The sequence below is a fragment of the Cynocephalus volans genome, chromosome 4, assembly GCF_027409185.1.
Source record: "Cynocephalus volans isolate mCynVol1 chromosome 4, mCynVol1.pri, whole genome shotgun sequence".
Taxonomy (NCBI): Eukaryota; Metazoa; Chordata; class Mammalia; order Dermoptera; family Cynocephalidae; genus Cynocephalus; species Cynocephalus volans.
The window spans coordinates 72,187,884-72,315,710 of NC_084463.1; the positions used below are offsets into that span (position 1 = coordinate 72,187,884).

The 127,827-nt window shown below is 37.8% G+C and overlaps 2 protein-coding genes across 5 annotated transcripts; one reads left to right on the forward strand and one right to left on the reverse strand.

Annotated features, from left to right (window-relative positions):
* The first annotated feature begins 27,244 nt into the window (after positions 1–27,244).
* On the forward strand, positions 27,245–80,591 carry TMEM123 (transmembrane protein 123). Its single transcript, XM_063094834.1, has 8 exons — positions 27,245–27,341; positions 30,114–30,250; positions 30,404–30,523; positions 30,755–31,256; positions 37,854–37,910; positions 72,753–73,040; positions 73,275–73,428; positions 78,520–80,591. Exons 1-8 carry the CDS (start codon positions 27,245–27,247, stop codon positions 78,542–78,544), a joined length of 1,380 nt encoding a protein of 459 aa, XP_062950904.1. The 3' UTR covers positions 78,545–80,591.
* Positions 80,592–97,471: 16,880 nt separating this feature from the next.
* On the reverse strand, positions 97,472–121,341 carry BIRC2 (baculoviral IAP repeat containing 2). 4 transcript variants are annotated; one of them, XM_063093164.1, is made up of 10 exons: positions 121,205–121,341; positions 119,848–120,042; positions 117,901–118,649; positions 117,711–117,810; positions 105,830–105,908; positions 105,175–105,223; positions 101,399–101,641; positions 98,578–98,832; positions 98,279–98,320; positions 97,472–98,166 (listed from the first exon to the last, which is right to left on the reverse strand). In XM_063093164.1, the coding sequence occupies exons 3-10, from the start codon at positions 118,646–118,648 to the stop codon at positions 97,973–97,975; spliced, it is 1,710 nt and encodes a 569-aa protein (XP_062949234.1). In that variant the 5' UTR covers position 118,649; positions 119,848–120,042; positions 121,205–121,341; the 3' UTR covers positions 97,472–97,972. The 4 variants fall into 4 exon arrangements, with proteins under 4 accessions (XP_062949234.1, XP_062949233.1, XP_062949232.1 ...); XM_063093163.1 differs by having other exon boundaries at positions 119,787–120,042; XM_063093162.1 differs by having other exon boundaries at positions 117,901–120,042.
* Positions 121,342–127,827: the final 6,486 nt, after the last annotated feature.

The window sequence follows — 127,827 nt, forward strand, 5'->3', positions numbered from 1 at the left end:
GGTGTCACCTGGCCCTTACACATCCCTATCTCAGGGATTAGAACTACTACACAGCTGCCTTAATCAGAAACCCAAAGTCACTCATTCCTTTAACATTTTCTTTTTGTTGTGGTTGTTGTTTTTTGGCAGCTGGTGGGCCTTTAACATTTTCTTAATTCTCTACCTTTTCCAGTCCCATTGCTTATGACTTAGCCCACATAATCTCCTCCTTGAATTAACACAACAGCCTCCTAGTATGTCCAATTCCAACATAATCTCCACAAAGCCAGATTGATCTTTCTAAAACTCAAAATGACTGTCACTGCCCTTTTAACACCCTTCAGTGATCCTCACTAGTCTTGTCCCATGCCATGCAAAAGATCTGCAAATTATGACCTCAAATCCAGCTTGCAGCTTAATTTTGTCTGGCACTCCAGCTGAGAATGGATTTTACATTTTTAGAGGGCTATAAATGAAACAAAACAAAGAATAGCCAAAGGTGGCCACATGTGGCCTTCAAAGATTAAATTATTTACTACCTAAGCCTTTACAGAAAAAGTTTGCTATCCCTCTAAAGTTTAGAGAGCCCCATTCTGGCTCTCCTCCAATCCCTCTTCTCCTCCCTCAGGGCCAGGCGTCCCCATGGGTCCAAAGGGCCCTCCCCCCTTCTAGACAACACTCTTGGCCCAAAGGAACTGAGCCTGCATCTAGAACCATGCAGCCACCTGGCATTCTTCACCAATGATCGAGCAGACTCCTCCCTTTTGGGCTGCTATTGTGTCCAGGACATGACAATTTTAGAATACAATAGAAGTTTAACCATAATCTTCTGACTGGAGTGCTTCCAATGTTTGCATAGTGATATTGAACTTTTGTCCCATTACTGTGGAAAGATTTAGAACTGCCTTTTCCAACTCATAGTTTCCAAAGCCTAGGAAAAGTTATCTCAATCAATACCAAAAAGAACTTAGAATTGTGATACTCAAGTAGGTTTTCCATAATGTCACTTCTAGTTCACCAATGTGGCACTACTTTATGAACAAAGAAGCCCAAGTGTGTAATTTGACTGACATTTAAAGTGGAGTGTCTTATGATAGGAAGCATCAGGTCTTGAAGTCTGCATCAGCCTGATCATCTAGGTAGTCATATATCATCACATATAAGATAGAAAGACCAGTGCTGTTCACAGATAAGGTCAGAGTGGAACTTGTGACCCACCAGAATCGGATTTGGTATGTCTTGTCACCTGTTATGTTGGCATCTGCACATCTCTATCTTTCATGTGTCTCTAGCAATCTACAGGAGCAGAACCAGTTGCAAAATGTCTGATATAAGAGACCTACAGTTTGGCTTTGGCAGCTATGAGGTTTGATTTTTGTCACCTGACCAAGTTAGTCCAGATTTTTGGTCTACCCGCATATAATATTCAGTGTTTGGAAGTGAGCTATCCCAGGTTGTACAGGGCTGTTTTGTAAGCCAGCCATAACATCTGCTGATTTGGGAAGTGTTTATACCATGAGTTAGTGCCAGGACCACCTAAGAACTTCATGAGAGGATTGGGGATGCCACTTGTGGAATCAAACCACAGGGTTTGATCACAATATTGCCTTGATATGTCACCTAAGAAGGGTCCAGCACCATGCCTATTCTCAATATAAAGGGAAAAATTCCCCTCTAATGACTTTTCCTGAGCAAAGGACAGTCCTTGAACTTTCACAGAGGTTTTTCCATGTCCAATTAACTCACCATGTAGAGGTAGAGATAACCCCCAACCTTTTTGGGTAAACAATACCAGGTACTTAGGACTTTCCGTTGCCAGGGGGAAGGGACTTTCCAAAGAGCCCAAAGTTCACCCAGTTCCAAGAAGGGCCTAACCGAAAAAGGGGTGGGCTATTGGTCAATTCCCCAGTTCCTCGTCTGCGTACCACCCCACTGAAGGCCACCAATGAATTTAAAAGTTACCTCAGGTGACCAATAAGCTGTATACAACTCATCCTGTTGCCAAAGTCTGCCTACCAAACTGTATAAAAAGAGCTTGTGTTAAGAGCTTGGGGCCGCTCCTGTCCAAAAGGCTGAGCGACCCCAGCATGCTGGAATAAACACCTCTTGCTTGATTGCAACGATCTCTGTCTCTTGGTCTCTGTGAGATGTCCTGTCTCGGCCAGTAGGACTTACACAATTAGTGTAGTCTTACAACCAAAAGGAGAAGTAGAGTGACATTGTTTTCCTGGTCATGGATGCCATACCCTTTCATACCTCCAATTTCCAGAGTTGGTCCACCAGGTACTTACATTGGCAGAGACAAAAATTAGTTCAGGTTCTTTTGCATGATCTAAATGTTAACATAACCAACAATCAGACTGATTAGTTAATGTGGCCAGAGTTTGGAAACCAGCCAATGACACTATTTTGGATTTGCCTCTGTATATCAGGGAAAGATTTCTAACCAAGGCAGAAATTAAAAGATTTTTGTGTTCTGGGGCTTCAGTGTTTAAAGCACCGTCCCTTTGAAAAGTTTTTATAAAGCATACCACAAAGGCCTTAAGATGTTCCCCTTTCTTCTGAATGCGTAATTCAACCTTAGACCAGATCACCTTAAGGGGAAAGCCCTCTATTATTGCCCTATCAGCCCCCTAGCTGAGTGTATGAGTCCGTTTCTGTTGCTTATAACAAAATACACAGAACTGGGTAATTTGTAAGAAAACAAAAATTATTGCCTAATAGGTTTCTGAGGCTGGAAAATCCAAAGTCCATCTGATGTTGGCAACAGTGACCCAGGAGCCTCACATTGCAAGATGGTGGAAGCAGGGAGTGCAGAGAGAGAGAGACAGTTCCTCACACACTGTCCTTTTAAAGCCCTCAGAACCACGCCCCTGACCACCATTTTTAATCCATTCACTACTTCATGGTCCTAGAGTCTAATCACCTCTTCAATGCCCCACCTTTCAATTACCACAATAGGATTTCCCTCCCTCAACATTTACAGTGAGGATTAAGCTTCAATGAGGTTGGAGAGGAATCTACTCTGCAGCAGTGAGCCATTTCCTGGTCAATTGTAGGAGGGCCTGGGAAAAGTTCTGGCCACCTGTTCCCACTTGGGGGTGGGGGTAGGGTTCTCTGAAGGGCATCTGGTCTGTAACTACAGTATAATCATAGGTGGGAAGAACAACCCTTAGTAGCCAGTCTGGGGTTATGAATGGCCACCAATCTTCAACTCCTCTCTCAATTTGGTAGGATTTTTCGAAAATGGGGGCAAAAGGGCTTACTAACTTAAAAGGTCTGTTGCTATCCAGGGGACATGAATTCTTTGCAATGGGGGTCCAGAGTACATTCTCAGGGGACATGTATAGGAAGGTCTGGAGTTCAGGGAGTTTGATTACAGAACCCCAGGAACTAGGAGAAGTTGTAAGATGCAGAGAGCAAGCCTGGTGGAGCCTGTGCCGGGTTTATTTTGTGGCTATCAGCATTTAGTCGGCCTGGAGATCAGGCTGGATTGCTTTCTGTAAATTTTGTAGGGAAAGGGAAGTTAAAGCAAGCAGTTGGGTGTATAAAGGATTTTCTGTGGAAGTTGGGGGAGTTTTAGGAGATAAAGGAATTTGTTGAGATGGGATTAGATTTTGAGGAGAAGAGTTTAAACCAGGGACCAAGAGATCAAAAGATCTGGAGAGTCAGGGACAGGCAGCTGGGGGTAAAGGGGAGTACAGGAACCAAAATGTGTCTCTTTATAATTTCCACCCATTGGTCTTGGAATATATGTTTGCCTTCTTTACATGAGAGGTCCACATATTTTTCAGGATCTTATATCTCTCCCAGTCTGAACATCTTTTCCAAGCTCAATATTCTCAATTCCTTTAGATCTTCCTAATGTGTTCCCAGACCTTTTTTCATCTCCATATGTACCCTGTTGTCAACATTTTTCTAGTATTGAAAAAAATATTTAAGAAGAGCTGTGAAACAGAGGAGTACAACATAATTAAAACTGGTAGTCCGAGGCCTAGTAAAACAGCTTAAACATTTAAGAGCGCACAGAATCCCTAGAGGTTACCTAGTCTAAATCCCCTACCTTCACAAATGAACCTGAAGTTAAGAAACTCATCAGAGCAAGACCTGCTCCTTGTTTAGTAGTTAATCAAGGTAAACCCAACCTTAGTACTCCAAGTTAATCTTTTTTTTATTTGAATTTTTATTCTGATGCAAAACTGAATACCCCCTATTAGATCTGCAAGATCTATCTAGCTCCCTACCAAAGATTATTCTCCCTAGAGAAATGATGAAATTATTTTAGAAAGACGGCCAAATGTCTTACTTTTACATCAATAATTTAGTCATTAAAATTGTTTCTCATGAATAACCAGATTTTTGGTAGCCTTTTAGAAAGTGTTAATACTCAGCCATTCAAAAAATACCATTCACAGCAGCATGGATGAGCTTGGAGAAAATTAGGTTAAGTGAAATAAGCCAGGCACAAAAAGAAATACCACATGTTCTCACTGCATGTTGTCAAATGGCTAAAAGAGAGGAGCTTAAATGTACTCATCACAAAGAACCCTAAATTTTTGCGATGAATTTGCTGACTACCCTGATTTGATCATACACATTATCTACATGTATTGAATATAACTTTGTACCCTATAAATCAATCAATACGTTCCAATTACATTTGAAAAATTAATAAAGTGTTAATAAAAGTTTATAACTTGTTCAAAGCCCTATAGTAAACCGTTTCTTTTTTTCTTTTTTCCTCTCCCCCCTCCCACTCTTCCTGCCCTTCCCCTACCCCTCCCCTCCCCCTCCCCCTCCCCCTGCCCTTCCTCTCCTCCTTTGCCCACTCCCTCCCGCCCCCGCGGGGCAGCGCCTCGGTGCTCCCGCTTGGCAGTTGGCCCGTTAGGTCTCGTCCTGTTGACTCACTTCTGAGCCAAGCTCACAGCCCCCTTCCCGGTCCCCCCCGCCGTCCCGATTCCCACGCCCCTCCCCCCATCTCCAGGCAGCCCCGGCCCGCGCCTCTGCCTTTCCCATCCCCCCACCGCACTCCCGCCGGCCGGAGCGGGAGCATTTCAAGTAAGTTCTTATACACACTCCTCGTGCAGTAATCTTTTTAGGTCAAGAATAAACTGAATTGCAGTATAAATTACAAGGCAAAGGCAATCCAGCTGAACCACAAGTGGTCCATGTCGCACTTCATTTATCCCATAAACGGGCAAATGCAGAGGAAAATAAAATTAAAACTAATTTTTTATAACAAGCAAGGATCCTCCATTCCTATCCCTATTTATCACTTCTTTTCACCAAATATCCTAGAAAAAAATAAAATCAGGTAGAAAATGTCAAGTTTTTAGTAGACATTTGATCATTTCAAGAGTGGACAGTTACATTCCTTTTCGAGAATTATCTTAATTCTGGCGGAGTAGATGTTAAGGGGAGCGGGGGTTGTAAGGGCTACTTTACATTTAATATATACAATGTTTGTCTGCAAACGAGCCAATTTGCATACAAGTCAGTGGAAGAACTGGTTTTCTAACGCATTTTCCTAAAATGGATCTGCCTGTATGTAATTAAGAACTTCCTGGAAGATGAACAATAAACACATAAATGTATAAATGCTTTACTTTTATGTTAATTATAAACTTTCGCAGTCAACAATTTGCACAAATTATTTTGGGGAGAATCTTCCCACGTGAACGTCTGCCTCAAAGACTGGGAATTTAAAATAGGAAAATGCATAATACTTTATTAGAATTGCGCCAGAAAATTGCACGAAGAATGCTCTAGATTTGTATCTTGGGAATTGCAGCTAACTCCATTCGATTGTCTTCCTTACCCTGTAATCTTCCTCACCTTTGATATTTCCATCCACTTAAGTGGTTTTCAGAGTGTAGTCTGGCAGCATCAGCAACACTTGGGAACTGGTTAGAATGCAAATTCTCAAGTCCTATCCCAGACCTACTGAATCAGAAATGCTGGGGCTGGGGACCTCTATCTTGCATTTTAACAAGCCTGGCAGGTGATTCTGATGCGGGCCGAAGTTCGAGGATCACTGCTGATTCTATCTTGGTCCTTTATCTTTTAAATGTGTTTTACCTTCTGCAGGTCCCTATCACCCCAGTGAGAAGAGAAAGAGAAAAGGAGCCCCTAACAACTGGGTGGTGGCCTGGCACTGGCACACCTTTGGTGTGGAACATAAGGAAAAGTGATAGACTAATGGGTACAAGACTATGCTGTGTACCCTAAGTGAATCACTGTGCAGTAAATGCATGTGCTGAAACAACGCACTGTACCCCACGAATATGTACAAGTAAATGTTAAAAAAAATGGGGTTTTTTCAGTGAATATCAACATCAGGCTGGGTTACTCTGTGATCATGACAAAAACAACACTACTCCATAATCACGTATGAATACAGACAAAAACATGAACATGTCCAAATCACAAAAAACACCCCAAACCTCGACAAGGTCAAGGCTGTTGCATCCCTATATCAGCCAGCCACCAAAAAAATAAAAAAGAAATTAAAAAATAACCAAAACATCCGCCATCTTAGCTAATATGAGTGGCTCTTGCCTCTTTGCCAATTAAACCTTTAGACTCTGTTTATCCCTGCCCCTTTTCAATAAGATTTTTTGAGATGCCTAATCATAGAATTGCCTCTGCTTCCTGAGAGCATCCAATTCCGGGCAAAGCCCCACTTCTCCATATTACCGAATACAAGCCTAAATCCTAAAATAAGTCCTTTCTAACTCACTTCTTCTAAGAATGTCCCAGGGTGTGCAGTTTCCCTTGCTATAAATTCAACTTGTTCGAGAACAGGTGTGCTCCTGGTGGTCTTTTGCTGGAGGGCACTGACTGAGGGATTACAGCACCATCTCCTAGCCAGAGCTACTGCAGACCAGTGCCCTTCCATAAGCAATGGGTTCCCAGTCCAAGACAAGTACAGAAATTGGGAGTTATCATTTAGAAACATTTACAGCAATTTGACAGACTAATTTTGTATCTGTCTATTGAATCCGAAAATAGAGCATTGGGCTTGTATTTTGTATGCCAGTTTCATTTTTCTAGTAATTTGTAGTTATATCTTACAAATGATCTGCAACAGATTTAAAAAGTAAAAAACTGGTTCTTCATCACAAACAATTTGAGAAACAATGTCCTAAAGGACTTGTCTAATACTTTTCTTTTTTAGCATACTATCACATTAAGATTCTTAAAATTCTGCTTTCAATATGTAACACTCTTTCTCAAGTATCTTCAACACTACAATCTCCTCTCGAATTTTCCAGTTGAAGAGAGAGAAAACTAACATATTTTGAGCACCAGTATTATGCTATTAATTGTGCAAATCTAAACTCACCCCAATACTCATGAATTTTATTTTTTTAACAAGTTTTATTGTGTATATTGAAGGTATATAACATGATGTTATAAGAATGTATATGCATAGGAAAATGGTTATGCTAGTGAAGTAGATTAATATATCCATCATCTCACATAGTTACCCCTTTTTGTGTGTGAGGCATGAACAGCTAAAACCTTGTCATTTAACAGGATTCCCAAATTTTATCAGCTATAGACATCATATTGTACATTAGATCTCTAGACTTATTCATCCTGCATATCTGCTACATTACATCCTCTGACCTATCTCCCCATTTCCAATCCCCACCCACACACACCCCAGGTAACTACAGTTTTATTCTCTCTGTATATTGTATTTGACTTTTTAAAATTTAGGTTCCACGTATAGGCTACATCATGCAATGTTTTTTTCCTTTGGCTTATTTCACTTGGTATAGTGTCCTCCAGATTCACCCATTTGTGGCAAATGGTAGGATCTCCTTTTCTAAGGCTGAATAATATTCCATTGTATACATACCACAATTTCTTTATTCATTCATCCATTTGTTACTGACAGACCAGGCTCGGCTTGTTCTCTTGCATTAAACAAATGACTCGAAAGTCCAGAAGTTGGTGCAAGGATTGGAAGCTTTATTCGGATAACTGGCATCTGGGGGATGACCAGGCTAAAATCACCCCACCTTCTGATGCCTCTTCTGGGGGTTATAAAGGGGAAGAGGCGGGAAGATGAGGTAAGGGTCTTTGTTCTGAAGAAAAAGGGGGAGTCTGGGAGCAGCATGTAGTCTTAGTCAGATGTCAGGATTCCATGATGGATTGGGAACTTCAGCATCCCAGAGTCTGTGATCAGCTTCTAGTCCTTGATGTTATCTCGGAGTGGAGTCCTTATCTCCTAGGGAGAGCTCAGGAAAATAACCTTAGTCAAACATCATAAAAATACCTGACTTGGATTTCTAATTAATGTGGATACAGTTTTCCTTTAAGTAAAGGGGGAAGTTTACAACCAGCTAGGTTGTCTTGCCTCTCTCTTATATCTCCTCTTGTTTGCAGCTCCTTGGAGAGGTAAGAAAAACAAGAAACTTAGTTTCAGTCCTTAATTGTAGGTGCACAACCCCTGAAGTAAATCAGCATGAGAGGGGGTTATTTCATCTCCGGGCACTCTCTCAATTCCTCTGCTAACCTCAAGGAATTGATGATTATCAGTTCCCCAGTTAAGGGCTGACTGAAACGTTCTGCTTGGTCTTAGTTACCCTAAAGATGGTTGTTTTTCTGGCTAAGGTCCTTTACACATTGATGGACACTTAGATTGTTTCCATATCTTGGCTATTGTAAATAATGGTACAATAAACATGGAAGTGCAGATATCTTCCATGGTGACTTCATTTCCTTTGGTATATGCCCAGAAGAGGGATTGTGGGGTTGAAATAATTTTAAATAAATATTATTATCCTACCCCAAAACCTACTCCACAAAAAGTACAAGGCCCCAATGTCATTATAGGTTAATTTTTATAATCATCAAGGAATATATATATGCGTGTGTGTGTGTCTGTGTGTCTATGTATAAAATGTTATTTAGAGAAGAATTAAACAGGACAGGCTTCCTAATTAATGTTTTAGAAACCAGCATAGCAGAACAAACCTGATCAATAAAGCATTTGAAAATTAAAATACAATCTTTTTAGTAAATACTGATACAAAGCTGACACCGCAATTTGCTCTTCAGCTAACATTTATCATCTCCTTACTATATGTTGGCACCATTCATGGTTGCTTCAGTGGCCACATTTGTGCCAACTCCCCTTCTTTTGAGAATAGGCTTTGTCATCCCCGGCTATAGGAGTAGGTAGGTGAGACAGGTGAGGCCAATCAGAGTCCCTCACCGCTCTGACCTCAGTGATGGTGCAGAGATGTGCTCATGACCCATGTAGAGTAAATCAGTTTTTTCCAGAGATGTTCTAACTATAGAGAGCAGGGAAGTTGCCCTTTTTCCTTTCTTGCTGAGCCAATAGATCATGGTACAGATTGCCAGTAGCTATATTGCCCACCCAGTGAATGGAGAAAACCTATCTGAAGAAAGAAAAAAATCAATCCAAAATGCAGACAGACTAAAGGTGGAGCGAACAAGAATGAGAGCAGGAGTACCATGCAGAGACTGTGGGATTCCCTTGGACCACATCATCCCTGAAGCCAGCACCTTCTCTTCCCATCGAGGGCTTGGTTTCCTAAACCAGTGAAATTCCTTTTGTGGTTTAAGTTAATGTGAGTTCCTTTTCTGTCCCTTGAGCCTTCACTGATGCAAATCTTAAATAAGTGGTGGAACAAGGTCTGAAGATGGAGCTAAATATAGTTTTTCCCACTTAGTAGTTGTGTGATCATTAGTTACTCAGCCTCTCTGAGTCTCCTGTGCCTTGTTTGTATATCGGGGAGAAACACACCCCCGCCCCCCAGAGTTACACTATAAGCTTTGGGAGGGCAGGAAATACATCTGTCTTTCTCATTATGTCCCCAGCACTTAACCAATTGTCACAAATTAGTCATTTAATAAATATGTATTGAATAATATGGTATATGAAAGAATAATTTGGGAGAGTTAAATGAAATCACTCTAGAACTCCTAAATAAAATTCCTCTAAAACTCCCAGCACAATGGATAGCACAGGGTAAGTGCTTAGAATATGTTGGTTTCCATTCTCTTCCATGGGAAGACAGAGAAGAATTAGCTAGCTCTACCCAGGGTTTGTGTGTCAGTTACCACTACTAGAAACTCTGTCTTCTCATTTTTTCCACCAGCAAAGTGCCAGGAATGGAGATGCTTAATAAATGAATGATGAAGAAATTAAGTCAGCAGAGGTATCACAGAGGTAACAACATTTGAGCTGAACATGAAGGATAGAAATAGTAAGATCATCACAGGCAAGGGACAGACACAGCAGGAGCAAAGTCAATGAGACATGGGACTGGCTATTATCAACAAGACAGAAAATAACAAATGTTGGTGAGGATGCAGAGAAAGGGGAACACGTATATTGTTGGTGGGACAGCCTCTATGGAAAACAGTATGGAGATTTCTCAGACAACTACAGACAGAACTACCATGTGACCCAGCAACCCCACAATTGGGTATATACCCAAAGGAATGGAAAGCATAGTGTTGAAGGGATGCCTGCCTGCACTCCCATGTTTATTGCAGCTCTGTTCACAATAACCAAGATATAGAACAAACCTAAATGTCCATTGACGATTGAGTAATGAAAATGTGGTATGTGTACACAGTGGAACATGAGATAGCCATAAAAGAGAATGAAATTCTCCATTCATAGCAGGATGGATGAACTTGGAGAAAATTAAGTGAAACAAGCCAGGCACAGAAAGAGAAATACCCCATCTTCTCACTTATATATGGGAGCTAAAAAACAAAACAAAACAACAACAACAAAAAAAAACAAATATATAAATGATGATAATAAGATTAACCGTTAAAAGGAGAGAAAAACTGTGGTTACTAGAAGTGGGAAAGGGGATGAAGGAGGGGGAAGTGAGATGCTGGATAATGGACAAAAAATTACAGCTATATATGAGAAAATAAGTTCTATTGGTGTACAATGGACCCAGTAATCTATAAACAATGATTTACTCCATGTTATAAAATGACTAGAAGAGAGATTAAATGTTCACATCACATAAAAATGTTTAAGTTTGGCAATGCTGAATATGTTAATTACCCTGATTAGATCATTGCACATTATATAGGTGTATTGAAATATAACTCTGTACCCTGTAAATGTTTACCATCGATATGTTTCAATAAAAAATTTTAAAAACTCACAATATACAATGTTCATCGCAGCACTCTTTACAATAGCCAAGAGTTGGAACCAGCCCAAATGTCCATCATCAGATGAGTGGATACGGAAAATGTGGTACATCTACACAATGGAATACTACTCAGCTATAAAAACGAATGAAATACTGCCATTTGCAACAACATGGATGGACCTTGAGAGAATTATATTAAGTGAAACAAGTCAGGCACAGAAAGAGAAATACCACATGTTCTCACTTATTGGTGGGAGCTAAAAATTAATATATAAATTCACACACACACACACACAAAACCGGGGGGGGGGGGGGAGAAGATATAACAACCACAATTACTTGAAGTTGATACACAAGCAAACAGAAAGGACATTGTTGGGGGGGAGTGGGGGAGGGAGAAGGGAGGGAGGTTTTGGTGATGGGGAGCAATAATCAGCCACAATGTATATCGACAAAATAAAATTTAAAAAAAAAAAAGAAAAAAAGAAAAATAAATAAAGTACAAATTATACTGCAAAAAAAAAAAAAAAGAAAGAAAGAAAACTCACAATATAAAGCACAGGAATTTATCTCAATAAAACAGTCTTTTTAAAAATAAAAAAAATAAAGGAAACATGGAAGAGCCCAACTAATATGTCCAGATTTCAGGGTACATGGATGGCAGAGAGACACAGAAGAGGAGACTGCAGCACAGAGGATGGATCTGGAGAAGAGCTGAGGGTCATTGACTGGAGGGAGGGGGCTCAAATTCACATTTGTCATCAGCTCATCGGTTGAGATGCCATTGCGGGGCAGCTTCTTCTTGGAGTATATTATTTGAATTACTACAGTTCTAAAGAATGTCTAATGAGAAACCTTGTCACAGAAACGTGAGTACATGCAAATCGGGAGGTGAGTGGAGGATGTGAAGGGTCTGAAAGGATTTCTGATGGATTTTAGAAAAGTCCATGGAAACAGTTATATCAGACAGGTGAGTGTAAGCCCTCCCCCCCGCCCTTCTTCGTACCTTTCCTGGCTCTATTTGGTCTGTGTCTGACGGAAAGTGATTTTATCAACTTTCACATTCTACTTACTATTCTTATGAAATTTCACTGTTTCCTTTATTTAGTGTTGTATCGCCGGAGCCCTAAATCTGAAAGGACACTCATGAGGTGTTTGCCTTTTCCAAGGAAACTCACCCAATATTGCAATAGGTGGAGACATCCATTTATTAGACTTAAGGGAGGTGCTGATGGCGGCTGGTCAACTGCCACAGAGTACATACAGTCCTTATATAATGAACAGATCAAAGTAGAGGTATAAGTCATTTGCATGCTTATTTCCCCCTCACCCAACTCAGAGCCCACTCAAGAGATATGGGTGAGTAGATAAGTTAACTGACTTACCCTCCTGGTCCAGAGTAGTTGAACGTTAGTGTGCTAACTTCATTTACATGCTAATTCATTTACTCAGGGCTCCTGCTTCCTGCAGTCTTCCATTTGACTTAAAGGAGATGTGCTTTTTTCTTGGGTAACTACTTTGGCCAAGGGTAGTTTCCTGGGGGGAGGAGGAACTCTGGTATGCATGGGGAGGGGAAAATAGGTCTGTGTCCACCATTTACCTTACAAGTGTTCTTTATCTTTCATTTTGTAGAATATTTCAATGTTGTAGTCTATTTGATCTTTCTTCTTATATTTCATGATTTTTTTTTTAAGGTTTCCCAGAGTTCTTAAAATATTCAAAGCTTTGGTTAAAGTAATAAGTGCCCAGTATATGCAATTCTCATAAATAATCAGTAGATCAGAGTATGAAGAGCATGAATTTTGGGCCCAAAGTGCCTGGGTTCAAACGCTGATTGCCACTCGTTGGCTACGTGCCTTGAGTTTCCTTGTCTGTAAAATGGGAGTGATGATAATTGTACCTTCCTTGTTAGGGACTGAATTAATAAATATGTGTAATGCTCTTGGTGTTAGGTCCCTGGAACTGAGAACTTGACTTTTAGAAAGCCCCTGCCCTTCAATTTCATTTCTCTAAGTCTCCTTAATAATAATTTTGATTAAGTTATTAAAATTATTATTACTACCTGGCACCTGTCAATGACAACATTTATAAATTAACAACTGTTTTTCACATGATCCTAGATGTTTCTGCTTCAATGGTTGGAGAGACCATATGAAATCCATGCCCATATGAACCTCAGGGAAACTAGAGCTAAGAATTTTATTTAAAAACAGAACTAACATTTACCAAATACTTACTATGCGAGACACAACAGAAAAGATTTTCTATGAATTATCTCATTTCTTCTTCCTAACATCCCTATGATATAGATACTATTATTATCCTCATATTACAGTTAAAGAAATGGAAGTTCCAAGAAGCTAAGGGGCTGATTTAGGCTTGTAGATAGAGGAAGGGACAAAGTCAAGGTTGGGCTATCAGGGCGCACAGTGATTAACCAGGAAAGTGTGTGGCCACCCATCTCTGGGGTCAGCACGCGCTTGTGTCGTTTGAATTCATGGGTTTGGTTCCAGGGTTGCTGTTGTTGTTTTTGGCAGCTGGGTGGGGCATTAGAGACTCCCTTGTCAAATGAAGACTACCTCAGAGGAATTTGGAGCTCATGAATTTGTGGTCTGTGCTCCACAATTAGAAGTGGCAGAAATGAAGGCAGAAGCCTTACTGATGAACACTGTTGATACGTGTTATGAGCACTGTTGATAACTGTTATACTACACAGCTTCTTCCTTAATCCTGAAGTCAGACTTTCTGTTTTGTTTTGTTTTTGGAAAGTCAGACTTTATTATTGGTGTTTTATAAATGAACTATCTGAGTCCACTGATATGGGGAAAATACAAATGGTTTATTTACACAGAAATCCAGCATGTTGAAAATTCTCTCCTAGGTCAGTTTATTATTGTTACATTTATAATTTACAGCAAGCAATGAAACAAGATAATACAAAACAAAGCAACTTGAACAATGAACCTTCAAAGAAGTAACAGGTGTTTAGATTAGATTATAATGCCACCATTACTAGAGGCAAACCATCTTGCTAATATGCTACAGGGTCATGTGAACTAACTGGTTTAGCAAGAAAAATACTTCAAGCCTCAGTAAAACTTCCTCCTTCTGCTTTAGCATACTCCTCTTCTGTGAACAGGTGCAACAAAATATAATATAAAACAGAGGCTGCCCTGAATGAGAATGTGAATTACCACTTCACATACTCAGCTAACCTCACCAGTCCCTTGGGTCTCAGGCACCAGCCAGCCACCTGGCAGTCCCTCCCAGCAAGGCTATGCAGAAGGACAGGTCCCCAGATGACCTTGCCCAGCCCAGCTCTCTTACAGACTATACTGAGAATGTGACATCCTGAGATAGGAAGGAAGTGTCCAGGACAACCCAGCCTATGTCCTCCTTCTCTTAGGACAGGATGTTCTGCAATGCCAAGTGGTGCCCGGGGTATATAAGTCCAGGGCGGAGTGCTTTCAGGGTCCCTGAGCTGAGGTGTGACGTGGGATATGCACAGAGGAGACTCCAGCCATCCTAGGCAGCTTTCCTGAGCCTTGGGGACCGGGATCCTAGGCTTTCAGTTTATCTTTGTTGCTTATCTGTGGGTAATGAATCTATTTGCCTAACTTGGTGTGTAGTATGAGTATTGTCTGACCTTTGCAGGCTAACCCTCACTAACAAGAGTGAAGATCAGGAGGCATTGAAACAGATTCAAATCTGGACGTGTGAGAGCCCACCACAGCAAATAGTCATGGACAATTGGCCTTAGAAGAGCCATTTTGTAAAATGCAGCTTTAAGTAGAAAGCGACCATAAAGAAGTCTTTTTGTAAACTTGGCTCACAGCATAGCTTGTGGAAAAACATTGTGGGACTTGGTGTTCAGGAGGAGCAAGATAATAAGAGCTAATCAGGAGCTTGGTGACTCAACCATTCTTTTTTTTTTTTTTTTTTGGAAACAACATCAATGTTTATTGACAGATAAATGGAGAAAGAAAATGTGGCATATACATACAATAGAATATTATTCAGCCTCACAAAGAGCTGACAGCATAAATGCAATCACAAATATAAGAATTTAATGGTTTGAGAGCGCTCTACCAAACCTGTCATCAGATAATGATCTTATAGAAACAAATACTTAAATCAGTCTTTAAAAAATAGGATTAAAATAATCTCTTTAATTCTAAAAGTTCTTTTACTCTAGGACTCAAGCGGGAGGGGACTCTCATTCTGTGCACTTTCATTGTTATTATACAGTAGCCTTTTCTTACATGGAGACTTAAAGTGGCCTAAATTTTAAAAATAAGGATTTTTTGAAAATGTAAAAAATATATATACACTATGATCATAAGTGCAAACAACAAGAGTATATGAACAGGGACTGGCAGATAGTAGGCAAAAATAAAAATATTTTTATATTTGGGAAAAAAAAAAAGAATATTATTCAGCCTCAAAAACATGGAAAGTCTAGTATTCACAACAACATGGATGAACCTAGAGTACATTCTGCTAAGTGAAATTAGCCAGGGACATAAAGACTAATACTACATGATACCACTTAAAAGAATAATCCAAAATGGTCAAACTCATGAAAGCAGAGATTAATATGGAAGTTACCAGGGGTTGAGGGGAAGGGAAAATTAGGAGGTATTGGTCAAAGTATACAAAGTTTCAGTTATGAAAGATGAATAATTTCTAGAGACTTACTGTACAGCATAGTAGCTATAGTATATACTGTATTGTATATTTAAACATTGGCTAGGAAGGTAGATCTTTTAAGCATTCTTATCACACAAAAAATAATGATAAAGAGAGTGGACTGATGGATATATTTATAGCATAGACTGTGGTGATAGTTTCAGAGATGTATCCTTATCTCTAAAATCATCAAATTTTATACATTAAACATGAACAGCTTTTTGAATGTCAATCACACCTCAACAGAGTAGGGTTTTTTTTTTTTTTCATGGAAAGATCTGTATTATCTTTTCTTTTTAATTATTTAGTTTTTATTTTTGGTCACAAAACAAGTCTTAATACATTTTAAAAGATTAAAATAATAGGAAATACGTTTTTTGACCACAATAACAGTATAACAGTGATAACACTAACCATTCTTCCTTTGGAGTCACAGCTGCCCGGGAACAAGATGTCATCCAGCTTGCGGGGGCTGGATAATACCCACATTCCAAGGATGAATGAAAGAGTTACAGAACCTGATGAAAGAGTTACAGTAGCAGCCCTGAGTGAGATAAAGAAAGCCCAGAACCTGCAAAATTTCACATAGCAGCTTTCCGATGGGACTAACCTCCCCCTTTTGTTCCCCACATTCTTACCTTTAAAGACTCTTGCTGAGCCTCTCAAGCCTCTGAGAGTTTACAGCCAAATTCTCTCCCAGATTGTGCTTCCCAATAATAAAGCTTCCAAACCTTGCATCAACATTGGACTCTCGAATCCTTTGTTTCCAGACAAAGGAGTGGATGTTCTTGGTTGCTGGTTTCAGACGTACTACCTCTGAGAGTGATGTACTCATGCATTCTAGCTATCTAAGTATCAATTTACTTCACTTATCCCAACCTGTTATAAACTTTAAGTTCCACAAGTAATGAAATGAGATGTGCATCTCCCCACCACCTAGCCCAGCTCTAATGCATAGCGGATGGACAATACCTGTCTTTGGAATGCTGTCATGGTTACATAATTAATCAATGAGTTAATGGATGTCATTGTGACTGAAAAACAGGGACAGAATGGTTCAGATGTCACATATTCCTTCTGTGGTCACAAAGTCTATGTGAAAACACCAGAAGATTTAAGTTCATCTCGAAGTCGATATAAACCAGTAATGAGATATGGCTGATAAAAAATAAGGACATAACTTTAAGATTGATTTAAGAGGAGTATGGTGCTTAGAAGAAAGGAGCAGACTCTTCACTCCTATGGTCACTTCCCAAGCATTCCAAATGCTGTGCTCGATCTAATGGGAACTGGTTCTTCTCTCCAAGGTAGATTTTTACCCTTTTGTGCTATCTCTTCATGCTGTTTTCTCCCACCCATAAAAATCCTTTGCATCCAATCCTTCATCTATCTCTTCATTGTCCTTCTTGGAGTTCTCTCTGGTTCCATAATACCAATCCCCACACTCTTAATTTATTTCTATTTGCCTCCTCTTATCCCCTTTTTCTACCTAACATTTTAGTTATTTATGTGCATGTCTTCTTTCTCAAAAGAATTCTGCAAAGCATTGCTCAAAGGCGAGTGCTTTTCACTACATTTTTGTTATATTTGCTCCCATGAATGTTTCATATCTATTACTGTTCTCTGCATCATTACATTGTGACCTTCTGAAGGACAGTAAGTGACCTCTGCATTTCTTTGTGAATTGCACAGAGCACTTAGTAGTTGTGGGCAAAGAACAAATGTTGCTGGCCTGATGGTTGACTGAGATATCTACAAGCCACAAGAGGAAGCTGACACACTAGGAAGAAACAAAAACATACACCCCAAGCCAGGAATGAGGTTTTGAAACATCCCTTAGTATACAGATACACAAATGTATTTTCTGATTACATATTTTCATGTCCACAGCTCAATGTAAAAGTTAAGAAACTAAAGGTATGGACAGAAGAGGAAACACAAATGGCTAATAAACACAGGCAAAGATGTGCTATCTTAGTTAATAAGAAGGGAAATGCAAATTAAAGAAAATAAGACACTGTCATTTGCCCATCACATTGACAAAAACTAAAGAGACAGATAACGTTCAGAGTCAGCAGGAGTGTGAATGGCAGTGAACAAGTCCTGTGGGATTCCAATGTGTGAGAGGCTGACTTAGGGGAATCCCTGACCCATGCGGGTTTGAGTGCTCACCTCTACAGATTGCCAATCACACCCACCAGATAGAACTGGGGTTTATATAGGAGAGTGTGTCAGGGAGACAGGATATAGGGTCTTCAGGTGTGATGGACAGCTACTTCCTGCTTTGAGAGATTATCAGGCGAGATAGGATGTCTGCTTTCAATAGAATATTAGTTAATCTTAGTTAATCATTAAGGCTAGAAAGTTAGTTCTGTAGTGTACAGTTGAGTGTGGGGGGTTTTCTATGTTTACAGGAATATAAATCTTAAAGAGCTCTTTCTAATACAGATCGGATTTTAAAAACACATACTCCTTGACTGACTAATCACATTTTTAAGAACCTAATCTTCAGAACTACTTTTTGCCACATTACGCAAGGATGTCTACAGTACTATTAAATTTATATTAGTAGTTATCAGAGATAACCTACATGTCTGTCGAAAGCAAGATGTTTAAATAAATTACATCCACACTCAATGCTGTGCTGCCATCACAATGAAGCACATCCGTTTGTATGTATTCGAAAAAATGATTGTGATATATTGTCAAATTTTAAAAAGGAAGTTACAAATCAGTAAGTATAGCATAATTTTTTATTGTGGGGGGAAAAAGACATATGTTCTATTTCTCTACGGTCACACAAACATGAATTTAAATTTCTATATAACCGTATGTGCAAAAACAATAAATAAAACAAATACACAAACAAAAACAAAGGTCTGGAAAGAAAAACACTCAAGTGATAACTGTTGTTACTTCTGGGAAGGTAAAACAAGAGCTGTTCCTTTTTACTTTGCATATTTCTGAGTATTGTTTAAACTTTTTGAATACTAATGTAATACTTTTTACTTTTTTGAAATGAAAAATAAAACCAATTAAAGCAAAAGTCTTAAAAGTAGTTATAAAATGTTTGAATATTCTAGGAACAGTGATCCAACTTTAGGAACTGCATGCATGAATAATCTCTAAATATTCTTTAGAATTCTAAACTCACAAAATTATTCACACACATTTGTGTTGGTTACAGAAATATGAAACTCTATGTGGTAGCATACAACAGTCATTTCTATATTGAAGATAAGGGAAGAAAGGAACTTTAAAAAATTTTTCTTTAATACTTTCCTTCAAAGAAATTGACAACCCAGGTATAGGGTTCTCAGAAACAATTTGCCTGATTATTGTTTTGTGCTAGGGGCCACAAATTCAAGCACAAGTGATATAGGAGGTGCTCAGTTTTCATGGGCTCATGTTATAGGACATACATCTGGGTTTGAAGCCATTCTACAAGGTCTCAGGCCTCTCCCATTGGCCTTCACCTAGAGGAAAGCTACTGTTGCCAGTTAGACCTATTTTTGGCACCAACACAGGGAAAATGAGACCACAAGGTGCTGGCTTATGCAAAACCAGTGCTCGGCATGCTCAATAGAGAAGGATTATACAACCCTGGTGGTTGAATGACCTTCCACTAGAAGTGCTAGAGAGCACAGAATATTCTTGAATATGTGCATGTGACAGGATTTGACCAATGAACATCCTCCAAGAAGAGACCAACTGAGCATGTGCAAGACTAACATTACATAACTGGGAACCACCCCTTCATTGAATAGTCATTAGACTGCAAAACTGTAAAAGCCAAATCCCAGAAGAAGGTGGGGCTGCTGCTCACTCTCCTGGAGCCAGCGCACCCTCTGCCTGTGCAGCGTGTATTTCTTTCTTTTTGCATCAGACTTACTTTCAGCAAGCGGCTGCTCATTCTCTTGAGCCAGCCTGCATTCTGTACTGAGCTTTAAGGTGTGTATTTCCTACTTGTGTATTAAACTGGTGTGGGCCCTGCTCAGTCTCTGGAGCTATGCCACACTCTCTCTGTGAAATCTGTATCTCTTATTCACTGTATTAAACTTGTTCTCACTTTCTTCTGTGACTCTGCTCTTGAATTCTTTCCTGTGGACAGAGTCAAGAGCCTGGTAAGAGGACGGGGTCTGTTGAGGCCAACTATCCAGCCCCCCGGACCCTACCTCCGACATCACAAGTATCAGAAATGAATGATGCCAGCTGAGAATACGACAATAAGGACCAGAGGGACTGTGTGAAGAGGTCACATTCTGCCTAAAGGGAGCAGCTATTTTATAACTCCAGCTGAGAAGATGGGTCTGGTAATACCAGATCAGTCAATGTTCCAAGAGAAACCAGAAATCAGAATTTTTATATAAATACTCCCAGCTTTTACATTTTAGCAACTAATTTTTTTAAATCCTAAATGTTGTGTTGATAAACACTAAAAGCCAAACAAAACTTATCTCCCAGCTGGATTTGGCCTGCAGCTTCCCATTTGCCATCTTTGGGTTTTTACCATCTTCGCAGTCTATAGTGGACTAATTTTAACACATGCTTCAAGTCCCAGATCAGTTCTCTCTTCTTGCATTACCCTTTTGCCCATGGTATTATAGAGTGTTAGAGTTCAAAGATATTTTAGCAATATCTAATTAAATCTTTCATTTTTTATTGTAGTAAAATATGTACAACATAAAATTTGCCATTTTAACCAATTTTCAGTATACAAGTGTACTTCAAAAAGTTCGTGGAAATATTCATATTATATTTCAATTCTATTTTTCCATGAACTTTTGGAAGTACCCTTGTACAATTCAGAGGCATTAATTACAGTCACAGTGTTGCACAACCATCACCACTAGCCCTTTCCAAATTTTTTTCATCTCCCGAAGTAGAAGCTCTGTACCTTTAAGCAATAATTCCACTCCTGCCTCCCCCAGTCCCTGGTAACCTGCAATCTACTTTCCATCTCTATGACTTTGCCTATTCTGGGTACCCACATAAACGGAATGATTCAATATTTCCCCTTTTGTGTCCAGCTTCTTTCACTTAGTATTATATTTTCAAGGTTCACCCACATTGTAGCATGTAACAGAACTTCATTCTTTTTCATGGCTGAATAATATTCCATTGCATGTGAATACCACATTTTGTTTATTCATCTGTTGATGAACACTTGAGTTGTTCCAATGTTTTAGATATTGTGGATAATGATAAGAACATTGGTGTACAATTATCTGTTTGAGTCTGTTTTTTATTCTTTTGGGTATATACCTAGGAGTAGAATTATTGAGTTTCCTTCTGAGGAATCACCAAACTGTTTCCTACAGCATCTCTACCATTTTACATTCCCACTAGTGTAGTGGATTGAATTATGTCCCCCCAAAACTCATTGAAGCTTGAATTGTGTTCCCCAAGTTTTATGTATTAGAAACTTAGGCACCACTGTGACTGTTAATAGAGCGGAAAATCCTATTAGCGTAATTGAAAGGTGGTGCCTTGAAGAGGTGATTGGATTGTAGGACCATGTTGTAGTGAATGGATTAAAAATGGTGGTCAGGGGTGCGGTTCTGAGGGCTTTAAAAGAAGAGGAGAGTCTGTCTTTCTCTCTCTGCTTCCACCATCTTGCAATGTGAGACCCTTGGGTTGCTGTCACCATCACCGGATGGACTTTGGACATCCCAGCTTCAGAAATTGTAAGCAATAAATTTCGTTTTCTTTATAAATCACCCATTGCAGTTATTTTGTTATAAGCAACAAAAATGGACTAATACACACTAGCAATGCAGGTAAATCTCTCATTTTAAGATGAAGAACCCAAGAAAAAAATGGATTAGATAGCTTAACCATATACACAGGAAGTCAGTTGTACAGCTGGTATCAGAAACCAGGTTTCTTTTTTTTTTTTAATTTTATTTTGTCGATATACATTGTGGCTGATTATTGCTCCCCATCACCAAAACCTCCCTCCCTTCTCCCTCCCCCCTCCCCCCCAACAATGTCCTTTCTGTTTGCTTGTCGTATCAACTTCAAGTAATTGTGGTTGTTATATCTTCTCCCCCCCCCGTTTTTTTGTTGTTTTGTGTGTGTGTGTGTGTGTGTGTGTGTGTGTGTGTGTTTGTGAATTTATATATTAATTTTTAGCTCCTACCAATAAGTGAGAACATGTGGTATTTCTCTTTCTGTGCCTGACTTGTTTCACTTAATATAATTCTCTCAAGGTCCATCCATGTTGTTGCAAATGGCAGTATTTCATTCATTTTTATAGCTGAGTAGCATCCCATTGTGTAGATGTACCACATTTTCCGTATCCACTCATCTGATGATGGACATTTGGGCTGGTTCCAACTCTTGGCTATTGTAAAGAGTGCTGCGATGAACATTGGGGAACAGGTATACCTTCGACTTGATGATTTCCATTCCTCTGGGTATATTCCCAACAGTGGGATAGCTGGGTCGTATGGTAGATCTATCTGCAATTGTTTGAGGAACCTCCATACCATTTTCCATAGAGGCTGCACCATTTTGCAGTCCCACCAACAATGTATGAGAGTTCCTAGAAACCAGGTTTCTTGACTCCTAGTACAGTCCTCTTTCCAAGGTTAACTCCCTTAAGATTTTATTCAGATGATCAGGCAAATGGCAGGAGTGTCTACACAAAGACTGTGTCATTGGGAATAGGTCACTTGATATACAAGAGTACTTCAAAAAGTTTGTGGAGAAATGGAATTGAAAGATAATACAATCTTTCCATAAACTTTTTGAAGATCCCCTCATGTTTGGGGGAAAGAATTTGAGTAAGTTCTGCATTTTGCTCTCCATGATGGAGAGAATTTAATTTTCTTTTATTCTTTTCTTCCTGGGCCTATGCCCTAAGAGAAGATTAAATCATGTTTGTCTTTAGCCAGCTAACTATTTGTAAAATGGTCATAGAAACATTTTTTTATTATTACTTACAATTCCAAAATAAAGTCTTCTTAAAAAATTTCTTGAAATGCAATACATATTTATCTTAGAAAAATTGGAAAGCTCAGAAAAGTGGAAAAGAAAAGAAATAAGAACACTCAGGAAACAGCCAGAGAAATGACTATTAATCTTTATATATCGTTTTTCCAGTCTTTATTTCTAGGAATTGTCTTTGTTAGGTACACATGGTTGGAATTATAGAATTGTAAAACTTAAAATTATTACAGTATCACCTGGGAGAGCGTGGTGCTGACAACACCAAGTCAAGGGTTAAGATCCCCTTACTGGTCATCTTTTAAAAAAATAAAATAAAATAAAATAGTTACAACAGCAGGGGCAACTGTAAAGATGTAATAAGGAAAAAAACATATTACATTTTAGGAAAGCACCCAACATACATTTAGTTAGTGCTCTCATCTTATGGCATGCCTTTTGGTGTATGTTATTACTTACCTGTCCACATGGGACTGTGTCATATATCTAATATAAGAGCTTCAAGAGCATGGCCACAAATTACACTATTTTGTTTCTTCTTTCAAGCCTCATGCAATGCTGCAAATACAGTAGCTGCTCAGTAAAGAACTTTTGGGTGATTTTTACTAATTTAATATCATTTTCAAGGTTAACACTCCTTAGAATCTCCATAAGATGTAATCCAACCCAGGCTCTGCAGAGCCCAGTCTTGGCAGGGCTTCACATTCCAGGAAACTTGGTCTAGTAATCAAAGGTAAGTTAAAGTCATTTGAATCTTTACTCCCATTGCTTGAAGAATATTAAAGGGAATTCAACTTGTAACCCATAGTAGTATTTCTTAAAACTTCCTTGGCTGTATTTCTCTCTCTTTCTCTTTTTCTTTTTTTCTTCTTTTTTCCCCCCTCATTCCTCCTTCTTCAATATGTGTCAAGTCCACAGCTGACTTAAAGCCCAGTCAAAATCTCCAGCCAAAATTCTCTCTAAACTTGATTCCTTGTGATTCTTGGTTCTGCTTTTCTTCCCCTTTTCTTCGACTTCTATTCCTTTGCATCATCTTGGCATTCATTATTGCTTCTTCAGCTCAGCCCTTCTTTCCTCTCAGTCTCTGATTCTGCATCATGAACAGCAGCAATGGAGTTGGCACGTTCAACCCCTCTTTTGGAACAGACAAAGGGTTAGGGCTGAGGGCAGAAGAAGGGGAGGAGATGTGGTATCACAAATGCTTATGATGTGATAATTCTCATTTCGTGATGAAATTCTAATATATTATTTATTTGGGGTGGGCTACATGAAAGGTCTTTGGAAAAAATACATGACAATTATAAAGATAAAATCATGTGATTTTCTTTGAGGAGACAGACCACTGCCTACCCACCCTCCCCTCTTTAGAGTGTCACCCTGAGGACATGATAGGCCTGATAAAAATGATCTGATCTGTTGATTTTACAACGCTGACCTTTGAAACTGTAAATACTTACCTCTGCAATTTGTTCAGAGGTCTCTCATAGGTATAATGAGACAACCACAGTGTATATTCTCTCATCTCTCATAGAGATAAAAGAAGTCTTCATTGTTCTCTCTAAGATTTTTCTGTATAAATTTGTGTAAAAATCTCAGACTTTGTAGTTACTCTTATGTTATTTTACATGCATATTATCTCTGATCATGCTTACCCAATATTAAAATAATGTTCTCTCTCTCCTCTATGTTGGTACAGAAGGGACTTTTGTTGGAAGGCATGTTTTATTTCCCTAACACTATGTTGACCCTCCAAAAAACAATTTCATCTATTTAAGTATATTTCTTATTTCATCTTTTCCTTCAGTCCAAAGTGCACTACTCCTGGGTGAGAGCAAACTTAGGTAACACCCAATACCACTCAGTTCCCCTTGACCCATTCAGATACCAATAGATAATCACTGAAACTTTTTATTCAACCCTGGCTATTTCTGTATGCATTCTTGATGGAGGCTCCTCAAAGACATTCAGAATTTACAGGAGAGTAAGTAGGACAGCAGGACAGCACTCAAAAAATACATATGAGCATTCCAAGACATGGTGTGTAGAGCTATATCACTCACCTAGTTGCTCAAGCCACAGACCTAGGAGTCAGCCTTAATTTCTCTTTCCCCCAACCACCGTATCCAATTGACTGTACTCTCAGTCCACATCTCAAATCCATTCACTTCCACTTGCACTACTTCTACCCTAGTTCAAGCCACAAAAAAATAGCCTCCTCACTGTCCTCCCTGTTTCTACTCTTGTTCCTCTCTATAGCAGCGGGTGTGACCTTAAAAAATATAAATCATAAGGTTACTTGCCAACACTCAGACGACTTTTCATCATATTTGTAATAAAATCTAAACCCCTCACCTGAAAAGCCCCAGACCTCATCTTGTACATCTCTGCCCTCGCTCACCAAGCTGCAGACACACTGGCGTGCTTTCTCTTCCCCCAACCCACCAAGCTCGTTGAAATGTATTTTCCCTGGATTTTCACATGGTCCCTTTTAAGGACTCAGTTTAGCTATTACCTACTAGAGAGGACTTCCCTGACTACTTATTCTAAACTGCACCCAGTTGTTCTTCATCACAATGCTGTGTTTTCTCAGCACTACACTTATTTCTAGCTATTGTGTGTGCGCGCGCGCGCGCGCGTGTGTGTGTGTGTGTGTGTGTGTGTGTGTGTGTGTGTATTCGACTGCTCAAACGTTTGTTGACTGAATGGAATAAGCCCTACTCCTCCATTTCCTAGGTAAGAAACCAGAAATATTGAGGGTTGTTTTTTTTTAACTTCCCCACAACCTTGTGTCAATTTCTCTGCGGTGATTAGCAATGAAACCCTTGCTACCGAAAGTGCTTATGTTCAGAGGCTGCAAGGCAGGACGGACTGGGGACTTGCAACTAACCCCATATGAAAGCTTGAAGAAGTAAGCACACCAAAGGATGGTTGTGACTTTAAACAGGAAGGAAAAATAGGCTGAATCTCCGTAGCCTCCCACAGAGAAAAAACAAAAAGAGTCAAAGGAGGAGCTGGTAAATAACCTGGGACTTAACAACGGAAAGGCCCATGGGGCTTCCCTATACCCACCACATGAAATCTTTGAATTCAAATCTCTCGTCTTCCTACTGTCCTCATAGCAGAACATAATCCAGCCTGATACTGACACTGAAAAATCACCATCACCACCTCTCACCCAGCCAAATCCTTTGGATTCAGACACAGCTCCCTTTTTGTGAATTTATCCTTAAAAATTTCAGTCTACCCAGATCTCTTTCTTTTCTGACATTGTTTCAAGAGGAAAATCCAACTGTGTAGGAGCTCACTGTTCTCTGCTGATTTTGTTTGTTTGTTTCATCTTTACTTCCACTTTTTTATTGGTTGTTTTATTTTTATTTTTGCTCTTGTCTTAATCTGAGAATCTTACACAGTGTTGAACAAAAAATACCCAATAAATTCTTTTTGATTAATTAAAAAGATTCCACTCTGGCTGCTGTTTGTACTCTGAAGGAAGAAGCAAGAAAGAAAAACTAAAAGGAGAGGGAAGAAGAAGGTACAAGAAAAACAGGGGTTCTAGAAGACAGGGGAAAGGAAGAAGAGGCACAGGAATGGGAAAGAAACCCAACAAATCAGCTTTTATTGTGAAGACTTAATCACAGCTTATAACATATTGTCAATCTGTTAAAATGGAAGTTGACAGGGAATTGGCAGAAACAGGGAAATGGACACAGGCCAATTTCCACTCTTTTGTTAAATCTTTCCACTGCCTTGCCTTATTTGCAGCTGCCTCTGTCTCAAAGCCAGGCAGGTTCTGATTCTTTCTTCATGCAAATATTGATTTATTAACAGACCAATTTATACATAGCTGGAAGGTAATTATCTGTGGACTTCAAACCAGATGAGACTTCCTCGATCACCTGTTTCTTTTTAAATAAATCAAAATTTACTGTAGTATGCCCATAAGTTTCACTGATAGAACACAAAATCTATCTTTTGAACAATCATAACAGAAGCAACTTCTGCCGTTCCTGTCTAGAAACCAACTCACTTTTTCCCCCTTGTTAATATTTTAAAATTTATTGTACTTATATTGTTCTTTGGGGGGGAGTAATATTTTTAAATTACAGTGAAATACATAAAATTTACTACCTTTGCCATTTTTAGGTGTACAGTTCAGTATGTTAAGTACATACACATTGTTCTGTAGACGTCACCACCATGCATCTTAGAAAATTAAAACTCTGTTCCCATAAACAAAACTCCCCATGCCCTCCTCCTCTGAGCCCTTGGCCACTACCATTCTACTTTCTGTCACTGTGAACAGAAATCAACTCACTTTTAAACCACTCACTGGAGTCTTTCTTGTTATGAGGCAGGTAGATCCGGTTATTCACTGTTGTTTCCCAGCATCTAGCATAGTGTCTGGTACATGTCATGTGTTCAATAAATGTTTTAATATTGACTGATTGTGTGAATGGATAATGGTTCCAACCTCTGATCCACTTTCAGGAGACCCTAAGTCAAAGACACAGACATATAGGAAATACAGAGTGGATGAAAAGAGAATATCATCGAGAAGTAAGTGTACCAGAGTTTTGCTGCTCTGTTTATCTCCACCCAAAAGGTATTTCATGAATATAAACTGAATGCCTTCTACACAATGGAAAGTATGTTAGACCCTCAGGGACAAAGGTGAAGCATAGACTCTGCTTCCAATGTGTATTTTCCCATTATCACATCATAGCAGTTACCACTCTGGTGTAACTGTCTATATATCTGTCTTCCACTGGAGATGGTAAGCTCTGTGAGGACACTGTCCATCACATAGTAAGCGCTCAATAAATAGTTGGTAAATCATCTAAAGGAGATGGTAGCCTACTGGGGGAAACAGACACCCAGTCAAATAAAGTCAGGATCCTTGTTGTAAGGAAGAAGAGCCGCTGGCTCTTGCTGATGCAGCAGAAAAGTAGTATATTGAAGTACTGTGTAGCTATCAGGGTTGTTGGAAGGTGTGGAGATTCAGGAGTGAGGCTAAGCCTCCAAAAATAATGCACAGAACCACTGCAGAGCTAGCCCAATGAGGAAACTGTCTCCATTGCAGCTCTCCACCAATGCCACTTTGGCATCAGAAACTAAAGCTTGCAACCACTAAGAAAGAGCTGTTGCTGCTAGTGCTGCCAACAAAGGCAGCCACCTCTGCTGGTATTCATACCAGTAAAACCAGAAGTTCCATGCAGAGCCTATTGCCTCTGGTTGTTCATACCTGAATTTAAGTTTCATGTGGATGAGCCTGATTAGTAGAGCCTAGGTAACATTCTTGAGTCCAATTGCAAGGGAGGCTGGGAATTTGAGTTTTAAATAAAGGAAAGTAATTCATATGACAAGTGTTCACTGAATTGTAGCAATATGTGACAGGAGCTAGACTGAAAATATACATTCAGTCTTGTTCTCATGGAACTTATATCAAACAATAAACATTTATATAAATAAGCATAATGATGAATAGTGCTAGATACTACAAAGACAAGTAAATCAGTGAACTAGAGTGTTCAGGAAAGGCTTTTCTGAGATGAGCAGGAAGTGCAAAGGATGAGAACTGGCTTGGCATTTCCAAAGCTCTCAAGGAGGCTGGAGCTAAGTGAGTGAAGGAGGAGAGAGGATAGAAAATGAGGTGGGAAGGGCAGCCCAAGGACCATGTCACGTAGGGCTTGCAGACCACGGTTTTGAACTCTGTAAGGTGGTAAGGGAATGGCATAATCTGACTTATATTCTAAAAGGATCACACTGGCTGCTGAGTGGAGAACATGGAAGGATGGTAGAAGAGGGGAGAACACACTGATCAAAGTATGAACAGAGGGATCAGAGCACTCAAATCTGCCCAGATAGTTGGGGAGAAGGTGAGATATGAAGAAAATATTGAGAGATGAGTGGAGAAAAGGTCAGAAGGCATCTTGGGCAAAGGGAAGAACAGGAACAAAAAACACAGGGGCTCAGAAGGCCCTGGTATGTTTGGAGAACTTTGAGTGGTCTGTTGAGGTTACAGATTGGGATCCAGACACAAGGCTGGGGAAGAAGGGAGACCTAGGCTGCCCAGGGCTGCCCGTGCTGTATTTTTAACCTTTCATGTCACCAAAGAGTTTCTAAGAGGGCAGTACATGGTGCCTTGCTTTCTCCTCTCCTCAGACTAGAGAAAACATAGCCAACCCACAGTACTGAGCAGTTATTGTCAAAGCAAAGTTGGGCAAACCCACCTACACCTTGGCGTAGGAATCGGACAGAGGAGTAGATCTGAGGGTGTCTCCATCAAGGTCAGTCCCAAGAAAAATTGTCAAGAAAACATCTTGTCTTCCATACTGTCTTAGTCTGTTGCTGCTGCTGTAACAAAATACCTCAGACTAGGTAATTTATCAACAACAGAAATCTATTTGACACAGATCTGGAAGCTGGGAAGTCCATAATCAAGGCACCAACAGATTCTGTGTCTGGTGAGGGCTCTTGGCTGCATAGATGGCCCCTTCCTACTGTGACCTCACATGGCAGAAGGGACTACCAAGCTCCCTCTGGCCTCTTTCACAAGGGCAACAGTCCCACTCATGAGGTTGGAACCCTCTTCACCTAATCACCTCCCAAAGGCCCCATCTCTTAATACCATCACCTTGGGGATTAGGTTTCAACTATAAATTTTGGAGGGGCACATTCAGACCATAATACTTTTCCATTTCACTTCTGGCGGCACCTTTTATTTCAACCCAGATTCCCAGGGTAAATGTACACTGAATCTTTAAGTAAGTGTCAGCTGTGGGTTGGTGAAGAGGATGAAGGAGGGCATTTCAGAAAGAAAGAACAATGTATACAAATACCAGGAACCAGAAAGCATCCTTGTCCACCGGCAGCAGAACCAAGGCTAGAAAGATAGGTTGAGCCTGGATTGTGAAACGCTTGGATAATGGTGTAGGTAGTCAACAATAACAGTTTATTCCTAAACCAGATTCCCCAATTAAATAGAGTAACCAAAGCCTGTATGTGCAATGCTTGCTTTTTGCCCATGGTAGATGCTGGGAAGTATTTGCAGGTTGGCTGATTGAATGCACAGATGGAAGTCTTTGTAAATTTAGGACAGATTGCCCCAGTTAATCTCTACGATGGGTCATGTCCGTATTGACAGATTTGCCTGAGATGAGAAAGTAATACCTCTCCTAACATAGTTTTGGAAATTTAAATGCATTGTGGCCTTTAGGTCATGAAATCTGGGTCAGGTGCCAAAGATCTGCAACATTTAGAGTTTAGAGCGTTGCAAGTGGGGATTCACTGTGACTTTAAAGACCTGGATCCTTCTGTCTTCCACCTCAGCTGAGGGTTCCCACCCAAACCAGGATTCAATCTTTATTATTCTCCTGCATCAGCCACAGGGTCGCTACGTGTCACTTCAGAGTTCCAAAGGGAATCAAAATGCAGACTTTAGCAGCCAGCACTGCAAGTCAAGACAAGTGAGTAGCATTGGCTCCACAGGCTTAAGAGGAACTTAGGCAAAAACTCTTTAATACAGGCTATTCCACCCGAACTGGGACAGCAGTCACCGAGGAAAGATTCGTCAGGCGTATGAGCTCTAGGCCCAGGTGGCTGTACTTCGCTGTGAGCAGCTACCAACTCCTCCGGCGCCCCCACCCTCCCATTCCACTAATCTCTTTCGCCAGGGAATGTGTATCCAGAGATACAGCGAACCCGTGGAGCAGATCAGGCACAACGGGGGTATGGAGATCGTGAGTGCTTTATACATGAACTTAAGCAACGAATCTGTCGAGCTGTTTACCCCCTTCCCCCTTAGGCTGGGTCAGGCTAGGGCAAAGCCCGACGGCCCGGGGACTGCTCAGAGGACATCCATCCACTCAAGCTGCTCTCCTTGACCTCCCTCCTCTGCCGCCCCCACCGGCAACTTCCCCCTCTCACGCTGAGCCACAGGCACCCTGTAACCCCACCCGAAAACTTCAAAGACTTCCTTCCGGGCCCAGCGAAGCCCGGCGCGCTCAGTTTTCGGAGAGGCGGCGGCACTCGCTTTCATCTCCGACAACAAAACTGCCATTTCCGAAAAGAAGCGAAACAGCTCGCGGGTCTTTGGGTTCCCAGGCGGATGGGCCGGGAGGAGAGTTACCACGCCCACAACCGCAAGCCCCGCCCCCTCACCGCCCCCTCCCCGGCCTCCACCCCTGCTTGGATCTCTGCGCCCCCTCCAGGCCCGGCTCCCGCGCCCTATTTGGTCATTCGGGGGTAGGCGGCAGGAGGGGAGACGTACGCGGCGGAAAGGCACGCGGACACGCAAGAGGGGCCGCTCTCGTCGCCGCCGCCGCCACCTCGCTTGGGGACCCACGAGGCCGCTGCGTCCTGCCCGCGGAACAATGGGGCTCGGCGCGCGAGGTGCCTGGGCCGCGCTGCTCCTGGGGGTGCTGCAGGTGCTAGCGCAGCTGGGGGCCGCCGAGAACGGCACAGCCCCAGCCGGTAAGTGTCTGCGGGGGTCGCCGGCCCCGGTCCGGAGAGGAAGCGCGCTGCCAGGGTGTGGGTTTCCAAGTTAGAATCTCCTTGAAAAAGTTTGAGTGTTTCTGGCCGAACGCACGCCGACCCGGAGGATACCAGGCGGGGTGGGGAGAAACTGAGGCTTGGACTGGTCTCCCACTTGCCCCGGGGTGGCCTCTTGAAGAAATTGCCCACCTCTTCTCAGTTTTTCTGGAAGCGGCGGTCGCAGGCGTATATAACCTGTTGAGTTACCCGAGGGATGGGCCTTCAGCGCAGGGCTCAAGTTCGTTTTTATGCTTTTCCCTGAAGTTAATGTTTCTTGTAGGTTACAGGTTATCGAAGGCTTCTGTTTGTAAACAAGAATAGGTGGGTTGAAAAATATGTCTACCGCTTCCTGCGGAAACATGTCTACCAATTAGTTGGGGCACCTTTCAGGCGACTCCTCCGGCGTTTGGAGCTTCATCGTCTACCGTGTAATACTATCCTAGTGATTTAGTCTTAAGGCCCCCCAGACGCTTAAAAGTTAGACTGAGGGGCTACTGTCGCGAGTTGGGAGCTGTGGGGAAGTGCACCTTGCTCTTCCGGCGCAGGTGAGGCTTATGCTCCTGTGGAGGGGGCTCTGCACCCCTCGTGTGCCATGAACACCAGGCCTGCGCGCGTCAGGTGCGCAGGAGCCCACGGCGTCGTCCGTGAGGGCTCAACAAAATGATGTTGACATTTCTCATCTGTGTAGGACGGAGTTTGTTCCTCTTTAGGCCCTTGGCCCTTTAGAGACTTTAAAAAGTCCTCTTCGGATGAGGCCAGGAAGCTGGGATTTGCTGTGTTAATTGTTCTCCTTTGTCAACTACAAGTCGGGTCACTGGGTAATGGTTAAGTCAACTAGGATAAGTTAAGTTACCCAAGTTTTTCATGGTTTTAAATACCATCCATCTGCTGTATATTTAGCCTTAGATTAGTTTTATCTAGCAAGAGATTAAAGAAGGCATTTTGCAAAACCAGATGGTTCAGGCACAGCACCTGCTTTTGCTAGAATAATCTGGGTGAATTAAACAGTTTGTTTTGCTGAGGTTTTTTTGTTTGCTAAGTTGAGCCGGTGACAAACTGTCTTTGCAGACCTAATTTTGAAATCATTTAAGAAAAGAATGATCAGTGAAATCATGTTTGTCATATATCTTGGTGCCAATTTTATACCAATATTTAAATTTGTTGCTTTATGTGTGAAAGTGAACCTTTTTACTGTTTCTCTAATGAGTTGTTGATTAGAGAAATATGGTGGGTGTCCTTGCTTTTCTTTCTTTTGCCCTCATAACACAGATTTTTTTCTTTGTCCTATTTTAACACTCACTGTTCTGTTTATTACTTAATGTCTCACTAGAGGTTAGTGCTATTTGGAAACTTGCAATGCTCTACTATAGGAGAGCCTTGATTTCTTGAACTAGTATTACCAACGTGAGGTGGAATTCATTTCTACAGACTATAATGTCACCTTGAAACTAGACTGAAAGAAGATTCAATAGATTTCTCAAAAAAACTCAAGTAACTTGTCCTAGTCTTCATATCCAGTACACACACACACACACTCACACACACACACTCTGTATAAAGTGTCATCTTAAGTATGGTGATTTTTAACAATCATACTAAAACTTATATAGCTAATTTTTACTGGGCACATTTCTTATGCACTCCACACTATGCTAATTGAGGTCCATAAATCATCCCATTAGGTCCTCACAGTGATTAGCCCCATTTTATAGATGAGTAAGCAGAGGCTTAGAAGTAAGCTAACTTATTCAAAGTAAAGCAACTAATAATATGTTTGACTTCAGATCACAGTCCAAACTCTCAGTTAACCATTTGACTATGAAGTCATATTAGGTGATGCTGGCTCTGAAAGTAGGTAATGCTTATATTTCACAATACTGCCATTGCCTAGAATATTGTGGGAGAAGATAAAAACATTACTGAAATTCTGCTTTTAAAATATTCTTCACAGTCTGCTGCATAGTTTTATAAATATCCTCAGTTGAAGGAAAGAGGAGACTTGCCTAACTTGATTAGGCAAGTTAGCTAATCAGCAAATAGGATATATTGTGGTAGTCTAACGAAAGATATTAGTGAAATGGGAGGGGTGGCTATTAGACATTATGCTTGGTGGCAAGAGACAGGAGCCCACCTTGAGCAACCTTAGGGCAAAGAAGGGACTTTATGGACTCTTATAACTAAAAAGTCCAAAGATTGAGGTGACTTAGAAATGGCTGTGTACAAGCATTCAAATAGGTTGCAGAGAAATCAAGAAATTATCTCAGAAGAGTGACAAGAGCAGAGAGACAAAAATAAGAGGCTTTTTAAGTAATTCAGGAAAGATGGAGATAAGTGGGTGGATTCTAGATGTCTCTGAGGGGTGAGACTGATCACTTGCTAATGAATTACAGTGGTGTGAAGTAAAGGGAGGAATGAAAGGATGACCTGTTGGTTTGGGGATTGGGCAACTGGTAATGCAACAACTGGGAAGATTGGGGGTGGAGCAGGTTTATAGTAGAAAGTCAACAGTATTGTTTTGGCACTCACACCTCCGGGCTTTGGAATCAAATAGCATGGTTCAAATCCAGACTCTGCCAATTACTAGCTGAATGTCCCTCTCTGGGCCTCAGTTCCTGTCATTGCAACACAGTACACCTGTCTCAATTGTTGGTAGTGTTAGATGAACTAATGCAGGTGACATGCACAAGGCCTGACATGTAGTAAGCCCTTCATAATGTTGGCAGTTATTTGATATCTGCTGCTAAATACATCTGTATAGTCTACTGACCTTGATCTTTTTCAAGATTAATCTTACACCATATCCTTTTGCAATAAGTTAATTATAATCCCTGTATTAGTCCATTTCTGTTGATTTTAACAGAAATACCTGAAACTGGGTGAAAAAAACAAACAAAACCGAAAAACAATATTCATTGCTTACCGTTTCAGAGGCTGAGAAGTCCGAAGTCCAGGGAATACCTCTGATGAGTGCCTTGTTGGTGGTGACTCTACACAGCGATGCAGGGTGTCATGTAGTGATAATGGCTAAGCAGGAGAGAGTAACTCCTTCCTCGCTGTCCTTAAAAAGCCATCATAACCATGCCCATGACCATCATTAAGCCATCAATGAATTAATACATTAGCTAGGGTATGGTGCTCACAATCTAATCACCTCTTAAAAGTCCCACCTTTCAATCACCATGATAGGATTTCCCACCCTCAACACTGTTACAGTGGGGATTAAGTTTCAGTGAGCTTTGGGGGGGACATTCAATCCCCTAGCCCCCAAAACTCATGTTCTTTTCATATACAAATACATTCATTTAATCCCCATAGCCCCAAAGTCTTAACTTGCCCCAGCACCAACTCAAAGTCCAAAGTCTCATCTGTGAAATTAAATTATCTACTCCCAAGATACAATGGTGGGACAAGCATAAGACAGAAATTCTCATTCCAAGATGGAGAAATGAGCCAAAAGGAAGGAGTAACAGGTCCTAAGCAAGTCCAAAACCCAACAGGGCAGGCATTAAATCTTCAAGCTGGAGAATCAGGTACCTTGACTCCATATTTGGTATCATCTGCACTTTGGTGTGGGGATTGGTTCCCAAGTCCCTTGGGCAGCCCCATTCGTAGGGCTTTCCTGGTCTCTGGCCATGCATTAGCTCTCCCAGGCTGTCTTTGCACGCTTGTAGCTCTACAGTTCTGGGGTCTCCATGACAGTCCCACTCTCAGGGTTCCACTAGACAGGGCCCTGTGGGGATTCTGTGCTACAACTCCAATACCATGTTTTCTCTTGGCATTGCTGTAGTGCAGGTGCACTATGTGGTGACTCTGCCCCTTTGACAGATCTCTTCCTGGGCCCCCACACTTTTCCATACATCCTTTGAAATCTGGGTGGTACAGCTCTGGCAGTTTGGGAGCCTGCAGACTTAATACCACATGGATGCTGCCAAGGCTTCCAGCTTGTATCTTCTGAGGCTGCAAGTGCAGCCACACCTGGGACCAATTTAGCTACAGCTGGGGCAGCTGGAGCAGCCTCCTGAGGCAACCCTGGGCAGGGAGACTCTGGAGGGTGCCTAGGACCTATTGTCTAAAACCGTTTTTTCTTCAGAGGCTTCTGGGTCCATGATGGGAGGGGCAGCCTGGAAGTTCCCTGAAATCCCTCCAAGGTCTTTCATCCATTCTCTTGATAATCCCTTTACTCTGTATTCTTCACCTTAGAAGTGGGTTTCTGGGCTACACCCTTGGTTTCCTCTCTCAAACAGACTTTCTCATTCTTTATGTGGCCAGGCTAGGAGCTTTCCAATTTTTTACTCTCCGGTTTCTTTTTAATTATAAATTTTGACTTTGCCTCATGCCTTTGCTGCCTAAACTCAGCATAAGCTGTTACAAGTAGCCATGGAGCTTCCTGAATGCTTTGCTGCCTAGACAATTCTTCCACTAAATACCCTGGTTCAGCACTTTAAGTTCCACATTCCATGAAATTTGGGGGCATGAACAGAAGCAGCCAGGTTCTTTGCAACTCTATAACAAGGATGTCTCTTGCTCCGGTTTCCAATAAGCTTTTCCTCTTTTACATCTGAGACCTAAGAATGGCCTTTACTGTCCATGTGGGCATTCTGGTCACCACCATTTAGCTAGTCTCTAAGATGTTCCTTTTCCTGGTTTTCTTGTCTTCTAAACCCTCACCAGAATGTAGGCTTTCTCTAGCTCGCTCCAAATTATTCCAGCCTCTGCCCAGTAGCCAATTCCAAAGCCACTTCCACATTTTCAGGTATTGTTATAAGCAACACTGTACTTCTCTGGTACCAATTTTCTCTATTAGTCCATTTCTGTTGCTTATAACAGAGATACTTAAAACTCAGTGTTGTGGGTAAATGTGTCCGCCCAAATTCCGTGTATTAGAAACTCACTGTGACAGTGTTAACAGGATGGGAAATCCTATTATGGTATTTGAATTGTGTGGGGCCTTTGAGAGGTGATTAGATTGTGAAGACTGTACCCTTGTGAATGGATTATCCATTGATGGTTTAATGGGTGGTCATGGGTGTGGTTCTGATGGCTTTAAAAGGAGAGCAAGTGAGGAGTTAGTTGTCTCTCTTGGTCAGCCATTCACTATATGATAACCCTGCATTGCTGTAGATTCACCACCAAGAACAAGACCCTCACCAAATGTGTTCCCTGGACTTTGGGCTTCCCAGCCTCCTAAACTGTAAGGAATAGATTTTATATTTCTTTATAAATTACCAGTTTCAAGTATTCTATTATAAGCAACAGAAACAGACTCATACACTGGTTAATTTGTAAAGAAGCAATATTTATTGTTTACAGTTTCTGGGCAGTCCAAAGTCTAGGGAGCACATCTGGCAAGGGCCTTGATCTTGTTGGTGGTGACTCTACAGCAACACAGGGTATCACATGGAGAGAATGGCCGAAGCAAGAGGAAGAGAGCTTCTTAGGCGCTCTCTTTATAAAGACATCATAGCCACGCCCATGACTACCATTAAACCATCATTAGATTAATCCATTTTCTAGGGCATGGTCCCTCGCAACCTAATCTCTTCTTAAAGGCCTCACCTTTCAATTACCGTAATAGAAATTCCCACCCTCAACACTATCATAGCGGGGATTAAGTTTCAGTGAGCTTTGCGGAGACATTCAATTCATTCATTCATACTGCTTGTGCAAACCTCTTCCATCAAGAGGAAGAGATTTGCACAAGCAGTAAAGATAGATCCTTCAAAGTTGTTACTGCTTTTCTTTGTACTTTGAGGGTTTTTTTTTTTTAAGTGGTGGAGGGTTCATTTTTGTGAAAAATACACAGTAATACACTTGCTCTCTTTCTGTGAGGTATATATATTTAATCTTCATTTTACAGAGACTCAACGTGAATAAACCGCTCTGACTGGCGTACCGCGCTCAGCCAGTGAGCGCACTGGCCATCCTTATATAGGATCCGAACCCGGGGTGGGAGCACTGCTGCGCTCCCAGCGCTTCACTCTTCCGAGTGAGCCACGGGGTCGGCCCAAATTTTTCCCAAATCTTAAGGAACTAGTTAAAAAATGAAAAGAATCATACTGAGAACATTTGCAATTAAATATGAAAATCGTACTCTATTTATCTCTCTATTGTATAGAGTTAGGGATATTAATGATGCAACACCTAGAGACACCCATGAGTAGAAAGGGCCCCTCCTGAGATGGTATACTCCATTCAGAAAAGCAGAATTATCAGTAGCAGAAATCGGTTCATCACCACTTGCTCTGTCTTCATGTGGGTGAATGAACTTTGGCAAAGCTATTGCATTCAGTGGCTGCCACATAGCAAGTACTACGTAGGTGTTTGTTACATAAGCTAGATGTTTTCTGTCTTTAAAGATCCAATAATACAGCTTCAAGGTGTGTTTCATAGCAACATGGGGCAAAAGTAGAACTTCTTGTGGAATAATCTACTTTCCTCCACACCACCCCTTGTGGGCAGAAAGGAACATATTGCCAGTGTTCACTTAGTTAAATATTAAATATTCTTTTATAACAGGATATTTCTTTATTTTTACAGGATCTTCAAACCCAGACAATTCTGTGCCTCCACCAAATTCCAGTGTTAACTCAACAGGTGAGTTGTTTTTTTTTAAAAGTTTCAAGAAATGGATTTTCATCTGTCTAGGATACATAAAGTAATAACAGCCAGGGAAGTATGTGTAAGCTGGTACCCTGACCTGCCTTAACCGTGAGTTATTGATCCTTGAATTTCTGTAGCCTACCCTGAAGGGCTGCCCATGGTAGGCATCAATAAATGCTAGTTCACTGAATTAATCGTCTTTTTCAGTCTAGCAAAGATGTGAATAAATTCTGAAACAAAAAAGCATTTTGGAATTTCATACTATGAATTTTTTTTTTTTTTTTTTTTGTCGTTTTTTCGTGACCGGCACTCAGCCAGTGAGTGCACCGGTCAGTCCTATATAGGATCCGAACCCGCGGCGGGAGTGTCGCCGCGCTGCCAGCACAGCACTCTACCAAGTGCGCCACGGGCTCGGCCCCATACTATGAATTTTGAAGCACATTTTTAGATATGAAGGTTTTGTAGTTTGCTTGCAGATATGAAATATGTAAGTCTGTAGGTCTTGTTGATGAAACAATTCACTCTAAGGTGATAGCAGCCTTAATATGCCTTGGCTGACTCTGAGGAGACACTACTTACATTCAGCTATCAGTCAGTCTTCAACTCACCCTGTCTTGCTCTTAAAACAATTGGTGGTATATGGAACAAATGTATTCCTTCCCTGAGACTCTGAGATTACTAGCTTGGAAAGATACAGTGATCACGCTGAGGGTATCAATATCAGTAGTAAACCATCAAAGCATGTTTCTTGTAAGCAATATTTAGGTTATCTTCACACTTCCCTATTCTTAAGAGTAGACTGAAGTGGAAACTAGAAAAAGGTATACACATTCTATCACTAATTATTTTCTCTACTTTTATTCAATGAATGTTTATTGAGTGTCTCTAATGTGCTGACACGTTCTAGGTGCCAAGGATACAAAATGGACCAAGCCCTGACTTCTTGGAGTTTTTGTTTGTTTGGTTTTTCTTTTGTATTATTGTAAAATGTATATAACATAAAACTTATGATTGTAACCAATTTTTAGTATATAGTTCACTGGCGTTTAAATACATTGAAATTTTATGCAACTCCATGGAGCTTTATTCTTGTGGGATCTCAGTGTTCCACTTAGTTCATATTCTCAGTTTACCTGTGCTTTCTTTTCATTATCTCTGCCTTTCTTACTGGTGGCTGGTAGTGCGTAGTTACGGTATTCTTTTATTCTAGTTTTAATAATACTACAAAAAAAGTTACATTGGGGGATTAAAAGACTGGATAGATTAACCCACGATGTAATAGTGGCTATCATTGGGTGGTTGTGGAAGCGTCTTTTTTAAAAAAATATTTTGTTAGACTCTTAGGTGTCCTTTCTTAACGGCCTTTACCGACTGGTTCTGCACTACTCAACTTTTAACTTTAGATAAACCAAGGAGGTAGAAAAATGGTAAAGGTAATGGTAATAGTGCTAACAATAGTCACCATTTATTGAATGCCCACAACTTACAAGATGCTTCTCATACATTTGAGAATCTTAACAGTGGAGAGGTAGGTATTGTCGCTGTTTTACACATGGGGAAATTAAAACTCACGGTGGTTAAGAAAAGTACAAGATCACATGGTAGTAGTTGCCACATTCAGGATTTGAAACCCAGTTGGATTTTAAAACCTGTACTCCTTCATTATACTTCTTGAAACTGTGGTGTGGCCTTACCTTTAAAAAATGCTTTTCGCTAAAGAAATACCCCACTGAGGTCAGCTGTAAATGATTATTAAAAATCAACTCAATACTTTCAGGACAGCTCCAGAATCAGTGATAATTTCAAATGACGCTTCTAGCACAGGGAAATTTATTGAGGGAAAAACACTGCCTCAATTTATTTTGGAAAGAGACCAGATATTACAACTATTAAAGGAATGTTTTTGGTCACTGTGTAACACTTCTCATAACTGTTATGTTCCTCTTACATCTCTTTTAATCTTGAAAACCCTTGTGAAACATGTTGAATTTGTATATATAGGACATGGTGCTTAATTTTTTCTTTTACAAAAGAGACATATTGTAGACATAATTGTTGAAATGTTGTTTTGAGCATATTGTTTATTTGCTTATTTGGGGCCCATCCCAATAGGAAAATAGCATCTTTTTTTTGGTAAACTCCATTATGATGTATATTCAAAGAATGTATTGTTGGAAAAAGTAGCAACTTCTTGCAGTACTACTTAGAATACCAGGTATCTATCGCTTTTATAGGACTCACCACATTGGATTCAGTGAATCTTTTTTCTCTTGTTTGTTCGTTTTGGTCTCCATCTAAGTTCCTTGAAAGTGGGATCTATGATTTATTCATCCTACCACCTAACACTATGCCTGGTACATGGTAGGTATGCAAAATATATATATTTTTTGTTGATTGAAAAGAATTGTGGAACCAAATACATATTTTGTAATTGCTAACTTGCCTTATCAAAGCACATTTTGCAGACATGTACTGGTCCATGCTTTATTCTAGCTGCTTTATCTTTGTTTATAGAGTAATATACATGCTTGAAGTCAAAGAAGCAGGAATGGAAGTTACTTTTCAATTGTACTGCTGAATTATTTGTGACAGTTCTGTTTTTTTTAATGTGCGCTAATTATTTAGGACAGCCTAATCTTTTTTTGACATTCTTATCTGTAGGGACTTGTTTGGCATACTTTCAGCTTATAGAGAAAATAATTTCCCTCCATTTCATGTATAGTCAGAAGATTCATATTTTAGGGTTTGTGGATGAATGAATTTACTCTTTATGGCACAAGAAAGTCATATGCCTAGATTATTTTTCATAACGGGGGTTTGGGCAATGGTACAAGGAATTGTGACATGGTCCAGAATGAAGAACAGGTCTCATCAGTAGTAACCAGAAAACAGTTCAGTACCATTCAGTATATAGCCTTCTGTGTGATCACCTAGCATTGATGCTTCCCAAAAAAGAGGAATCTGAGAGGGTCAGATTACCGCCATTCAGTTTGAAGCTCTTTTCTTGGACAAAATTTGCACCAAGCCAGTTCCGAAGCAGTTGATCTCCTAAACATGTACAAGGTACTTCAAAAAGTTCATAGAAAAATAGAATTAAAAGAGAACATGAATCTTTCCATGAACTTTTTGAAGACCCCCCTCATATGTTCCATCCATTCATGATTGCTTTTGGCTTGGTGAGCCATCCTTGGCCCAGTCACTTGAGGTGATGTAGCAGGCTTGGTTTCATCCACAGATATGGCAGGGTCCTCAGCAATTTTGAGCAGGAGGATCTGGCTTGGCTCAGATTTCTGCAGAGGTGGACAGTGAAAATTTGGGAGGAGCATCTCAGATAATTCTGTATTCTAATTTTTACCCTCAACTGAAACACTGAAAGTCTTACTGAAGTAGAAAGAATTATCAGCATATAATCCCATGTTCCATACAGTCGTCTTCTATTTATTTTGAATAAAATGTTTTATATATGGAAGGAATATCATGCACATTTTCTGTGAGGTTGTAAACTAGTGTAAGACAGGAACCAGTTGGCCTGACAGCTTGTTTTAGATGCTAAATAGATAGCATTTTAGGTGATAGATAGATCGACCGAGAGACATAGATAACAGATATAAATATTGAATTCGTTTTTAACTAGAGATTTGATATAGAAAATAATCTGTGCACTATAAAGAACTCATCATACTTAAAGAACTGCTTCAGCTCCTCAGAGACTATTAATGGTGTTCAGTTCATGTTTTTGAGATTGCATTTGAAAATTGATGATAATCTTTAACATCATCCAATTTTGTCTCAAGGAGGAAAAATTGTGCAGTATTATGTTCACTTACTCAGTGAACAAAAGTTTGGACTGCCCATACTGCTGGTTGCTGTTTTAGGCACACGGCACGAAGTGGTAAATAAGAGTTGATTCTTCTCTCATGAAGTTTATATCCAGGTGGAGAGATACAGACTATAAGGAGGTAAACAACTAAAGACAATGATTTTGGATTGTGATTAAAAGTAAATAGAATAAAATACCTACCTACATACATACACGAACAGGGTAACGCTGGTAGAGAATGACTGGGGAAGAGCTGCTTCAGACTGGTACCAGGAAAGACCCTTCTGAGGTGGGATCATCTGAGCTGAGGCCTGGATGATGGAAAGGAGCCAACCTCACAAATACCGGAGGGAAGAACATTCTAGGCAGATGCCCTGAAGCAGGTATGGGCCTTTTGTGTCTAAGGAACATAAGCAGTCACTGTGGCTGGCACATGGTGGTGTGTCTCCACTTAAGTTACATTATTATATATTGGAAATTAGGAAACATAATATTTAAGATGTAAGAATTATATTTTGAGACATCAAAAACATGGTAGAGTAGGTTCCAGAAGAGGAGGCCAGAAATGTGGATTTTGGCAACTAAGCTTCTCTGGGCCTTTTTTTTTTTTCACGTGGGGGTTAGCCCTTCATTAAAATTATGTAGTCATTCTAAACTATTATGCACTTTCATACTCTCTGCACACTCAAGACCACAGAGGTGATAATAAATTGGAACTGTCCTGGTGTTGTCTTTCCAGAAGCATGCCTCCATCCTTAAGTTGTAATTAGGAGCCAAATGAAATGCTTCCAGTTCAGATCAAGAAGTGCTACTGTACTGTATTGTGATGTGAACTATAACAGGGAACATTTAGTATTTTAAGCATTTTAAGTGTTGGAGAGATGGGGATGAGTAACCAGTCTGTTCTGTGAATTCTGGGAAAACCCAGGCCATAGTGAATGTGGTCTTGGGATGGTGGGGGCAGGGGAAAAATAAAAGGAAAAACAAAAGATGATGTAGAAGATAAAACATAGGCCCCAAAAAAGTAGACCTAGGGTAGAAACGTCAACTACCAAATTCTTTGTTCCTGTTATCTTTTGATAATGCCTGTGAAAGCTGTGACACTGAACCTGAGTTCTAGTTTGAATGGGAGAATGGACTCAATTGGGATTGAATACTTGCCATTTCTTTTTTATTATCTCTTTTTTCATTAGATACTCTTTTTTTCACAGAGAGCTGGCAGGCTTGTTGTGGATTCTCATGACTTAGAATTGGAGACTTACCCCATCATGTTGAATAACACAAAGATTTCTCAGGAATCATTTTTCCCAGATGTATAAAGTTCTTAGGAAGAGACTGAGTTACCGGTTAAAGTTAAGCAGTTATTGGTACTGGACATTAACTGCTTGGCTCTTTGTCTTTTTCATTAAATCTTTTTTTAAATATGTAATTTGGCTTAAAATTTATTATAAAAGTAATGCGTGCATATAACAATGTTCAAATAGTGCTTGAAAACATAAAATACAGAATACCAGTCTTCCTTATTTAGAGTTACATTTCTTTATGAGTTGGGAGGATTTTCACATTGTTTTTTGGGTTTTTTGTTGTTGTTAAGGGTGCTTTATTTATTTTTTTAAAACAGCTTTATTGAGCCATAATTTACATATCATACAGTTCAACTCATACAACCATACAAACTCATTTCAAGTATATAATCCAATGATATTTAGTATATTCACAGATATGCCAACTATCACCACAGTTGATTTTAGAACATTTTCATCAACTCAAAAAAGAAACCTCGTGCCCTTTAATTTTTACCGCCATCCACCCTCCCCCATCTCCCAGCCCTTAGCAACCACGAATCTATTTTCTGTCTCTATAGCATTCTCTATTCTGGACTTTCATATGAATGGAATTATGTTTTGTGTGATTTTTTGTGCCTGGCTTCTTTCACTTAACATAATGTTTACAGTATTCATTTAAGTTGTAGCATGTATAAGTACTTCATTCTTTTTTTACAGCCAAATAGTATTTTATTGTATGGATATATCACATTTTATTTATCTGTTCATCTGTTGATGGACAATCGGGTTGTTTCTACCTTTGGTATTATGAATATTGCTGCTATAAACTTCATGTACAAATTTTTATGTGGACATATATTTTCATTTTTCTTGGGCATATACTAGGAGTGGAATTGCTGGGTCATATAGTAACTCTATGTTTAATGAACTGCCAAATTCTTTTCCACAGTTGCTGCACCACTTTACATTCCTACCAGCAGTGTGTGAAGGTTCTGCCTTCTTCATATCCTCGCCAGCACTCAGTATATATGACTTTTTGGTTCTAGCCATCCTAATGTGTGTGAAATAGTATCCTTGTGGTTTTGATTTGCATTTCTTTGATGATTAATGATATTGAACACTTTTTCATGTGCATATTAGTCATTTGTATATCTTCCTTAGAGAAATGACTATTCAAGTCCTTTGCTCATTTTTTAATTGGATTGTCTATTAACTTGTCTGTGGTTTTTTTATTATTATTTTTTTTTCCTAATTATAAAAACAGTATAAGATACTTGTGGAAGTTTTGGAAAATACAGCAAAGTATCTTTTTAAAATCATTATTCGAAGTACTCCCACCAGAAAGCTATTGTAGCCTGGGGCTTTGCTTTCCCTCTTCCCCCTTCCCTTGGCCGTCCCCTATCCTTGGGGCCATTTGTTAAAAAAGATTTTAAAAAACGAAGGAAAGCTATTGTACATCATGGTGGCTATAGTTAAGAACAATATCTTGTGTACTCGAATATTGCTGAGAGTCTATTTTAAGCATTCTCACCACACATACATTGTCAGCTGATTTTCAACAAAGGTGCCAAGAATACACAATGTGAAGAGGACAGTCTCTTCAATAAATGGTGTTGGGAAAATTGGATATCCATATGCATAAGAATGAAATTGCATTCTTATCTCACATGTACAAAAATCAATTCAAAGTGGATTGAAGACTTAAACATAAGACCTGAAACTGTAAAACTACTTAACGAAAACACGATATTGGTCTGGGCAGTTATCTTTTAGATTTGATCCCAAAAGCAAAGGCAACAAAAGCAAAAATAGACAAATGGGTTGTATCAAACTAAAAAGCTTCTGTACAGCAAAGGAAACATTTAACACAGTGAAGAGATAACCTCCTGATTGGGAGAAAATACTTGCAAGCCATACATCTGATAAGGAGGTAATATCCAAAATATGTAAGCTACACAAACGACTCTGTAGAAGGAAAACAAATAATCCTATTAAAAAATGGGCAAGGGACCTGAATAGACATTTCTCAACAGAAGAAATATGAATGGCCAACAGCTATATGAAAAAATGCTCAACAATACTAATCATTAGGGAAATGCAAATTAAAAACAATGAGAAATCACCTCCCACCTGTCAGAATGGCCATTATCAAAAAATGAAAGACAAGTGTTTGTGAGGGTGTGGAGAAAAGGGAACCCTTGTATACTATTGGTGGGAATGCAAATTAGTACAGCCATTATGGGAAATTGAATGAAGGTTCCTCAAAAAACTAAAAATAGAATTACCTTTTGATTCTTTTTCTGGATAATTGCCCAAAAGATTTGAAATCAGTATGTCGAAGAGATGTCTGCACTCCCATGTTCACTGCTATTCACAATAGTCAAGCTATGGAATCAACCTAAGTGTTTGTCAATGAGTGAATAGATTTTTAAAATGTGATATACATACACAATGGAATACTGTTTAGTCTTCAGAAAGAAATCTGTCGTTTGCAACAACATGGATGGAATTTTAAAACTTTATGCCAAGTGAAATAAGCCAGGCACAGAAAGACAAATACCACATGTTCTCAAATGTGGAATCTAAAACAATCGAACTCATAGAAACAGAGTAGAGTCCTGGTTAGCAGAGGCTATGGAGTGGGAGAATGAGGAGATGATAGTCAAAGTGTACAAAGCCTAAGTTGGAATAATAACAAAAAAAGCCTAAGGAGGAACGATTTTTTGAGATCTGTTGTACAGCATGTTGAGTATACTCAATAATAGTGTATTGTACATTTCAAGATTGCTAAGAGAGTAAATTTCAAATGTTCTCACCACAAAAAAATAAGTGTCTGAGGTGATAAGTTAGTAGTTCCATTTAATTATTCCACATTGTATTCATGAATCATAACATCATTTTGTACCCCATAAATATATACAACTATAATTGGTCAATTTATGATTTAAAGAGTTCTCACCATGAAAGAATGTGGTATGCATATGTTAATTAGCTTGATTTAGCCATTTCACAATGTATATTATATATCAAGCATGATGTTGTACACAATTTTTGAAAAAAAATACACCACATATTTTTAGTTTTTTTTTTTTAACATAACCTCATAGGCACAGTTTCTTAAAATGGAACTGACGCCCTTCAACAAAACATTTCAGTATGGTTACATCTTTATAACATGAGACCAACTAGTTGAAAAGTGATAACTTTAGTCTATTACATGACTGTTTAGGGAGAACTGGCTAGACTACTTTTCTTGCTGTGAGGCTGCCGCATGGAAAAGGAACAAGAACACCCAATTGAGAATTTAAAAGGGGGTTGTCATTGGCCGGCCGGTGACTGTTTCTCCAAGATAGCCTTGGAAGGAAGCAGCCCTGAGTTTAAGTTTAAGGGGTCTTTTAAAGGCACATAGTCACACAGACATAAAGTCATATACTCACATACTTACAGTTATCATATAGTTACATACACACATGTATACATGCCCTCCTGGCATGAGGAGGGGGCTTGGGGAGGCCTAGGGCAAGCTGATAACAAGCTGAAAGAAGCCAGTTAATCACTTAGGGGCGGCAAAAACTTTCACAGGGCAGTTTCCTCCTTAGGTCGTCTAGATACATCCGGATACAGCTCTTGGTGTTATCAGTCAGGGACAGCATAGGCGGGAAATAGCAAAGGCAGTCAGAACTTAAAATTTTTCTAAGTATGGGACAATTTTTAACCTTCAATTTTCACCACAGGTGTTGGGGGGGCTTTCAAACAAGAACACTTTGCAAACAGTAAAAATGGCATAAGCTAAATCAGTCTACCTCGTCACATTCTCATCCCACAGTGAATTAATTCACTAGTTTTGGTGGTTCCCCCCCCCATATGTGTATTATGCTGTATTCTGGGACAGATACAAAGAGAAAAATAATTGCTGCTAATTGAACTTGGGCAAGTTATGTAATCTCTCTGTGCCTTGCTGCCTTCTGTAAAACAGCTGATAATACAGCTGTCTCATGGGGCTGAGATAATATAGCCATCTCATGGGAGAAATCAGATAACATGTAAAGCATCTGGCTTTAAAATAGCACCTGGCACTAAGAACTAAGTAAATATGTCCCTCCTTGCTCTCCAGCCACACTGACCTTTTTTGGTCCCTCCTGTCTCTGCCCTCTCTGTGAGAGGGCCTTTGCATATACTGTTCTTGCTACCTGAAGAGCTCTTCCCTCCCATCTTTGCCTGGCTCACACTCATTTTGCTTCACAAGGGAATATTCCTTGATCCCTGTCTAGGCCAGTAACCGCTAGTTACAGGCCTTCAGAGAACTTTGTGGTTCACTGGTTTACATCTGTATGTATGATGCCATATCTAAGTCTGTCTCCCCAACTAGAAAGTCAACTCCTTCAAAGTTAATGCTGATTTCACTTACCACCACATCCCCAGCGCCCAGCACAGGACTTGGCATACATTGTTGTTGAAACAGTAAAGGATAAGTGAATGCTCTGGGAGAAGGAAACCCACTTTTGTGCTTGCTACCCCAGCCTTCGCTGTGTATGTAGTTAGGAGCCCCTCAGTAAAAATAAATTACCACTTGCACTCTGGCCTTTCACTTCAGAGTTAATGGGAGAGTTGCCAAAGTTGTGTTCTGTGTGCCCGGGTGGTTTTGTTTTCTTTGTCTTTTTGTTCTGATAAAGCCCGGCCTATCAGAAAAGGCCCTGGTGCCCAGAGGGGTGGGGGGAAAGGAGATGTTCAGGGCTATTTAGGTCAGAGAGGACATGGCTATAGGCAGCCTTCCTGCTGACTGGTGCTGGAGCCCTGCAGGCTGCTGTGGGAGGTGCTCAGGTGGTTGGCAGGGCAGGAGCACCTGCGCATCCGCTGACATAAAAAGGGTAATAAAGATGAAAGGTGACTTGGGAAGGGGATATCTGAGGCTGTACTGATGTGGGGAAGCAGGGGGTTGCTGAAGTCCCTCAGGGAGTTTGGATTTGATTGTAATGCTTCTGGAAGCTATTGCAGGATTTTAAGGGGGGTAGTCACCAGAGTTGATTGACATTTCAAATAGCAAGGATTGGAATTAGGAACCTGTTACATGAGTCCAGGTGGATGATGGGCCAGGATGATAGTGGTGATGAAGAGAGATTTGGCTGATGGCTTGGATGTGGCAGGTGAGAGGAAGGAATGGCTTGGTTGAGTATTTGAATTTGAGCTCACATGTCATACTAAGTTAAAATCAGGCACCTGGCCACCGCATATCTGGGGAATTTTTACACAAGGGAGAAGTTTAAAAAAGAACAGCTGAGAGATTACAGCAACCTGGAGGGGGAGAATGGGCAGCTACCTTGGAAGTGGGGGAAAGCATTGTGACAAAAGACAGAGGAAAAGAATTAGGGGTTAGAGAATGAAGGGAATCCCCTTTTATTAGGCTACCTTATCTTTGGAAAGGATGAGGGGGTGGTGACAATGCTAAAATTAGGCAATTTTTAACTTCCCTGCATGACCCAGTTATTACAGAGGTTTCTTGCAGGCTAAATGGTTCCTTAAATCTTAGAAGTTATCATTTAGTAGTTATATTATCACATTTTAATTTTTAAAATTATAAAATTTTAGAAGTGGAAGAAATCTTCGTGCAATGTTTCTTAAATTTGGCAGCATGTTAGAATTATCTGGAATGTTAAAAATACATACTGATCTGGGCCCAACTTAAGATCAGTTAAATTGGGGGTGGGGGAGGGTTAAACACGTTCAGGTGATTCTAATGTGGAGCTAAAGTTGTGACTCACAGACTCAGAGTGTGGCTGAAGGGGCCACCTCTTCCCAAGTGGCCTTTGCATTAGTGTGTGGGAATACAAGGCTGTTAAGCACAGTGGGGAGAAAAGGCTTCCTTTTTTTTTTCTTTTTTCTTTTTGGTAAGGAACTATAAAATCTTAATAGCTGGGGATATGCAGAAAACACAGTGATTCTCATATTGGGATATACTACTCTCTACCTCATGAAAGCCCCCCAAAACAAGGACATTGCAGAGAACTGATTTTTTTCAGTGGAGGGATGGGACATAGATGGGAACAGAGTATAGCAGTTACATTAGCAGTATGATATTTTTGTTATTATGACTAACATTGTTTAAATTTGGAAAAGTCCATTAGCTGTCATGAGAGAATAAGGACTAACTCGCTCAAAATGTACAATTAGGAAAAGTCTCAGAACCAAAGGACTTATTTACATGAAAAGCTTAGAGAGTAGTTCAGAAGAAGTCCATTCATGAGAGTTTTATTCTACTTATGTCAACTTAATACATGTATTCTTAACAATTGTTCTTAGATTATTTGTGAAAAATTTCTAAGGCATTGAAGCTGACCCTCATCCCAGATTAGTTCATCCCTGTTAACTCCTTTTACCATCACAGAGTGGCAAAAAAAGAAAGAAAGAAAAAGCAAACAGCACCTTTACAAATAATGGAATATGACTCATTTACACCTTTGTCTGGAGTAAATTGGGTTAAAACTTTCTCTTAAGGAATATTTGTGTAGCTTTTGTCATAAAGGTGTACTTATTGATTTTGTATATTTCACATATACACATGAAGACTTTTTAAAAACATCATTGTACAATTATTACACTTTAAAAAAGACCAGTCATTTCTTAATATAAGTAGATAATCAGTCACTGCTGTTTATTTTTCATCATCATGTTCTATCTATTTTACAAATGTTAAGACAAGGAACAAATACTTTTAAGTAAAGGAAGGGAAGAATTTTAAAAAGTTTTGAAAATGTGGACCTTATCGACCCACTTCCTTTTATAGATGAAAAGCTGTTTTTTCATTTTTTACGTTTAGTAAACAATTGATGTGTGTCTCCTAAGTCTCAGGAACAGTGCTAGACCAGGATATAACAGTGAAAAAGATGGAATCCCTATTCTTCTGGAGACCATACCACAAGAGTGGCCAATACCCGGTGATATTTTTCCAAAACGCAGTGAGGAAACAAGAACAAATCACTAACTTTGCCAGAACCCGTAAGAGTTCACCAAAAGAACAGAACTTCCCAATGGAGAGTAACAGAAAATAATAAAGGTGACTGTAAAAAATAACAACCATGTGGAGTCTTTGCCCCCCCCCCACACCCCAGAAAACCAACGGGCCTACTCCTACTGTCTCTAAGTGTATTGTATAATTCTAGACTAAAAAGTTTGACACCAAGTGTCATAAAGGTGAAATCCAAGGGACCCTCAGGATTTTATTATGGAGAGATACAAGATTTAAAATGATGTCAGCAGGTAACCTCACTTATCTTTCTCCTCACTGAATGAATTTTTTTCTTTTTTAACTTATCTAAGCTTCCTTTTCCAAAAGCATTCTATAATGCTTAACTATGTGAAAATTACTTTGTAAACTCAAAAGTACAATTCTTTGGTGAGCCTTCATAATTATCCAAGAAGAGAAAGTGTTCAGTTTCTGAACTTTTTTTTTTTTTTTTTTTGCAATTGGGTTTAACTGTTTTAGGTATTAAATTTTCTTGCAGGAATTTTGCCATGATTTCATCCTTTTTATTCATAGAATTTCCATTTCAGGATGTGGCCTTAGGCAATCTCCCAGGGAGATTGATATAATCTCTGATATACCAAGGATAATATGTGCTTACAACAGCATAGTTGTATTAATGAAAGTTGTGTCATGTATACAGCTTATATATTGCTATTTCTGTAAAGGAGAAGTTAATCTCCCTGTATACGAGGTTTGATAGAAAATGATTCTGTTTATATTTCTAGGCTCCAGACTAGTCTGATCCAAAACAAACTTTTTAGACTAACTGCCTTAGATGCTAGGTCTCTGTAAACTCAGTGAGTCTAGCTGTGTCTGAAATCTATAATAGTTTACAGTAGTAGGTGATGTGTGTAAGATGTAAAACACTTGCTTGGTAGAATGCTGTGGTTTTAATAGTTACTTTTGGACTGAAAATAGTCTAGTTGGCTTGGCATAAGAACAGTAACATGCAGCACACAGATACAGGCATTCACGTTTATCTGTTTGTTAATGTTAAGGACATGTTTTCTCAAGGCAAGAGTCAAAGGTTCATAGAGTGCCCAAACACTTTCTTAAAGAGGGACGCCTAATTTTAGAAGCTTCCAGTTTGCTCACCAAAGCTTGCCTTTCAGTAGTTTCATGTAACATTCCTCTTAACACAAACTGAAAAGTGCATTTTGTTGGAAATAAAAAAAAAAAAAGTGAAGAGAAACCATAAGCATGATCACGAAGAAGAGGAAAAAACAGGAAGAAAGTAGACATCATCCCAGATTTAAATTTCATATTATTAAAATTATTTGGTTGCAAGCAACAGAACCAACTCTAGCTAACTTAGGTAAACAAAGAATTGTTGGACACATACTGGGTCACTCACAAAATCTAACTAAGAAAACTGAACAACCAGACCTAGTGTCACTAGCGGCTTCAGGGGCAGGAATTAGCAGAAAGTCTCTCCAGGGGTTGCCATCCAAAACTGTTTTCCATCCCAGTGTGCACTACGCACATTTCACATTCCTTTGACAGTTTGATTGTCCTCATTTGAATCACATGCCCACCCAACTGACAGTCCCTCCAAACCACATGGGGTGAAGGGAGGGTTGGTTCCCTGAAGGAGGAAGAGTGGGAGCTGTTAAAAAGAAGTGGGGAAGAGGAGCTGGGCACAGAAAAAACAGCAGATGCTCACTACACCAGCCACATAGCCACAATCAGTAGTGATTTGCCTGGCCCAGAGTAAGTGGCCAATAATTATTAGCCTCCAGTTTCTTCAGAAACATCTGCTCTTGTCAGCTTTGTATCCTGTTCATGTATGAGCTGTGGTGAAACTGTGCCACTGTTGAGTTGGAGATGGATCGTTTCCCAAGGATCTCAGAATATCTTTTTCAGTTAGCTTTGTAGAGTAATTATCCAGATGACCATTTAATTTCTGTTACAGGATAAAATTAATATAGAAGGAAAAATCACTTCTTTTTTTAAAAATGACTTTTATTGCAAAGTATAGAGTGTATATTAAGATTATATTGTATAATCTTCAATGGTATATTGAAGACAAAAATAAAATTTAACAGTCTCAGGACATCCTGAATTAAGGAAAACCTTTAAAATTAAACCTGTTTTTTTCTTCTTAGTTGATACTAACTTAATAACAATAGACACATACTCCCAGGAAGAGTGAGGCGGGGACAACTCAGGGGACATCTCTGGACTCCACACATGGCTTGGTCGAATCACTTTTTTATGTGCATCTCATTTGTTTCCCCAGCAAGTTCTTACCCTAGAAATGTGTATTGCCAGAAAATTATTGTGATTTTTGTTTTGTTTTTTTCTCTTTTTATTTTTTATCACAATAATTTTTATAAAAAGGTATATGTATATTCTTTCTGCATCTCAACAGATACTTTAAAAAGTTTGTGGAAAAATGGAATTAAAGATCATACAAGTCCTTTCATGAGCTTTTTTGAAGTACCCTCATATTCTTTGTCTTCCTGAATGAACTGGCAGGATGTTTACATTTAAATTCTGTTTCCTTAGAATTTATACCTTCCCTGTTCCTTCTCTCCCACTTCTTCCTTCTCCTCTTATTTCTCATAATTCTTGGGTATGTAGTACTTCAGCAGGGACCTGGGGCCTCTTTTGTGAAACTCAACATAATCCACAAAAAGCCCAAAGAACAAGGCAAGGCTGAAGACAGTGATTGAGTTCACTTAAATGAGGTGGGATATCACAGTGCCATTTGACTTGAAATGGCATATCTCGTTTAAGAAACTAAACAAAAGCAGCTGTGGACAAGAGTATTTGTGAGTGAACTAGCTACATATGGAGGATGAAGATAAGATACGTACAGTACGTTCCGAGTACAGACTAGGTTGTGAAAAAGAAAATCAGAAGGAAAAAAAAAACCCAAAATGAAAAATCCTGCAACTTAAGCTCCCATAGTAGACAGTAATTAATAATTAGAAAACTTCAATTCACTTTGGTGATGTCAAAACTACTACAGAAGATCAAATAACTGGTGTATATGCCCATACACAAATCTTTTTATCAACAGAATGGCCAGTTGTGGATTTTGATCAATAAGCAGGTGGAGACACAACTTTTTGAAACATTATAAGCCACACACTCAATCTTTATCCTCATATTCTAGTAAGTAAATTAGCTTTCATTGTTAAACAGCAGCTAACTGTTTAACAATGTGTACCTTACTTGGCTATAAACTGTCTGGGGTTTTCCATTACTATGAAGTCAAAGGCAATTTTTATAGCTTCCTTTATAGCTTCCTTGAGGTAGCTAAACCTTAGATAGCAACCTCTTTAAGTAGGGATAGATTATTGTAAGGAAATAGATAATTTTCCACTCACAGGTGGAAACTTTTTAAACTTTTTAAAACTTTTCATTTTCATTTTTGTTTTTAAAACATATCTTATATCTTATTAGATGCGCTTTGTGAATCTGTTAGCTGCAAAGCAGTTGACAGGCGAAGTAAGTTCCCGTGGAAGTCCAGTGCTCATAGATGGGGAGGCAATTTAGCTTGGCTTTTAAACTTGTTAGAGGTAACTAAAACTGTTTCAGTAGATCAGTTGAAATTGATTATAAACTATCGATAGTAGAAACCTCTTTTACCTTGGATCAATAAAATGGAGAGATTGGAAACTAAAACACACAACTAATTCTAACCCACGGGGGTTTTGAGAAGATTCATTGAGGTGAAGTGTCTCAGTATGCTTTGTGGACTGTAAAGAGTGTTGGAATGGTTAAGTTCTCTTTGTCCGTTATGGCTTTTTAAAATTGTCACCTATTTTGACTGATTTGAGTTTTGATTAGCCTTCTTTTTTCTTATGTTAGTGAGAGGGAAAGCCTTTAAAATCTCTGTGTATCAATTTCCTTCTAGTACTATGTAAAGTAAGGCAAATCATAACTAAAGCCAAAATGTTTCCTAATTTTAGTTATACTAAGTTTCCATTTATATTGTCAGAGCTAGGGCTCAGACCCTTCAAACCCATTGTACAGACTGGGTCCCCAGACTCCTCACATGCCGGGCTGGGTTCTCAGACCCCTCACAGGCAGATCCATGCTAGGTAATTGGGAAAGATCCCAGGAGCTGTTGGCAGATGACACGAGCTCAGTCCTCCTGCAGCAGTAGTGGCCTCCTCATGGCCCCCCTAGAGGTGGGGTGAGGCACCATGGATCAGAGCCACTCATCCTTTATACTTAAGTCCATAACCCAGGACACCTGGGTGCACATGCACAATTACATTAGATGATAACCAAGGAACACCTGAGTGCACCTGAGCACATGTGCCTATTTACATCAAAAGCTCGGCAAGATTCTGAACATCTGAGGGGCCCTGACCATTTTCCTGTATTTTCCCAACATACTATTTCTCAGGGTTGTTGAGAGGATTAAATAAGTTAATAACAGTGCGTGGCTCAAAATAAGTGCTATATATGTTAACTTTTGTTAAGAATGATCCAAATACAGTGGTCAAGAGGGAGAAGTCAGAGTTCCAATAGGATACTATAGTGATTTAGACTTGAAAGCAAAGCTACAAAAATCCAGCTGACCTTCATGTGGATATTTAGTGATAATTCCTATACAAACCTCTGGTATTTTTTTGTTATACATTCACTCAACAAATGTTCATTTTGTTCCTTCTATGTGTTGAGCAATGTGCCAGGTGTTGTGGGAGCTACAGAGACTGAACTGGACATGGATACCACCCTTAGGATGCTTACAATTTAGTTGGAAAGGTAACAAGAACAAAAATAGCTGTAATAAAAGACCAATATGCTAAGTGTGATAATAAAGGTGCAAATAACATAAGTGAGCGCTCAGAAGAGGGAGAGATTGCTTTCAGTTAGGAAACTCCTGGAGGAAATAATGCTTGAACTAGTTCTGAGTGGCTGTGGTACCCAGAGGTGGAGGGAGGAGAAACAGACATATTGTTGGAGGCACAGTGGGAACAAAGGTGAGGGGAAGGAAGAGGGTCTGTGCTCTAGAGAAAGTCCAGGCCATCTTTATTTGTGTGTACCCTGTTGTAAAGTGATGCTGATGGTGGTGATTACAATGGTAACCATTTGTTCTACATAATTCTGTTGCCAAGCATTGTACGAGGTATTTCCTCCTTGTGACCGCATTCCACACAATAATCGTACGAGCTAAGTATTATTTTCCCTATCCTAGAGACAAGGAAAAAGTTGCACAGAAAATGTGCCACAGTTTAAGCACAGGACTGGCTGATGCAGAAGCCTGAGTATTCTTGTTGATATGCCTGGCTTGATCTCAAAGTGATTGATTGACAGATAACTAGACACATCCTATCATCTTGATAATAGAAATTGATACAAATTAAGATATTCTTCATTTCCACTTCTACATTTTCAGCAGAGATTTTCTGCCTCCTCCAGTGTTTCCCAGAAACCCCTGATAAAAACACTTTCCTCTTTCACCAAGATTGTGTTTCTGAGAAGGTTGCTTGGTGAGCAGGCAATCAGTGCAGAATTGGATGGTCTGGAGGGAAAGCTCATTCTGGCTCTAGTGGCTTGAGGACCCACAGCTGTAAGCTTTGATGCTCTCCCTTTTCAGTCTCGGATAAGTGGCATTGTCTATATAAATTAGGTTTGAACTCTTAGAATGAAAGTCAGGGTCTTTTGTGCCCTGGTTCCACATCTGCAGAATGACAGTAAAAATACTTTTCTGATATACCTCAGGGTTTATTGTGGGATGAAATAAAATTCTGTATGTGGAATATTTTATAAACTAGTCACTGCCTTATACATATTGTTTTTATAATCATAGTCTTATGAGACAGTTACATCCTTAGAGGCTTCTGCATAGTGAGGGGTCTTTGTTCCTACAGTTGAGTGACTTCAGATGGCTTATGTTAGCTTTTATCTCCTTTTTTCGTGCAACTGTCATGTCTTTGGATTGGCATTATGCCTCCTGTTAATAGCCCACTCCTGCCTCAATTTGCTGCTTTTAATCAGCAGTCAACTAGGAAACCACATAATAGAACTTGTTAGCAATGGGTCTACAATTAAAGTCATTTTGTTCTTTTCTTTTACAAGGGGTGAGAGATATTTTTAAAAATCTCAATTGGCTTAAATTTTTTTCATGTTTATTTTTTTAATCTTTATAGGCTTTAAAAAAAATTGCTAAATGATGCATGCACTGAATCTTTCAAGTAATACATATAAAACAGAAAGAAAATATCCTGTCCCTCCTTCCCTTTTCCTTCCCAATAATTCCCTAGAAATAATCACTGTTAACTGGTGTGAATGCATAAAATAGGCATATACATAATGTTCTTTAACTTGCTTTTTTGCCTGAACTATGAATTAATTTTTGTGTGTTAATACATTATTGGTTATCTGTTGCCATATAGCAAAACCCCGGAACTTATTAGTGTTTTAAAAATATATTTATTATTTCATGGTTCCTGTGGGTCAGGAGTTTGGTATTGGCTTAGCTGGTATCAGATTTGAGGTTTCAGTCATGAACGGTTGACAGGCTAGAGGATTCACTTCTAAGGTGATTAACTCACATGGCTGGTTGGTGGCAGGAGATCTCATTTCTTCTCCACACGAGGTTCTCTGTAGGGCTGTGTAAAGCTACACGAATAGCTACATGACTACGCCAGTTGTCAGGTTGAGGCAATAGCTACACTAATTGTATGGCTAGGCATACAGTTTGGCATAACTAAAGCCAAAATGTTTCACTATTTTAGTTATACTAAGTTTCCATTTGTATTGTCAGGGCTAGGGCTCAGACCCTTCAAACCCATTGTACAGACTGGGTCACCAGACCCCTCACACGCAGTTCTACGCTAGGTAATTGGGAAAGATCCTGGGAGCCGTTGGCAGATGACATGAGCTCAGTCCTCAGCACTAGCAGCAGCAGCTTACAGCAGCAGAAGCAGCAGTGGCAGTGGCCTCTCAGGGCATCCCAGGGGCACTGACAGCAACAGCTTGCAGCAACAGTCTCCAGCAGCAGTAGAGGCCTCCCCATGATCCTCCTGGGGGCATACTGGGGGTGAGGGGTGGGGCCGTGGATCAGAGCCACTCGTCCTTTATACTTAAGTCATAACCCAGGACACTTGGGCATACATGCCTACTTACATCAAATGCTTGGCAAGATTTTGAACATCTGAGCATCTGACCATTTTCCTTCATATTCCCTACAGGCTGCTTGAGCATCTTCACAACATATAGCAGGCTTCCCAGAGAGTGAGTGATCCTAGAGAGAGCTAGGTGGAAGCTGTCCTTTTTATGTCCTAGCCTCAGAAATCATGTAGCAGCACTTCTGCCATATTCTGTTTGTCAGGAGACAGTCTCTAAGTTAGGTCCACCTACAAGGGAAGTGGAATTAAGCTTCACCTTTTGAAGGGGAGGCATGTCAAAGAATTTGTGGACATATTTTAAAGCCACCACAGTATGCACAGCTCTGTCTTATTCATTTTCATGTTTACATTATGTTCCATAATATGGATATACCCTAGTTTCCTTAAACATGCCCCAATTAGTGGGTATTTTTACTCTTCTAAACAGTGCTGCAGTGAACATACATATACATCTTCAGCTAGAATTTAGTAGATTCCTAGAAGTGGGATTGTTGGGTTTTGAGGACCCAAGGGATTGATCTCTTATAACTAAAGAACCTGAATGAGTGCAAATATGTTTTGCTTTTCATCTGTGCTCTGGGTAGATTGTTCAGAAAAGTATTGGAGTTAGTCATTGCATGTAGTCAGACTCATAGAAACACAAAACATGTTAAAACATAGCTCTAAAAATTAAAAAAAGTTTAAATACTATGAGAAATGAATTGGAGCTATAGATGTCGACATGAAATTCATAAACATAATATTGAGTGAAGAAAGCAAATAACAAAATATGTTTTACATGATACTAGTTATATAAAATTTAAACATATGAAAAGCAGTATTATGTTGCTTAGAAATACTGTGAAGTAAAAACAGAAAGAAATGTATGAGAATGATAAACCCTAAATTTGGGATAGTGGTTACTCTGAGAGGAATGTACTTGAGGAGAGGCACATCTTTTGGGGATTTCTTAATTGGCAAAGTTTTATTTCTTAATCAGGATGGTGAGAACACAGATGTTTGTATTATTTTTTGTACCTTTTTGTATGTCTTTAGTATTGCTTAATAAAAATTATGAGGCTCTTAGAAAAATGTGTACATTTGTTTACTGATGGTTATTCTAGTGCAGTGAAGATAGTCAGTGGTAAAATGAATACCTAATCAATACCTACAGTTAACACCAGATATGGTAAACTCTAAAATTCAGATGGATTTTCATCAGGAAACAATGAACTAACTAGTGACAAGAGCACCAGGTTCAGAGGAGTCCAAAGATCTATGTTAAGGTGTACTTCATCACCACATCTAACAGTAGTTTACTTAACCTTCTGGGTATTTACTTAACTTTCTGTTTTCTCATCTGTAAATCGAGGGGAGCAAACCCACCTGTCTTAGTGCTATTACATAGGTCACATGAAATTTTTTAAAAATCAAGAACATGAAAAGCACCTAGCACGGGGACTGGCACACAGCAAATGTTCACTGTTTTCTTCCTGCTTCCATAGATTACTGCCATCTTGACTCTGGTACCATTTCTAACATTAAGCAAGTGCTTATTTTTAGTAATTGCAAAGTTTGCATTTTTTCATTTGTCTTGCAAGAAAAAATGTTCAGTATTAAATATTAAATCTTCTAGTGCCTTTACACAATGAATTAAAATTACTAGTGGGTACTAAACTGTATAGTTGTCATCTGTAGGGATTTCTTTTGTGCTGACATTCGAGCAGACTGTTTTTTCGCTGACTGAGTATTTCTTTGTTGTGGTGTGTTGGAGCTTGTTAATGACCAGATTCTTATGTGGCAGCTGCACATCACACACGCTTATTCTCCACGCTTACACCATAAATCTTCTGTAAGTGAGTGGCAGCACCACCTGCACAGCCTTTTGAGAGTGCAAATAGAGCTGTAATAATGGTATTTCACAATATTTCAGACATGTTTTCTCACACATTTTATCCCTGCTCTGACAACGAAATGATATTTCTGGGTGTGAGAAGTCTTTGTTACTATTTTATGTGAATTTTACCATGGAGACTGGCTGGTAGTATTTCTCGTGTGCAGGTTTGTAGAACATGGAACATCAAGAATATTTAGTACATACTCAGCTGAGGTTTATGAAATACTTGGAGTAATTCTGAGAGTGTTTATGTTGTTACTTTTTCTACCTAAGATATATGTATTCACGAGTTTTATCATTCTTAGCCAGCAGCATGTTAAAGCTAATGTTGGAGTGATGACACATTCACTCATCCTTCCCAACCAAAGCTTTTCGACTTGGTGGCACTACTCTTTGTGACTAGCAGCCTAATAGTGATTAAGTGCAGGGAATCTTGAACCAAAATGCGCAAGTTCAAATCTTGGCTGTTTTCCTTACTTGACTCTGGGCAAGTTATTCAACCTCTGTGTGCCTTAGTTTCATCTGTAAAATGGGGATGACAGTAACATCTGCCTCCTAGGGTTGTTATGAAAATTGTTAATGTTTATTAAATATTTAGAATGGTATTTGACCCAGAATGAACATTCTGTGTTCATTAAATAAACGCTGGTGGGGCAGATACCTGTGGAGCACACAGTGCTGAGCTTTTGTCAGCTCATTCCAGGTCAGATCTATTTACTGTCCTTGCAATCAAATTAGTTATAGGAGCCAATAAGGACCGTGAGGAATATAGAGGGTTAGTAATGATGCTTTTCCTTTGGCGAAAGCTAACCTGAAGCCTGGGGGTAAGGGAGCCTGTCAGTGCAGTCCCTAAGCACCGCTTCTCAGGACAGAGAGCAGGGTGCAAGGATGGGGAGGGGATCTGGAAGAACAAACAGTTTCTAAGTCAGTGTCTTAGTGCATATTTTTTTACGGTGCATATATGTAATGCATATATTTGTGCATATTTACATATTAAAAAAATCATTTTTTCCCATTACCATCTAATACATTTTCTAAGTTTCTGCAGAAAGAAATTCGGCCTCAGCATGTAACTGGAATGGAAAATAAAAATTCTCACAGTTGCTTGAAGTGTATTTCCAGCATTATTAATATTTCAGGACATTAAGGGAGAAGCAGTTTATTCCCTACCTAATTCAGAAAAGCCATTCCAAGCATCCTAGCAAATGTTGAAGAAATGATGGATAGAATTGATAATGCTACCTCCTAAGTAGAAATGCAGGCAAAACCACCCCCAATCTTAATACTAAATGTTTCTAATCCATACCAATAATTTCTGTTTATAAATAGATCAATTGAATTCTCCTTTTTAGATTAGTAAATTTATTCTTAAATCAGCCATCTTGGGTAGAGACCCATTGAGCTTGCTCTAATATTCCCCTCTTCAAGGGTAGGTACTGCTGGTGTGGAATTGGTGTGGAATATATTGAATAAGAAAAGTAGTTTAAAGAATGCTTAAAAGGAGAGCATTGTCTGACAGTCTGGACCCACAGTTGCCGTAAGGAGTTTAATTGCCTAAGAGCTGCTGGAGGAGGACACTTTTGTAATTCTTTTGGCGATTTGTTGCTAGAGAATCATTGAACCCCCACCCCCCCAGCATCTCTTGCCTCTCACCATTGGATTAATTCTGTGGCCTTATACACAAGGTTTTAACCTTGGTTTGACAGTTGATGTTGGTAGCCAATTAGTAATTATTCAGGACGTGAGGAAACATGGCACTTACTAAATTAAAAAGTCTATTGGAATATTTTTGTAGCCTCCAAAAAAACACCCAAGTATGCTCAGTAAATTCATATAGGAGAACTTTAGCCTGCCTGTGGTTGAGGGCCAATTCCATTTGCCTTTTGAACCTTTGGATTTAGTGAGAAGTTGCTAATCCTGTCTCCCACTTGACAGCTAGAAAGTATACTTTTCCCAGATTTACAAAGCAAGGTCAATTTTACCCAAAACTCTGTGTGGTAAGCAGAATATTAAGATGAGCTCCAGTGACTTTCAACTTTGTATAATTCCCTTCCATGTGAATATGATGAGATATCTTTCTTATGATTATGTTATCTTACATGGTAAGAGGGATTTTGCAGATGTAATTAAGGTTACTAATCAGTTGACCTTAAGGTAAAGAGATTATCCACATGAGCCTACCATTAATAGATGAGCCTTTGAAAAGCAAAGAGAGGCTGGCTGATTAACTCAGTTTGTTAGAGTGCAGCCTTATAACCACAAGGTCACCGGTTCAGATTCCCATTCTGGCCACCCCCAATCGTAAAAGCAAAGAGTTTTCTTTGGCTGGTGGGAGAAGGGAAGGAGGAGAGATTTGAAGCTTGAGAAGGACTGGACAAGCTGTGGCCAGAATGGGGACCTCAGACCTACAAACTCAAAGACACAGGTACTGCCAGCAACCTGAGTGAGTTTAGAAGCAGAATCTTTCCCAGAGCCTCCAGGTAAGAGCACAGCCCAGTGAACACCCAGCGAACACCTTGATTCCAGCCTTTGTGAACCCAGCTGAGCCCATTTGTACTTCTGACTCGCATAACTGTGAACTAATAAATGGTGGAGTTTTAAGCCATTAAGTTTATGGTAATTGGTTACATAGCAATAGGCAAGTAATACACTCTGAATTCCAAGCTGTTCTTAGACAAAGCACTGGATCTAAAAACTTTCCTTCATATTAAACTCATGTTTATTAAGCTTAAGCCCAATAGATCTCCCAGGGAAGACATCCCAACTCCACAGTTACTCCAAAGGGAGGCAGTCATCCTTTCTAACTTATTTACCCTTTCAGTTCTACAGGGGTAGTTGTTTTTGGATCACTGTGTATCTCATTTTTAGAAAGGGCAACCTTTTATTTTACCTAATTTATAGATCTTTTAGTTTTACTAACGATTCCATCTAAAATAAATGCCTGTTTTTTAACAGGCCTGGGCCTTTTCAAATAAATGTTTTACTCCAAGAGTTGACAGATAACAAGCATTATTATTCCTGTCTCTTCTACTCTTGTCACCTTCACCACCTCTTGGAAAAACTCTGTCAGGAACAATACAGAATGTTTACAGATTATATTGGTTTTTTTTAGCCTTTGACTCTCGCTAGCAATGAGGTTATGGGCTATGCTGCCTGAGGGAGCATTCAGAAAAACAAAAATCTGTTTCTTAGTACTAATGCAAGAGCCAGAACTGGACAGTGTCTCTTCTTGATGGTTCAGACAATCTGCAGTCGAGTAAAATAGGCATACCTTTTTCCTCATCTTCACCTTCACCCTCTTTCCGTTTAAATTGTTTCTTCATAATTTTGTACCTTTAGGAGGAATTAAATGCATGCCTGCCTTCCTGTTAGGATAAACAGAGAGGTAAGCACTCTCTTGGAGGTAGATGGCATCTTTTATCTTTGTTATTCGGGAGTGTTCGTAATATATTGCTGGTTCTGCCAGAATGAACAAAGAAATGGTTTTAAAATCAAAATTATTTTTTATTTTAACATATACACCTGGTAGATGCTTTCTGGTTTATACATTGGCTTATTATAACTAATAATCCTATACAGCAGTGTTTCCTCAACCCTGGCAGTACATTAGAATCACCTAAGATCCATCCCAGACCAGTTATAAATAAGAATATCAGGGGGTGGGATCTGACATAGTTATTTTTCAGAAGCTCCCTAGGTGACAAGTGAGCAGCTGGGTTGAGAACCACCGCCATACAGTAAGTCTCCCATTTAGAGTCGTAGAACTACATCTTGGAATTAGCTTATCTTGGAGAGAATACTAGGGAGTTATATTTCTATAAGCTACATGTGCTACTTTACCAAGAAAAAAAGCTTATGGCCAAAGTGAGTATTTTCTAGACTAAAATTATTGTAGTAATGCTTATAGTGCAGAACCACAAGTTCTTCTGTTAGAGAAGACTCTGGTAGTGTGTAATTTTTATGTTTGATTCTTACAGAGACCTTTATAAACTATTAACACTTAAATAAACAGACCAACAAACTATATTAGGACTTGGCAAACTTTTTCAGTGAAGCACTAGATAGTAAATCTTTTTCGCTTTGGGGGCAATATGGTCTCTTTTGTAACTATGCTTAATTCAGTCTTTGCGGTACAAAAGCAACCATAGACAATATGTAAAAGAATGAATGTGGCTGTGTTCCAGTAAAACTTTATTTAACAGGTGGTGGGTTGAATTTGGCCTACGAGCTGTATAGTTTGTCAGCCCTAGTCTGTGTGATCTTTGAATATTGGATTAAACCCCTCTAAAATGCAGCATGCAGTTGCTTCCTTATATCACGGGAGTGCTTGAGTGCCTCCGGGGGACTTGAAGTCTTTATTAAGAGAATTGTATTATCTGTGTCATTGCCCCTCTGTTGAATCTCCGTGTCTAGAACACCCGACACATAGTAAGCTTCTAGTAAATATCTGTTGAATTAATGCACATAGCACACTTCAGGTAAATTGGGCTTCTTAACCATTCTCAGAACTCTACCCTGCACATCTGCATCCTTGTACAGTTTCCCCCCACCAAAAATAACTGTTTTTCTTCATCTCATTGTTTTCATGTTTTCCAATCCAAGACCAGTTTGAAAGTCACCTTCCCCATTCTCTTCTCCTTTCAAACTTTGGTAACTTGTTTCTATTCTAACTGCATCTATTCTATCTTGTACAAAATATCATCTCATATTTGAACAAAAAAATGAGCATGTCTGATATTCCATACTGGGTTGAAAGCTTCTTAGATTTGTTTTGTTTTCATATCTCTTCTAATACTTGGCATTGTGTCTTATGTAAAACAAGCAACCAGTAAATATATAAATGTTATTGTATAATAGTATAAATGTTTAATTTATAGAATTAAATGCTTGCTGAATTTAATTGACCACATTTTGTTCATTCATTTAGAGCTTACCATAAATATTCTGATTTGTGTTGTCTTTCCCCTCCACTAGATCACGTACTTGAGGACAGGGAGCGTGTATTTCTCTTTATATCTCAGTGCCTGACATGTAGTAAGGTGCTCAATGTTTAATGAATGAAAGATTCCAGGATTGAATGTATGAATGAGTGAATGAACTTTTTTAGTACAATGTATACTTTAATTTTTAGAATAGTGAACAATGAAAGCTTAGAAATCTATAGACTTGAATGCATGAGCTTTTAATTGACCTTTTCCAGATAGAAGAACCATCCTGAGATGCTTTTTCCAATAGAGTTTTGACAAAGCAAGGTGTTTCCAGGTTCCTTCTCTTGGTATGGATTAGCATGTGCCTTAAAGGAAGCTTCTGAAAGTAGACTTTTCACATTTAAGAGAGATACAACCTTCAAAAGTTCTTAAGTTTTCCCCAAGTGGAAACATTTGTATGAGTTCCTGGAAGGGAAGGAAGCTTTCTACACTTATCCTCACACCAAAAGTTCATTTTACCTTTCTTCCTTTCTAATATATGCATTTAATATACATTTCTCTCTAAGCATGGCTTGAGTTGCATCCCACAGGTTTAGATGTTATAGGTTCCTTATCCAAATATTTTAAAATTTATATTGTAATTTTTTACTTTATTGGTAATTAGAAAGTATATTACTTATTTTCTAATCCTTTGCGAATTTGCTTGTTATCTTTTTAGTGTTTATTTTAGCTTAAATTCATGTGGTCAAAATATGTACTCTATATTCTTTCAATCCTTGAAATTTATTGAGACTTGTTTTATGATGAGGTTTAGGTCCATTTTGGTAAATGTACCATATGCTTTTGAAAAGTATGTGAGTTCTGTAGTTTTTAAGAACAATGTTTTGTATGTCAGTTAAGTCTAATTTGTTTAGAACTTCTAAATTCTCCTTGAGAAATTTTTTTTGGTCTGCTTATTCGTTTGCTTAGAGCTATTGATAAAATTCCAACTCCTTATTGGGTCTATCAATTTTTGTTTTATGTATTTCTCATATATGAAATATATCTTCCTGCTAGATTGATACTTTTATGACATGTCCTTTCTTTCAATAAAATTTCTGCTGATGCTTTTTGACTTAAAGACTATTGCGTATGGTACTATTAGAGTTTTATCACATTTTTTTCTGGTTAGTAGTTACATGGTATAAATTTTTCTGTAGTTTTTCTTTCAATATTTTCAGCTTTTCTGTGTCTTATATTTAAGATTATTACTTATAAACAGTTTACAGTTTTTTAATCCAGTTTGATAATCTTTGTTTTTTAAGTGACCTGTTTAGTCCATTTACTTTTAATGTACCTTTAATGTGATTTCTAGGCTGGGCCTTGAATATGAGTAGAATTTCACTAGGTTGAGAATGGGTGGAAGGCAGTCAGGCAGAGGAAGTAACATAATAAAACCACAGAAACATAGAAATGAACTGCATGTCAGGGGAAAGGTGGGTAGATAGATCATCCTGCTGGGGCAGAAGGGAGTGGCAGATGATTAGGCAGCAGAGGGAGACTGAGGCCTTGTCTGTTATGGTGAAGAGCCTATACACCTCCTGGATATCTCCCCTAGTGCCTTGCACAGTTTGGAGCATATGCTAGAAATGATCAAGTTTTCCCACAACTGTGCTTAGCACTTTGGTAGAATAAAACGAACATGTAAGATGTAGTACTTGCAGTTAATAACTAGTTAATTTCATTGAAAAGATAAGATCTGGGAAAACACTGTTCCTCTACATTCATACACTTCTGGTGCCAGATGTGTGGGGTTTTTCTCACACTGACCTGTTCTCCCAAATAAGCTGGGTATCCTACAATTCAATTCTGGTACCGTCTACCTGGAGTTAGCATCAGGTCCCGCAAGTGAAGGGCTCAGCTTCAGAAGACTATCTTCACTTCAGATGCCAATTGCAAGTCCAGCTCCTGTACTTGCCATGGCCAGCTATAAATCAGCGTTACATAATTTGCTAGAATGGCTCACAGAACTCAGGGAAACACTTAACATTTACTGGTTTATTATAAAGAATACAACTCAGAAACAGCCAAATGGAAGCGATGCATAGGGCAAGGTATTTGCTTCCCTGCCCTCTTGGAGCACTGCCTTCCTAGCACCTTGCTGTGTTCACAAGCCTGGAGCTCAAATCTCTGTTCAAGAGTTTTTATAGAGCTTAATTTCTATCCACCCTTTCTTGGAAGAAACTTAATACTTGGTCTTTCTGATGAGGAGCCCCTCCTGAGGTCATCTACGGTCCCCACCCTAAGTCACCACACTAGCATAAATTCAGGTGTGAGCCAGAAGGGCTTCCTGTGAATAACAAGACACTCCTATCACTTAGGAAATTCTAAGGGTTTTTTAGGAGCTTCTGTGCCAGGATTCAGGGACAAAGACCAGCTAAATTTTGTATTATACCACATAAGATATATTAAATTTTAAAGGAATAATAATACACAATTAAGAATTCAGAAAAACAAAAAATAGGTATTCAATAAAAAGGGAGCTGCATGGGACGGAGGTGAAATTGGAATGCCGTACTGGAACTGTATTGTTTCCTTACCTTCCTTACTAGACAGCGAACTCCTTGCAGGTAAAGACTGTATCTTTTCTGTATCTGCAGAGCCTCCTAGCCTAGTTCTTGGCATGGAGTAGGTACTGAACAAATGTTTGGAAAGTCCTGAGGGAGGCATGAGCTGCCAGCCTAGCAGGAGTGTGTTGGGGAGGATTAGCAGATACAGTGAGCAAAGACGGGAGGAGGAGAGGCTTGGAGGGTTTTGAGCAGGAATAAAGAGAAGGTATCAGTCTTGTCTAATGCCCTTGTGACTGTGATTCATGCTTTTTTTGTAATTAGCAGGGGTTAGTAATCGTGGGTTGAATCTAGAATAGAATGGTAATGGAGTAGAAAGGGCAAGACCTATGGCAAAAGTGTAACAAAGCCTGGACAGTGTCTACATAGCCCAGACTTATCTCTTGGCAGTATGACTGCCCTGACAAGCCACGCTACTTTCTGACCCTCCCTGCTCAGTTTCTCTCCATATACCTCTGGGAATGAACAATCACCCTTCTGACTGGATTTCCTTAACTGGACTGCTTCTCACAGTTGTTAGAAAGTTCTCATTGTCCTTGAGACAGGCTATTGATTTGAATGAAGATGCCTCTTTCAGTTCTTGCCAGAGTAAACAAACATCCTGTTTATATTAAATAGAATATTGAAGTAGAGTGAATGATAGTGTAACTAAAATGTGGAAATAAAATTTACTGCACATATACTGTCACTTATTTAAGAGACCCTAATTGTTATTTTTCTGTGATCATATATATGTGGTTGTCTTCCCTTTTGAAATTTTAGTTTTTGAATTTAGAAATTTTAGGAATTCAGAAAATATATTTGATTTTTAGAAAATGCACAGTTCTTTATGATGGTGAGACTTTTTAAAAGCCCAGTTTTCTCTTAGATTCTTTTTTCAAACCTAGATTTTTCTGCTTTTTTTTTTTTTTTCCTTAAGAGATTTTTAAAATCTAATTGATTTTCAATTCTGTGGATTTTTGATCCTTAGGTAATTTGAATTCAGAAGAATGTTTAGAATGAGTCTGTTGGCTCTGTTCAATGAGGAAAGCCTTCTTAGCTTTCTAAATAATATTTCTGGGGTTACATGGATAGTTGATAGAGTAATGTTGTGAAATATTATTCTGTAGGAAAGAGGTTCTGAAGGTTTTCAGTTTTTAAAAATTTCCAGAAAACCACACAGGAGTATTCTTTAATTCACTCAAACTGCAGACCATGCTTAGAGTCACAGACCCCTAAAAATAACTCTGCCACCAGAAATTTGTGGTCCATGTCTTAAATAGCTCAATATTCTTGACAACCATAATAGGAAATGAAAAGCTGCTACTGTCCCGTTTAAAAATAACTAGGAGATTTTTAAAAATTGGGTGTGTATTTTCAACTCTGGTTTAAGTGTATATTTGATGCCCTGATGAAAACAAATGTCACCCTTAATTTTGAAATATTTAGATTAAAGGAAAAAAAATGGCACTTAGTTATTTTTGGACTCAAGGTTATAGGAATAAGGAAAGTTACTTGAACACATCAGAGTTAAACAGATAGTTGGAATAAATCCAGACTTTGATGAGTACTTTTATATGGTGCTAGAGAACAACAGACTGCTTCATAGTGTCCTTGGCCTTGTTGCAATAAAAAGGTGGCTAGCTGATGTTAATAGAGAAAGTCCTGGGCATTACTTTTTTCTTTTTGGCTCTTTGCATTGATAAACTGAAAATACCCCCAATAGCATCCTCTTCTGTAGGATTTTAGTCAGCTGGCAGTTATGGTAACAATGGTAAATGGGGGATCTGACAGTTCCTACTGTTCAGCCTCCGATAGGGAACTTCACAATGCAGCTCTGTAGGGGAGTTACATTTAATGAAACTAATGATTTAAAAAAAACAAAAAAAAAAAACCTCATTGAGTACTTCTGCCATAGTAGGCACTGTGCTAAATACTCAACATAGATTATCTCAGTTAATTCTCCTAAACCCTTGTAATATCTCTAATTTATAGATGAGGACGGATAGTGAATCTCAGAGATGTCGGGTAAGTTGCCTAAGGTACCCCAGCAAGTAAATGGTTGAGTTGATCCAGAGCTTGAGCTTGTACCCACCATGCCTAGAAAACATCACCAGGCTTGGTAAAGGGAACAGCTCATTAAGTGGAAGCTCTAATTCTATCATAGAAGAGTTGGGCACAAGGAATAGTTTTACCATGAAACAGAAATTGAGAACTGATTGGACTGTTTGAATATTTTTATGGCAGTGTCAAAACGTCACTCATATCCATATGTATGTTCTTTGTCGTTGTCTTTCATCACGGGCCAAACACTGCTGCTGCTGGGAAGGAAGGTGCGTGGATACTATTATTATAGCCCTTCACTTCATTTTCCCTGTATTTGTTAGTTGAAACCAGGAGTTAAGATTGGGAAATTCTTAAATCTCTGATTAAAATCTGTAGATAATCTTGCTTGCTTTAAACAAGTTTTGAGAGTGGTTTGACAAGTATTTACTGACTTAATTCATCTTACAGTGATTAGTTTCAAAGATATGTAAAAGGAACCAGCTCAGCACAACCACTCATGCGAGTTGTGCAGAGACACATTTGGTTATAAATGGAAATCAATTTTGAAGCTTAGTCTGTCAGTTTGCCAGGACTGCCATAGTGAAGTACCACTAATTGGGTGGCTTAAACGACAGAAAGTTCTTGTTTCACAGTTCTGGAGGCTAGAGTCAGAAATCAAGGTGTCAGCAGGGTTGCTTCCTTCTGAAGGAACAAAGAGAGAGAGAGACAGAGTCTGTTCCATGCCTCTCTCCTAGCTTCTGGTGGTTTGTTGGCAATCTTTGGCGTTCCTTGGCTTGTAGCAGCATCACCGTGATTTCTGCCTTCATCTTCACATGGTGTTCTCCCTGTGTGTGTGTTCAAAATTCTGAGGTACTGGGGGTTAAGACTTTAATGTATGAATTTCGGTGGCACAGTTCAACCCTTAACAACAAGCATGGACAACTGTGTGTCACATATACCCTTTCCCTGGTGGCTCAACCTTCTTACCTGTACTAGCTGAGCTGTTAGAGACAGTGTGTCCAGTTTAGTAAATAAGTTCTTTTTAGTAGGGTACAGCTCCTGCTCAGAATAATACCAAAATAATGGAACTCTACAGTGATTTGAAATTGCAATTCCTGCCCTCTGCCAGCCCAGGCCCGCTTCAGGCTTAGAAGCCTGCAGGGGAAAGTTGACATTGTTGGCTTCCTTCTTTGTTCTACCTCTTCTCCCCCTCACTTCTGCTCTTTATGACCCTTACAGAGGCAGGCCTAGAGAGGCTTAAGGAAAAAAAGCCAGTTGGTCGATGGCTGGACTGTTTTCACCTGGCATAGGTACCCTCTGGATTGCAGATGTGTGGCTCTCTTTGGTAGGTTCCTAGGAGATCCTCCTACTGAGGCCTCCCCTCCCGTTCAGCTCCCTTGATAACAGCAGGGCCTCTCTTCCAGCTGGCCCTCACTACATTCTCTTAGCCCTAGTTTTTGGTGCTCCACCCCTCTGCTGGTTATCTCAACCCCTCTAGACTGTGCTTTCTTAGGAAGCTAGCTTTAAAGGCAACCCTGTGACAGCCATTTTCCATGGGGTCTAATTTGGTTCATGGGAAACAAGAACCTTTGCTGTCACTGGAGGTAGAGTCTACTCCCAGTGCAGGCTTTTAAAGTCCGCTGATAGGTACATGGTGTTCAGCCACAGCATCTCACCTTTAGACATACTTTTCAGGCTTGAGTCAAATCCTAATCTCTGTGTCCATCTAAGTCCAGGAGATACTTGTCCATCTCTTCAGGTAGTTCCCTGGAAGCCTTTCCAGCTTGCTATGGAGTGAGGAATAGCATTCTCCTCTTTCCCCCAGAGGCAGAGGTGGAAGTGGGTACAAGGAACCCACAGCAGACTGACACTCTCCAGCAGCAGTACCCTCTTTGTGCCTTTTCAGCCTCAGCTTCTCAGAGGCTGGAAGACACTGAGTGGCTAAGATGGGCAGAGTCAGATAGGAGTTCATCCTTTGCAAGTCCTGCGTGGATGATCTGTTTTGCTAACATCTCTATGCAGTTGTGAACTGTGCTACTCCCTGGAGGCACCAGTCAATATCTGAACAATTAAGAGAGAAGGAAGGCCAGACTTGGGGATGGTATCATTTGTAGAGGAAAACAAATGATGGTTTACTTGTATTACAGAACCAAGAGTGTTGGGTCATTGGATATGAGTTCCTAACCTTGAAGAGTGCATCCTTGCATTGAAGTTTGCACATTTAAACATCATAAAACAGTTTAGTACATAACTTCTTTTGCCTCTTTTGTCAATTTGTAGAAATTTTCAGCTACATGGGGTTTTTTTGTTTGTTTTTTAAACAAATTTGGATTTTCTTAGTGGAGAACTAACCTATAACAGCTCTGCCATTTTTGCCCATATGACTTTGTACAGTAGCTCTGAAGAATGTCTTATTATGGAGGAGGTGGGAGGCAGGCTCTGTGTGTTGAATTGAAAAGCAACATTGGGTTCATTGTTTTACTCTGCAAAAAGATCATCCTGTTCTAAAGATATGATTTAAATGCTGGTTCCTTGCTGTATTCATTACAATAGAATTCATTCAGCAGTTTAAACTTAAAAGATGATTATTTTAATGCTGAAATGTGTTATTTATATCTCTTCATAGAGCATTCAAAATTGGACAATAAAAGATTGGTTCAAGTTCACAGAATTTGTATCATCTACTTGGATAATTTGTCTATTGGCCTTTTTAAAAAATAAGTAATACTCAGTGGAAGAGACCACACAGAAGAGAGAAACAAAGTTGAGAGAAAGTAGTAAGGATTTGAGTAGTAAAAGCTGATAATGCCGATAAACAGAACTATTAAAAACAGCGTGTGTATAGTTAAGTCAAGAATAAATATTGAAATCTTTTAAGTCCAAAATAGTTGTGGAAGACAGGATGAAAATATATGAAATAATCACTTTTGGTGCTTGATGGCCACAGGGTTCAGGGCTGCTCTCACTGGGGGAAAGCAGAAAGCAGGCCAGTGGTTAATTCTTTCTACTTTTAGTATTTGGACATAAAAAGGAAAATGGAAGTATGGATACAGATGCATAGGAAACCAGTAAACCTGAGAATAAACTATAAACCTGAAAATAAACTTGGACAGATAGGAAACAAATACAGAAATGAATTATATCATATTAAAGGGGCAAAGATATATTAAAAGTCTTCATGCCCTAGTTAGTATTTTGTAAATTATAGTAACTGAAGTATCTGTAGTTGTAAATGTTAGTTAAGTTGTGTAGTTCCAAAGAAGATACAGTAAGAAACAATGTTATTAACACAGAAATGTTTGCTTTTCGTGATATGGCCTATTTTATAAAAACAAACAAACAAACAAAAAACGGAAACCTTTACTGAATGAGAAACAAAAAAAATAGACTTGTTTTTACAAGTTTGTTTTAAGGAGTACTGACATGATAGCATCTATTCCTTTTTGTGTACCAAAAATTAAAAACTCAGCTTCAGGTATGAGGTGCAAGGTGTTTAAGTTGTTTATTTTAAATCATCACTGATGATTTTCCCACATAATATTGGCTTTTGGATTTTTAAAGCTATCAGAATAGTTTTAGAAATACCTTTCCAACTGTGGAAAATTATTACTACCACTATGAAATTTCCAGCTAGCCATATTCTATGATGGTACCTCACTTCCTAATGCATTACGGGAAGTAGGTTTTACCCCCCGATACATACATCCTACTTGGGGGTTAGAAACATACAACTACTAATTGTCCTCAAAGGTCCTTGGAGAGGGATGTGACAGAGAAACTTGAACTTTAAAAACCCTTTTTATATTCATTAGTTTATTCATCCATTCAGCAAATACTTGTTGAAAGCCTATTATGTGATATAAAGTATGTTAAAATGTTTATAAATACAGATGACCAAGACACTGTCTCTGCATTGAAGGAACTCAGTCTTCTGGGTTTTATCTTTTTCATATCTTCATAAAAATTCTAACTTTGTATTTACCTAGGCCTGGTTTTTGTTGAGTATTTTCCTGGTTTGAAATATTTATTGCCGTATAGTGCAAGTATTAACGGACTAAATATCTTTCATCTTGCTGTATTTGTTAAATACCTTGCTTTATGTAATGAAAGTCACAGGGAAGTGGGATTTTATTCCCTAAATTATAAGATCCAGTTTTAATGTTTCTCAACATTCTTGCAGAGAATATGCAACACGTGCCTTTCAACCTTACAAGTGAATCTTTAAACAGCACTGTGAAACCATCAACAACTTCAGTTTCCTCAGTTTCAACGAATACGACAGTCACTGCCTCGAAAACCATACCAACATCAAAAATGGCAACACCAGGGGTCTCAACAAATACGACTTCCACCACCTTAACGTCTGTATCCAAAACAAGTGTTTCACAAAACACAACCCAGATGTCAACATCCAGGACAACCATATCCCACAATAGTTCGGTGACATCTGTTTCTTCATCAGTAACAAGTATGTATTAAAATTGACCTGCTGCAAGTAGTTGTTAAATGCCACATTTAGGTTAAGTGCTACATTTAGGTCATCATCCCATTTTGCGAAAATAGTACAGAATCTTTCTATGCCTTGATTTCCCCTCATCCCCAGTTCAGTGTTTTTACACAGAAATTCAGAAAGTTTTAATTAACAATGTTTTTAAAAGAAAGCACTAAAAAGCCTTTTTTGTTTTGTTTTGTTTACTTCTAGTCACAGCAACTATTCATTCTAAAGAAAATAAAGGATCAAAATTTGATATTGGGAGCTTTGTTGGTGGTATTGTATTAACACTGGGAGTTTTGTCTATTCTTTACATTGGGTGCAAAATGTATTATTCAAGAAGAGGCATTCAGTATAGAACCATGTAAGTTTCCTTTAATTTAATTTTAATTCACATAATAATTGTGTCTGTTTATGGGGTACAGAGTGATGGTTTGATATGTGCATACATTATGTAATGATCAAATCAGAGTGATTAGCATTTCCATGACCTGAAACATTTATCAGTTCTTTGTGGTGAGAACATTCAAGTTTCTTCTAGCTTTTTTGAAATATGTGCTGCATAACAGTGTTTCAGTCAACAAAGGACTGCATATATGACAGTGGTCCCGTAAGATTATAATACCATATTTTTACTTTACATATTTTATATATTTAGATATATTTATATATGCAAATACTTATCATTATGTTACAGTTGCCCACAGTATTCAGTACAGTAATATGCTGTACGGATTTGTAGCCTGGGAGCCATAGGCCATACCGTATAGCATAGGTGTGTAGTAGGCTATGCCATCTAGGTTTGTGCAAGTACACTTCACCAACGACAGAATTGTCTAACACACATTTCTCAGAATGTACCCCCCATTAAGTGATGCTTGATCTTCATTAACTGTACATTATTGTTAACTGTAGTCACTCTTAGTTCCATTAGAACACCAGGACTTATTTCTCCCATCTAACTCTTAACATTGTACCCATTGTCCATCCTCTCCCCATCCCTCCACCCCCTACCTTCCCCCAGCCTCTGGTAACTTTTATTTTATTCTCTACTTATGAGCTGAACATTGTTTTGTTTTGGAGGCTGGCCATCATGGGGATCCGAACACTTGACCTTTATAAAACCACCTTCTACTAACTGAGCTAACTGGCCAGCCCTGAGTTCAACTTTTAAAAATTACACATATGAGTGAAATCATGCAATATCTGTCTTTCTGTGCCTGGCTTATTTCACTTAACACATTGTCCTCTATGTTCTTCCATGTTGTTGCAAATGACAGGATTTCATTTTTTTTTTATGGCTGAATAGTATTCCAGTATGTATAATATACTATATTTTCTTTATCCGTTCATCCTTTGATGGAGACTTAGGTTGATTCCATACCTTGGCTATTGTGAATAGTACTACAGTAAACATGGGAGTGCAGATATCTCCTCAACATACTGATTTCATTTCCTTTGGATATATACCCAGTAGTGGGATTGCTGGATCATATGTTAATTCAATTTTTAGTTTTTTGAGGAACCTCCATACTGCTTTTCGTAATGACTGTACTAATTTACATTCCCACCAAAAAAGAAAAGGGTTCCCTTTTTGCCACATACTTGCCAGCACTTGTTAGCTTTTGACTTTTTGATGGTAGCTATTCTAACCATAATGAGGTGACATCTTATGTGGTTTTGGTTTACATTTCCCTGATGATTAGTGATGTGAACAAAAGACCTGAATAGACATATCTTCTTCAAAAGAAGACCATGTAAGTTTTGATTGGTCAGGACTTTTTAAAAAAAATATTATTTCTGCATGTCTTTAATAATCATGCCAGAATATTAGTTAAGCCAGTATTCATCTCAAGGATGAATAATTAGTAGACGTGTGAGTTATGTTCCCATTACCCCTCTGCCCAGAGTAAATTGTTTTTGTACAAGCTTGTAATTATAATTATTTGCAAATGAAAATGGATGTATGTACCTATAGAAATGTTTGTATTTTACTAGTGTTAAACATTTTTTACCAGAGACTAAAGTTTAGCCACCTGTTTTCACTTGCTTATACCACTGATCATAGGAAATACCAGATACCGTCAGGCTATTGACCTTGTTTGTTTGTGTCTTTTGGTAGTACTAAATAGCATCCGTGGTTTGAAAAAAAAAAAAAGTATTTGCTTTCCATGAGAAAGACAAAGAAAGTAAAATTCTTCTAAGAGCCTCATTTTTTTGATTATTTAAATGAATGGTTAGTACTTTATCATTGTATTTTTAGATGAGGTTTGTCAAGAAGTCTCAATCAACAATCCATGTTTACCCTACATAGCTCTATATGTCTTATGGTTTTGGATGTGTCATCTCCTCATTTTTGTTGCTCTGATAGTTGTCTTGGTTTTAGTCTTTAGAGTCATATGTTATCTTAGTTTGTGCTGATATAACAAATTACCCTAGACTGGGTGCCTTGAACAACAAATAACTTATTTTTTACTGTTTTGGAAGCTGGAAGGCCAAGATCAGGGTGCCCACATGTGAGTTCTGATGAGGGCCTTCTTTTAGGTTGCAGACTGCCAACTTTTCATTGTATCCTCACGTGGCAGAAAGAAGGCTAACGTGCTCACTGACCTCTTCTTATAAGGGCACTGTATTAGTCCGTTTCTGTTGCTTGTAACAAAATACCTGGAACTGGGTAATTTATAAAGAAAACAAAATGTATTGCTTACAGTTTCAGAGGCTGGGAAGTCCAAAGTTCAGGAAACACATCTGGTGAAGGCCTTGGTGGTGACAGTAATGCAGGGTTCTCACATGGCAGAGCAGAGAGAGAGAGAGAGACTGTCCTGTGCTCTCCTTTTTATCCATTCATTGGGGTATGATCCTTGGAATCTAATCACCTCTTCAAGGCCCTATCTTTCAATTATCATAACAGGATTTTCCACTCCCTTAACAGTCACAGTGGAGATCAAGCTCGTAATACATAAAACTTGGGGGACACAATTCAGTCCATATCAGGCATTAATTGCATGCATGAGGGCTCCACCCTCATGATCTAATAACCTCCCAAAGGCCCCCACCCCCGAATACCATCACATTGGGATTAGGGTTCCAACATATGAATTTGGGGGGGACACAAACATTCAGTCCACTGACAATGTACAAGAGCCAGATCATTCTTTTAATTGTTAATGTCTATAAATAACACAGAATAGATGACCATTTTCCAAGATTTGCTCTGTAGGTTAACAGTTGTTATACAGATATGTGTCCCATACACAGAGTTCCCATATCAGAAACATTTGGGAAATGCTGGATTGAATAAAGTAAAATAAAACAATTTACTACAAGACTTCTCTAAGCCTTTGATGTGCTGATGTACATTATGAATTGCCAGGAGAGAATACAGAATGAAATATTTCTCTGAAATATTGTTGAAAGAATAAATCTCCTCTCCCATTTTTTTCAAGAAGAACTAGAATTATCTATCTTTTGGACTTAGTATTGTGTGGAACACATTTTGGGAAATGGAATAGACCATTGAAGGGAATCTTCCATTTTTGACACTAGGTATGATTCAGTACGTATAAAAGCAAATCAGACTTCTTGGCATGTTTATAACAAGTACTAAATAAGAACACAGAAAGGTTCCAAAACTTTCAGTTCATTGTAAGCTTCTAAATAAATATCAAAAATGAAAATAGGATCTAGCAAAGTTATATTACTGTCACTTAAAAATGATATTTTAAGAAGAAAATTGTATTTAAATAAGTTATATTGTGTATATCATATCAAACTCACTTTAAAGAATATCAGAGTGGTGTTTTGTCAGATTAAAAGCATATTTAAAACATTAATTCTAACCTTTAAAGATCAACATACAAAAGAATACATAATGTTTTAAAGTTTGAAATATTTTTAAAAACTACTACGTATTTCTAGAAATATTTATCATCTTTTCCTGGTAAACTTCATCAATTAAATATTAGGCACATTTTTATTCTAGTAAATTATATGCGATTCATTTTTTATTATATCAATATTTGTTGATATGATTGAGGCTATTAAATAATGAAGCAATTAAATTAAGATGTGCTATTTTAAAATTTTAAACTGCCTTAAGTACAAAGTATGTAATTTTAGCTTCATGGGCTAATTTTTCTTCACATGTACATGACCAGATAATGTTGTATGTCCTATGGAAGAAGTCATAGTCCAGAATCCCCATACTGTATTGGAATTATGTTGGCGGAAGCACAGACTCTAGAAGTTTCACACTCATAGGAGTCTTATTTTCATACAGGAGAGTCAGTAGATGATGAAAACACCATACTTAGTCAAGTCAAAGTTCACCCCTTTTTCCCCCCACATTTTAACATTTCTGCAATTAGGATACATCTTACAGTTTATGGGATGAGAGAGTACTGTGTTGTAGTTTAATTGGCTGTGTTTTTCTTAGTTCTACATTAAAACAAATAGTCCCATTTTAAAGCCAGCTTTTTCCTTTGAAACTGTAAAAATGGCATTCAATAGCTAAGAACTTAAAATTTGTCTCGTTAAAGAAACAAGATCTTCTGTATCTAGTATTAATGAGCATTTCTAATTTTCATTTATTGGACAATAACACTGATTAAAATTTTAGCTCCTATTTCTCAGAGTCACAATGGACAGACAGTGAGTGGAGTGAAATGGTTAAAAGATGGGGTTGGGGAGATGGATTTTAGTTGTGGTGTTTTTTGGGTTTTTTCTTTCAATTGTGGTAAGAACATTCGACAAGAAATGTACCCTCTTAAACTTTTAAGTGTATGTATCATACACTTTTTGCACAATGTTGTACAGCAGATCTCTAGAACTTACATCTTGCATAACTGAAATTTTATAGCCACCGAATAGCAACTCACTTCTCTCTCCCCCCAGCCCCAGACGGACTTAGTTTGATTCTGGTTCTGCCTTTGACTAGCAGGGTGCCTTTTCATGCTTATATAAACGAGGCAGTATAGTGTGTGTGGTCAAGAGCTCAGGCTCTGAGGACAAAAGAGTTCACATGCATGCTTGACTTCTGTCTGCAAAGTGGGATAATGAAGAAAAATGCCTCAGCACAGGGTTACTGTGATGATAAATGAGATATAGATATAAAGTATGTAACATAACACCTAGCACATAGTAAATACTCAAGAAATGATATGAGGTTTTTTTTGTTTTTGTTTGTTTTCTTTTAAAAGAGGATTATAATAGCTAAAACTGGTCAAAAGTCAGATAGCCACCAAAAAGCAGAGCAGAGATTTGAGTGCAGGTTTGACAACCTGTTGGAATCCTTAACCACCATTTTACCAGTCACTTTTAAGAAACTTACAGAGAGCAATGACATTAATTTTGATTGTGAAGCTTGAAACTTCTATCTTTACTTACATATATGAACATGTAAGTAGTTTTGATACAAATACAAAACAAAGTAATTGTAACTTTTGATATATTACAGTGATGAACACGATGCCATCATTTAAGGAAATCTAAGGACCAAGGACAGAAGATTGCAGCCATATCAATTTATTTTGGTTTGTTAATAGTTTAAAACAATATTCTTGAACATAGTATAAATAGGCCACGCATATAATATACAATGTACTACATAAATATGTAAAGATTCTTCATGATTACTAAAGGTGAAAAGGGTTTGGTTTGGGTTTTTTAGTGAACATTTGAAGCTTATAGATAGTTAACGCAATGGTTATATTCACTTTTAGTGAATACATAGTAAGACAAATAAGTCCTATCTCTCTTTTTTTGTGTGTGTGGCATTGGTCACATAGGACCAGTATTGAAAGACATCATCACTGAAGGGCAGGATGCCATCTGGACATACAGATAAGGAGCTTGTCATAGCACTCAGGATTGTGAGTGTCTTTGTTGCTTACACAAAGAACTTCAGTGCTTTTCAGTGCTGGATATATTCTAATGACTAATGCCACACAACAGAAATTATACAAATTGGCCTGAAGCACAATTTAAGAACGGATCAACATTGTATATGTTTTAAAGTGTAATAGTTGGTCTAGAAACAAAACACCAGAAAAAAAATCTTCATATAAAATCCAAAGCAATACCTGGGCCTAGCCCTGGTAGAGATCCACTGGAGCATTGGCGAATATGTATTTTTATTAATAACTTCTTTTGAGCTTTCAGTGTTGATATAATTTTCTTTTCTTCTCTATAATTTAGATAAACTGCACAGTGTGTAACATGGTAATGTTTTAAAGACTTAGTTGTTAATATTAAATAATCCTAGCATTATAGGGAAAACCTCCTAGAAGTTAGATTATTTGCTACTGTGAGAATATTGTCACCACTGGAAATTGCTTTTATTTCATTCTCATTTGTTAATTCTAATGTTATATTTAGTGGATATTTTTTAAGAAATGTAGAGCTGCTTTTAGTATCTAGAAATTGTTGATGGAGTGTAAACACACCTAACTTAAAAAAAAAAAAAAAGTCCCTTATATGATTTCCAAAACAACATTTAGAATTCTGTGGAGTCAAAACTGTAGATTAATGTTATGTTTATTAAGCCAGGGATTGTGGGAATACCCCCAGGATATTTAACCTGCAGGAAGAAAACAATGCATTTTCGTGTACTCATTTTGCTCAGAGATTTGGGAAAATGGCATTTTTACATAGAAATTAGCACCAACAGATATTGGAATAAATTCTTATGAAGTTTTAAGAAAGGAATTTTTAGATAGGAAATTTCCTGCTTCCTTATTTGGGTATTCCCCCAGACCACTCCTCTTACTTCACTGCTGAAGAGGGAGGTATTCTCAGATGCATTATGTTAAAAGAGAAGAAGCACAGTATTGTAGAGACACAGATATTAGCCAGTGTATATTGGAGTGTTTTTAGTTTCACAGTTTATATTCCAACACTCAAAACTCAGGGTCACATTTTAACAAAAGAGGTATTTAGTCACAATAAATACTAAGATAGTATTTCTATGTTAGAGGGCCAAAGTAAATCACACCAATTTCTGAAAGTCTAAAAATGAGCTATGATGTCCTAGTGAACATGCCACCTACATTTGATAGAATAAAATTAAATCTTTGCGATCAACTTTTGGTTTGCAGAGAATACCAGCTATCAAGAATACTTACATTAAAGGATCGTTTCTAATTGCTGTATAAGCAATTGACCTGATAAATATGGATATGATTGGATGTAATAACACGTGGAGTATGAAGGAAATTTTATGAAACATGTTTAGATTAGTTTGAAAATACATTTAAGCTGATGAGTGAGTTGTATGTTACTAACTTGGCCCTAACTGCTCATGGAACCAATGGTTTTCATTTCCTTGCCCGCCCCGCCCCCCCCAAGAGGGCTTTTAAATTTAACTACTAATTTTATCTCTTGCATTCTTAGTGTTTCAGTACTTCAAGTCAGTCAGAACTTTGTGGACTGGCCTAAAGTTTTTCTTGAATAATTGTTTCTTTAGCACTTTGAAGATAGAAAACCACTTTTTAAGTACTTGTCATTATTTTCCTTGAAATTTTTCTCTGTTTTGGGTTTGAAATAATTTACTTATGTGTTTTTCTCTGTTATGTCTTTTTTATAAGTAGTATAATTTGTTACTTTCAAATACCACTACTTTTGAATGCCATATTTTTTTTGTTATTTGCAAAAATGGAGGGAAATGGTGATGCAAAACAATATTTTGCTTTGAAATATGTTTCCTAAGCATAAATTTATCTTCTTAATTATGTTTACTTAAGCAAATGCTCAATTTTGTTTGCATTCCTTAAGAATGTATTTACTTGAAGATAAAAACAATCCGCATGTATGTCTAAATATTAGGCAGAAGCTAATCTGTGATTTTAGTATTTCCTTGGATAATCCATAAAAGGAATAATTCAAATACAGGTAAATGAGAGTTGGCAGTATACTATACTGATAATTTTGTATGTTCAGGAAAAAAAAAGCAAACTCCTGTTACCTTTTTCTTTTTATTATAATGACCAGCTTTTGGTATTTCATTGTTATCAAGATCTATTTTTTGAATAAAACTTGTTCTCTATGTAAGAGTTTCATATGTGTTGTTTGGCATCGTTAAACTGAAGAGAAGTTAATAGCCTAGAAAAAGCCTAAAATAAAAGGGCAGGTTGCATTTGTTAAACTGACACTAACTGTAAAGCTGTGGTCTTCCACATGCGGTTGCCTGGACAAGCAGCAAGATGATGGGCCCCAACCCAGATCTGTTAAATCAGAAACTTGGGAGTGGGGATGGGTGAAGCCCAGCAATCTGATTCTGAGCTTAAGAACCACTAGTCAAAGAACTTTCTTTCATTTGAAGCTTCTGCTTTATTCTGCTAGGCAGAACTTTTGAAAAAGGTGCACTCATGGTGGAAATAAAAATCTACCATTCCCTAGATAAATCAACTATAAATGCATTTATGTACAGTATTTCTAACATTTTTTCTTTTTTACAACTCAGTATAATTTAACTGTATCTTGAATGACAAATATTTCTTGCTGTTAAAAGGATGCTGTCTGGAAGAAATCTTTACATAATTAAAAGTATCCTCCTATAGGTAGGCTCTGGAGTCAGATTGCTTGGATTTAAATGCTCGGCTCCATGGCCACTCCAAAGGTGCCACTCGACCATTGGTGCCGCCACCACCACAAGTGGGCCCACAAGCCAAACCCTGTGCGCAGAAGGATCCCTTTAGACACAACTTCCCCAGTGAGAGAAAAAGATCAGGAAGTCCCTGGGAACCATCACCACCAAAGACTCCCAACAGCTCTTGCCTCTGCTGCAGACATAGCATTGGTCACTGAGGATCCCTGCAATGTCCAAACTGACCTCAGCTGACAGAGCTGCATGAAAGTACACTGCTGTACCCTCACTGATACCAGAACTGTTGCACACCACTCAGTCATTGCCCTTGTATGCTCCCACAGGGGAAGTCTTTTCCCACTGAAACAAGCCTGTAAAATCTGGAAGAGGTGACTGCTCCACCAAACATACAGACATCGATGTAAGGAAACAAGAAACATGAAAAACCAAGGAGATGTCAGCACCAAAAGAACACAGTAATTCCCCAGCAGCTGACCCTAAAGAAATGATCTACAAAATACAAAGAATTCAAAATAACCATTCTAAGGAAGCTCAGCAAACCAAGAAAATATAGAGAAACAATTTAAGAAAATCGGGAAACAATAAATACAAAAAGAAGTTTAATAGGTTGATAAAATTTTTAAAAATCTGGACCTAAAAAGTACAATGAATCAAATGAAAAATGCAATATAGTGTGTCGACAGCAGAAATGATTAAGCAGAAGAAAGAACCAAGACTGGTTATTTAAAAATATACAGAGGAGAAAAAAAAAAGTAATGAAAAAGCCTATGGGATTTATGGGACAGCATCAAGAGAGCAAATATTCTAATTATAGGAGTTAAAGAAGAGGAAGAAAAAGAGAAAGGGACAGAAACTTATTTAAAGAATTACAGCTGAAAACTTATATCTAGAGAAGGAAATATCCAAGTATAGAAAGATCAGAAGTCTCATATCAGATTCAGTCTGAACAAGATTAAAACCTATAATCAAACTCAAAAATCAGAATCCTGAGAGCCACCAGAGAAAGGAAGGATAATACATATAAGGGAACTTCTATAGAACCATCAGCAGATTTCCATACAGGTCAGGAGAGAGTGGGATGATATATTCAAAGTGCTGAAGGAAAAAATTTAAAAAACCCTGCCAATCAGAATATTTTATGCAACAAAAGGAGTACTTTAAAAATGAAGGGGCAATAAAATACTCCCAGACAGACAATCAAAAGTTGTGGAAGTTCATCACCACCAAACCTGCCTTATAAGAAATTTTAAAAGGAGTTTTGCATGCTGAAAGAAAAGGATGCTAATTAGCAACATGAAAACATGAATATAAAACTCACTGATAAAAGTAAGTACATAGTCAAATTCAGAATACTCTAATACTGTAAAAGTGGTATGTAAATCACTTATCTTTACTATGAAAGCTAAAAGATAGCTATTAATAATGATAACTACAATTTAATGGATAAGTAATATAAAAAGATATAAATTGTAACATCAAAAAGATAAAAGGGGGATGAGTAAAAGTATAGCTTTTTTATGCAGTGAAAATCATCTGAAATAATCCTGTTATATAACTATAAGGTGTTTTATGTAAGTGTCATGGTAACCACAAAGTAAAAACCAATAATAGATGCACAAGAAATAAAAAGTAAGTAATCAAAGCATACCACTACAGAAAAGCAGCAAGAGAGAAAAAAGGAACAAAGTATCTACAAAAGAGCCAGAAAACAATTAACAAATATCAATAATTACCTCAAATATAAATTGCATAAGGGCCAGCCCCTGGCTCACTCAGTAGAGTGTGGTGCTGATAACACGAAGGCCACTGGTTCGGATCCTTTATAGGGATGGCCGGTTTGCTCACTGGGTGAGCATGGTGCTGACAACACCAAGTCAAGGGTTAAGATCCCCTTACCAGTCATCTTTTAATAAATAAATAAATAAATAAAGTCACATATCTTCTCTAATCAAAAGACAATAGAGCAGCTGAATGGATAAAAAATAAAATGAAAACATCAAAAGACACAGAGCAGCTGAATGGATAAAAAATAAAATGAAAACAACAGCAAAAAACAAGACCCAACTACATGGTGCCTTCAAGAGACTCAATTCACCTTTAAGTACACAGTTTGAAACTGGAGATAGAAAGCAATATTTCATGCAAATGGAAACCAAAAGCAGGGGAAGCTATCCTTAGATAAAACAAACTTTAAATCAAAAACTGTAAAAAATAGACAAAGATGGTCATTATAAAATGGTAAAGGGGTCAATTCATCAAGAGCATCCTGGCTAGTTAGTTCAGCAGGTTAGTGTGGTGCTGATGACACCAAGGTCCAGGATTCAATCCCTGTATTGGCCAGCTGCCAAAAAAAAAAGAGATAATAATTATAAATATAAATGTACCCAACATCAGAGCACCTAAGTATATAAAGCAAATATCAACAGATGTAAAAGCAGAAATAGACAGCAACACAGTTACAGTAGGGGACTTCTATACCCCACTTTTAACAATAGATAATCCAGACAAAATATGTAAGGAGATATTGGACTTGAACTACACATTAGACCAAATGGACGTAAGAGACATATGTAGAACATTCCATACAACAGCAGCAGAATACATATTTGTCCCAAGCACACATGAAACATGTTAGGCCACAAAAATGTCTCACAAATACAGGAAGACTGAAATATTGCTCATACCACAAATGATATGAAACTATAAATCAGTAATAGGAAATTTGGAAAATTTACAAATATTTGGAAATTAAACAACATGTACCTGAATAACAAATGAACCAAGAAATTAAAAGGGACATTTGAAAAATATCTTGAGACAAAAAATGGAAACAACACAGTAAAACATAGAGGATGCAGCAAAGTCAGTTCTAAGAGGAAAGTTTATAGCAATAAAGGTCTACATCAAAAAAGTAGAAAGACTTCAAACAATGTAACATTATACCTCAATCAGCAGAGTGAAGAGACAACCTACAGAATGGGAAAAAATATTAGCAAACCATACATCTGATGAGGGATTAATATCCAAAATATATAAGGAACTCAGACAACTCAATAATAAACAACTCAATTAAAGAATGGGCAAAGGATCTGAATAGACATTTTCCAAAAGACATATAAATGACCAACATGTACATGAAAAAATGTTCACTATCACTCTGTTAGCCTGTTTCTGTTGCTTATAACAAAATACTTAGAACTGGGTAATGTAAAGAAAACAAAATGTACTGCTTACATTTTCAGAGGCTGGGAAGTCCAAAGTCCAGGGAACACAGATGGTGAAGGCCTTGGTGGTGGCAACAGTGACCCAGGGATGTCACATGGCAGAAAATGGCAGAGCAGAGACTAATCTCCTCATTCAATCTCTTTTAAAGCTCTCAGAACCATGCCCCTGACCACCATGATTAATCCATTTGCTATGGCATAGTCCTTCAAGGCTCCACCTTTCAGTTGACATAATATAATTTCCCACCCTCAATAGTTAACAGTGGGGATTAAGTCTCAGTGAAATGGGGGGGGATTCAATCTACAGCATACTGCCCCTGACCCCCAAAACTCATGTCCTTTTCACACACAAGTACATTCATTTTGTCCCCAAAGTCTTGTTTCAACTCAAAAGTTCAAAGTTGAAAGTCCCATCTGTGAAATCAATATAAGTTATCTACTTCCAAGATATAATGGTGGGGCAAGCATAGGGTACGTATTTCCATTCAAAAAGAGAGAAATAGGCCAAAAGAATGGGGTAATAGGTCCCAAACAAGTCTAGAGCCCAGCAGGGCAGGCATCAATCCTTACAGCTGGTTAATCATGTACTTTGACTCCATGTTTGGTGTCCTCTGCATGCTGGTGGGAGGGTTGGTTCCCTTAGTCCTTGGGCAGCCCCACTTCTATGGCTTTCCTTGTCTTCAGTCATGCTTTAACTCTCACAGGCTGGGCTTTCCATAGAGGTCCCGCTTCCACGGCTCCACTACGCATGGCCTTGGTGGGGTTTTTCTGTTGCAACTCCAACCCCACATTTATTCTTGGCCTCACTCTAGTGAAGACCCTATGCAGTTACTCTACCCTTGCAACAGATCTCTTCCTGGGTATATAAGTCCATTTCTGTTACTTATAACAAAATACATGGAACTCAGTATTTTATAAAGAAAACAAAATTTATTACTTTCAGTTTTGAAGGCTGAGAAGTCCAAAGTCCAGGGAACACATCTGCTGAGGATCTTAGTGGTGGCAACAGTGACCTAGTGAGCCCATGGAGGGTGCCTTAGGCCTGTTCCCCAAGACCATTCTCTCTCCCTAGGCCTTTGGGCCTATAATGAGGGGTTGGCCCCAGAGGCTTCTGTAATGCCTTCAGGGCCCTTTCCCCTTCTCTTGATAATCCCTTTCTTTTGTAGTAATCTTAGCAACACTGCATTTTTCTCCTGAATATGCTCTCTGCTTCTCTACCATGTCGCCAGGCTGCAAATTTTCCATATCTACACTCTGCCTCCCCTTTAATTATACATTCTGGCTTTATGTCATCCCTTTTCTGCCATTACTCGGTGTAGGCTGTTGCAGGTATCCATGCAGCTTCCTTAATGCTTTGCTGCTTAGAAATTTCTTCCACCAGATACCCTGGTACCTTGAAGTTCCATTATTTCATAAAATTTTGGGGCATGAACAGAATGCAGCCAAATTCTTTGCCAGTTCATAGCAAGGGCAATCTTTGCCCTAGTTTCTACTAAGTCCCTTTTCATTTACATCTGAGATCTCAGTATGGCCTTTAGTGTCCATATTTCTATCAGCATTCTGCTCACCACCATTTAACCAGTCTTTAAGAAGTTCCAAATTTTCCCTGGTTTTCTCGTCTTCTAAACTTTCACTCGCATCTTGGCTTTTTCTAGCCTGTTCCTCCAAATTCTTCCAGCCTTTGCCCATTACCCAGTTCCAAAGCCACTTCTACATTTTCAAGTATCTGTTATAAGCAACACCCCACTTCTCTGGTGTAAGTTTTCTGTATTCATTTCTGTTCCTTATATATAACACAATACCTGGAAGTGGGTGGTTCTTAGAAGAAAAATTTATTGCTTATAGTTTCAGAGGCTGGGAGGTCCAAAGTTCAGGGAACATAGCCAGTGAAGGCCTCAGTGGTAGTGAAAGTGACCCAGGGGTCTCATGTGGCAAAAAATAGTGGAGGGGAGAGAGACTGACTAACCTCATTCAATCTCTTTTTAAAGCTCTTAGAACCATGCCCTTGACCACCATTATTAACCCACTCAGTACAGCATGGTCCTACATCTGATCACCTCTTCAAGAACCCACTTTACAATTACCATAATAGGATTTCCCTCAATAGTTAACAGTGGGGATTAAGCCTCAATGAGGTGGGGGTGGGGGGCGGCATTCAATCTACAGCAGTCACTAATCATCTGGGAAATGAAAATCAAAACCACAATGATATCACCTCATATATATTAGAATGACTGATATCAAAGAGATGAAAGATACCAAGTGTTGGTGAGGAGGTGGAGAAAAGGGAACCCTTGTACATTTCTGGTGGGAATATAAATTGGTATAGCCATTATAGAAAACAGTACTAAGGTTCATTAGAAAGCTAAAAGTAGAACTACCATATGATCCAGCACTCTCACTCCTGGGTATTTATCTGAAAGATCTGAAATCAACACGTCAAAGAGAAGAGATACCTCTATGCCCATGTTTATTGCAGCATCATTCGCAATAGTCAAGATATGGAAATAACCCTAAGTGGCCATCTGCAAATGAATGAAGAAAATGTGGTATATATACACAACGGAATACTATTTAGCCTTTAAAAAGAAGAAATCCGGTCAGTTACAGCAACATGGATGAACCTGGGGGACATTATGTTAAGTGAAATAAGCCAGGCACAGAAAGGTAACTGCATAATCTTATATTCATATGTGGAATCTAAAAAAGTTGCACTCATAGAAGAAGAGAGTAGAATGGTGGTTACCAGAGAATAGGGTGGGGAGTTTGAGAGGCAGTGGGATTGGGAGAAGTTGGTCAAAGGATAGAAAATTTCAATTAGACAGGAGAAACAGGTTCAAGAGATCTATTGTATATTATGGAGATTAGTTAATAACAATATATTGTATACCTGAAAATTGCCAAGAGTAGATTTTAAGTGTTCGCACCACACATACACACAAAAAAGTATGTGAGGCAACAAATATGTTGAGTAAGTCACTTCACAATGTGTACATATATCAAAACATTACACAGTATAGATCTATACAATTCTTTGTCAATTAAGAAAAAAGTTTTAAGTATATAGCGCAATGAATTATCACAAAAAGTGAACAGACCTCTAACCCCCACTCAGGTCAAAGGCTAGGACATTACTAGCACTCCAGAAGTCCCCCTGACATCCCCAGTCACACTTTCCTCCTCCCCAAAGGTAATAACTATCTGACTTTTAACACCACAGATTAGTATTGTCTATTTTAGAACTTATACTCATGCTGCTTTTGTATCTGGGTTCTTTCAGCATTTATGAGATTCATCTATAGTGTTGTAAGTAGTCATTGATTTATTTTCATTGCTGTCTATGCTATGGATTGAATGTTCCCCCCAAACTCATTGAATCTTCTCTGTAACAGTGTTAAGAGGGTGGGAAATCAGACTATGGCAGCATTGAAATGTGGGGCCTTTAAGAGGTGATTGGATTGCGACAACATGCCCTTGTGAATGGATTAATCCAATCATGGAGTAATTAATGGGTTAATAGTTTAGTGCGGTGTCATGAGAGTGGCACTTGTGGCTTTATAAGGAGAGCAAGTGAACACATTAAGGAACTCTTGCTCATGTCATTCTTGCCATGTGATTACCTGTATCCCCACAGAACCCTGTAGAGAATTTCCACCCAGAAGAAGGCCCTCACCGAAAGTGCCCCCTAAATTATGGACTTCCCAGACTCCAGAACTGTAATAAATAAATTTTGTTTTTTTACAAATTACTCAGTTTCAGGTATTCTAAGCAACAGAAAATGAAATAAAACACAGTATAGGATTGCATCATGAGTGCATCAATTAGTTCATCCGTTGCACATTTGGGTTTCCTACGTATTTGGTTATTACAAATGATGCTGGTGTGAATTATCATGTATATGGCCTTTGGTGCAAATTTGCATTCATTTCTTTGGGTATATCTAGGGCTGGAATTGCTGGGTCATAGGGTTTATGTGCAGCTTTAGTAAATAATGCTAAACAGTTTTTCAAAGCAATTCAGTTTGCAGCACATGGCAGTCTCCTGTTGTATATCCTCACCAGCACTTTGTCAGTACTGAATTTTAGTCATTCTGTTAGGTGTATAGAGGTATCCCATTGTGTTTTTTCTTTGAATTTCCCTGTTAAGCAATGAGGTTAAACACGTTTTCACATATTTATTTGGCTGTACTCTTGTGAAGTGCCTATTTAAGTGTCTTGCCAATTTTTCTAATAGGTTTTTTGTCTTTTTTGTTGATTTGTTAGTTTCATATATATCCTAATGTCCTTTGTTAGTAATATGTATGCAAATAAATTTCTCCTAATCCATAGCTTAATCACTTTTAATATATAGGAAAACTAAATTTTTGTTCAGTACAAGGAATTAACTCTATAATTGAAATAGTATGTGGTACATACAAGCTATATTTTCATTAAATATGTTTACAGCAAAAATGTCTTCATTATCTTTTGAAAATGCTTCAAAAAATGTTTATTCTTAATACTTTCAAATATTGTGTATGGAGTACAGAGATACTGACAACTTCCTAAGAAATAATGCCCACCAAAATGAAATATTAGATAAATATAAACATTTTGTATCTACTCTGCTGTTGTGTGATAATACAGGTTCATTAGTAGGTTTGTAGTAAAGGGGAGAGAACAATTTAATAGATATCTCTGGATATAAATGGGTGACAACCTCGTGACAATCCTAAAAAAATGAGCTGGAGATCTGAGATTAAATCCTGGAAGATTTTTATTGTTGAATAGAAAGTACTCCAGCTTCCTGCCCTTTTCTTGCCGTACCACCACTGCTCCTACCTTCCCCCAACACACACTCATCTATGCTAACCCTTTTCCTTCTCATTTTGGAAAAAGATGGCTTTTCTGCCCCAAAGTGACTGGATTTATCACCTCTCAACTACTTAAAGACCTTGCCTATTCTACTAATAAAACATTTATCATAATAACTTTTTAAAAACTTTTGAAGAACCAATTAAAGTGCCATCTCTTTAATGTAGAACTTTTACCATATTTCCAAGCCTGCTCACTCACTTTCTTTTATTCCTTGTTCTCTGCTGTTGCTGCTTCAAAAAGTTGAGAGGTGGACATATAGCAAAAGGCCTCTTATAACATGTTGTACTGTTTCTTTTGCTGGTTGTGTGTGTGTGTGTGTGTGTGTGTGTGTGTGTGTGTGTGTGTGTGTGTGTGTGTGTGTGTGTGTGTGTGTGTGTGTGTGTGATATGTATGCAAATAAATTTCTCCTAATCATAGCTTAATCACTTTTAACATATAAGAAAACTAAATTTGTTTTTTATATATATACACACATATATATATATATATAAATCAACTGAGAGAGAACACTTCCTAACTCATTCAATGAGGCCAGCATTATTCTGATACCAAAGCTAGACAAACACACCAGAAGAAAACTACAAACCAATATCCCTTATGAATATAGATGTAAAAATCCTCAACAAAATACTAGTAAACTGAATCCAACAACATTAAAAGGATTGTGCATCACGGCCAAATGGGATTTCTCGCGGGAATGCAAGGGTGGTTCAACATAACAAAATTAATGTACTACTTATGTTAATGGAACAAAGGGGGAAAAATATGTGATCATCTCTAATAGTGTAGAAAAGCATTTAACAAAATTCAACACTCTTTCATGATAACAACACTCAGAAAACTAGGAATAGAAGGGAACTTCCTCAACCTGATTAACGGCATTTATAAAAAACCCACAGCTGACGTACTAAAAGGGGAAATACCGAATGCTTTCCCCCTAAGATTAAGACAAGACAAGGAAACACACTTTGATCACTGTTACTCAACTCTTACTGGAAGTTCTGGCCAGAATAATTTGGTAAGAAAAAGAAGTCATCCAAACTGGAAAAGACCCATGGCACCGTCATCAGCACAGCCCACTAATAAAGAACACAGAAATTCTTATGTATAGTTCCACGTTGACCCCACTGTGAAGAATAAACCGGGCAGAAATAGACTCTCCTAGAAAATATTTTATTTGGCCATCATTCTCTCAAAGTAAGTATGAGAAAACAACTGTGTTCGTAGCTAATGATAAAATATCAAGCTTTTATCTTGATAAAAATGAAGCAAAAATTGAAATTTTAGAAAACTTATATCCACCTTTGTGAGCTTAAGAGCTTTCCAATACGTAGACTTACCATGATGAAATTGGTGGTGATATTAACAAATATGAATTTTTGATATTGAGTAATGAAAGGGAATCAATAGTTTCCAAATGAATGCATGATGGTACATGATTATGCATGAGTAAAAGATCCATTCAAAGTGCAAGATTCACCAATAGATCTTAACATAACAGAGAACAAAAAGTTCATTAAACAGTAAAAAGATCAGTGATTATCAGGAGGTTTAAAGGTGAGAAAGGGATGTATAAGCAGAACACAGATGATTTTTTAGGGTAGTAAAACTAGTCTGTATGATACTATAATAGTGGATATGTGGTATTATACAGTTTTCAAAACCCATAGAATGTACAACACTAAGAGTGAACCAAATGTGTAAACTATAGACTTTGGTTGATAATGAAGTGTCAATTGTAGATTGTAACAAATGTACCACTGTGATATGGGATGTTGACAGTGGGGGAGGTTGTGCATGTGTGGGGAGAGTGGGTATATGGGAACACTGTACTTTCCACTCAGTTTTGCAGTAAACCTAAAACTAGTCTAAAAAATAAAGTTTATTAATTTAAAAAAATCATTGATTTGGTTTTTGATTCCACATTCAAACTACCTTTAAGAAACTACCACTTGTCAAGTTTTGGCATAGCATCAAAAAAGAATACCAACAATTATCTGAAAATTTCTCCTTCCTCTTCCAAATACATACCTCTAAGAGGCTAAATTTTCTTCATTAGTCTTCATAGTCAGTTGACCCATGGACAACACGAGTTTGAATTGTGCCAGTACACCAACGTGGATTTTTTTTTTTTTCAATAAATACTGTACAGTAATGTAAATGTTTTTTCTTCCTTATAATTTTAATAACATTTTCTTTTCTCTATCTTACTTTAAAGTATACAGAATATAAAACATTTAACATACAAAATATGTTAATTGACTGTTTATGTTATCAGTAAGTCTTCCAGTCAACTGTAGGCTATGAGTAAAATTTTGGGGGAGTCAAAAGTTATATGCAAATTTTCAACTGCACAGTAGGTCAGCACCCCAACCCCCACGTTGTTCAAGGGTCAACTGTACTTCCACCAGAACAACATAAAACAGATGAGATGCAGAAGCAGATATGAAAATCCAGCTGTCTTCTGTTAAGCCAGACTTAAAGAGCTTTGCTAAAATGTAAAATGATGCTACTCCTTTCAGTAAATTTTATTAAATTATTTTTTATAAGAAGTGTTATATTAACATGCATTTGTTGTATTTTAGTGAATTAATATTTTTAAATTTAATAAATAGTATTAATTAACACATTAAATTTTTAAAATTTCTAAAATGGTAAATACACAACACACACAAACACAAGCTCTTTAAGCTCCTCAATAATATTTAGGATTGTAAAAGGATTCTGAGACCAAAAAGTTTAAGAAATTATGCACTCATAGATTGATTGCATGTATAGTAGGGCATACTCACTGAAATGTTACATTTCTAGAAAAAATTTAGGTCTGTCTTCAAAGCTGACAGCCAGTTATGGAATGTCCGTCAACAAGTAGTTGTTAATGTGGAGAAGAGTGAACTCTTTTCAGCTCCAGTACTTAAGTTCTTTTCATAAAATATGGGAAACAAGCAAAAAGCCTAACAAATGATTATACAATTCTTCCCATTCAGATTGAGAGGGCGAAGAAAGAGAAAGATATTATTTCCAAACACAAGAAAGAAAACAGGAATCTCAAGTGTGGTTTAGCAAGAGATTAAAAAAAGAATGTAAATGTTCTGAAGTCCCTCCCACCTGGACTATATACAATTTGCAGTCCATCACTTATCTCTAGCAATCTACATCATTTCACTCAGCCTCAATTTCCACATTTATGTTATGAAAAAAGGATAAAATATCTCCTGAGGTTTTATGGATTAAACGAGGCAATATATTAACCTATTTGAAACAACATTCACCTATTTGCTTAAAATAATGAGTCTATAATGACATTGTGTTTATTATCATTAGGAGGGCAAAAAAGATGAGACTAAACCCCTGTTCTCAAATCTGTTGGAGTGAGCAGGACTGAAGCCATGTTGGGACCTAAAAACGCATGGGCTTTAGGGAAAAAAAAGTGTTTTTTTTAGCATGCATTTCTCTGAGTTCCCTCTTTTTCCATGGTTATTTGATATTTTGAACCTTGGTTAAGGGGCAAGATGACGTCATTTATGTAAATGCAAAGTTGTTTTCCAGTCATCCTGGAGCTGCAGAGTTGCACATACTATCCAAAGGAAAACCAAGAAAGATATCAATAAAGCTATACTGATTCCACCCCAAAGCAAATCAAAATCCTGTAGGATCTTAAGATAACATTAAGGATAAGAATGGAAGCCAGATGGACCCTTGACAAGAATTTCCACCTGGCCCCTTACACAAACCCCTCCCTTCTGCTTTCCACTTCCTACATTCCATTCTCTCAACCTCCTCTTTAAAAACCCCTCAGTAAATGTGAGTCCTTGAGATGGTGTTAAGTCTGGCCATCTCTTTCAAGATTTACTGGGGAGATGGATTAGTTTACCATCTCCTCAGCTGAATAAAGCTGCCTTCCTATTCCAACAATTTGACTTTTGGGTCGTTTGTTTCTGTTTTGGTGGCGGGCAGCTGGACTTGGGGTTCAGTAACAAATCTAGGTACATGTGAGAATTCAGCAAGAGGATAAAGAATTACACTGCCATTTACTTGTATTTTATACAATATTTTTACTGCGTACAAATAACATAGAAATCCTTATACATTATTAAAACTGACTACCCCATCTTTCAATTGTGTTCGCAGCTGCCACCATGGCACTCTATTGCCAGTGCTGCCTCTAGCTTGCCGGGCTGGAGAAGGGGGGGTAAATAAGGAGGTCTCTGTACCCTAGCTTCTACAAAGCAGACTGCCTGCAAGTCGACCAGTAGTAAAGCAACCAGGAAACAACTGGGTACAAAAGCCACTCACAAGAGTGTGCCCTCTACTGGAGGGGTGAAGAAACCTCATCGTTACAGGCCTGGTACCGTGACACTCTATGAAATTAGACATTATCAAAGTCCACTGAACTTCTGATTTGCAAACTCCCCTTCCAGTGTCTGGTGTGAGAAATTGCTCAGGACTTCAAAACAGATCTGCGCTTTCAGAGCTTGGCTATTGGTGCTTTGCAGTAGGCAAGTGAGGCATATCTGGTTGGTCTTTTCGAAGACACTGACCTGTGTGCTATCCATGACAAACGTGTAATACTATGCCAAAAGACATCAAGCTAGCATGCTGCATATGTGGAGAATGTGCTTAAGAATTTACTATGATAAGAAAAATTTCATTCTAAAAAAATATTTCTCTTCTTTCTGTTATTGGTAGTTCTGAATGTTTTTTTTTTTTTTCCCATGGGTCAAAAGGTACCTAAGTATATGACTGCAACTGGAAAAACGGGACAGAAATCAGGTATTGGCAGTTTTTCCATTTTCATTTGTGTGTGAATTTTTAGTATAAATGTGGGGATGTAAAGCATTAATGAAAATCATCATGTTTCAGTGAACAAGTTTCAGCAGTTCAACTTTGTAACAATTACAAATAAACCTGTTAAATTTTTCTGGACAATGCCAGCATTTGGATTTTCTTAAAACACGTAAATTTCTTGACAGCATCTAAATGGTGTTTGTAGCATTTCTATCACACAGTAGATTCCATCTATTCACTATACTTCTGAGTTGTCCTACATGCAAGTACATGTTTTTAATGTTGTCTGTCTGCTGTTCCTGTAAATTTGCTATTAAAATACATTAAACTATAAAAAATAAATAAAACTGACTACCCAAATAAAGCCAAATAAGATAATCTCTTAAATAAATAGAACTCAAACCAAAAGCTATTATACTAGACGGCAGCCCATGAAATTTTAAAAAATATTAGTACAGCTCAATAGGACAGTTTGTTCAAAACATACAAGCTAAGGAGTTAGGTAGACTCATATTCAAATTTTACTTTACTGCACAGCAAAAGAAACAATTAAAAGAGTTAAAAGACAACCAACAGAGTGGGAGAAAATATTTGCAAAATATACATCTGACAAAGGATTAATATCCAGAATATATAAGGAACTCAAACAACTTTACAAGAAGAAAACAAGCAACCCAATTAAAAAATGGGCAAAAGAGCTAAGTAGGCATTTCTCTAAGGAAGATATCCAAATGGCCAACAGACATATGAAAAAATGCTCAACATCACTCAGCATCCGGGAAATGCAAATCAAAACCACATTGAGATACCATCTAACCCCAGTTAGGATGGCTAAAATCCAAAAGACTATGAACGATAAATGCTGGCGAGGCTGCGGAGAAAAAGGAACTCTCATACATTGTTGGTGGGACTGCAAAATGGTGCAGCCTCTATGGAAAATGGTATGGAGGTTCCTTAAACAATTGCAAATAGATCTACCATACGACCCAGCCATCCCACTGTTGGGAATATACCCAGAGGAATGGAAATCATCATGTCGAAGGTATACCTGTTCCCCAATGTTCATCGCAGCACTCTTTACAATAGCCAAGAGTTGGAACCAGCCCAAATGCCCATCATCAGATGAGTGGATACGGAAAATGTGGTACATCTACACAATGGAATACTACTCAGCTATAAAAACGAATGAAATACTGCCATTTGCAACAACATGGATGGACCTTGAGAGAATTATATTAAGTGAAACAAGTCAGGCACAGAAAGAGAAATACCACATGTTCTCACTTATTGGAGGGAGCTAAAAATTAATATATAAATTCACACACACACATACACACATACACACACAAACCGGGGGGCGGGGAGGAAGAAGATATAACAACCACAATTATTTGAAGTTGATACAACAAACAAACAGAAAGGACATTGTTGGGGGGGAGGGGGGGAGGGGGGAGGGAGGGAGGTTTTGGTGATGGGGAGCATTAATCAGCTACAATGTATATCGACAAAATAAAATTAAAAAAAAAAAAAAAAAAAAAAAAACAAATTTTACTTTACAGAGTTGCTGAAAGGATTAAAGCTAATGTGCTTTAAAGTACCTAACACCTTGTATTAGTTTGCTAGGGCTGCCATAGCAAAATAACCACAGATTGGATGGCTTAAACAGAAATTTATTTTCTCACAGTTCTAGTGGCCAGAAGTCCGAGATCAAGGTATTGACAGGTTTCGTTTGAGGCCTCTCTTCTGGGCTTGTAGATGGCCACCTTTCTTTGGTCTGTTCTCATGGTCTCCCTCTGTGTGTATCTGCATCCTAATCTCCTACTCTTAGAAAGATACCAGTCATATTGGATTAGGACTCACCCATATGATTTCATTTTACCTTAATTACCTCTTTAAAAGCCATATTTCTTAATATAGTCACATCCTGAGGTACTGGGGATTAGGATTGCAACATATGAATTTTGGGGGGATGCAATTCAGCCCATAGCACATCTCAATTGTTAAAAGCATCTAGCACTTGCCAGGCACCGAGATGATCCTTGATATAGTAGATATTTAATAAGCAAAAAGAAAAAAAATAAGGATATTTTCTAAAAAGATTATATAGCATTCCATTATAACAAGGGAGATTAGTTCTAAAATTTAAGCATACTGGGTTGTTCTGACTGAAGGACTTCTAATTTGACTCCTTGAGGAAGCTGATAATCCCTTCAGGAATCACAACAGGTCCAGGATGGAAGACAGAAAAGTTAATAATGTTTTCTGCCTATTAAGTTTTTTGGGAGAAAAAGAAAAACTTCACCCTTTACATACCCTCTATAATGGCAGAAAGACTCTCACTAACACGAGGTCTTGAACCTAGGTGTATTCATTTGACTTTACCTAAATGTATCAGCACATCAGGATGGAAACAAAGGCAAAAAGAGAGATTGGAGGATAGAGAAATTTTCACCCACCCATCCCAGTGTATTTGCAATTTAAAAGGATCTAAAAGAGTTGTGGGGTGAGAAGAAAAATGTAGGGTTTTTAATGTTAGGCCTCCTTTTCTATCTGGCCTCAGAAGTCTGCCACAGACCAGATCCAGGAAAGGTCAAATATGACTGGGTCCAAAAAGGAGGTTGCCTGTTTCTCACCTCCTCATCCCATCAACACCTATGCAACAAATCAATTACACTATTTTTTGAAAATCCTAATGCCAATTTACCTGTTTATTAAGAGTTTTTTTAATACTGATTCATTTTTCATCCAACATTATAACATAAAAAGCCACTGGACATTGTCATCTAAAGGAATTCTCATAAATCACATTATTTGAATAACAGTAAGTTGTTTCGTGAGTTCGGTTTTTTACTTAATAGCTAGCATTTGAGTGCAATGAAGAAATATGAAAATTACTTTTTAAATCAGAACAGGAAAAACATTTTGATGATCCACTTTTTAAAGCACTTTATTAAGATGATTCTCACAAACTAGAGGAAAGCCTGTTTACCAGTAAGAGAAAAATCCTTATTTTATAACACAAGAGAAAAGTACCAAAGAGAATTTGGCACCATAACTCTGATGAACTAGAGTTCTTGGTTTCCAGTTCTTTTAATATACACTGTAATGTAGTACTCAAAGCTTTCAGAAAGAATACCAAATCCAGTAACTCCTGAAATGATACATAACAAGCACTAACACTATTCCTTTAGTTTCTATGTTCACACATGCATACTAATATAGCTCAATAAACATAAATCTTCCCTTGTAAATAAACAGATTAAGATTAAATATAATACTATCTTTTTTGCAACAAGATTATTAGTACCAAAGCACAGTAGAACACAAATGTTACTAATTAAAGAGCCAATAATTCCTTTTTTACTTCAGATGGCTTCAAATGTTCAACAATATTTTAAAGACTTTTCTACACAGGCTAATATATAGCCTATTTTTCTTTTATGAGAGAAATGTACGAACAGTACCCTTGATTATACCCCTGCAAATAGGGCATTTTCTTAGAGAAGGGGCACATTCCTGGCACACTACCAGATGACCACAAGGAATGAATACAATAGAAACTTCTTTGTCCATACACACTTTACAAGTTCTTTCTTCTTGCAACCTTCTCAATTGTTCTTCCAGTGACAGACCTAATAACAAAAAAATAACTTTGGTGAAAGTCAGTTTCCACTTTACTTCCCATTAAAAAAAAATAAGAGTAATATTTCTTGTTGGTTTTAAGTTGTCTTAATTTTGTTTTACCTGAAACATCTTCTGTTGGAATATACTTCATATTCTTTTCCACTGAGGAAAGAAAATATATAAAAAATTATCACCCTACTAATACAAAATTGCTTCACCTACTACCTACTGAATGATGTAGATTTTAGATCTATATTATCAAGAATTGTTACATTTAGGCACAATACTTGGACAGTAAAAGACTTTTGAAATAAGTGAAATGTATATATTATAGTCTGTTAATTGGATTTATTCAGCTTGCCAAACAAAGACAAACATAATACTAAGGATTTTAAAAATAATTTTCCCAACAAACTCACCAAATAAGTTCTTATATAATGTAGAGTCAATTTCTTTTAGACAGTTTTTGAAGATGTTGGCTGCAGCATTTCCTTTAACTAAAATGGTATCAATCAGCTCTCTTGCTTGTAAAGGTATCTGTGTTTTTTGTTTGATAATATCATGTTCCTGTTTATTAATTACATTGGCCTTTAAAAGATTATCCAGGATAGGAAGTATACATGTCAACTGTTGAAAGAGAGCCATTCTGTTCTTCCGAATTAATGACAAGTCATCTTCATTAAGAAAAAAAAAAAAGAAATCCATTAGATTTTAAACTCCTCTAACTACACTCATATAGTCAGTAACAACCAACCCTACAAACAATTTAGACACTAAATAAATAGAGCCTGAAAAAGAAGAACAAAATGACTTGCTTGCACTTTAATGTCTGGAAAACTTTCATAAGATTTAGCTAAGACATATTACATAGTACATACAGGGTCTTTGCAACTTAAAAGTCTATATATTCACACATCCTAGAACCCTGCTTTTCCTTCATTCTGTTGAAGGTAGAGAATTTTAGAAGCCAGTGAAAATTTCCCACCCCAGTATTTCCTCTCCTCCATGGAATTAATAATACTGACTTCTGTTTGCATTATATCACTTTTTGCAAGTGCTTTCACATTAATGGTCTCATTTGATACAAAGAACCTTTCAATTAAATAAGACATGTATTACTGCCTCTCATTTTCACAGAGAGAAAGACTCAGAAAAGAATGTGCGGTCTGTCCAAAGTCACAGAGTAAGTTGCAGAACCAGGTCTCCTATACTATGGTTCTTTTCAATACCCCATACTAAAAAAGCAGTGTTGCAGAGCTTGAACTGTGAAGTCAAGACAGATCTAGGTTCCCATTTACTAGCCATGTGCCCTCCCTCATACACTTCAGTTTCCTCTGTAAAATATGGATAATAGCAGTACCTTCCTCAAAGAGTTATGAGGATTAAATAACAGGTGTAAAGCATTTAGCACACTATCTGGCACACAGTTACTACTTTATAAATGTCTACATATGAATCAAGCTTGATCCTTTACAAAACATAAATGTTTTTCCTTCAATCTTACATTACATAAAATTCCATAGTTAATTTACATTTATGAAATATGGCAGTTCCTTCTTTTGGTATCCCAATCACTAGAGAATTTAATTGCCTGTTTTCAGACTTTAAAAAAAATTTTTTTTAAGTTCACCTCTACAAGGTACAAGTTTAATGAGAAGTAAATTATAAGAGAAGTTTATTTTCCTTCTCATTCACATCTTTCTAGAAGTGAACTGCTCTATTCATTTCAAAACTATGTAACTCACTTCTCTGACCACAACATATCCTTCTACCTTAATAACCTGCCTCACTGCTAACAAATTTGTTCTTCACCTTTTCAAGATCTCCATATCATTCCCAGTTCTACTAGCACAAGAACGATCTACTGGCTCTTCTCAACTCCATTCTAATCTAGATACCAGTCAGGTGTTTCAATGATGTTCTCTCATTAGCACCCTTCACTCTTCCTCCCTATGCTTTATCTGGCATTTCCCTTATGAACCCTGCCAAATCCATAATTCAAGACTATTCTCTGACCACCTCAAAGTAGGATGAATTAACAAAACTAAGGTGACTAGATTTATTGCAGTGATTTCACATAACTTCAGCTGGGTTTTATTACTGCTGAACAATCCTTAAATCTTTTCACTTTCCTGAGGCCCTTTTTTTCACCAACATCCTCCCACTTCCCAAATCAATCTACTTAATAGAAAAAAATATTTTTGCTAGGTATTGTGCTAAAGTGTTTTATCTGCAATACCTCATTTAATTCCTACAGCAACTCTATGGGATTGGTACTTAGGAGCATCCCCATTTTACAGATGAGAAAGCTGAGTTCTGGTTGAATAAATAGCCAACCTAATAATTAACTGATGGAGCCAGGATTTAAACACAAATCTGTCTCAATCTAGAAGTCCAGACTTTTTAAACATTTTGCTACATGGCCATCCAATAAGGTTCTCTTAAACTATTCCTATCTTCACTTACAAACTTAAAAAGAGAAAGTACCTTCCAATCCAATACCCCAACTTGTACTACAAATGCAATCTTCATCTCTCTGTTGGCTCTTTAACCCTGTCTTTTGCATATTGTCTCCCCAGCTAGTCTATATGCTCTTTGAGAGCAATCAGTATGATTAATTAGTACAGTATTTGGCACTACTGCTCAAGCTCAATAAATATTTGTTGAAGGAATAAATGATACTCGAAAGACTTGTTTTGGGAGGCTGAAACTTAATACAATTTACATGAATACCAAAATCAGTTCCCTGCTATCTTGGGTTGGTCAAAGGGTTCTCATCAAACCCTAGGATTTCACTGTAAGTTCTATTTTTTGAATAAAGATCACCTAGCAAGGATTAGAGAGTGAAACATCATATTAAGGATGTGATTTGAAGAAACTTAAAAAAAGAAGTAGAAATAAGACCTGCATCCAACTTTAAAATCTTTCTTTATGAAAACAATTTAAATTTGTTACATATAAGAAAGAAATGCAATATATCTTAAGAAAAGTAATTATGCTAAAATTCTCTGATTAGCATAAATCAGGGATCTTATAAGAAAATAAACACAGAGAAAAAAGCTGTAATCAATGGTTCTCAACTAGGAGCAGTTGAGAGGGGCAGAAGATATGGTTTGGAAATGACTGGGGAGCCGCTACTAGCAGTTAGTGTGGATAAGACAAGGATGCTGTCCTGCAACATGGTAGATGGTCCTAAAGCCCCACTGAGAAATAATGCAGGTGAGTAACATTCCCAAATACCTGATGCTATTTCTTCAGATTGTCTTTCCTTTTCCTCTTCTCTTTTTTCATCTTCAGCATTAAGAAGTGCTGATACAATATCATTAACTGTTTTGTAGTTTTCTCCAGTTGTTAGGATTTTACTCTGAACTGTCTGTTTTACCAGACTTCTACTAAAGCCCATTTCCAAGGCAGATTTAACAACAGGTGTATTCATCATGACTGCATCTTCTGAAGAACTTTCTCCAGGTCCAAAGTGAATAACTATTTGAAAAGACGTGGTAATATTAAATTCTATGAATATAAAACTATGGAGAAAAATAATAACTATGGCCCAATCTTTACTCTCATCCTTTTCTCTCATAACCCTAGGGAGATGAACTAAATGCATCAATTACTTATAATTCTGATAAAAGTTTTAACTCAATAATGGCCAAGTGAGATTATAGTTAATATGCTGTACTGTTTAAAAACATCACTTCCTAGGTTATATCTTAGACCTATTTAATGAAACACTTCCTAGGGATAAGGCTTGGAAATCCATATCTTTTAAAAATTCCCCCAAACGATTCTGATGTACAGTCATTTTTGGAAACCAATATGCTACATAAACTTAGAAGTGAAATATGATCTTCTCCAACCAGGAAAGGAGAAAAAAATCACAAGGATTTCATGGAAAAGTGGCATTATAGTTTGGACTTGAAGGATGGACAGGTCTACACAGGTATAGCTGAGGCAGAAAGAATAACATAAACAAAAATATAGTAAAATGGAAGACTAGTTCATCCAAAGTATGTCTAAAGATGTAGTGATAAAATATAGTTAAAGAAGTAAAGTAACATGATTTTACATAGAGACAGATGCTCTGAGGAAAAAATTAGTGTATGGTGGTTAAAAGAAACCAGGAGGCAGGAGGATTTTAGATAGAGTGGTTAAGGAAGCATTTTCTTTTTTTTTTTAATAAAAAAGATTACCGGTAAGGGGATCTTAACCCTTGATTTAGTGGTGTTAGCACCATGCTCTCCCAAATGAGCCAACCAGCCATCCCAATATAGGGATCCAAACCCATGGCCTTGGTGTTATCAGAACCACTCTCTTCCCAAGTGAGCCACCGGCCGGCCCTGAGTGCTTCATTCTTTTAAAGACACATTCTTCACTAGGCTTCCCAGACACCACACTCTTTGTTTTCTCCTATTCCCTTGGCTGATTCTGAATACTTCGTTTTGCTGGCTGCTGCTTTTTCAAACTTTTACATGAAGTACCCTTCAATGTTCAGCCTCAATTTATTTCTCCATTTCCTGAACACCAGGCTGGAATGTCTAACTACCAAAAATTCTCTCCCCCTCCGTCATCCTTCAGATTTGCTCCTTCTCTGGTCTTCCCCATCTCAGTTAATGGTACTCATTTGCTATGGTTAAAAAGTTGGTTCAAAGTAGGCATCATCCCTGATTCTTCACTCTTCTCTAGTTTATATATTTCGTCTATTAGAAATCCTTTCATTTTTACAACATATCCGAAATCTGACTACTTCTCACCACCTTCATCACTATCAACCTAATTTAAACTACCTTTATCTTCTGTCATAATATCGTAACAGGTATCTCTGATTCCATTTTACTCCAGTAAAGTTCATCTTCACAGAGCTGCCAGGATCATCTTTTGGAAACACAAGTAGTTTTATCAGTCCCCTTAAAATCCTCCTAGGATATTCTACCAAACTTAGAATAAAGTATAAACTCCTCGCAAGGTTCTGTATCATCTGGGCATTTTGTCCTCTCTTTCTACCACCTTCTTTCTTTTCTTGATCATGTCAAGCTTTTCCCTTGATTTAAGGCTTTTACACTTATTCTTCTCTTTGCCTGGAAGATTTTTTTTCAAATATTCCCATAGCTCACTCCTTCATTCAAGTCATTGTTTTGGTGTTATCTCTTCAGACAGGGATTCCACATACACTTGAGCAAGGACATGCAGTACGCATTATTGACATTGAATATTTTTATTATAAGTTTCCAGCAGATGGCAGTAAAGTGTCTTGAAGAACGGTATGCTGTCTTTTTATAATTTTCACAGAAATTCATATGGGCTTGTACTGACCCTGTTATCGGAAAATGCTTCCTCGGTCCGGCCTGTGGCTCACTTGGGAGAGTGTGGTGCTGATAACACCAAGGCCATGGGTTCGGATCCTATATAGAGATGGCCAGTTAGCTCACTTAGGAGAGTGGGGTGCTGACAACACCAAGTTAAGGATTAAGATCCCCTTACCAGTCATCTTAAAAAAAAAAAAAAATGAAGCACTCAACTATCAGATGCTGTTTAACAGGTCAAGCAGGAGATTTGCTAACATGACAGTTCTTGGTGATCATGACAGATTTTAGTGGAACAAGTTAAAGAAAGAATGAAAGGTGTGAGGAAGTCAAGAGAGTAAGCATAGATAAATCTTTCTAGGCATTCTGTTGTAAAGGAAAGCAGAGCAATGAGACAACAGCTGGATGGAGACATAGGTTCAAGGAAAAGTTTCCTGAGGATTGGCAATAGCACACTGCTTGTATGCTAACATAAATGATTCAGGAGAGATGGAAACATCGACCATTCAAGAGAGAAAGGGTTGAGATTACTGCCAAAGCAATGTTTTCAAGTTGACAGTAGGGTATGGAATCCAGTGGACAAGTGGAAGGTTTGACATTAGATAATGGCAAGGACAGTTCATCCTTTATAAAAGAACAGAAGGAAGAGTATGTGGATACATCATGTACACTGGTAGGTTTACTGATGAAAGGATAAAAAAGTTCTCTTTCGATTCTTTTATTTTATCAGTGAAGCAAGGATATGAACTAAGAGTAAGGTGGGAAAGAAGAGTGTTACAAACTCATAAAGAGAGAACTGTGAAATAGTCATTTTGAAGATTGGCAAAATGATTTTATTAGGGAACTGCAGTAGGATTGCAGGGCAGCCCACTTGACAGCCCATTTGACCACAGATTATAATAAGTGTCAGGTAAGAACAGTCAGCACCACTATCTTTTTCAGTTCCATTACACAGGAGATAATTATGACACACCCAGTACCTCTGACTTTCCAATTCAAATACTACCAAATCCTTCATCCAATTGTCCTGAGCAATGGTTTCTAGAACTCACACATCTTGGTCACCTTTCCCTGTTCCAGTTACAAATCGACCAATACCCTTCTTAAAATAGTGTGCCAAGAACAGAACATCCTTTCTAGATGTAGTTAGTACATAAAACAGTGTACTATTATCTTCTCATTTTGGACACCATAACATATGTACCTTATATATATTACCTAACTGACAGATGTAGCTAAAATTAAGTTCTAATTAAAAGATTTCCTATTCTTGCACTGAAATATTATATATCTAATTTAAACAACTAATATCTAGCCCAGTTCTCAAATCAGATGTGAATTGGGCCTTTTCCAAACCATGCTAGCTCACAGCAACCTTTTCTTCTTTAGAGAGCTTATCATTTGCACCTCTTATTTGGCACTGCATTGAGCTATCTGTTGTTGTTTTTCTTTCCATGTGTCTTATCTCCATAGGTAGAATGTCAGTACCCTGAGAACAAAGACTAGTGGACTTCCTAAAATCCTCTAAAATGACATTAATCTTAGTAGCTACACAATATTAATTAGTTAGCTTCCCAGTATTCCTAATTCCTATCAGTTAACTCCCCGGTACTTTTCCCTGTGGATTCAGAACCCTCCCCTTTTTTAAAACATATTTTCAATTCTAACACTCATAAAAATTTCCATTCTATCTGTGATAATATTCATATTTACTTGGTGGATCAGCATTTTCATCTCCGGGAGTATCTGAAGTTGACAATAGCTATGAAGCAGGAGAAAAATTAAGAGGTAAATCAGAGATCTCAAACAATCTGAACAAAGCAACAATAAGGTAAACCTACAGTAAGATAAATGTATATACTCTTTTGAAAACTAGGTAATTTATATACTTCACTTTGCTTTGTTTTACTCTAATTATTATATAGATGTCCTTAAACTTCACCTATTTCCAAATTAGAATTTAAGAATTTCTGCAGTTTCAGGAAAGAAGAAAAATGTAGTAATGGTTTCTCATTCCATTTGGAAAGTCAGATTTCAAAGGGTCTCAACTCCTAACAAGTTATTTTTTGTTTGTTTTTCTGAAAAAGACTGAAGAGACACTAAAGACCCTTCTCCAACCCCATCACAAATTTGTACAGCGGCAGGATGAATGATTTTTCAAAAAACTAAAAAGAAAAAACAATCTTTTTTAAAAAGCCCTGAACAAACAAGTTGGTTACAAAAGTAAAAATTAGTGGTATCATTAATAATGAATAAAAAATATGTAACTATAATTAATAAGAAAACAGATATAACTATCACTTCTGATAATATTTTTATAATTATTACAAACCAGAATTCAATATTATTAATTTAAAAATGTATTTACCTGTTCAAGAAGATGAGGATATCTAGCTTGAATCTCATCAACAAATTCCTGCCCTTTCATGCGTATCAAGAACTCACACCTGAAACAAGAGAAAAATTATTCTTTATAACTGTTTCATAACAAAAATATAACCCAATCATTCTAGAAAAGTAGCTTTCCAACCTTTTTGATGGTACCCCAGAGTAAAATCATTTTACATCACAACCCAGTACACATCTAACAGGAAGAAAGTTACCATTAAACAATATACATTTTTACTGTGTGTTGATGCATTCTGATATTTTCTATTTCATTCCATTAACATAACAACAAAACAACAAAGAAAAAAGGGTCTGGACCTATAAAGGAATATGTACTGATGCTTGAAAAACACTATTATAGATATTTACTTTTTGGACTTAGTTTCAAAACAATAACTCAATATTCCTAAAAGATGTGATCTTTCATAATATAACAACTATTAATCTTTCTCCAGTGTTCACTCTTCCATTATATTTGAACACAATCTGTCACCCTCCCTCCCAAAAGTACAGAATCAAATATCTATACATAATGTGACAGTACTTCTCAAATATTTGTTTTTTTAAACTACTAGGGCTTCTAAAATGTGTTCCAGGAAGTTCACATAACATTTGTTTCTATTCCATTTCTTATTTCTCTTTTCAACAAATAATGATAGATAACTGGATATCCATATGCAAAAAAATAAATAAACCTTGACCTATGCCCATATTGTATGCAAAAATAAACTAAAAAAAACCCTAAAAATGAATAATATACCTAAATATAAAATCTAAATCAATAAAACTTTTAGAAGTTGTTTTATTTTTTTAATTTTTATTTTTAGGAGGAAAATCCTCTTGTCCTTATGTTAGGTAAAGAATTCTTAGATAAGAGACCAAAAACATAACCCACAAAAGATAAAATTGATAAGCTGACATCATCAAAATTAAAAACATCTGTTCTTCAAAAGACACCACTAAAAAAATTAAGACAAACCACAGACTGAAAGTTAGTTTGCAAGAGTGACATCAGCAAGTTGGCAGAGTAGGAGATACAAGCCTTCTCCTCCTCATGAAAAATGAGGCCGTTATCCACAAATAAAAGCCCAGGGAGGGCTCAATAGTGCAATTAACCTACAGCAATACAGTGAAGGAAAAAAAGAATAACCATACGGAAAGGACTGCTGGGGAGATTAGCTTAGCAGGGATGTCTGAAGACAGACAGAAACGAAAAAGAAGGGTGGGGGCTATGTATACCAGCCACATGGCAGGTGCCATCATGGTCCCTAGAGTGGCCTGCTCTGAGGAAGACCCTGGCAGCCTTTCCCACTAGAGACCTCAGCAGCTCCCAAGACAGTCACAGGTTTCCTGTAGGTTTCACAGTGACAGATCTTATAGTGTTTATTGGTGCAGACCCCAGCAGCCTATTCCATAGAAGACACTTGACAGCTTTTGCCACTCAAGTAACCAACAACCATTGCTGCTGTGGACCCCCTGGAGAGAAAGATGCTGCTGTGTCCCTCCTCTTGAATGGAGTAGCTGTTGCACTGCCCCAAGACAGGGTAGCCCCAACCCTCTACCCCATGCATGCTCTGAACCCCAGAGCCACATCTGCTCTAAGTGTACACACGTCAGACTCCTCCTCTGCTTGCGTGGTCTCCAGACCCAGCTCTGCAGCTGCTCTGCATATGCCCTAGCTCCACACCCAGCTCCAAGGTTCCTCTATGTACACCAGCATCTCAGTCATCAAATGTACCATTGCTGCAGGCTTGTCAGCATCCTAGACCCCACAACCAGTGTCTGTCTGCACACACCCAGACCAGAGATCCTGGCTTTGTGACTGCTCCACAAATGTCCATGCATCAGACAATCAGACACTAGTGCCACCATCACCAAGAGGGTGCCCACAAATCAGGACTGGTGCCAAGAGGGATCCTCTTGGCCATGACATCTCCCATGAGTGAAAAAGAAATCAGGAAGTCTCTAGCAGCCTTTGCCACCCAAACAACCCTTGTTGCCACTGTAAACACCTGCAGCCTTAAACAGTGAGGACCTGTGCAATCCTCACCAACATGAACTCATCTAACAGAGCTCCACAGACACTAAGCCACTGGACCTTCTGCAGAGCCACACTGCTACCAGCGGGTGCCCTTGCACCCATCCACAGGCAAACATCTTTTCCCAGAAACCTGTATGTAAAGTCCAGAAAAGGTAATTGCTCCATCAAATGCATGGGTATCAATGCAAGGCTACAAGAAAGACACACATGAAAACAAGAAAACATGACACCACCAAAGGAATGCAATAATTTTTCAATAACCAACCCCAAAGAAATGAATATCTATAAACTGCTGGACAAAGAATTCAAAATAATTGTTTAAAGGAAGCTCAGCAAGCTACAAGAGAGCACAGACAACTCAATAAAATCAGGAAAATAGACAAACAAAATGAGATCAACAGAAAGACAGAAATCATAAAAAGAGCCAAACAAAATTCTGGAACTAAGGAATACAATAGCAGAAGAAAGAATCTGTGAACTCAAAGACAGTTTATTTGAAATTACCCGGTCAGAAAAGAAAAAAAGCAAAAACTTGCGAAGGAAGCCTACATGATTTATGGGACACCATCAAGCAAAACAATATTTACGTTAAGTGTGTTCAAAGAGAAGAAAGGGCAAAAAGTGTATTTAAAGAAACAATGGCTGAAAACTTCCCAAATCTAGGAAGAGGTATGGACATGTAGGTGCATAAAGTTCATAGGTCCCCATACAGATTCAACCCAAACAGGACTTGACTGAGACATATTACAATGAACTAACAAAAAGCAAAGAGAGAACTTAAAAAGCAGCAAGAGAAAATAAACATATTTTATACAAGAAAACCCTCAGAAGGCCATCAACAATTTCTCGGCAGAAACCATGCAGGCCAGGAGAGAGTTGGGTGATATATTTGAAGAGCTGAAAGAAAAAACTACCAACCAAAAATACTTTACCCAGCAAACTTGTCCTTCAGAAATGAAGGAGAGAGAAACACTTTCCCAGATAGACAAGGCTGAGGGAGTTCATCACTACTAGACCTCCTTACAAAAAAATGCTAAAGAGTTCTTCAAGCTGAAATGAAAGGACATTGATTAGTAACATGAAAACATATGAAAGTATAAAACTCACTGATAAATATATAATCACAGTCAGAATACTCTAAATTTGTAATGGTGGTGTGTAAATCAGTTAACTCTAATACAAAAGTTAAATTAAAAAACAAAAAAAATAACTACAGTGACAATAATTTGTTAATGGATACACAATATAAAAAGATGTAAATCAAAATCATAAAATGTAGAGGAGAGGCCGAGTATAAAGGGTAAAGTTTTGCATACAACTGAAATTAAGTTATCAGCTTAAAAGAGACTGTTATAACTACAAGATATTCTATGTAAGCTTCATGATAACCTAAGGTAGATATACAAAAGATAAAGAAAAAGAAATCAAAGAAACCACTATGGATATTCATCAAATCACAATGGAAGACACCAAGAGAGAAAGAAAAAACAAAGGAACTACAAAAGAACCAGAACCCAATAAACAAGATGGAATAGTAAGTCCTTACCTGTCAATAACTACCACAAATGTAAATGAATTAAAATCTCCAAAAGACACAGAGTGACTGAATGGATTAAAAAAAAAATGCCTATAAGAGACTCACTTCACTTATAAGTACACACCAAAAGAGATCATGGGTAGCTACACTTACATCAGACAAGAAATTTTAAATAAAAAAACTATAACAAGAGGCAAAGATCATAATAAAGGAGTCAGTTCATCAAGAGGATATAACAATTGTAAATATATACACACCCATATCAGACCACTTAAGTATATAATGAAAATATTAACAGATCTGAAGGCAGAAATAGACAACACAATGATAGTAGAAGACTTCAATACCCCACTTTCAACAATGTACAGATCATCCAGAGAGAAAATCAACAGGAAATATTGAACTTGAACTACACATTAGACCAAATGGACCTAATAGACATATACAGAATATTCCATCCAAGAGCAACAGAATATACATTTTCCTTAAGCACACATGGAGAATTATCCAGGATCAATCATATGTTAGATCACAGAACAAGTCTCAACAAATTCATGAAAACTGAAATCATATCAAATATCTTTTCAGACCACAACAGTATGAAACTGGAAATCAATAACAGGACAAAAGCTGGAAAACTGACAATATGTGGAAATTAAACAACGTACTCCTCAATAATCAATGGGTCAAAGAAGAAATCAAAAGGAAAACCAAAAAAATCTTGACGCAAATGAAACTGAAACACGATATACTAAAACTTATAGGACACAGCAAAGGCTATTCTAGTGCTCACTTCGGCAGCATATATACTAAGGCTATTCTAAGAGGGAAGTTTACAGCAATAAACGTACATTTTAAAAAAAGAAAGATTTCAAATAAACATCCTAACTTTACACCTCAAAGAACTAGAAGAAGAACTAAGCCCAAAGTTAGCAAAAGGAAAGAAATAAGATCAGAATATATATAAATAAAATAGAGACTATAAAAACAATACAAAAGGTCATCAAAACTAACAGTCGGTTTTTTGAGAAAATAAACAAAATCAACAAAACTTTAGCTAGACTAAGAAAAAAAGAAGATTCAAATAAATAAAGCCAGAATGAAAGAAGAGACATTACAACTGATACTATGGAAACACAAAGGATCATAGACTGGCATAAACAATTATACATCAACAAACTGGATAACCTATAAGAAATGGATTAATTTCTAGAAATGTACAATCTGTTGACACTACAGCCATGAACAATAGAAAATCTGACCTACAACTAGTAAGGAGATTGAATCAGTTACCAAAAATTTCCTTAAAAAGAGAAGTTCAGAATTCATGGTAGAACTCTACCAAACATTTAATAAGAATTAATGTCAGTCCTCCTTAAACTCTTCAAAAAACAAAACTGAAGAGAGAATATTTGTAAACTTACTTTACAAGGCCAGCATTATCCTGATACAAAAGCAAGACAAGGAGACCACAAGAAAAGGAAAAATACCGCCAATAACCCCAACGAACACAGATGCAAAAATCCTCAACAAAATAGTAGCAAACCAAATTGAACAGCACATTAAAAGGATCATACACCATGATCAAGTAGGATTTATCCTAGGGATGCAAGGATGGTTCAACACACACGAATCAATAGATGTGATACAACACATTAACAGAATGAAGGATAAAAACCACATGATCATCTCAATACATACAGAAAAAGCATTTGACAAAATTCAACACCCTTTCATGATAAAACCTCTCAAGTACTCCAACATAAAGGCCATTTATGACAAGCCCACAGCTAATAGCATTTTCAATATAATGAAAAGCTGAAAGTTATTCCTCTAAAATGAGGGACAAGGGTACTTATACTTGCCACTTTTATTCATAACAGTACTGGAAGTCCTAGCCAGAGCAATTAGGCAAGAAAAAGAAATAAAAGTCATTTTAATCAGAAAAGAAGCAATAAAACTGTCTCTGTTTACAGATGACATGATTTTATATATAGAAAACCCTACAGACTTCACCAAAACACTGTTAGAACTAATAAATTCAGTAAAGTTGCAGGATACAAAATCAACAAAGTCAATACCATTCCTATACACTAACAACAAACTATCTGAAAGAGAAATCGAGAAAGCAGCCCCATTTACAGTAACATCAAAAACAATAAAGTACTTAGGAATAAATTTAACCAAAGAGGCAAAAGAGCTTTATACTGAAAAATGCAAGACATTGATGAAAGCAACTGAAGATGACACAAATAAATGGAAAGATATCTTGTGTTCTTGAATTAGAATACTGTTAAAATGTTCATACTACCCAAAGCAATCAAAAGATTCGCTGCAATCCCTATCAAAATTCCAATGACATTTTTCACAGAAATAGAAGAAACCATCCTAAAATTCATGTGAAACCAAAAAATGCCCTGACAGCCAAAGCAATATTGAGAAAGAACAAAGCTGGAGATGTCACACTTCCGGATTTCAAAATATATTACAAAGCTACAGTAATTCAAACAGCATGGTTCTGGCATAAAAACAGACACATAGACCAAAGGACAGAATAGAGCACATAGAAATAAACCCATGCATATATAGTCAACTAATCTTTCACAAGTACACCAAGAATACACAATGTGGAAATGACAGTCTCTTCAATAAATTGTTTTGGGAAAACTGGATATCCGCAAGCAAAAAAAAGAAACTGGACCCCTATCCTAATACCACTTACAAAAATTAACTCAAAATGGATTAAAGACTTCAATGTAAGACCTGATACTGTAAAACTCCTAGAATAAAACATAGGGAAAAAGCTCTTTGACAATGGCCTTGTCAATCCCTTTTTGGATATGACACCAAAAGCACAGGCAACAAAAGCAAAAATAAACAAGTGATACTACATCAACTTAAAAAGCTTCTGTATAGCAAAGGAAACAATCAACAAAATGAAAAGACAACCTAAAGAATGAGAGAAAATATTTGCAAACTATACATCTGAAAGGAGTTAATCCTTAAAATAGACAAACTCATACAACTCAATAGCTAAGAAAAGATCAGATTTAAAAAATGAGCAAAGGACCTGAATAACCATTTTTTCCAAAGAACATATACAAATGGCCAACAGGAATATGAAAAGGTGTTTAATATCACTAATCATCAGGGAAATGAAAATTTAAACCACAAGATATCTCCTTATACCTGTTGGGATAGCTATTATCAAAGAGTCAAGAGATAAATGTTGGCAAGGATGAGAAGAAAAGGGAACCCTTGTACATTGTTGGTGGGAATATAAATTAGTACAACCACTATGAAAAACAGTATAAAGGTTCCTCAAAAACTTACATATAGATACCACCTGTTTTCCTGGTTTGCTGAAAAAGAAATTTTAAATAGAACCACCACATGATCTAGCAATCCCACTTCTCAGTAAATAGCTGAAGTAAATGAAATCAGTATCTCAAAGAGGTATCTCTACTCCCATGTTCATTGCAGCAATATTCACAACAGCTAAGATAAATGGAATAACCTAAGTTTCCCTCAAAAAGTTCCTGGAAAAATAGAAAGATAATACAAATTTTCCCATGAGTATTAGTCATAAAAAAGAAGAAAATCCTACCTTCTGTGACAATGTGAACAAACCTGGAGGGCATTATGCAGAGTAAAATAAACCAGACAGAGAAGGACAAATACTATATGGTATCACTTATACACGGAATCTAAAAAAAAAGTCAAACTCATAGAAACAGAGAGTAAAATGGTGGTTGCCAGCGGGGTGGGAAGACGTTGGTCAAAGGGTACAAGCTTTCAGTTATAAGATAAATAAGTTCTAGGGATCTAATGTATAGCATGGTGACTACAGCTACTACTACTATATTGCATACCTGAAATTGCTGAGAGAGTAAATCTTAGTGTTCTCATAAAAAAAAAAAAGTTATCTATGTGAGGTATGTGAGGTAATGGATGTGTTAAATAACCTGATTGTGGTAATTACTTAATAATGTATATATATCATATCATATATACACTTTAAATATATACAATTTTGTCAATTATACCTCAGTAAAGCTGAAAAAGCAAACAAACAAAAAGTTTGCAACACACACATGATAAAGGACTTGTATCCAGAATAAATTAACTTTCAAGACTCAAAAAAAATTTCTTCAGATGAGCAAAAGATTTGACAGATACTTCACCAAAGATGTACAAGCGTACTTCAAAAAGTTCATAGAAAGATTCATATTATCTTTTAATTCTATTTTCCCCAAGCTTTTTGTAATATACTCATACAGATGGGAAATAAGTAAATATGATGCTAAACATCATTAGTTATTAGGGAAATGTTAGTTAAAACCACAACAAGATATCACTACACAGCTATTAGAATGGGACACAATACCAAGTGTTGGTAAGGATGTGGAACACTTGGAAATCTCATACATTGCCAGTAGGGATTCAAAATGGTACAGCTACTTCAGAAAACAAGTTGACAGTTGTTATAAAACCCACCATTCCCACTCCTAAGTATTTACCCAAGTGAAATGAAAACATGTTCACACAATGTTTATGAATGCTTAGAGTAGCTTTATTATTGCTCCAAACTGAAAACAACCCAAATGTCCTTCAGTGAATGACTAAATATGGTATAACCATCTAATAGAATACTACTCAGCAATAAAAAGGATCAAACTACTGATACACACAGGAACATGGATGAATTTCAAATGCACTGTTTTAAGTGAAAGAAGTCAGACTCAGGCTACATACTGCATAACTGATTCCATTTATGACATCTGGAAAAGGCAAAACTACAGGAACAGAGAACAGATTACTGGTTTCTAGGACCTGGGGTGGGAATGGAGAGTGGCTATAAAAGGCCATAAGGAAACTTTCTAGGGTGATGAAAATATTCTGTATCTTATTGTGGTAGTGGTTACATGACTGTATATATCAAAACTCATAGAAATGAACTCTATGTAAATTATACACCAACAAACCTAACTTTTAAAAAGAAATCAAGGGGCTGGCCCCGTGGCTCACTCAGGAGAGTGCGGCACTAGGAGCGCAGCAGCGCTCCCGCCATGGGTTCGGATCCTATATAGGGATGGCCGGTGCATTCACTGGCTGAGCGCGGTGCAGGCAACACCAAGCCAAGGGTTGCAATCCCCTTACCAGTCACAAAAAATAAATAAAATAAAAAGAAATCAATAAAATTATTCCTTCCCCTTTAAAACAGAATACTTTGAGGCTCAAAGTAAATATAATAAAACACATACAGAAGTTAGTAGAGATCACATAAGCATGCTCAAGACTCAAGCTTACCACCCAGATGACAAAGCTAATTGCCAACGTACACTTGACTTTTAAATAACTTTAAGTTGTTTGTCAACTTTACAAGAAAAAAACAAGCAACCCAATTAAAAAAATGGGCAAAAGAGCTAAGAAGGCATTTCTCTAAGGAAGATATACAAATGGCCAACAGACATATGAAAAAATCACTCAGCATCCGGGAAATGCAAATCAGAACTACACTGAGATACCATCTCACCCCAGTTAGGATGGCTAAAATCCAAAAGACTCCGAACGATAAATGCTGGCGAGGTTGCGGAGAAAAAGGAACTCTCATACATTGTTGATGGGACTGCAAAATGGTGCAGCCTCTATGGAAAATGGTATTGAGGTTCCTCAAACAATTGCAGATAGATCTGCCATATGACCCAACTATCCCACTGCTGGGAATATACCCAGAGAAATGGAAATCATCAAGTCGAAGGTATACCTGTTCCCCAATGTTCATCGCAGCACTCTTTACAATAGCCAAGAGATGGAACCAGCCCAAGTTGGAACCAGCCCAAATGTCCATCATCGGATGAGTGGATATGGAAAAGGTGGTATATCTACACAATGGACTACTACTCAGCTATAAAAACGAATTAAATACTGCCATTTGCAACAACATGGATGGACCTTGAGAGAATTATATTAAGTGAAACAAGTCAGGCACAGAATGAGAAATACCACATGTTCTCACTTATTGGTGGGAGCTAAAAATAAATAAATTCACACACACACACACAAAAAAAAAACCGGGGGGGGGGGGGGGAAGAAGACATAACAACTACAATTCTTTGAAGTTAACAGACAAACAGAAAGGACATTGTTGGGTGGGAGGGGGAAGAGGGAAGAGGGAGGGAGATTTCGGTAATGGGCCACAATAATCAACCACATTGTATTATCAACAAAATAAAATTAAAAAAAAATAATAATAATAAATAAATAAATAAATAAATAACTTTAAGTTGTTTGTATTCTTAGACTGATTAATTTATATTTGTAATGTTTAAAGACAGGAAGTATAATGAAGGCTGGCTGCCCCAATTTTCACCTGCGTCAATAAACTCCTGAAGACAGAGATTTTTGTCTGTCTTGTTTGCTGTTATATCCCCAGCATCTAAAATAGTACCAAGTAGGCACCCTAAATATTTGATAAATGAATAAATGAACTGTGTTAAAATATAGTGATAACAAATACCTATTTTGGTTATTTACTGAGATTAAAGATTATCCACAACTGAAATTTATTGTTCTCTTGTTCTAATGGGTACATAAAAGAAAAAAAAAATTTGTTGTTGCCTATACCAGCCAGCTGCCAAAAAAAAAAAAAAAAAGACAAATTCCCTGTTTTATACAACAAAAAGGCATTCATAACTCTTCTTCCTCAATCATTTATATCAAAACACAAATTACAAATATAAAGATTTTGCTGTGTTTTGTTTCATTAGCACAAAATATAGTAATTCAAACACTGGAATCTGGAAGTTCTTTTTCTCTTTTTGACACTTCAACATAAGTTAAATTTCAAATTATATGTATACAATCCCAGAGCCAGGCATAATGGAGTCATTTAAAACTATGACAGTAAAACATATCTTTTCTTACATAATTAATACTTTAAAGTAAATAAAACATATGTCACTTTTCAGAGTGAAAAATCAAAATTTATCTCGATATATTACAAATATTAAAGATATAATTTTAAAATATAACTTTTAACAATGTACTAATCCATAATAAAATATTTGTTACTTCGAATTTCTTTTTCATCATACATCATACAAAAATGACAGGCTGGCTCTTTAGCTCAGCTGGTTAGAGTGCAGCCTTATAACAGCATGGTCATGGGTTTGGGTCCCTGAACCAGCCAGCCACCAAAAATAAATAAATAAATAAATAAACAAATATTTTTAAAATGAGAAAATAATTTTTTAATTTCTTGAAGGGGTTTAAGAGATTCTTCATTATTGTGAAAGGCACTCGCAGGTCAAAACATCTATATTGTATGATTCCACTTATATGTTGTATCTAGAGTAATCAAATTCATAGAGACATAACGTAGCATGGTGGTTACTGGAGGTAGGGTGGTAATGGAGAATTAGTGTTTAATGGGTATAGGTTTCAATTTGGGAAGATGAAAAGGTTCTGGACATGGATAACAGTAGTGTCTGCAGAACAATATGAACGTACTTAATGCCAAAGAACTGTACACTTAAAAATGGTTTAAATGGTAATTTTTATGTTATATATACTTTATCACAATAAAAATAATGAAAGCATTATCTAGTCCAACCCCTTATCTTACAAATGAGGGCAAAGTTCACATAGCTACTCGATTACAAAGACAAAATTAATTTCTAATTCTATTTCCACTAAGAACATTGTCTCTAAATACTTTTAGAATAAAAAATAAGAGACATTGCTAGAGACAGGGTGGCTAAAAGAAGATAAGTGATACATCATAAAAAGATAAAATCATACAGAAAAAACAATTTACAATTAAAATTAGAAGTCAGATAAGATTTTATTATATGTATTTTTATATTTGCTTTATTCCTAGGTCCATTTTATGTCTCTTCTTGTTTTTCTTTTCTCTTTTTACCTTTTTCTAATTTATGTTCTTTTTTGATCTATTTTACATATCTTTGTAATCCTTAAGCCCTCTTTAAAGGAAGATGGGAAATAAATAAGTGAAATGTATGACCATAATTGTATATGAGTATACAGGAATAAGTTAAATTATATCCTGAAGAAATGACTTACAAAAGAAGAAAAGTACACAGAAGACTGCAGAATATATTTCAATAAAATAATTAAAGTTAAAATCTGGTCTTTTACAAGGCTAATTCCCCAATGGTATAAAAGATGCTTTGTTGTAATTTAAAGGTAAACTTAATCATGTAAGTAAGTATGCCTCCTTCTTTTAAGCAGAGTGTAGGAATACCTTTTCCAAACAATTACCTTGGAAACCACTTGGCATGTTCTACCCATGGATCATCTCCAGATTCCCAACACCTCAAGCCACCATCACAACAAAAGCATTTGACATCATCATTGCGACCTACATGGAAAAAAAGATCAAAAATTGAATACATGTATGTTCTAAAAAGTAAATCAAAATGAACTAGATAAAATGTAATTAGTTTCTTACCCACATAATAAAAACCAGCACTTGCAAGCTGCTCAGGCTGAACTGGAACACTAGATGGCCAGTACATAAATGTTCTCATTCGAGCTGTGTGTGTTTGCATGCTCAAATTTGAAATGCTAAACCTTAGCGTTTCTAGAGAATTTTCCAAAAATGGACAGTTGGGAAAATGTCTCCGGTGTTCTGACATAGCATCATCCTTTGGTTCCCAGTTACTTAGTTTCCCACCACAGGCAAAGCAGGCTACCCTGTCTCCAGGTCCTATATAATAAAAGCCAGCTCTTGCCAATTCTGATGGTGACAAAAAGGTTAATGGCCACATATGGTAAGTAAGAAATCTGGCTTCTTCAGTACTCATTGCATAACTGTAGGGGTTAGTCCTCAACGGAGAGAAGTCTTCGACTGCTCTAGAATTAAGAGGGTTTGTTGAAAGGTTGGAATAAGAACTATTGAATGAGCCACTATGTTCCAAAGCTGGTGATAATGAATGTGCAAAACTGTTTCTCATTGGAAAAGTATTCTTAGAGGTGGATCCCAGATTAGCTGAAACCAGATTCTGAATAAAGTTACAGCTAGGATATAGCTGTTTATGCTTTTCAATAGGATTGTCTCCTTGTTTCCAGTTATCCAGCATCAGGCCACAACAGAAGCATTTGACTTTATCATTCACACCAGTGTAATAGAAACCAGCACGAGCAAGACTCCTTTCTGAGACAGGAACACTGGCAGGGAAAGCTGAATACGTAGACATTCTGTAGAGTTCACATGAAAAGTCATACTTCATTTTTTGTTTGTTGCTGTTTGTCCAATTTGACAAAACTGTGCTATCTTCCATTATCGTCTTAATTTTTTGATATGAGGAACCCAGGACAAGTCTTTGGGAGGTAGTTTTGTGCATGAGTAGGTGATGGTACTTTTATGGCTAAAACCACATTATATTTCTCTTATCTTCACACTAAATTAAATTTTTACGTACAGAAAGGAATCAAATGATAGACTCCTACTTATATAGAATTTACTACAGTTTCTTTACTGGATTTATATCTGAGTTTATATTCAGAGAGAATGACTATCTCTCCTAAATTACAAAGATACTACTTAGTACTCTTTCGGATATTAATTTTTAGGTAACCCAAGTACTATCTGCTCATAATTTGGTGTGATACTAAACCAAAGTCCTGAAAAAGTTGATGCACTTCTGAAAATATGCTAAAACACCTTGATTTTTCAAGGAGGTTTATATTCTCAAAATTCTAAGCAACTATAGAATACTTAAATTATGCCTTTAATTTGCCTTTGGGTATAAACTATGAAGCCTGGATATCAGGTCAATTAATGATTAGGGCATAAGAGTAAAAAATTATATGCAGGCTTTTCCTACAAGCACGTTAATATGACATCCAAAAAACTCTTATTTTATTTTAGTAAACAAAAGTAATTAAAGTCTTCATATGGTCACATTATCTAAAGGCTAATTTCACACAGTTTATCATAGTATTTACTTAAGAGGGTCAGGTTAGCTTCAGTTAGCAACTTTTGGGAAAGTCAACACCCACAAACTTTGTTGAACCTATGCCTGTTATGGTGTGCATGATGTCAAATGAATTTTGCTTAAAGCTCACAAACTGTTAACTCTTCCATTTCTGTTAAATATTATCTATATTTGTCTCCATCTCCTGTAGCATCATGTTTTCTTCTAACTTTGCACACTACTTTATTATACTTGATCAACTGAAGGTATTTTCTCCATAAACTTAACTAGTTAACCACAAAATTTCCACAGCACACACTTTCTCACACTGCATTTAAAAATTAAAAAAACCTGTTCTTCATTTGAAGACCATTCAGCTGTAATCAGTCATGTTGCAATTAAAGATCAATCAATTTACCAAAAGATATGCCTTGTCCTTTCTAGTATCATCACAAATGCCGAACAAATTATTGTATTACCAACAGAATTACGGCTTATGCATAATGTATCAGTAATTATCAGCCTTCTTTCTGAAAACTTTTCAACATTTTAAATATATAATTCATACACAAAATTACACTCCACAGAATTCAAACTATATCCCTTTATAAAGTTTTGGGGTCTCCATGTGGGATTTATTACTGCAGGGGAAAAAAATCTTCAGGGCTGTAAATCTGAAAAGAGAAAACAAAAGGTATTTTAGAAAACTGTATTTGCATGGCAAATAGAACTTACAGACTCTTCAATTTATTCAGTAAAGTCTAAGAACGATTTATACTCTAGGTAACATACTTAATTCCAGTAATTTGTCACCAAAACTTTCTAACTGGGAAAGCTCTTAATTAAAATAAATAAATGCTATATACCCCCCACAGCATTAACTATACATGTCTTTTAAATGTACAACTTCGAGGACAGATGAACATTTCCACAAAGGAAAACATTTCATCCTTGCTCTCCTTCCCTTTCCTGGTTTAAAGATAGTATCTCCGGCACATTGCTGGAGGCAAAAGGGGACAGTGGTGAAAGAGCCTCCAGTACATCCCATCAGCAACAGTACAGGCAGTAATTAAACAGTGACGTTATTTTTTAACATCAAGTCTACAGGACTAGGAAAGTGGCCTAGTCTGGTAAAAGTAAAATGCATGAGGAAGAGCTCATTAATGTAAAGCCTTAACTCTACCAAGCAACTGAAAATATAATACCACGGCCTGTGAAACACTTGCGTGAATGCTTTAATTGCACCAGGTTTATATCTTTAAATAATGAATCTTTATCTACAAACACCGTACTGCTGATGTTGCTCTCTTTACGCAAACTGCGGCTGGGCAGGGGATAGATTGGAAGGGAAAAGAAAAGAAACTAAGGGATCTGTATATTAATTTCCAGACGTTATTTCTCACAACACACAATAGACTCCTAACTGAAATGGCAGAGCTCAGTTGGAACTACCTGAAATTCGAGATCTCGCCGCCACACTGCCTTCGTTTCAATGTATTAAAATTAAAGGAATATCTAAGGCTAAGCTAAAAACTTTAAGAGAAAACATCTTGGTCAAAATCCGAGGGCCGGAAAAGTGGGCGGCGGCCAGAGAAGGCTTCAAAACAAGTCATTTAAAAAAAATCACTTTCGACTGCAAGTCTCGAAGTTGGGGCTTCCAAATGAAAGAAAAGCCTCGGCGAGAACAGAAAGCAGAGAGCCCATGGCGACCCTCGGCCCAGGGTCCCCAGGCCCTGTCCTCCCTCGCCCGGCCGCAACATCAGGGAGTGGGCCCCCGCGGGAATGCGCGTCCCAACCCGCCTGGCGCGGCCCGGGCGCGGAAGAAGCTGCACTCACCACGGAGCCGGCGCAGCAAACACGGAAGCAGCACGGCTGCCTGCAGGCCTCCTCAGACCGGGGAAGCTGCGGCGCCGACAGCAGAAGCTGTTCGCCCGGGTCGGCTCCGCTCCGGCGCTCCACAAACCCCCGCCCTAGGTGGGCCAACGCTGACGCACATTGACGTCAGCGCGCCCGACCGGGGGACCGCGTCAACCGCCGCGCGAGGGCGCTCGGGAGTCTGCGGCCGGAAAGCTAAACCGAGCGCGCGTTCCGCGGCCCGGAGACGAACCTCCCGGAAAGACCGCAGGAGGCCGGGAGCGCCGGCACCCACCTGGGGCTGCGCGGTGGTCCCTCGGGGGGATGCGGAATGTCCGCATCTACTCGGTGTTCGTGTTTAATTTCGAGGTTCGTGCACCTTTAACGTTTCCCCCTCTCTGTCCCTAGCCTTCTCCTGAGGCGGACGTGGCAAACCGTAAGCCGGTACGTTTGAATCTTGGGAAACCCTGAGGAAACGCCCTTGCCCTGGTGGTTTTGCGTCTCTCCCCTCTCGTCACCTCAGAGTTAATAGCCCGGCCCCTGACAAAACTCCTGTAGTGTGACGCCTCCACTCGTCATTTGAGGATGGAGTCAGTCTGGTGGCATTTGGGGCTTCAATTAAGTAAACCGATTGTAACCGTTTTTCCTCACCGCAGCTGTGTAGCATCAACTCAACAGCTGGCCGTGTACATTGTAAAAAGCGAGGCGTTGGAGGGTAGGACAGTTACCAGAACGTTAATTTCGAAGTCTTTTATGTATTTTGTAATCAACCGGTGTTTCTTTTGTTTTTAAACTTTCGGTTTTCTGTTCTGGAAACTAACGGAAAAGTGTCCTTATTTCAAATGCTCATCGCTAGCAACGCGAGCAGTATTGCAGGTCAGGCTTCGCTCCCAATATTTTCTGAAGATTTTAATAAAATGAATACATACATTCGTGTGTGTATGCACACATATCCAGAGGAGCACACGTATAAAGTTTGTTTAATAGTTAAGTGATTAAAAAATTGTAAATAAAAAGCCTTGGTTTTACTAGCGTGAGCTTTTTGTCTTTCCCTTACCCCCCGCTCCCGCCAAGTAGTGCTGTGGACACAGGGGCATGCAGTAAATGTTTTATTGCAACGAACGACTTTCCCAATTTTTATTTTACTTTCTGTGAAGGCACTCTTTGTCAGTGAAATCAGATGCTTGTTTCTCTCTGGGGAACTCCAAGGGGCAAACGTTTCAAAAACTTCCAAATAACAAGCCACTTAATGAGGCAGCCAGGGGGAATTCCAACACCCTGAACCATTTCCCATTTCCTGTCCGTGTCATTTCTGCCTGCCAGTCAGTCACAGAACAGCAGGTCTTCTGTTCCAATGTTGATAGTAAAAAGAAAGTGTTCGAAACAGTTTGTGATATCGAGAAAAGAATTGCCATGGCTCCCAGTGACTAAAAACTTCCAAAAATGCACATGGGTATTGGTAGTAGTTCAGTATTTAGTTCAAGTCACTATTTCTCGGAAAGTTACAGAACATTCCTAATATATGTGGGAAAATATATATAGCAAGGATTGTTCATTCTGAATTTAATATTATTTCTCTTTTTCAGTTCTTCTCCTGACCAAAACAGTAAGATAATGAGTATACTTCAGTAAAAGGGAAAATTTGCATTTCAAAAATTCAAAAGCCTTAGATACTTTTCCCAAAAAAGTATGTAATATCATTCAGTTATAGTAAATAGTACTTTATAACCTTTAATCTTGTATTACATTGTCATCTAGTGTTAAATTTATTCGGTTAATTTAGTCGTCCATGTAGTCAGTCAACTTTTTGTCATATTGCCAGTATAGCATTACTGGTAATTTTTTTTAAAAGACTATAATATATCTGCTGAGGTTGGCATCCTAATTTTTATATCGAAAAAATAAAAGATCCAAGACTACTTTGAAGAAGAAAAATTGGTTGAAAGGACTTGTCCTACCAGATGACGAGTTATGTAATAAAGCCATAATAATTGAAACAGCCTTGTATTAAATGCATAAAGATGTACAATTAAACAAAAAAAGGAGATAAAGAGCCCCAAAAGAGACCCATATGTACAGGTATGGGAATGTGATACATGACATTGGTATTACGTATTAGTGAGGAAAGGATTACTAGTCAATAAGAAATGCTGAACGAATGGTTAATTCTAATGGAAAATAGAATTAGATTATTACCTATAGTATGAAAAAAATTCTTGAGGGATAAAAACCCTTAAAAGTGGATACCCATCATTATGAATCCAGGGATTTAAATAAATTTGATGAATTATAATCCATTGCAATTATTATCACTATTCGTGCTTAAATTGTTTTATCGTAGGCCAGTGGGAGCTTATTCAAGTTGTTTCCTGAGTGTTTTGACATAGCCCTAGTACTCTTTGATTGCTTCCCAGGCTCATTTTGTACATATTTTATTTCATACTCAAATAAGCCATTTATCCAAAGCACCATGGTCCCATTGTGGTTTGAATGTGTGTTGTGCTAATTGCTAATGAGTTTCTGTACCTGTTCTTGTGGGCAGAGCTGAGTAATATGTTTTTTGTTTGTTTGGTTTTAATAAAATGCATGATGAACTCATACTGATACTATCAATTAAAATTCTGGTGTTCAAAGTTTTATTTAACCTCGTTGATTGTACATCTGTAACTCCCTTTACTCTGAAACCCTTATTCTGCCCTTTGCTCCTTTCCTGCCCTAAAGGTAATAACGATTTAAATATTTTTTATGGTTCATTTTTTTCATTTAAAAAATTAATTACATATATATATATATCTCTTTTTCTTAGATAATAAATAGTAGCATACTTTTCTCCCACCTTTTTTCACTTAATAAATTCTGGAGATCACTCAATATTAGTATAGAGAGATAGATATTTCACATGTCTGCATAGTACTCCATAGAGTGAATGTACTGTTATATATTCAACTAGTACATTGTGTACATGTACCGTAATACATTCAACTTGAACAATTTGACTTAAAAAGCAAGGTCTACTACGTCCATGTCAAAGACTAAAGAGCCAACCTGAATAAGCTCCCCCTGGCCTGAAATAAAACTAGTACCATAATATATTCAAGTACTTCCCTATCAATGGACATCTGGGTGGTTTCCAGTCTTTTGCTATTACAAATAGTGCTATAATGAATAGTCACGGGCATACGTCTTATTTTAGCATATATTCCCAGAAGTTGCACTATTAGTTCAGATGGTAAATTCATACGTAATTTTGCTGGATCTGGCCAGACACCCCTCTGTGGGTAAGCTGTCATTTTGCAGTCAAACTAGCAATGTATGTGACTGCCTACTTTCTCCATAGCTTCACCAGTGGAGTATTTGTCAAACTTTTAGATTCTTGCCAATCTGTTAGATAAGAAATAGTATTTCAGGGTAGTTTTAATTTTATTACTCTATTAATGAAATTGAAAATCCTTTCCTATGCATCAATTGTATCTGTGATGTTTTATTTATTTTTTAAAAATTAAGCAAGTATAAAAGAATGTTAGGATTAGTTGCATGGTATTGTTAAAAAAAAATATTCTGACTCTTGTTAAAATGGAAAGGGAGACTTTTCAGGACTATTGCAATAAAAGCATTGTAATAGGGGAGAGAAATGGGGCTCAACTTGGACTACAGCAAGGACAACTGGGGATTTATAACCAACACAGCAGAGTGAGGACGGTCAGTGGATGTACCAAGAGGAGTTGTCAAGGGTAGTAGGATTCTTGCTGAAGGCAGGCTAAGGTCTTATACATCAGTCACAGGTGGAGAATGAGGAATTTGATCAGATATCAAGGGTGGGGGGATTCTCAGTAAACTGACTTAGCAGGATTCTTGCTAAAACTGGGCTAAGCAGTCAGATTACAGAGGGAATGGGAATAGCCTAAGGTCAAGGCATAATCAAGAAGAGGGCTCAGAAGATCCTTACTAACGTTTGGTCAAGGAGAGGGTCTTAGTATGTCCACAGATTCATGTGCTTTCCTGAATTTTTGAAATATTTTATTTTTAAAAAATTCAAATAGAATTCTGGACATTAAGAACTTGCAAATTTTGACCACGTTAGAACTTCCCTCCACAACTGTTGGTTACTTACAAGCATCCCAAGCATTAACCTTTTTGTCTGTTGGAGGAAAAAAACCACTTTATATTTCTGTGGTAAGACTTTGGATTTTTTTTTTTTTTCTTTTCTTCATAAAACCTTTCATTAGCGTTTTGGAACTAGAAAGAATCTAGTAGCTCACTTGGTTTAATCGATTTACTTTGTATATGAGGACTCAATCAAGGTAACTACCAAAAATCTTTTTACAGACATATTGAGAATTTGAACATATATGACAGCTTTAGAATTTTGGTATCTATATCAAAAGTCAGACTTTAAAAACTTACAGAAATAGTATTTAAAGCTTAAGTAGCAAACATTAATCATTTAATGTAAATTAGAATCGCAGCAACTCTAGTTTCAAAAATCAATGAGTTTAAAAGTTAGGATGTTCATAGCAGGCTGGGACCATTAGCCCAAAAGCTCACCTGCCCCATACTCAAATTTTTACACAAACAGTTGTTTTAAATATAGCCAGGATAACCATATTTTTAGCCATTTAGAGCTGTCCTAAGGAACTGCATAGCCCAAGGAATTGTACCTCGCATCTGCTAGCCAAAGATAAGAAAAACCCTGGGGCTATAAAAGACCCCAAGCCTCTCTACTGCGCTTCCAAGTTCTCTGACCCAGAGATTCCCCATCTTGCAACAACACCTAGACAAGTAAGCCTTCTCTCTGTTTCCCTCTCCCCCTGGAATTCCCTTGCCTTCTTCCCCTTCTTGGTGGCAGCCACACAGCTGTCTCTGGAAGGTCAACAATGAGGAACTCCCCTTTGGCATGCAACCTGTCACACGCCACCCAAATCAAGCTCGTTGCATGCTACTGCCACCTTGTGTTTATGTCTTTCTTTGATCATCCCTAAAATCAACAAATATAAGCCTTATGATTGGGGAAAAATAGTCACAAAAAGCCATGCTGTCAAACACGGGTTAGAGAGGAACTTGGTCTTTCTATACATATTTCCTGTCAAGGAAGAAAAAAATTCTAGGATCCAAAAAGCTGGTGGAAGTCCAGGGAAAGCCTTTCCTGTAGATTTCCACAAAGCAAACACGTGGGAGACTGAGCACACAGAGGCACAGAGATGTTAAATAATTTTCTCAAATTTACTCAGCTGTGGTTTGAACCCAAAGCCTGCACTTTTAATCCCTCTGCTACTGCCTCTTTTAAATTGCAGTAAGTCTCAAATAAGATAATGTCTGAAGTGAATGGTTCAGATCTCAATACCCTCCAGCCACCAAAAAAAAAAATAAATAAAGATAATGTATATAGATACCTAGAACATGCAAGTTCAATAAATATCAGTTTATTAAGATTCTAATGTCCATATTTGTGCCTTTTCTTATGCTCTTTCCTGAGTTGATATTTCATGTCTCATCATTCATAAAACAGTTCCAAGTCGTACCTCCTACATGAATCCTTTTTTTAACTAGGTTGATCTTTCCCATGTATAGATTCCTTTTGCTGTCTAAAGGAGTGCAGAATTTGGCCCATGATTCTCTATCAATGGTTATGCCTTAGTACTTTATCAACAGTGGTATTTAAAAAGGAGGAAATCTGCTCTCACATCCCACCTCCACTTAACAGGGATTCATTCATTCATTTTTTCAATAAGGGCCCGTTCTGTCAGGCTCTGTGCTAGATGCTAGACATATAATGGTGAACAAAACACATGGTTCTTGTCCTCATGGAAATTTTGACATTTGAGTATGGCGTCAAACAAACAAATGTGTAAATATAAATTATGATAAGTGTTATGAAGTAAAAGAACAAAGGGTCCATTAGAGAGACAAAGGAATGTAGTTTAGATGGGGGAAGTCAGAAAAAGCCTCTGAAAAAGTAAAATCTAGGCTGAGACCTGAAGAATGAGGAGGTATTTGCCGGGGAAAGTAAATTAAAGAATATTCCAGTCAAAGACCCTGAAGCATAAAAGAGCTTCTCATATTTAGAAACAGGAAAACCAAGGTGGCTGGGAGTTAGTGAGCAAAGGGAAGAGTAGCAGAAAATGAGGTGGAAGACTGCCAGGCCACGTCAGTCTGATAAGGAGCAGGTATATTGTGCAAGTTGAAAGAAATATTATTTGCATAGTACAAATTCTGGAAATTAGACCTTGCCTAGAACTTGATTAGAGGCATGTGGGTGGGCATAGTTTTAAAGTGACTGAGGAATACGGGCTGGCTGATACTCTTTGTTTCAAGGGTATTAGTGTTGCTTCTAAAATAGAGAATCCTTTAAACATCACATCTGATAGTGTTGCCTGGAATTTACTTAGTAAACATTCACATTGTCTACTATGATGTGCAAGACACCAAAAGGAGATGAAGATAGTTGAATAACATTACCTGAGACCGCAAAGGAACTTTATGACTAATGGTATCAAGTCATATAAGGAAATTAATAAAAAAAGGTAGATGGAAGCTGTAATGAGCATGGCCTAAGTATGAAATTATGCCCGCTGCAAAGTTCTGAATTATAACACATATTGTATATT

Coding starts and splice junctions, on each gene's coding strand:
- TMEM123 (XM_063094834.1), top strand. CDS start 27,245: ATGGTTCCAACCTCTGATCCACTTTCAGGAGACCCTAAGTCAAAGACA. Junction 27,342..30,113: donor AAAGAGAATATCATCGAGAA/GTAAGTGTACCA, acceptor CTTCCACCTCAG/CTGAGGGTTCCCACCCAAAC. Junction 30,524..30,754: donor ACAACGGGGGTATGGAGATC/GTGAGTGCTTTA, acceptor AAAACTTCAAAG/ACTTCCTTCCGGGCCCAGCG.
- BIRC2 (XM_063093162.1), bottom strand. CDS start 118,795: ATGCACAAAACTACCTCCCAAAGACTTGTCCTGGGTTCCTCATATCAA. Junction 117,811..117,900: donor TGCTGGTTTTTATTATGTGG/GTAAGAAACTAA, acceptor TTTTCCATGTAG/GTCGCAATGATGATGTCAAA. Junction 98,833..101,398: donor ATCTGAAGAAATAGCATCAG/GTATTTGGGAAT, acceptor TTCTTAATGAAG/ATGACTTGTCATTAATTCGG.